This window comes from Hoplias malabaricus, chromosome 15 (genome assembly GCF_029633855.1).
Source record: "Hoplias malabaricus isolate fHopMal1 chromosome 15, fHopMal1.hap1, whole genome shotgun sequence".
In the NCBI taxonomy this organism is placed as follows: domain Eukaryota; kingdom Metazoa; phylum Chordata; class Actinopteri; order Characiformes; family Erythrinidae; genus Hoplias; species Hoplias malabaricus.
Window position 1 is genome coordinate 30,164,246 of NC_089814.1, and position 144,179 is coordinate 30,308,424.

The window sequence follows — 144,179 nt, forward strand, 5'->3', positions numbered from 1 at the left end:
AAAAGCAACAGACAGGGATTATTTGATAGCGTTTGCAACCTGAGGCTTCGCTGCGGAGAACAGGCGTCTCTTGTTCACGGCTATCTCCTCCAGCTGGTTGAATACGTGATGTGATTCCGAGCACTGAATAATGACGCTGGAAGTTTCCACAAGACTCTGTGTGTCTTGGCCAAGAATATCTGGTGTTTGGTGTGAAAGCAAAGGCTGTCTCTTGGGGAGTGCACACATACACAACACACTCACACACATACACCCTGGCTGGTGAAATGTGTAATTAAGCAGTTGCTCGGAGAGAAAATGAGAAATGGGAGATGCGATCATTCATGGCAGCGGAGATGGGTCACATGACACTAGGCTAGTGGAGCAAAGACACTGTAAAGGAAAACAAAAAAACAAATATGTCTGATGGGAAGCAAATATTCGCACCAGTATTTACTCCATGCTTGAGGCTCAATTACTGAGCCGCTTGGTAGAGAGACAATTTAAAGATATTTATTTTTCAAACCAGACAGGTCTTTTGTGTGCTTGTTGTAACTGGGTTTATGTGCTAAAGGCAAATAATTTGTTGCACAGCTGTCTCATGGAGGCCCTGAGGGCTAGGTGGAGGCTTTACTGTATTATCAGTACTGAGGATGTGCACAGTTGTCCATACATTTGTGCTTTTTGGGAGGCTTAAATGTTTAAATGTTCACACCCTCTAACTCAACGTTTTGACTTTGTCCCTAAGGAAAGAAATCCTTTTTAACCCGAGGCATGCCACACGTGATTGGCCAGTTTCTCTCCTTGAAAGCTTGCCTAATGTTCTCCTAATGTTTTTAATTTGCCTATGGTGGGTGTGCTTTATGACTACATTTGAGGCCAAGCGCTGTGCACTTGGGCCAGCCAGGTCTTTCACTTTCTAAACCCCAGACATCCTCTTAGCTCTCTGTAAGCTGCACCAAAGCCTTCCGTGATTGCATGGGCATGTACCCAGCTCAGGGTTGGGTCTCAGTTTGGGCACATAACCCAAGGGCCACAGGATACCCTTTGGTGGACTCAGTGCTCCATGGTAAGGGAAATGATGCTTCAGATCAGATGTTTAGCATGTTTATGCATGGTCTCGCAGTTTGCAACAGATTAACTTTTACGTGAAGCCTCATAACTTTTGATTTTATAAGCCTGTCTTATTTGAGCAAGACACTGAACCCCCAGAAGTTCCCCCGGGGGTTGGGGATGCCTGCCCGTGTGTGTTCACAGCCCCTAGTCCACTAGTGTGTGTGTCAAAGATGGGTTGAATGCGGAAGACACATTTCATTGTACGTTGTACAGTGACAAATAACAGCACATTATTATTTCATTCATTCATTGTCTGTAACCGCTTATCCAGTTCAGGGTTGCGGTGGGTCTGGAGCCTACCCGAAATCATTGGGCACAAGGCAGGAACACACCCTGGAGAGGGTGCTAGTCCTTTACAGGGCGACACGTACACTCACACCTACGGACACTTTTTGAGTCGCCAATCCACCTACCAACGTGTGTTTTTGGACTGTGGGAGGAAACCGGAGCACCCGGAGGAAACCCACACGGACACAGAGAGAACACACCACACTCTTCACAGGAGCGGGACTCAAACACACAACCTGCAGGTCCTTGGAGCTGTGTGACTGCGACACTACCTGCTGCACCACTGTTATAATTACATTATTATATTATAATTAACCAGCAACTTAACGCCTTTCCAGTCACTAAGTAAAAATGCTCAGCTAGCTCTCTGACTCTTTTTATAACATTTCAATCAAATCAAAAATAAATCAAAAAATCAATCAAAAATATAGAATGAAAATATTTTTGCTGGCACTCTGGTTAATTTTGAACAGACAACCAGTAACCATCAAACAACACATCTCACAGAATCTTCCTCAAGACAGCTTTATCTTCACATAGATCCACGTGGCTGTGAAAGCTATGGCTATTTAATGCCGTTTCTCTGACTGAGAGGTGGTGCTCCATTTTAATTAGTTTATCATTAAAGTCAATCGCGAGCCCCTGTGGAAACATTTCTCACCCCCTGCCTTTGCAGCCATGCGCAAACGCTGGATTAATAGGCTTTAATGTCACTTGACGTGGAAAGCATTGCAATACCTTTACCCAAAAAAAGAAAAAAAAGTCACATCTCAGCCTTTTTTCCTCAATCCCCCTTTTATTACTTTGGCTCGGAGATTGTGGATTAATGTCATTTTTGAAACATGTAACATACCATATTTAATCATTCTCACCCCATCATTACATCAAGCTTAGACTTCTGTGAATGACTTTGGCTATGATCACTTAACAAGCTTTTAGTGGCTGTGGGTGGGTGCGCTGTAAACCACATTTGTCTGGTGATGGAGGGACCATGCACAACCTAATTATAGAAACCCTTTGTTGACACAACAGATGAACCAACCCTCCCAGTTTCCCAGTGAGGAAATGCCTGTTACTACCTTTTTAAAATAAATATGCGTCATGTGACAGAATTTGTTCTGTGTCGTCATCATTGGCGTCATTTGAAGGCTTCATTCTAACCCTCTCAGGAAGTGTAGTGGGCAATGATTCTGAAGATGGCCTTTGACCTACTCTGGTATTTTGAATCATTGTGCTAGCACACTCCACAAGAATAAGTGCAGTATATGAGGAGTCTCTCTCTCTCTCTAATCTCATGAGTGGTGCTTAGAGGGTCAGAGCATATGCTGAATCGTGACTGCAATGGTGCATAGCCTACGGTGAGTCACGTGTTAATATCTCTGACAACAGAAACCGTGCTGCTGACAGGAAGCTGTAGGATGTCCCTCCCCTCTCGTTCTTTACCTGGGAGACCAGACTGTCTTTGTCTTTCTGTTATAGAACAATGGCTGAATGGCTTGTTGGATGAGTCGAATGACAGAATTCAGAATCTCTCTTCTCATTTTGGGAAGACACAGAGCATCATTTTCCATCTGCAGTTAATGTTTATATCAAATTGTTTGGATTGATTGATAAAAATGTGATGAGTTGACTTGGGTTAATAGCTGTTAATGGCACACCTGTTATTTTCAAACTGGAGTGGACCTCCACAATATAACCTAGCGTTATTAAAAAAAGGAAAAAATAAATATTAAAGTCAATACCTGCCTGGAATTATTAATACTGGAGTAGATTAAAAAAAAAAGAAAGAACAGGCAGTCTGCAGAAAAGGAAAAGAAATAACAAAGAATAACAAAATCCACAAACTTAAACACTCTTCTGCAGTGATCCTTGCACTCCATAGACTAACTGAAATAAATCATGAGTCAATGGTTTTCTGAGCTTTACTGAAATAATGAATTATTGGAATGAATGTAATATACTGGACAATAACGAAAAGTAATCATTTCAGTAGTCCAAACCTCAAAAAAATGGTGGTTGCTTCTCATCTTGCTGTGAAATACAATGAGACAGTCATAAGCTCATTGTTTATTCATCATTCAGTCATTTATTCATTCATTTTCTGTGACCCCTTCATTGTCATCAGAGTTGTGGTATGTTCGGACCCTACTTGGAGTTTCTGGGTGTAAGGCAGGATCACACCCTGGACAAGGCAGCAATCAGTTTCTCTCAGTAGTTTGTTTGAAAACATCAAAAACTGTGTGTATGCGAATGCGCGTTAAGCCAAATGCTGCACAAAGTGACACGGATGTTGTGAAAACAGTCCCCTTTTACTTTATTTATCATGATTTTATTGGCATATTTTTGGTCATGTCAAGCAGAACATGCTGAGAAGCTTTTTTTTAGTACACAATTGTCCTGAGATTCATATTTAGTTCCATAGAAACAAGGCTATGTGAGAGCACCTGTTTCAGTGCTTTGTGCTCCATAGTGACAGCATTTGCTTTTGGAACACCAGATGCTCTCAAATATCATTGCCTCTGTGATTCGGCAAGGGTGCTTTATCAAGTGGACTGACCATTTCACCCTAAGAAGGGCTCCAATATCAAATCCAAAATAATAAGGTAGAAATTAAAAGATGGAAATGAAAAGAAAATCCCTCTTGTTTTCCTCCTTTTTTTTTGGTGTATTTGGTTTATTGTTCCTGCCTTGCACTCAGTATTTCTGGGTAGGCTCCAGACCCACCGTGACCCTGAATTGGATAAACGGTTACAGATGAATGAATGAATGAAAAATTCTTATTATATTGCGGATACTGTTTTTCTTCTCTCAGAAATGATAGTTAGGGTTCAATGCATGGCCAGCCCTCAAGCTTAGGATTAGCTCAATACCGCCATTGAATTTGAGTTAAGATAATGGCATGTTTATGAATGTCATTTGTGTGGCGTTTTTGTATGTCTGCTGATGCAGTGTGGTAGAGTAAAATTGCTAATCTGTGAGCACATATTTTTATAATTTCTATTAAGACATTACTGAATTTGGTCACTAGTCTTGACAGGGGACATAACATACTAAAGCTGTATTATGAGGGAGCAGTCAGATATAGTAGGTACCATTGATTACATTAGTTTACATGAGTCTTTCTCCATACAACACTACCATTTGGGGAAAATGTCTTATACGAATAGCCTAATAAATATAAAATTTATTCGTGTGGGCAGTGAACGAACCAAGAAATTGGTAGCTGTCAGGAACTGAAATACTTGCTTTACCTATTTGCTTGCTTTCAGGTTGTTTATTAGGTTTATGGCTCACTTCGACAGGTTTAAACATAGACAAAGCTTGTAGAATAATTTATTGCTGCTAAGTTCTGTTTTTGTCAGATGCCACCGTGGGCAGGTTTTTATGACCTTTTTGAATACTTTCCTTTCCCAGCCATATTTGTGACCACATACGTAGTTTATAGTTAATCATTGGACACGCCACGCAGTGCAGAATTAAGGAGAATAATTAAGACTTGAGCTTGCTTCGTAAGAGTAAATAACAAGTGTGAATAAGTTAAGAGACAGACTTTTGATTGAACAAAAGCCCAGGAACTTGAAATCAATTGCAGATGGAAGCGATATTCCCACTGAGATGTGGGATATGAGAAATGTCATCATAGTTTTATTCTCGTCCACTAATGGTCATCTTCCCCTCCTCTCCCTGCTGCACAGGAGCGCACTCGATCATTCGATGGCTTCAACATGCACTCCCTGGAGAACTCGCTCATCGACATCATGCGAGCCGAGCAGGACACCTTGAAAGGTAAGATAAGAGTCAAAAGAATGAAGTTCTTTAGGTATGGCCAAAAAAACATCGTCCTTCCCTTCAGCTGTCAGCTCGTTGCAACCTCTTGCACGTGATTGAGTGTGTTGCTTTTGCTTGTGTTTGAGATGATGTTTAGTTAGTCTTCATAGCTGTCAGTCTAATATGCAATAGTAGGAGCTTCTCTTTTGTGCAAGGTTATGCTGTGTACAATCTTCGTTTCGGTGAAAGTGGGTTCGTTATTACTCAATCAGTCTTGTGTTCCCCTTTCTCTTCTGATTGCAAGTCACAAGGCACTTTGCTGGCAGACTCACTTTTGAAATGTAAGTGGACGTGCCGGTTAATAACCCCATTTGAGTATATAAACAAAAAAAAAACCTATATTAAATCTATTATACCTACTGCTGCCCATGTAACTCTCTATAGTAGATGTGAATGTGTGAATGAAATCCAAACCTTCTGCCATTTTTCCCCGTCTCATATTCTCCAGTGTCCAGGAACAGCAGGCCCTTGTCCTTGACAAATTTTCTTAGTGGCTTTCGGAAACCTGGAGATTGCCTTGTCATCAGACAACGTCTGATTCTTTCTTTTTGTGAGTGAACAAGCAGCTGCCAAAACCTGTTCATAAGATCTGAGACACTGCTCAAACAGAGCAAGAGAGAAAATAGAAGCACTGTGCTGACCTACAAATGGCAGTACAGTGGAACCGTTCCGTGACCCGGTTCGTAAGTAGAAAAGTTCGTTTCTCGAGTCAGTTTTCCCTATTTAAAATAATGGAAAAGCAATTAATGCGTTCCAGCCCCCACCCCGAAAGTCACCCTTTTTGCACTGATATATGTTTACAACACTCTCAAATTAGTAAAAAAATACATGTAGCGTTACTAAAAATAAAAAAGAAATACAGTGGTAACAGTGATAATAAAGAAATAAAGTTTGAAGTGGTTACACATCGCTACCTTGAAGACGTGACGACTGGCTGGAGGAGTAACACAGGCACTGGCTGTATGACAGGAGGTGGGGGTGGGTGGAATAACGGAGAGTAGGTGGGTGAATGTGGGGAGACAAAGCGTAGATATGGCTTAACTTAGCACGAATTACGATGTCTGCTATTTACACTGATGCTAAAGCTACAATTTGCTAATCTTAAAAGCTCACTCAAGTCTGGGCGCTGGGAGACTCGTCTATTGGGGTCAGTGGCCATTTCCAGCCGTCGGCTCGGCGGAGGCTCTGGTTCGTTTCTAGAGTCATGGTTCGTTGGTGGAGGCAAAAAATATTCAAATGCCCGGTTCGTATCTTGGAAAGTTCGTTAGCATAGGCGTTCGTTAGTAGAGGTTCCACTGTATTGCTGTGTAGCAGAGCTTAGCCTTAGGACTTTATCCACAATGCTGATTCTGACACTGAAGAGATCTTTACAAACTCATCATCACGCAGTTAGGAGAAGCGAACAAATTACTTTAAAGGATCTTGACGTTTATTTCTGTAATCTGACATTACATTGAAATTATTATTATTTTTTTTTTTTTAGAAGTTCAGTAACAAAGATCCAGTAAAATGTATCATTCAGCAACATCTTTCTACCACTTTAGCCTGGCTGATTTAGTTTCAGCGTTATTCTTTCTGCAGGTTTTCTTTGAGGATGTAAGCTATATCAATTTCTTCCCTTTTCTTGATGGAGGAGTAAATATATCAATACATCAATATAGATAGACGTTCAAACGGTGGAAGATCAAAGGAGAGTTTTTCAGCTCATCACTGTTCAATTGAAGCACTACCTGGTATAATGAACTTTGGTGTTTTGGTGATGCTAAGCTTTTCTCTGAGCTTTGATCTAGCTCATCATGAAGCACATTTACTTTCTACCAGTACAGGTATTGCAAGAAAATTAAAATACAGCCACATAGCCTGTCTTGTGTTCAGCTGTTCTGTCGTCCACCTTCCTGTGGGTTGCACTTTCATTTGCCCTACTTACACTTAGATTTTGATTTGTTTCCAGGAGAGTGTGTTCATACTGAAATGATCTTTATGATGGAAGTTCCACTAATTACAACATAATTATCTCTACAGCCCCTCCAAATGTTAAATGGTGTCTCTGAAACAGACCGACATTGGTGTAATATCACGCCTAATTCATACCCTCCCACACTGAGAACTGTGTAGTTGACCCCTTAGGTGTGCACCCATTAAGCTTGGAAAGTTGAGGCTAAACAAGTAATGGAATGAGAAAGATAGAAACTGTGGTGTAAAAAGCTTTGAAAGGCTTCCAGCTATTGTCCCATGCCAGTTGACTCTGGCATGGGACAATAGTTGTCTCTCTCTCTCTCTCTCTTTCTCTTTCTCTCTCTCTCTCTCTCTCTCTCTCTCTCTCTCTCTCTCTCTCTCTTATTTATATATATATATATATATATATATATATATATATATAGAGCTGGGAACATATTAAATATATTTTGTAAAGCAAAAGCAGCGTGAATTAAAAAAAAATTTTTAGGACTCAAACTATTGGTGAACATTTTTCATTTAAGAATTTAGATCATGTACATGACTGTTATTGTTTTTTTAAGGACATATATATTATATTGTGGTTTGAACTGACATTAGTTACTGAATCTTACAAACTCTGCATTGCTTAATTTGTTGACTGCAAATTACAATGAATTTTTGTTTTGAAGTTAAATAAGAATGTTGAAACAGCAGGAAAGAAAATGTTTCCTGAAAGGAAACTACCTACATAAGTATCGGTTTATCATTGGAATCTGTTTAGTCAGTTGAAGGCCTGTGGTCACATTACACCTAGCTCGCTGCTTAGCTCAGTTAATCAATTTTTGTTTTTTTTAAAAAAGGTCTGTCATACTCTGTAAGCATACTTACATACAAAATGTTTTTTTTAAATCAAATAATTTGTGCTTCAGATTTTCAAAATAGACACCTGTTTATGAAAAATGTTGACAAATAATTAAATATAACAAATGTTATATAGTATATTTACATATGGTACAACAAACCATGCATCGCCAGTTGACACACACGTCTATACACCTTTAAACCATGCAGTAAATGATTTATACCCTTCTCTCAAAGGTCGCCTCGGATTCACCCATCCAGGAGGAGACAGCCCTTTACCCATAAATGGTGCGTAGATGGATTTTATTGCTTTATTGCCCTAGTGGCTTAAACCTCTACAAGCAGATGGACAGGCCCAGTGAGCTGTGTGTTGACACAGTCAGCAAGATTAGCAATGTGTTTGCGCCTAGGAAGCACTACTCATGCTTTGACGCTATGCTTTGTTTTTGTTTTTTTTAGTGGAGGTGGTAAACTCTGTCCCGCTAATTTATTATCCAATGGTTTCTTTACTGTTAGCCCTTGCACCCTCAGTTGAAACATTCTAGATTATTTGCATAGATTTCAAACTTGTGCTAATGCAAATATTTATAATTTCTCAGCCTTGCTCCAAATCAGGCGAATGAAACCCTATGTTTTCAGAGGCTCTGCTGTACTATTCTGGTTTCCTTCTCAACCTCATTATTAAAAAATGTGTTTGGCTTTCTTTAACTGCTTTGCGCGTTTTGGTCAACAAAAGGAGGTTTAGCTGAAGTCAGAGAATAAAGTTTTTTGTTTCTTTCTGAGCTTCACACCTAGCAGTGCTCTTGCAATATAAGACTGCAAGTAAACTGTGGATAAAAATACTGCTGTTTGAAAAGTTTTAACTTTTGCAAGGCTGACACAAGTGTGTGGGCCATGAGGATGTTTGGTTTGGCCTGCCTCAAAGTTACATGAAACCCATCCTCTCAGAGATGAAAGAACTATTTTACATTATATACAACTTATTATTTTGGTTTTTATTTTGGTGTGGGGGATTTTTTTTAACTGTGTCTCTAAGTGATGTTTAAAACTATATAGTGTAATGTTTGGAAATACATTTGGAACCCACCTTTCAAAGACATTTGGGCTGTATTGATTGCAATGTCTAGAAACCTTTCACTTTTGCAGTTTTGGAAATGCTGGCTAAGTGTGCACTCTTATTTGCAAAGGCATTGCATGGAACCTCCCTTTTGAAAAATGTATACATTTTAGTAGCTGGAGTTTGGACTTTGAGACACGTATAAACTGAATCTCGCTCATGATGAAGTTGCAGTGGATCGACATTCTTTAAAGGCATTTGGACAACTTTAGGCATCAGGCCAGCAGAATCTAGATAGTTTCCCCGCAGTGTTTGAGCTCTTCTTGGTCCTGCCAAACAGGAGGTAATAATGGAAGGAATGAAGAAGTGTTGATATAGTCCAACCTCTGTTTGGTGTGTAAACTGCACCATAAGAGAGAAACCTTTTGTTTTGTGTTACAACTTAGCTTTTGCTAATGTCCATTTAAATTAAAAAAATAAATTCCCAAATTTCAAATGTCACCACTGTGGATGGGTTTGTTAGGGACATTAGTTGTTTTTTAAATGGAATGAAAGTAATGTAGAGCAAACAAACATTGCCCCATGTGTTCCCTCACATTTGATCTTATTTTACATGCAGCAAGGAATTATGGGAGGCGACGAGGTAAAGAACAAACTTTTGACAAATTCAGAATGAGCAGAAATAATAATAATAATAATAATAATAATATGAACATTAAAGATTTAGAAAATGGTGCCAATGTCTGCATGAGAAGTTTGTGGGGAAAATGCTAAATTGTTTGCATGTACATTTGTGGTCTCTATCTTCATTTGTGTGCTTTTCTGCATCTCTCTTGCCATATTTCCCTAATTTTTAGTGGAAAGCAAATCTAGTCAGTGCTTTTCTATGCTTTTACAGATATATTCACAAGCACACCCACATGAACACACATTTTTATTCTAGTAGTGTGTAGTATATTTGATAATGAATATCACATTATAAAAATTTCAGAAATTTATTGTAAAATGTATTTAAACACATTTATTAAGCAATTTAAAAATTCAGTGGCATATTATTCTGTAAACGTATTTACATGTAATGTGAACTATAACAAGGGCACAGTTTCGTTTATGCAAAGCGCTGAATAGCAAAACCATGTAGTTACAAGCCAGTTCCATTTAGTGCTATGCATCTAAAAACAGAACTGAACAATACACAGATAAACCTGCGGTATGCACATGTAGCAGTAACTATTCTGGGCCCTGCAAAACAGTGCTAAATATTGTTTCAAACTCTGGTTTGTCAGACCACTTTTCTCACATGTGTAACTTGCAATTATGTTTATATCCACAACCATTAACTGCAGCTCAAATTTAGTAAATAATGTGTTGCCATGTGATTGGTCAAACACAATGCTTCCACCACATTCATTTACATAAAGGTTAGCACTGCAGAACTTTCCTGGCGATGCCACAATGTGATGAAACTCCCTGTAGATATGAATTGGTCGATATGGTAGTGGACATGTAACGTGAGAGGAAACCGAAGTGCAGCAAGTAAGCTAAAGGCTGACACTAAGACGTTATTTACAGCTGCTGTTGACGATATTCTTGACGATAAATTGATGCAGGATTTTTTTTAAGGCATCTGGAACTACTATTATTTTCCAAATTTATATAGCTAAATGTAATAGCATTAGCATGTTTGTGCTGTACACACGCTGCGTTATCTGTGTGTGATTTTTGGTTACCTTTATAAAAGCAATGGCAAAAAAAAAAAAAAGTGCTAAAACTATGGAATGGCCACATTTGGGGGAGGTCCATTCATCATTTTTTTCTTTGTAGGTAGTTAACGCATCACAGATATGACACAAAACATTTTCTAATACACAGTAGTGACATAATTGTTCACAAAGACAGCATGTAAGTGTGGTGTTTCCATATAAGCCAGGGGTAGTAAAAGAATTTCACCTGGTATACCACACTAACTAGAAACTAAACTTCTTACATAAACTCTCTCAAAAAGTAGCTCAGACCGGCTTTATGTCGTGTCAGTAGAAAATATCTGCTTTAGTTTAAACCTGGGAACACACGGCATGGAATAACATAACAACACCACTAAAGCTCAGGAACAGGCCGTCCCAGATGTAACGTAGCATGGGTCCCAGCACCCCAAAATAGTACAGAGAGAAAGGGACCAATAATAGAGAGGCAGGATCTTCAGATGGTCAAGTCAATAGTTAAAAACTGCTGCTCTGTTTTCACTCAGAACAAAAACAGAAGAACATGGCTTATTGTTTTAAATTAATTTATGAGGAGGAGAGTAGCTTGTGTTAAAGCTGTGTTTTCATTTTAAGACTCTTGCAAATGCATATGAATTCATTCCACTCAAAATCAAAAATTAATTTTTTGCTTCTATAAGTCTCTCCATTTGCCTGATGTAATTTGCATTTCTGCTGTCTTAGTTTGATTAGTGTTTCAGTTAAAATCACCAAGCACAGGTACTGACCTCTATGTGGACCTTTTCCAGGTCACTCATCCCTTTTCCCAATGGAGGATGGCTTCCCAGACGAGGAGAGGGCTGAGCAGAGCCTGCCTGGCCTGAGCTCCCCCCACTGCTTTCCCCACCAAAACGGAGAGAGGGTTGAGCGCTACTCCCGCAAGGTCTTTGTGGGTGGCCTTCCCCCTGACATAGATGAAGGTATTAGCCTATCGACTGAGACTGTTATGGTGCTGTTTATGTTAAGCACATTGTTGAAAATTACTGTTGTTTTCCTGAGTTCCCCAAGCCTTTGAGTAAGTCGCTTGTGCAATATTATTGTTTTTCCAGATGAGATTACTGCTAGCTTCCGTCGCTTCGGGCACCTGTTTGTGGACTGGCCCCACAAGGCTGAGAGCAAATCTTACTTTCCACCTAAAGGTGAGTGAAGATCTTTAACACAGCGGGAGCACAGACTGTGCCAAAACCGTTCTGAGAATTTTTAAAGCTTCAGGCATGTAGACTGCAGGTTTATCTCACTGTACTTTTGCTTGTGATTAAATGATTTATTTTTAATAAACTAAGGGCATCTAGTCACTAATGGATATTGACAGATTCAGATAAGTGCTTGTCTAATATGCCAACGGTGGTTTGTTTTCCCCAAAAGGTTATGCCTTTCTCCTGTTCCAAGATGAGAGCTCTGTTCAAGCTCTGATTGACGCTTGCATTGAAGAAGATGGAAAACTTTATTTGTGTGTTTCCAGCCCCACCATTAAAGACAAACCTGTAAGAGTGCTTTTCTACATGGTCCTAGATTTTGCCATTTTTCAGGGTCAAAGTAACAAAAGTAGAATTAGCAATATATAGCGCTGGAATTTTGCTGAAGGCTTTCATTTTAACTTTTCATTGAAAAAAGAGACTCTGAAAACCTCGCTTTCTGCTCTAAATATTTGTTTTTTTTATTAGATTAGACGTTGGATGTGTTTTTAGAGCTTGAATGTGGGTGTAAAACAAAAGTACATGATACGTGTAGCAGTTAAAAATGCATTTACGTTTCTCATTTTTATTACAGACTACTGATTTCACTTTCCTTTTTCATTTCAAGTGCGCTTCAAGAGCTGACTGCACGTTTCTGTTTCACCCAGCTGTAAGCCATTTCACAGAGCTGCCGTTCTCTATTAAACAGGTCCAGATTCGCCCTTGGAATCTGAATGATAGTGACTTTGTGATGGATGGATCTCAGCCCCTGGATCCCAGGAAGACCATTTTTGTGGGTGGAGTACCACGTCCTCTTCGTGCAGGTATGCTGAGGAGCACAAGGTGTTTTCCCAGTTGCCATTTAAAAAAATGACACGAAGGTTGATCTTAAAATCATTGTCCCATTAGTGTTTAATGTATAAGGAGCTATTGATAAGATTAAATGTGGATTTCTAACTCATTTGTATAGTCTTGCTGATTCTAACAAGTGTGAATGCGCGTTCATGTGCATGATTGTATTTGTATCTTTTGACCACAGTGGAGCTGGCTATGATCATGGACAGGCTGTACGGTGGAGTGTGCTACGCAGGCATTGACACAGACCCAGAGCTGAAGTACCCTAAGGGAGCAGGGCGGGTCGCCTTCTCTAATCAGCAGAGCTACATTGCTGCTATCAGCGCTCGTTTTGTACAGCTGCAGCATGGAGAAATCGATAAACGGGTCAGTGCAGGCTCCCACCACAGCCACACTCGGGCACTCCCCTTCCACCACCCATAACGCCACACAGAATAAAACACAATATTTATTAGAACTACTATCTACTGAACCTGTACTTGTTTTGGTATTGAAATATTTGTGTTGGTTAGACTACAAATTAAACAAATGCCATTAAACACATGAGATATGTCATATGCTAAGTTTGTGATTGTACCAGTTGAATTCCTCCCATCACAACCACACGTAAATAACTGTGTGTGAATAAGGCGTAATTTGACTAGGAACTGTAACCCTGTGATGTCCTTGAATATAAATGTGAAAAGGTCTAATGGCAGCTACAATCAATCTTTCACAAATTAATAAATCCATATGTTATTACTAGGCCTGGGTGTGCTTTGGCGCTCTGTTATCCTGTGTTTTAGGGAGACTGTCTGTTGTGTGGTTTTTATAAGTAAGGTTAACACAGGTAAATCCAGCATTGGAGTGATCCAGCATTGCACATTGGGTGTGAAGGATCCAGGGAGTGCACCGACAGTCGTGATTTACGGACAAGAGAGTGAGCAGGAGTTGGGGGGAGTGAGTGAGAAAGCGAAAGGGAGACAATATTTGTCCATATAAATATACCGGATCAATGTAAATAGACTCCAGAATGCATATGCTTCAAATTTCAGAGGTGGATGTGGCTCAATTAAGCACTTTTCCATCAACAAGGAACCGGAACAGCTCCAGTTTGAGAAAACCCCAGCCCTAATTATTACTTAGAAAGGCTGCGTTTTGTGGTATTTGTCAGCATTTTTAATTTCCCGATCTCTCTGCAGGTGGAAGTGAAGCCATACGTCTTGGACGACCAGCTGTGTGACGAGTGTCAGGGGACGCGGTGTGGAGGCAAGTTCGCTCCTTTCTTCTGCGCTAACGTCACCTGTCTCCAGTATTACTGTGAATACTGCTGGGCGGCTATCCACTCACGAGCTGGCCGAGAGTTCCACAAACCCCTGGTGAAAGAGGGTGGGGACCGACCCCGCCACATCTCCTTCCGCTGGAACTGAGGTTACAGGCTGGGAGATAGACAGGGGAGAGAAGGCAAGGAGTCGCAAAATCATCGTCTAAATAAATGCACTTTTCTGTTGCTGGTTCCTTTTTAATTTAATTTAAAGAAACACATTTTAATTTGTCATTTAATATAAAGTTGGGAGAAAAAAAAAACGGATGTGTATCCAAAAATGTTCAGGAAAACAAAAAAACAATATGTAATGCATCTCTGTTGTTTTGGTAATCCCATTAGATTTACTTTTCTTACGGCACAAACAACATGAAAATATTGAGTATTAATATAATTTGTTATTGAGTATCTGTTTAACTTTAATTGGCTGTTTGTTCATATTGGATCACAAGTATTACATTTTCTTTTAATTTGTTTCAAAAGGCTATAGTGCAGACATGACAAAAAGGTGTTGCTGATGAAGAGTGCACTTATTTCTTTGTTGAATATAGTGCAGATGCAGTGTAAGACCCCAGTGTTTTAACCAAAGCTTAATCACAATTGGGTTTGTAAGAACGGCAAAACAAAATCAAACAAAGAGAAACAAGAAGCTTCCGAAATGTGGATCGTCTCAGTAGATCAAATATTGGAATATTTTATCGTTTTAAGACCAATGCTAATACCTAATGCTTTTTGACAACTATTGATGCCGCATCAGATTTCTGGGTTTAATTTCCATTTTGAAATGCAAGAAAACTTATACCTCAAGCTTAGCTGCTAGTTTGTTGAGTAAGACGTAGAAACCAAGCTGGTCACCCCCTTTCCACGTTGACCACAGAAAAGGGAAATGACATCGGCAAAAGGCACAATTAGAGATCTGCGCTGTCACTTCCTGATTTAAGAAAAAAATTATTCCAACAATAGTTGGAAAACTGAACCTAGCATCCAAATGGGGAATTAATGGCGTTAAAAGAGCTGTAGTCCGCCTACAGGCTGGTTCAGCAGCAAGGAATCTTAATCTGTTTGTGGCCCAGCTGCACTAAAACCAGCTTTAGATTTCTTAAGGGCTGTCGGCAGCAAGCAATTTTGACTTTGTCTCACAACGTGTGCATATTTCCAAGCCTTTACCCAACCCACAACACTTCAGACCTGAAGAGACAAACATAATAGCAAAAAAAATACAGTGCTGAAGACCTTTAAGAGAAAAGAACGACAGAACCATATACCTCCTGTTCTGCAGCATCTGTGCTGACTCAGCCTGAGTTAGAAGCATAACTGAAGGTAGTCCTCACATCGCTCCACTCTCTCCACAGACCCCACCCAGACCCCCCCACCTCCACCTAAAACACAAGCAGGTCTCCCTCTTTGACCTGCTACATACAGGTTTTACTTTCAGATATTAGGGAACCAAAGATGGCTGTATAGCATAGGAGTGAGTATGCAGCTCACTCTTCTTTCCTACTCCAAACAAAAGTTTCCTTTCAGTTTATTTATGCTTATGCCCTCCTTCTCTTGCCCCTGCCCCACTCCACCTCATTCCATTCAATATTTAAGAGCAGATGAACTCCAGTAAACCAAAGATTGGCCTTGAATTGATAAGCATGCAGTCAAAATCCACAGTAACACTAGTGAAAAAAACCCCACTGAGCCCAGTGCACACTGGTCTTTCCACAAGTCCACCTGCTTCTTTTCCAAAGGTCAAAAAAACGGACACACGTTGTTCAGCAATCGGGTATTGTCTTGAAGAAATCGATGCTAGCCGTCAGGTTTTGGGAGATTAAACGTATCGCTTTGAACATAGCATCCAATTTGGTTGACGATTACAAGCTTTCAGTATCCGATTCTGCTAGCGTAAAAGTCAGGGAGATGGTAATGAATTATAACTTGATACACTAGTGAGAAACTTATCCTCGTGTTGGCTTGATGGTGTTCTAGAGCACCCTTTCAGCACCATCACATAGGCTCGTGGGTGTGGTGGTTGAACATTTTAGACGTTAAACAGTTTTTGAAGAATTTGCTGTTAATGAGATGATAAAGATTATTTTATACATGGCCTGCTGATTTTTGGTACAGTGTTTTCTAGCTAAATTATTTTGTCATGCACATATAAGCATTTATTATGCACTACTTTTCTAAATACTTTTTTTTTTTTCTTTTTCAACAGTCATTTTAGGCACATTTTTCACAAATGGGAAAACTCCTTTTTGCAATACCTCAATTTTTCACATTGTGAAAGGTAGCTTTTGTACTTTTGTTACTGAGAGATCTGCATATATGGAAATTTTCATTTAAGAGAAAAAAAAAGTTGAGTGATTTTAATATATATTATTTTCAATTATGCTTTTTATACATTTCAGTGCTGAGGAATCTTTACAACTAAGCGCACACTTGCGTTGATGCGACTTCAAATCTGCAGAGGAAAGATCAAAGTATACCGCTTAAGGTCTTGGATCTTGTACACTAGATTTTAATGAGAAAAAAAAGTGTGTTTTTATATATATATATATATATATATATATATATATATATATATATATATATATATATATACTTACACACATACACATATATATAATTTAAACAACAGCATGGCAAGAACCAGTTGTCATTAAATTAATGTTAATATTAAAAATGGTTATCCTAGTTGGAAAAAAGTTAAACTTTGTCATTTTGGTTTCCTCTTCCATAGCTGGAATATAAACTATAATAATATAAGGAGAATGCTAAATTTGGTTAATGTTTAGGCTGACTCTCATATCACAAGAATGGATGTTTGATGTTTAGATATTTTAACATTTGAAAATATATATTCTTGAACTGCCAACTAGCTCCTATTGTAATCCTTAGCATGCATGATGAGAAGAGAAAAAAAAAAAACGTACATGAATTAGCTATTAAAATTAATTGTTGTGGTTGTGCACCAGATGTTTCTAAACATTTAATTTGTTAAGGACACCCCACACCCTGCGCCCGTCCTATATGTTATTCTCTATGCCTTCCCCATAATCCAGTATCTTCAGGATGCACAGATAAAGCAAACATTTAAAGCGAAGAGAGAACTCTACGAAAATTAATTAGCAGTGCAGGACGAGAGCATCTTATCGGACGCTGATGAAAAGAACTTGAGAACTTCATCCCTACTGTCTGTTTGAAGTAAAATCACAACCTATTTGGAGGAAGGGGAACATTAAGACTTGAATGTGGTAAATGTTGCAAGTTAACTTCGAGTTGTTATGTGCAATACTTTTTTTGAACTTTTTTCCAGATAAAGACTCTTTGCAATGTAATTCTTTAATGCCATTTTTAATTGCTGACATTTAAAGAAGATGTTAATATGTTTTTCACAGTCATTTTCTACTGTTATTGTAATCCTTTTCATGCTGGTGTTTGTAAAAAAGAAAAGAAATCAAACTATTTGTACTAATATAAATAATTGAAGTTATTTTTAAAACATTAAAGGTTTTGTGCTCATTTGCTTATTTTGTTTATTTCAAGCTACTGTGATTGATTGCATTGTAATTATTAGGTCAATAATGTATTTAGCTGTTTATTGGTATATTTTTAATTGGAATGTATAATTAATTTTTATAATTTTGATCAGATTTTTGTTATATTTTTGAGGTGAAGCTTTTAATATGTTAAAGTGTCTAGTTTTTACTAATTGCTATATTGTGCTCCACAATATATGGTTCACATTTTCTGAAGGAAAATAAATATTTAAATATCTGTCTGTTAATGATGTTACTTAATGGCAAAATTTCAATAGTTTTTAACTGTGTATGGGAAGGTTGTTGTATTTATTAATAGCATTTTTTTACTTAAGATATCACCTTAATTTTTATTGTCATTTCACTTTATAAGTTCCTATTTTTGTATTTTTCTTTCTAATTAAGTTATGTTATACAAATGTCCATATTCTAGGAGTTGGTCTGTAAGTGCTAGTGAAACAAAAAGAAAAATCTAATGTTATTTAATTGTTTGCAGCCAACTATTTATAACAATATGCATAATTTTTAAATATTTGTAATGTGAAATGTTGAATGAATAAATCTTAACTGTGACATGTTCATGTTGGTTATTTCTGTAGACCTTTTCTTGCTGGTTCCTGGTATGCTGCCTGATTCTACTTGTTCTCTGATGATTGTCTCTACTGGAGCCCCTGGATATTTCAAGTATGTTGCAATATTGAATGTCCCTGGGCTTCAGAGCACAAATACACACTGGAATTCACACTGAATGTGTACGCTAGGACATGTAATGAATGCATCGTAATCACACATTGTTCATATTTTGGAGAATCCTTCTAATGAGAATTTGGGATCTTTTCAAATGCCGTGGTTCACAGAAAGCTTGTGTGATTCTATTGAAAAACAGTAACCAGTAGAATAGGGAGCTGTAAGGCAGTTTGGTTCCAAGTGTCAGTCGGTGGAGTCGCCCCAGTGGAGCTGTCGCTACCTTCTGGGATGAGTTTGAATAGTGTTTTTGATTCAGTATTAGTAAAATAGTATTTTAAGTGAGCTGTTCCATTTTGAGAAGGTACTAACATACCTTGCTTATTCTCTTCTCGCTGAATGCACTCATCAGTGTCCAATATTACGTGTAAAACCTTTCCAGAAGAAAAAAAGTCGAGACAATCTACCCATCAATGCAGAAGAAATATTGAATGAATTACTGTGCATGAATTTTGTCTTGGGAGCAATTTCTAGTCGCTCTAACATCTTCAGAATGTGCAAAGATTAAATGCACATTATTATGAAAGCTCATACTCAGTATTGCCATCTGGTGTTTAGAATGTTATCTGGACAAGCTGCTCTGTCATTCTGAGTACTGCGCATACGCCACTTGTTCATTGGTTGCACCTTTATGTCCAGAGTCGAAGCAAAATACCAGCATACCATTTTTATAACCAAACTGCAAATGGAAATCATTTTAAACGGAAAAGGGTCAACACGAAAATTGTGGGTCACCTCAAATATTCAGGCCTTGGAACTGGAAAGTCACTGGTTTGGTCCTCCTTGACCTGCAGTGAGGAGTGTGAAGGAACAGCACTGTCTCCTCCCTCAATATTTACAGCTGGTTTGCCCTTGAGCAGGACACCTAACCTCCAGCTGCTTTTTAGGCCAAGTTCTATTGGCTTTTTAAAATTCATTTCAGTCAAAGTAAAAAGAAGAAGAAACTGCCTTCCTGTCAGTTAGGGAAGCTCTCAACAAGACCAGGGAGAATCTCCCCTGTCATCATTCTCCTTGACCTTTTGCTTGCCTTAGACACTGTGGACCATCAAGGGCTTATTCCAACACTTTTGAAATAAGTGCTGACAACTCTTGGTTCTCATCCTCTCTAGGACTGATCCTGTCTCAGGTTCCTACATCCTAATACCAAAATCCTCCAGGGGTCAGTCCTGGGTCCACTTCACTTCAATCACTGGGATCAGAAATAAGCTCACAAGGCCCCTCTCTCTGTCTCTCACTGCTCACTGCCTTTTTTCACAGTGGATACCTGGCAGCCAGCATGATTGTCTCTTTTTGGATGTAGACCCAGCATCTAAAACTGTTTTTCACGTATATACCAACCTACCTGCATTAATAAATGTTATTTATTCTTATAACTGTAATTATAACTTAATTAAAGTAATTTAAAGGGTGTCCTGCAGTATGCGTTACATTGTATTTGGATGGATTTTGAAACTTACAATGTGGCAGACATGATATTTTTCAACAGCTGCCACTGATTTTCCTGCAGATTATTTCTAGCCTCCATCTAACATTCCACCATGTTTCTACCTAACACTAATGAATCTGATTTAGACAATCTAGGATTTCTGAAGGAAGTTAATTAACTGGAGCGGGTGTGAAAGGTGGTAGGAGCTAGATTTTGATGAACGGTACATATTCAAGGCCACGGTTGGTGTCCAATAACAAGGCTGAATTCTTGACCTTAACCCCGATTTTCTCCAATAACTAAGCATCACTTCCCTCATCAGATTTTGCAGATACCTTTGCACCTCTTGCACCATCACAATACAACTTTTCCTGACAACAGAAATTGCTAAACTATCTTTTCCAGTCTTGAGGTAGCCATACGGAAGGAGTCGAAAAAGAAAAAGGAAAGGAAACTACTTCTAAAACACAGTACATGCAATAAAGCAAATACATTTGATACTTTAATATATTATTTTAGGAAAATAATCACACTAAACAGTCACATTACCGTCTCAAACCAAAGTTACAAACTTGAATGAACCCTGTGTCCGCAATGGCTCCCTATTCACTATTCTGGAGTGCACTATTATAGGGAACTGTATTCACGAGTGTAGTGAACGATTTTAGACACTAACTTGTGTGTTTTTACCAAACAGTGCGGTGCATTTTGATATCTGCTATTGACAAAGTTCAGCTCGTGCACATGGGTTGAACATTTTGTGACCTTTTGTGGTGCATTGTGGTATATGAACTAATCACTACTCAAAATTATTCTATAAATAGCACTGCCTTCAAGGCTGAAGGAACGTAATTGGTTACTTGCAAAAAGGCAGGGATGAATGTGATTAATTAAAATGGATTGGGTGGGGAAATTTTAAATACCGCACCACAATCTGCTAAAGCTCCGCCTAGACCCTTGTAGTTTGCCTGCTCTGACTGCCAAAAATGACATTGGAAGAAAAAATATGCAATATACTGTACACTAAAGTTCTGTTTCATAATTTATCAGACGTGTTGCAAATATTTCAATATTTTGTTTTGAATAAATGGAAGCTAATGTAACTCGCTGCCTCTGAAGAAGCCACACAAAGTTGTGCTGCCTCGGCGGTTTCTGAAGAAGTCATTTCCTGCACTTTTGTGTTATGACTGCTGCCTCACAGGAAGCTGCCCCTAAGGCAGTGCATTTTGCACATTTGATTTTTGATTGCTGCCTCTAAAGAAGAAGCTGACCGACATACAATCATGCTCTGCAACTTCAGAGGCAGCAGTCAAAACCCAAATGTACTTCTTCAGAAGCTGCCTCAGAGGCAGCAGAGCAGTTTAACATTCTGCAGCATCCTCGGAGGCAGTTACGTTATTCTTCATTCAAGTAACCATTTGCACCTACTGGTTGCTGGCACCTGCTGGGAAGGTATAAGAATGGGCCATACCCCTCTCTATCAGAGCACTCACTTTTCTTCCTGCAGCAGCATGACCCTCGGTTAACACAACTCTACTTTTATCTTAAAATGTATTACTATAAAAAATAAATATATGATTTAAAATAAATACATTCCTAAAAACATATGAATGCACTGGTGATCTCAGCTACACCAAAAGGCCTGGAAAACCACAGAAGACAAAGTGGATGATCGCAGAATTCCTTTCTATGGTAAAGAAAGAAACCCCTTACAAGTCAAGTAGGCTCTCAAGGAAGAATGCCTATTATTACCAATGTCTACAATTAAGAGGCGCCTTCATGTATAAATACAGAGGGTTTACCTCAAGATGCCAACCACTGGTAACACTCAAGGACAGGAAGGCCAAATTACACATTGCTAGAAATCATAGAAAAGCCTGCTCAGTTCTGGAACAAGATTCTTTGGACAGTTGAAAACAAGATTAATCTTGAACAGAATGATGAACAGTATGAAGAAGGATAACATGGCAAGGCATGGGCTGCACATGAGACTGGGAACATTTCTTTATGGTGGCACACCAGGATCCTGCCACAGGTGACTGACTGTGAGGAGTGTGGTGTGTTCTCCCTGTGTCTAAATGGGTTTCCACCCACAGTCCAAAAACATGTTGTTTTCCTGTAACTATGAGTACAGAATATGTACTTTTGATGGTACCACCACAGTGACACAGTATAGGAACCCGCCGTAAATTCAGGAGACTTCTAACTGCATGAAAGTAAACAGACCGAAAGTGCTGCAGACAAGTACAAACAACAGTCCTTAAACATGCCCTTCCACCTTAAAAGATGCTGAGCTTCTGGACGTATACAAACCAGAGAGAACTGCAGTTCCCCATAATCAGAGATGTTCCTTTTAAGAAACTTAGGGTTGTTTATTTGGGGAAAGTTTTGGGTCATTATCAGTCAATACAGAGAGGCACAGTACTATCAGTTATGCTTGACTGAAGCTGAGCAAAATCTATAGATCTATTATCTATAGACTATTCATTGTCTGAAACCACTCATCCAGTGGTGGGTCTGGAGCCTTCTCTGAATTACTGAGCACAAGACAGGAACACACCCTGGACAAGGCGCCAGTCCATTGCAGTGCACCCCACACACACACTCTACGCTCTTTGTCACTGTAGTGGTACCCTAAAGGGTACATTTTCAGTACCTTCAGTTAGGGAACATAATTGCGCCTTGTTCTATTATAATTGAAGAATTTATAATTGTGTTGATTCTAAACACCCAGTAGCACGTTGTAGTTCTACGATTACAGACTGTATTCCACCTGTTGCTCTGCATACATGATTTGCTTCCATTCACCCTGTTTTTTAATGGCCAGGACTCCCACTGTAGCGAATGTTTTGAGTGGTGCATCATTCTCAGCGCTGCAGTGACACTGACGTGGTGGTGGTGTGTTAGTGTGTGTTGTGCTGGTACAAGTGGATCAGACACAGCAGGGCTTCTGGAGTTTTTAACTGCTGGAGTGAGAATAGTCCACTAGCCAACAATATCCATCCATCATTGTCCTGTGTCCACTGATGAAGGATGAATACAAACTGTGCAGCAAAAGATGGGCTACTGTCTCTGAGTTCACATCTACAAGGTGGACAAACAACTTAGGTGTGGACATTCAGCCACTCCACATCATCCAACACATTAATACATCCTTATCACATCATTGTCACTGTAGCGCTGAGAATAATCTACTAACCAAATCAATCACCTCTCTGTGGTGGTCCTCTGGGGGTCCAGACCATGGGCAAACAACGTATGCAGAGCAATAGATGGACTGCAGTTTGTAATTGCAATCTGCATGGTGCGCTCCCTATACCACAGCATGTCCTGGAGCTGGTCATGGAAATGAGCCTAGGTAATGCTTCCACAGTAATGGGGTTGGCTGTACTCGGTTGTAAATTTATATTCTTATATATGGTAAATATGTCATATAAAGAGCAGCAGGTAGTGTCGCAGTCACACAGCTCCAGGGGCCTGGAGGTTGTGGGTTCGATTCCCGCTCCGGGTGACTGTCTGTGAGGAGTTGGTGTGTTCTCCCAGTGTCCGCGAAAGGAGATAAATGAGGTATTTTTGACCACCTCAGGCATGGGAGACAGTGTCATTTCAATACACATTATGGGAAAAAGGTACTCTGTAACACAAGGCTGAAACATCTACATACATTTCAATGAACACATGGTGTTGTAAAACAGGTTGTAGAAGAAATGGATAATGACTTGTGATAAGGAAATAAAAATGAATCTTAAACCACTTAGGAACCACCACAACACTGCAGTCCTCTGATGTCTGGCACAAATCAACACCATCAGTACCAGTTACTGGGCATGGGGGTTGAAGATATTGTCCTTCAAGTCACCCCCTTGGTGAACATTCTGCTCTGGAACACTGTCTACGCATCCCTCTTACTGCCTTGGTCCATACTCAGCATCAGTTTTCTCTGACTATAGCTTCAGTCTTCAGGACCCTCATTACCCAATTTGCTTAGAAAACACGTGTTTTCTCTGATTAAGCATTCCACGTTTGATACCAAAATTGAATTTCTGTAATCAAAGGTAATGAAGTAACCACAACATAAACCTAAAAGATTGTCAAAGTCCATCAAATGAATACACAATATGTGCCACCAAGCAAACAATTGCTGAACAGCCCAAAAGACCACAAACACTAAGTCGCAAACACTGCTAATAACACAAAGGAGTGGTAGAGACAACCACAACCACCGTTCCTGTGCACATGGGTGTCACTTTGCTGTGAAAGGTCCTGAGGATGAGAATATCCCTGTGTTGCAGTGTGCTCCTTAAGAAATTTAGTTCTCAGGACATGCGTTGACTGAAAAGACACAGAAAAGGAAGCTAGACCCTTGTGCAATATTAGCATTACTCTATTTAAAGATTAAAGGTTCTAACGTGACATAATTTTTTTTTTATTCATTCATGGTCTGTAACCGCTTATCCAGTTCAGGGATGCAGTGGGTCCGGAGGCTGCCCGAAATCACTAGGCGCAAGACAGGATCACACCCTGGAGGGGGCGCCAGTCCTTCGCAGGGTAACACACACTCATACATTCCCTCACACATACACACCTAGGGACATTTTTGAGTCGCCAATACACTTACCAACATGTGTTTTCGGACTATGGGTGGAAACCCGAGCACACAGAGTAAACCCACGCAGACACAGGGAGAACACACCACACTCCTCACAGACAGTCACCTGGAGGAAACCCACACAGACACAGGGAGAACACACCACACTCCTCACAGACAATCATCCAGAGGTCCTGGAGCTGTGAGACTGCGACTCTAACACAAGCAATAACCCAACAACATAATCTGAGGCTATATTAGGCCTTGAGGCTTGTTAGCTCATAAATTATTTGTCTTTTAATATTTTTAAGTAAACTTAGGATAGTTTAAGTAACTAAACCATATGATAGTTTCACAAAATATTCTACAGACCACCTTATATAAGTTTTGCTATAATACATTTTTTAAATATAAGAAAACAGCATTTTGTTCTTCTTTCTTTCTGGAATGAACTGGTCTGTCACCATGACAACAGTCTGCAAAAATGGGTTAAGCTCTGAAATAAATTTTCCCAACCCCGTAGCAGATTTTTACTGGAATTATTATTAAATAAATGAAGCGAACACTGTTTATAAGGGAAACACATTTTCCCAGATGAAACAAAAATGCAAATGTATTTCTCTCCAAAAAGCAGCTCCATAATCGCCATTCATAGATTAAATTATTAGTTCTGTTAAGCAATTTTTGAGCCTGACCAAATACACTTTGCATGATCCTTGTGCTGTTTACACAGAGTTTGGACAGGAATCTGCAGCAAACATATACAATATTTTCAGAGTACACCTTTAAAATGTGGTGGGGATGAATATGGCCATTACAGAAAGTGGCATAGCATAATTTACCTCTTCATTGTGGGCTTGAACAGGTTCTTTCATGTTGTCCAGGGAAATCAAAACGCAGGGAGAAAATGCGAAATTTTAAATCATGCCGAAATTAAGTCTTTCAAAATTTTAGTTTTAATAGCTGGTCAAAAAGCCAGCTAATATACAGACACTAATAATACAGACACTGGGTGAGTCAAAAGTTGCAGGACACCCTTTTATCTTAAATACCTCAGCAAGTAATGTGTGAGGGGACCTATATATATGTTCGGAATATGGCCGCCATCTTGAAAGCGGCCATATTGGATCAAGGGCATTTTTCAATGGGAAGGTTGTCATGTAGCATATAAGAAATAAAAGTGTGTCCTGTGACTTTTGACTCACCCTGTGTTAACGACTATACTTTTTTCTTACATCCAATCTATACACTATATTGTTTTGGAATTCTGAAGTGTTTGTTGCACCATGGAAAAAAAGAGCACAATGTTTTTAATGCAAACATCCTCCACACAAAACCGAAAATCAGTGATAATGAGCTACTTTTTGTTTGATTTGATGCTAAAACCATGAGTGATTTGTTCTAGCTTCTGCTTGGTCGTTGCTATGGCAACCCCACAGACACATTCTTCACAGCCACTGATCACATCACCAGGGCCCTAGCATAGAGAAGGTTGTTTTTATAAAGGGCCACCTCCCTGTATAGCAAAGCTTTTGGGTTCACACAATGACTGTAGAAAACATCTAACACTACACGTGAAAAAAGATTAACAAATGTTCACCAAAATAAAAAATGTGTGGATAACGAAAAAATTAAAGCCATTTACACAAAAATTTATAAAATATTTATAAAAGTTATAAATACGTAAATAAGAAAAATGGAAGTAGTAAATTTGTGGATAGTTGCTATGTATCTTGCAAGTCTTTCTCTTATTTTAGGATATTCTTCTTTTAGATTATGATTGGATTTCAGATCTGTGCCAAATGAAGTACTAAATATTGACCATAAGTCAACTGACTTATATAAATGCTACAGCATTTTCTACATTGAGAACAGTTTTGTAACACATAAACAATATTTTATTTAAAAAAAATAAGCAGTAATTTCTGTTGTAATAAAAAACACCTTCCAGACGTACATTTCCTACAGTCTTGCTTCTGAAACAGAGAGTGGAAGATAAAAGGGGTGACACTGTTGCATGCTCTGGCAGAATACCATTCAGAAGTTATTCTACTCAAGATACATCAAGTCGTCCTGAAATCAGCCAGGAGCAGAGACACAGAATAGAAACATTGTGATTTCTGTCAGATCTGAGAAGATTTTGTTTTCCACCACAAAACGTTGACCAATTCTGGCACTATGGGGACTCATGTTGCCATAACCACTCTGGCCCTCCTGTATGCCCATTTGCAGAAGAAAATGGACCCAGGGCATGGTCTGCATCCTGCTGGACAAAGCTGGAGATTCCATTAATTTAATCTGGCCACATCCTACATGCTCTGGTGGCTGTTGGACTCTATAGTAAATGCTATACTAATGAATCTAACTACCTCAGACCACTGTATTTATAACAGTGAGAAGTGTTATTTTTAAACTGTAACATGATTTCAGAGTGTATCTCCAATTTGGATGTTGTTGCTCTAAAAATAAGTTTTTCTCATCCACTGAAATACAAGTGTTAAAAAGGTAAGTGGAAACCAATCTGGTTAAAGTAAAAGTTGTCTTTGACACTATTTTCTCTGTTCTGTTTGCAAGGGTGAAGTAAGCTTTCTTCTGGTTTTCCCGGTCCAGGATACACGGTGCAGCAGTTACTTTCGGAGGCCTATAGTTCTGACTGTTTTGGTTACACCCTAAATATTGTAGCAGTTTACATGCTAAATACCAAAAATTATAAACAACAACAACAACTCACTAATAAATTAAACAATAATAAAAGACAGGTTGATTGCTATACAACTTGTCAGTAGATTTTGATGGTGCTGAACCTACAGAGTCCAGTAGAATACGCATGATCATAATTTCAGGTAAAACGGCAAGTAGTTAGCTGATAATCTATTGTAAATAACTGGCAACCTTTAATTAGCAACCTATAATTAGGCCACTTAAAATGGCATAGTGCAAAAAGACACAAGTGAACAAACAGTATTTGGGGACTGATATATGGCAATGGCTGCTTATAGCCCTTACCCTCCCGCAACACAAGCCCCTCTGATGGTGGATACTGCTCTACCCACACAAATAGGCACACACAACAAAACAACACAAAAAATTATCAACCAAATAACCCCAAACTATTCAAGGGGGAGCCCGCAAGAATGCTGAAAGCTCCCCTGTAAGTCCCATCACCCCCCAGTCTGTGGAAACTGCTACACAATTTGTTGAACATGAAATCACTTGCGTGGTCTAGTTTGATATTTGTTCTCAACAAACACTATAAATAGTTTATTTTGTAAAGTTTCTAGTTTTAAGAACCATATGTTTGTTGAAACAAACACTGTGAGTTACATTTTTGTCAGTGGTGTATTCATTCATTCATTCATTCATTCATTATCTGTAACCACTTATCCAGTTCAGGGTCGCGGTGGGTCCAGAGCCTACCTGGAATCATTGGGCGCAAGGCGGGAATACACCCTGGAGGGGGCGCCAGTCCTTCACAGGACAATGTCAGTTGTGTAATGTTTGTTAAAAACAAGAATTTGCAATTTATAATTCACTTTAACTGACAAAAAGACAAAGAAACTATGAAGATAAAGATTTCTCAGTGAGGACTGCAAAGATTTTTGATCTTTTACCAGCTACCGAGCATAATGTGAAAAGAATCATTCATTCATTATCTGTAACCCTTATCCAGTTCAGGGTCGCAGTGGGTCCAGAGCCTACCTGGAATCTTTGGGCGCAAGGTGGGAATACACCCTGGAGGGGGCGCCAGTCCTTCACAGGGCAACACAGACACACACACATTCACACTTGAGTTGCCAATCCACCTACCAACGTGTGTTTTTGGACTGTGGGAGGAAACTGGAGCACCCAGGGGAAACCCACGCGGACACGGGGAGAACACACCAACTCCTCACAGACAGTCACATCGAACCCACAACCTCCAGGCCCCTGGAGCTGTGTGACTGCGACACTACCTGCTGCACCACCGTGCCGCCCGTGAAAAGAATCTAATCTAAGAAATCTAAGCCTGGATAGGGCCACTGCTGAATGTGCTTAACCTTTGAGCCCTCAGACAGCACTGCATGAGAAACAGTTATGCTACAATGGCAAACATCATCATCATCATCATCATTTTCTTCTCCGCTTCTCCATTTCAGGGTCGCGGTCAATGGCAAACAGGCGATGTAAAATACATTTTACTCTGAGTGATGTTTTATGCAGTGTCAGATGCAGAATGTAACAGATTATCTTCAATGTATTATTTATGTGTTAAATATTAATTATTTAGCAGAAAGTGTTTAATAATTCCAAAACTATTATTGGATGCAATGTTTCAGCTTTCAAGTTATCTTAAGGATGATGTACGTATGTGCTCCATTCATCTAATAAAAGTATTACAAAATGTTTATGTAATGTTGGACTTGAATGTTTTATAATAGCATCGTGAGAATGGTGCATTTATGTTATGAAATGAACCTTTTATTTGAGCATCATGAGAAATTTTACACAAATTCCAGTCCTATTCATCTGCTACTCAACTGTACATGCCCTTCAAGAAATCAAGTTCTAGGGCTTGAGCATTCATGGAAACAAATCAGTGCAGTCCTACTATATTTTATTTATAGATTATAGGGTTGTACAAAATTGAATGGTAAGAAAATACAGCTTTGGGCCCTGGAAAGCCTAAGCCAGCCCAAAGCACTGTTTACAAACAGTGGCCAAAGTTAATCAGTGATAAAAACAAAAAGTACTCTTGTTTCTTTGTTGTACGATTTCTAACATGCTAAGTGTTGCAATAAATAATTTATAATAAAAACATTTTAGCGTGCATGGCTTTAGATCTGTCACGAGATGGCGCACAAGAATCAGCTGGTGTTAAGCTGTTCGTGGTCCTGAGGGTCGAGTAGTACAACAAATGCTTGCTTTCCTATCCCCCCACCACCCCTCTCTCTCTCTCTCTCTCTCTCTCTCTCTCTCTCTCTCTCTCTCTCTCTCTCTCTCTCTCTCTCTCTCTCTCTCACACAGAGGCACAGAGTCAGAAGCGGAGTTGTGACAGTACACACGGCCGCAGCGGACGCTTGTTTTGGTGAGTGTGTGTTTGTGTGTAGTTTGAGTACATTTATTATTGTTCTGCGGGGTCTGGTTGTTTGGGAGATGAATGGTTTTGACTGGTAATGAGGGTCGCGCGGGGGCTTGGTTTGTTTTGTCTGTCGCGCGCTCTGTGTTTTGTCTGAGGGGGTCTGGCAGCGGCGCGCGCTTCGTTTTGTTTTTTTTGCCGTGTTTTCACAACGAACCGCTTACAAGGTTTTTGATCGTTTTATTTGCTGTTTCTTTGATATTTTAGAACGGCTAACGTTTGGTTAAGTTACGTCCCGCCTCTCTGAAATGTGGATGGTTGTGAGGTAGACAATAAGGGTGCCTTTATAGATCACAGAGGACGGAGGATGTTCGCCCAAGGTTTGGGGAAGGGTGGTCAGGGTTTGGGGCTGGGTTTCAGAATGTGTGTGTGTGTGTATATATATATATATACATATATATACACACAATTTAAATTAATTTATTTATGTATGTATGTTTTGTAGCTTGCTGAGAGGTGAGAGAATTGGATAAAGATGGTGAAACTTGGGAGTAATCTACAGGACAAAGGGGCAAAAGCTGTGAGTGTTGAGGATGGATTTCAAAACGTGCCCCTCATCACGCCTTTGGATGTTAGTCATCTTCAGTATCAAGCACCAGACAAGGTGAGGTACACCTACTTCCATAGCACCTTACATAACCAGTCATGAGCCCAATATCACCCCAGTCTCCTAGAGCAGCCATATAGACATCTGTCCAATCCACCATCACTCTCAATGCTATAACAACCCTTTAAGGTTCCTTAGGAGTACATCTGACATCATGCTAAAGGTACAAAAGACATACCAAATCATTCCACAAGTGTAGTATTTTCAGTGAAAGAAACCTATGGATGATATGTCATCTGAAAGTATAATGGTTTGTGTAATTCATTATCATGACTTTCTTTGAAGAGACAAGGTTTGTGTGAATGTAATGTGGTTGATGTTAGAGATATTGTTGACCCCAACATTCATTCATTCATTATCTGTAACCACTTATCCAGTTCAGGGTCGCGGTGGGTCCAGAGCCTACCTGGAATCATTGGGCACAAGGCGGGAATACACCCTGGAGGGGGCTGACCCCAACATGTAATCTGCAATACTGAGTTACATTCATTCACTCATTCATTGTATGTAGTCATTTATCCTGTTCAGGGTCACCGTGGGTACAGAGCCTACCTGGATTCACTGGGTGCAAGGCCTGAGGAGCATCATTTATATATTGCTTTTTGTAGCTTATTACTTCTGTATGTGTGACCATATAGTACGGTATAGTGGACCGGTATATTAACCCATGCTTTGACAGTGTATTTTTATTCCAAATTATTAAAGGAGAAATAAGGGACATAAGAATGTATTGTAATAAGGGATATATATATATATAAAACAAAATATGGATACCGTCATGGACCTCACTCATATGTGACCCCATTTATTGAATGACGGCCGTGTTAATTGGCTAGAGCAGAAATGTTTTATAGGGAGCACATTTTGGCAGAGTGATCTACATTTGATTTTTGTGAGTTATTGTGTAAGTTGAGATGTCGGTATCTCTGGCTTTTTACAGGAACCGCCAGGTCAGCCAGCAGTGTCGAGTTTTAAAGCAGCGAGATTGCATTAACCATACGAAAGGCAACTGTGACACTTTTGCCAAGTGGCGCCTCTGTTCTCATTAGGGATTCTGCTGAGGGAAGCACAATCATGGTGTGCACCTGCTAACTGAACTGGCATGTCACTCTCTAAAAAGCTTGTGCAGTCATAATTGAGGTGTGCAGTAGGCGTAGTGATATTTTATTGTCATTGTGATAAAGTTTGATATATAGTACACACTTCGCTGAGCACATTGAGGACAACAGGGGATTATAAAAAAACAATGACCAGCTGTATGCTTCATTAAGAAAAGGGTCTGTTTGGTCATGTTAAGTTGAATTAAGTGCAGTACAGTTTAGGAAACGTTGAAATTTGAAGGTGGGTAGTGTGTTTTTAATTGTGATATATTGTGATTTTTATTGTAATCTTTTTAGCCATATCTTGCACACCATCCTGACCACAGCCCCCCTCACCAGACACCCACCCCACCCCCACTCCCATCCACCATCCCTCATGAGATGATCATTATCCTTTGGGATTCTGATGGTTTATTGCCCCACATGGCAAAAAGAAAGAAAGCTATTTAATCTCATTCGTCATATGGCGGCTGCAGCCTCTGTGGGGTGCCAGCTCAGCGCAAAGAGGATATGTTGGATTATTAACGCATCCCTATGAGCTGGTGAGGCTCTTTCCTCTCTGTTTTGAAAGCTGTTGAGTAGCACCTCTCACAGAACTGGAATAAAGAAAGATGAAATACCATCTGAGCTATTTATCTATTAGCTTGTTTCTGTTTGATTCAGCATGGATTTTACAGCCCCATTTTGACAAAATGCATTATGCATGGTGTATGTGACATATTTACATAACACTGAAATACGAATAAACCTGAATTAAAGCAACACCAACAATAACAAAAACAGTTACTGACTGTTACCAGCTTGCAAGAACAAGGGAGTGAATATCTGTTGGGATTTCTACACCACATGCTGTGTTTTAAGGTCCCCGAGGAACACAGTCTCCAGGTTATGTCTGCTTACCGGCCTTGGTAGCAATCTCAGAGCTGTTCTGGCAGGCAACACCTTCTTATGACGTGTGGTAGGACTGTCAAATCTGTGGTGTGAGGAGTGTATAAGCACTGTCAGTTGCAGTTAGTGTTTTCAAGTGTCTGCAAAGGTGTATCCATGGGTTGCAGCTGCTGTCACAGTGTAGCGTAGCCGGAATATTGGGAAACTATGCATTACCCATATACACACCTCAAATAACAAGTATCAACAATTTTTGTCCTCATTGAGACATTAAACTTGAAGAAATACAAGTATGGGTCCTTCAGCCATTTATCTGCATCACATTTGTATACAGAGCTCTTTTCGTCTGTGTCAGAAAGAAGAAGAGCTCGGGCTGCATCCAGAAGTAGCACCATACTCCCTATGTAGTGCACATCAAATTTAATAAACCTAATAGTACTCAGAATATTTATCTTGTAAATGGGGTAAAGAATTAGACAAAGCAATATGTGGCTTGTGTCTGTAGTATCTTAGACACTAAAACAAACACAAGACATAAGATCTTGACATAAGATGATTACACAGGTTTGTATATGATCTGTATGAGTAACTCACTCAGATTCGATCACAAGAGAAGAGAAAGGGCTTTTGAGTCTGACGTGCTAACAGTTCTCTGTTTGGTTCTATGACAAAAATATTAACGTAAATAACAGATTTTAATCGTTCATTAAGCTACACTGTGGGATCCTTTATGCCCCTGATGCAAAGACGCAACGACCGTCTTTGCTTCTGAGTGTTGTAAGAAGTCTCCAGTGCAGGGAGAGGAGTTGTGTATGAGATCATTTTTAATAGGGATGGGTGGTATCCACATTTTCATACTGTCACAAAATATTATCAATGTATACGGTATCACCGTGGGGAGGGGCTGCTCTGGCAGGCTGCGCTCAGCCTTATACCTGTGAGCACAAAGTTGAGTGAATTTAGCTAAACACAGCCCGACAGTGCACAACGACACGTGTTGACAATAAAAACCTGTTTCTGAGAGAGAGCAAATTTCAGCAACTGGTGCTGAAGGAACAGAAAATTTTGAAAATAAGCTAAATAAGATGGTGTACACTGTTTAGAAGCACAGCTGGCGCTAACATAGGGGTGGGCGATATGGCAAAAATACATTATCACAATTTATTTTAGCAGGACCATGATCTCAATTTTATCACGATTCTTTTCCATGCTGTTTTTTAAACCTCTTAACACTCCAGGTAGATTTTTCCATTTTCAGCCTGAAATTACAATTCAAATTTTGAGGCAGTGAATAAATTAGAGAGAATAAATATGATCGATAATTATGATCAAAACAACAAAACTTTCTAGGCACTTTTCTAAATTTAATTTGGAATCTTCTTTGAAATCTTCTTCTGGAATCTTCAAAGACCCCAACCTCTCCATAAGGAAAATGATTCATTTTACTGCAGAAAAGCTAAGCTTAATGGCAACATTTTACATTTTAACTTCCTTGACAAACTAATTTCATGCACCTCTCTAAATGGATTTTTACCCTCACCAAACAGGCAAAAATTTCTGACTCACCTCGATTTATTCTGATATTTAGTTTTGTTTCTAACCCAGTACTCTTTCCCTTTAAGGCCAGACGCGTCGGAAGGAGGAAGCTTTCCCGATTGGCCGTAGAGTGACGCCACCTCCCTCACTCCCCTCCTGTGTTTAAATGGTCTCAGTAGGGAAGGGGTGGACAGTGACAGGGATCTAAGCTTTGAAAACGTATTTATTGTTTTGATTGTTGTTTATTTTGATTGCTGTTTCCATATAAAACTGTCTTCTGTCGTCTCTCGTGGTGTGCGTCTGTTAGGTGCTGTAGTTTGGTTGCTTCCCTTCCTCCTTGGTTGAGAATCGCCCCGATTGGTCTACAGACTTGATTGACATGTCGTTAAAACTGAGAGCCCAAGCTACATGGCCATAGCAGAGGTCCACAGGGAACATATTTAAACCCATTTTTTTGTTTGTTGTACCTTATTTTGTATTGTTTTTCTTTCATTTTGCATGTCATCTTTACACAAACATGAGGATTATTAATTAGTGGATTGACTCAAATTTGGTTTTGTTTTGAATGAGACAACCTACGTAAGCGCTGGTATGCTTGGTGTGTGTTTGTGGTCTCTTCAGGCTTCGTGACGCCAGTGTTTTTTCCCCCCATGTATGGAATAATAAATTCTTTTGCTTTTAATTCAGTAGACTTACATTTTAGAGTACCAACTTACATTAACAGTGTCCCGAGAGTTCACCCATTTGACTGATGTGTAATATGTACACAGTCCGTAAACAACTTATAAGAATGCAGCAGAGTGTATGTGCATTAGCACGATCCAAAAATCTCCCCTTGATGGTGTATCGTGGACAAATTCTTATCGCTCATGATATAATATCGTCATATCGCACACCCCTACATTAACAGGCACTTGTGGTTTAGCACACTACAGCAGATTTTTCAGTGAACTGAGGCTCAAAACACACACCTTTAGAGGATAAAGCCATATACCTGTGAGCACAAAGTCAAGTGAAGGATTTTCAGAAAATTTTGTCTGTTTACAGCTTTCTTCCTCTCTCTTTTAACCCAAAATCAGTGATAAATTTGCACCTGCGGTGGGCTACGAGGCTTGTGCTTTTCTCCACCCGTTTTCAGGCCGTGACATCAGAAGTCATTGAGCTCTCACAGTGCCCCCTCCCTGTGGCTCTCTTAAATGCACATTGTAGCCGACTTTGAAAGACACCGAACAGAAATTTGACACATCACACACAAGGCAGAAATACCGCCCTCATTTTGAGATGCCGTTCACATTTTTAAATATTGTAGTATATGTATTATCGTTATACCACTCAACCCTAATTTTTAATCTGTCTTTCCCGTTCATTTTCATTAGTGCTGATTTCTAAAATCAGCCTATCATTCCCAACATGGCGCCCATGCCCATCCATCCATCCATTATCTGTAACCGCTTATCCAATTCAGGGTCACGGTGGGTCCAGAGCCTACCTGGAATCATAGGGCGCAAGGCGGGAATACACCCTGGAGGGGGCACCAGTCCTTCACAGGGCAACACACAAACACACACACATTCACTCACACCTACGGTCACTTCTGAGTCGCCAATCAACCTACCAACGTGTGTTTTTGGAATGTGGGAGGAGACCGGAGCACCCGGAGGAAACCCACTGGTGCCTATGCAAAATAAATAAATACAATAAATAAAAATCTAATAAATAATCATGTGACTGCAACCCATGGATCAGCAGAGTAAAGAAATATTTACACTTCTGGTGTGTAGGCATGACTAAGTGTGAAGTGTGAAGTTTCGTCTATCAGACCGAACACTTGGACTACAATTAATATAGTGCAAGTATTTAGCGTGCGTTGGATATTTTTTTATTTTTAGATGTGTGACTAAAGGAAGTTTACGGAAAATATGTTGAGGTATTATTTGCCAAGGAAACTAGATTATATTCCATTACACCCTCTGAATAGGGCCTTGTTTCCTGAAACCATTGTAGCACAACCATTATCATTAGGTGGTACAGAAAGTGTTCATAGTCATGCTTATTGGAAACATCACGGCAGATGATCTAAGGAGTATTTGTAGCTTAATGGTCATCTTGGGAAATCACTATTATGTGAGGGACCTGGCATGGACTAGAGAGTTGTATCATCAAGAATGAACCGGAGATAAAATTACACATACATCCAGCTCCAATAGAAGGGCTATGTAATTTAATATCATATAAACCAGATGTATGATAAAAGATGTGGTAAAACCTCTTGGCCTTCTTGGCCTTCCGGAGAAAGAGAAGACCGTCTGATCTTTATTGAGAGGACGTGTTACAGTCTTGTTTTCTCCTGGCGACGAAATGAAACATCTGTGATGTGCTTTGGTCAAAATACCACAAGGCTGCAACACCAGCACCTGTTTTTTTAAATGATAATGAGCTGCTGTTCACCCAGACTGAGCGCACAACAGTGAGGAGCGAGGAGCTAAAGCTCTGGTTTTTACCATTTTTTTTTCTCAGTTCTCGTTCTTCTTCATGCTTTCTTTCACCTTATTTAATCAGTACTGTTATTTCTTAGTTCCTGTTCCTTCTGTTTTGCTCAATCTATTTTTTACCTTTGCTCTCACGTGAACACAGGTCTAGCACTGTTTTTGGAGCGATGTTGATGAGGTGGTGGGGCCATCCTCTATTTAAGATGCAGCACAAAATCAGAACAGATCATTTGAGCAGCCCACAACCTGATGGGGTTGTTTTATTTCACAGTTTGTAGTTTGCACTCCAGATAATGAACATATGCAATGAAAAATTGTATTGTCTGTTAAAATTTTCAGATAATATTATTTGAGGCCTGGCTTCAATACACAGTTCAATACAGAAATTCATGATACAGTTCTGTTGTCCTTGTCACTATTCTGTTCCAATGTAGAAAATCTCCCCATCTCCAACAGTGATAATGATCAGCCCTGTAGGAAATCATTAGCCTAGGAGACTGTAGAGGCCTGCAGATAGTAATCAGACAGTCATGAGTCATGTCTTAAGATACTAAACAATCTCAGTGTTGTCATAGCAGTGTCTACACAAAACGTCTTGAAAGACCACGCTTAAAGTCTTCAAAATAATACTAACCTTAAAATTACAGCTTCAAAATATTTATGGTGCTTCACTGACATTTAGTAGGGAGAACAGAGCCTCTGTCATGGCTAATCTGAGCTCAGCACTGCAGAAACTGCACTATGTAACTTTTGGAGCAGGGTAAGAACACATCAAAGGACATGCGTGCACTAAGCTTTCCACCACACAAGACCTTATTCAGGTTTTAGCTTAATACCTAAAATAACAATCAACTGAGAATGACATTTATCAAAGGCAAACTGCATGCAAAAGGTTGAACATACTTCATTATCTCATTTTATTCTGATCCCTCTCCTTATCATCCAGGAAAATTTGAAAATCACTTTGATCGATATATCGTGTTTATTTTGTATTCCTTTCTGAAAAGCTCAATCCACTCCGGCCAGCAGCAGTCCCTGACGCTTGTATTTTCAACAGCAAGAATCAGCAGCAAAAATGACACAGCCTAACCTTGCCTAAAGGCGTAGGTTCGGTACATGTATAAAAAAAATGGCAGAGCAATACTAATGATAACAGGAGACCTCAAATAGCACAGGAGCACAGGCAGAGAAATAGAGGCAGACAAGATGGGAATTCAGGAAGAAAATGAAATGTCAGGGTGATTGGAAAGGGGTCGGATAAGCAATAATTGCTGAGCTGATGACAAGTGTTCAAGGCTCATCCTGCAGTCAGTGTCACATTAAATGCCATTAATTTCAGGACTAGCGTGGAAGTTAAATGTTGAGCCGAAGGTCTATGGCAAGGCGTAATCATCTGGAGGTATTATTTGTCCATCGATTTTCAGAGGGTGAGATTCTGCAGTGTGATTTTACAGACCATTACCATTAGTCTTTAAAAGGAGAAGATCTGTTATTGTGGTGGTGCCATGTGGTGATAACCTATTAAAGGTAGTCTTTAAGTTGGTGATGGAAATTGGTAAAGGTCATTTTAGGCTCTAGGTCCAGGTAGACTAACACTGTGTCCAAAATGACTCCCTACTCACTATTCCCTATAATACTCACTATACGGTGCACTATTATTAGGAACTGAATTCAGGAGGCTACTGTACGATTTCAGGCACTAACTCATGCAGGTTTTTACCAAACAGTGCAGTAGGTTTTCTCTATCCACAAGTGTCAGCTAGTGTTCATGGGTTTACACTACCTTTGGCCATGCATTGTGGTATTGTTATATGTGGTATTGTAGTATAAAGTGAGTACCAATGGATTGACTTGTTTCGCTGAATTAAGCACACAACACCTCCAGAAGGCTCAACAGTGAAGTCTGGTGTCCCAGATACACCCCACTCCAAGCCAGATTCACAGTCCTACCTTACCCTTAAGTATCAACAACCGTAAATCCACAACTAGCCCCACTGGCACCGTTAATGCATGCTCAGTGCCACCAGGTCCATGTGATCTTTACATGCCACATCACCAACCATCACAACACCTTATGTTGTGTGTGATTATAATCTCCACTTGGGTCTCCACTGCTCCTATAAACACTCCAAGTGTGAAAAAACCCAATCCATTTCTTTTCTGTGAGTCAGTTGAATGATCTTGGTGTCAGAAACTGGCAAGAATAGAGCTGGCGAGATCTCTTTATGTGAGAGTAATTTTGTGCAAAGAAAGTCATGAACATGTTTTGTATAGCCCATTGACGTATTCTAAGAATACTTTGAAGCACATGTATATTTACTGGTCATTGTGGACTGTAAATAAATGGCTATGTTTGCGTTAACACAAACCATGAAATGGTATCCTTCACTGAAAAGAAGCAGTAAGCAGGTTTTATTCTCAACAGTGCACCATTTCACATCAGAGCACTCTGAATGACTATTGATTATATCTCAATCTAAGATAAGCAAAGCAGTTACAAAGCATTACCCCGAAGATGATAAAGTGTTATCAGAAGCATTCAAGACTAGATATGGGCATGGGTATCTTACTGCAGTATTTATGATTACATAAATATGACTGACCTCAATTTATGGCATGAGATCATCAATACATTTGACAGATGCATTGGCTTGCATGTTGGTGTAGATTTCAAGATGATTAAATTATATGTTTGCCAGGGCTGTGCCGAATTTAACTGTTACCGATAATATCATTATATATGTTTTAAATGATTAAGAAACTTCATATTGTGATAATAAGGATATTCTGACTTGTTTATGTAATGACATCATACAGTTATGCGTAAGGGGAGCGACTTCAGTAGTGTGGAAGGGTTTTGGTTACGAAATATCAGATGTACAACAAACCATGATAATCTGTAAAATACGTAAGAAGCCTGTAACAACAAAATGGGGAAACACGGTTAATCTGTTTCACCGTCTCAAGCGGAAGCACCCAGTTGATTACGAGGAAAATCAGAAATGCTGTGAGGAACTCAATAGCCAATGTGATCTGTACCCCAATCAGACAGACTATACTGACTCAGCATAGCAAACGTTTTTTATTTGTTTAGTTAATTTCTGTGATGTTTTAATGGTAATTTCTGTATAAATTTTTATGTTTGCAGTTCAGGCATGCACTAAATTTTCTGAACTGTAGAGTTGTGATAAATTTAGTGGTTACATTTTGTATTGGATGCAAAATCCCAATGTATGTAACTGTTGTTTTAAAAAAACCAATATATTAACAGATAATAAAACAAATCTATTTTTCAAATTTTAATAGAAAGCACAAAAAAGGGTAAAACAGGAGAGAACAAAGATAAATGAGTAAATAATAATGAAATTGAAGAGAGAAAATTAAAAACATAAATAAATAAACAAATGAAAAATAGGTAAAAAATACATAGTAAAGGTAGACAGTCCACCTCCACAAGCCACTCCACATTTTGGAGCAAATTCCTCCACCTCAGAGCCACTTTCCACCGTACTTCATTGTGGCTTAAATATAAAGAACGTATGTCGTATTATGGACAACTGCATGATGTAAACAAGTCTGAATATCACTGATACCACAATTTTTTTTAATCATTTTTAAAATGATGACAGTATTGTTGCGAACAATATGATATGGTACAGCCCTAATGTCCTGAAATATTGTGATAATGTTTAGGGCCATATCGCCCACCCCTATTGTGCACTATACTGACCTACTCTTTATGCAGGTTGTGGTGAAAACACGAACCGAATACCAAACTGAGCAGAAGAACAAAGCCAAGCTGAAGGTGCCCAAGGTGGAGGAGTTCACCATCAGCTTCACGGACGGCGTGTCAGAAAGACTGAAGGTATGGCTGGGTCATCTCATAATCAAATCCGATGCACAAAACAAGTGACGTGGTTTACCCATTAATGAAGAACAGCGCTGCCTGTCAAATGTGATTACTTTTCTGTGTGTAATTGAATCTAGCATCGCATGAACCCTGGCTGTTTCTACAGGAAGCCAGTCATGGTTGCGTATCTCTTCAGAGTTCAGGTTCTGAAGTCAAGAACATAGACACAAAATTATGAAGCGATGCAGTTACTAACCTAAAGTTTTTGGACATTTCTATTGATTGACACTCCTTTGCATGCACTCCTGTGGGAAGACAAGTGAAATGTAAATGTTTTGAATGCCTGATGGCCTTCCCACAAATTTAAGTATAAACCCAAACTGTACCACTTTAATCTAATTCTCCACGTTCGGTTAAAGCCTCCGGTTATTAATGTGTTTGAGCGGCAGCAGTTTTGCAGAATCCCTTTTGATCTGTTTTTGATCTTTAAACATTGTGGACTGAGATATTTGAGACTGTTTTGGGAAGGCTGTACACACCGGAGAGAAGATGGTAGCATCAATCTTCTAAGTTTAATGAATTCAGAGTTGTGACGAAAAAGAGTTTAGTGGGAAGTTTAGTCTCTGCAGTGAAGGTCACTGGAGGAGCTGATGGAAGCAAAGACAAATTATACATTCAACGGCAAACGCAAAGCTCCCACTCTGTCTAGAAGGGGCTGTGACTGAGAGGCGGAACGAACCTCTTCGCCGGCAAGCTAGTGAGGCTTCAATGACTCTCTCTCTCTGACACTCTCTCTCTCTCTCACTGCAGATTGCGAAAACAAGAAACGCATGACCTCAAAATCCCCAGCATATTCTCTCTACAGTTCATACACACAGGGAAGCACACAGGTCTCCAGAAGATTCAAACGGATGCCTCCCTTCCCCCTACATAAGCTCATTATTATCAGTAGCATCAAACACGTCAAACAGCAACTTTGCTGCAAGTACTAGACTCGCTCTGAGGAGCTCTTTTCAGGACTCGTGTGCTGTGTAGGTTGTGGAGATAAAAGAAGAGTTTAGAATAGAAAAAAAGCTTGGTGCTAATCAGTCTAGCTTTGTTGCCTGATGCCACCCCGTGGGACTCAACTGTAGTCCCTAGTGTTGCTCCACCGGCAGTGGAAGGAAGAATGTTCCCCTTCATTAAATGTTCAAAACAAAGAAAAGCAGGGGTCTCTTGGTATACGACGTAGCTGAGCGGAACATATTAACACATCATGTTAAAATAAGTTAGGAATTAAGACAACTTAATTAAGAAGGGTGGGCCTTTGTGTCTTTCTCTCTGCTTGAGTACATTGGTTGGATGCAGGGGCATTCTGCTAAATGGTTCTACTGTATATGGATGACCTGGTGCTGGGTGCCATTTTCCTGTCTCATCCCACACTTTATCTTTATTAGAATAATCTCTGAAATGACTTTTACAGCTACATTTGAGACATAGTCTAATACCTTTTGTCTGAACTGAATCTTCTCTCAAATAGATGACGTTCCCCTAAAAGGTACACTAGGTAGTATTTTTACCTTAGGATTACAGCTTAAAAAGCATTGTGATGCTCCACTGACCTGTACTAAGGAGAATAGGGCCTCCCTTGTTGCTAATGTGGGTTCAGTACTGCAAAAGCTGCACTATGTAATTCCATAATCTTCCCTCATTCTCCCCCTTGATTTCAGGATAGTGCTGGAAATATGAATTACGCAGTACAACTGTAGGGGCTGTCTTGGGGTTGTGGGTTCTAGCCCCGCTCCAGGTGACTGTCTGTGAGATGTTTGGTGTGTTCTCTCCGTGTTGGTGTGGGTTTCCTCCAGGTCCAAAAACACATGTTTGTAGGTGGATTGTGTCCATAGGTGTGAGGTTGTGAGTGACTGTGTGTGCTCCCTCTCTGTGCCCAGTGAATTCAGGTAGGCTCTGGACCCACTGTAACTCTGAACTGGAAAAGCGTTTACAGAGAATGAATGGATAAATGAATGAATGAATTGTAGTGGGAAGCCCGGGAGAAAACTACCAAATCTTACCTAGTGTTCCTTTAACCATTTAAAGAGATTCAAAGGCCTTGATGCTATAAAACTACCTGAACACTAACCTGCAATTTATGTAATCTTTGAAAAAATTCTGGACCTTGAAAATATAATTTACTACCATTTATGGTTGAGTTATTTCTGTTATATGTTCACAATATTTTGCTAGCACTTTCACAGCCTTGTTGGTAAGGGTAGGGTTCAAATGTTGACTTGTACTGCTTCTATATAATAATAGCTTTTGCCTTTTTCATTGCTGTTACTGAATAAAACCGAGTACATGTATACAGGTTTGCTAAAAGGATGAAAACGGGAATGGCCCTTGTAGTTGAAGGTGTGTTACCATACTAGCAGAACACATTGTATAGAATCTGCATTGGTATTAATTTGAAGATCAAACTGGCTTTGAAACCCAGTCAGAACAGGCTTGAGTGGCACTGATAAATTTGAATCCCAAGCTCAATTAGAGCACATACTAAACATGCTTTTGCTGTCGTTAATCTGTACGTGACCTGTGTGCTTACCCTTCAATTTCACGTAATGATTGGGTCAAAGTTTTTCTTCAGTGGCGGTGTGCATGACTCACTTAGAATGTTAAATAGTCACCCTTTAGCAAGTTTTTTTTATATTGTTTATGATGAACAACTAATAAGACCAGTTTTGCTGTACACACACACACACTGGTCTTCTAGAGATCTCTAGACACCACTGGAGAGTAGAAGAATGCTTAAGAGAGTAAAGATTTACATAGGCATTTGTCAGCCCTAAGGGCGTTTTCACACTTGTGATATTTAGTCAGATTAATTAGTTTTCACCCTTAGTGCAGATTGTTTGGGCAGATGTGAAGAAAGTAATCGCACCGTAACGTAGAGAAGTTGGTCCAAAAATAGATTCTCCAAAAGAACGTTCTTGTGAAGACGATAGAGCAAATCTGTGATGCCGAACTGACTAATGGGATTTTCAGGTCATTCTCGTTGTCAAGTCTCCTTACTTTGGGCAGATTGACAACAACATCGGAGGAATTTTACCGTTCTTGAACATTAGAACAAGACTTGGAAAGTAGAAAATGACTTCAAGCAAGAATGTAAGAACGCACAAGGATGCATATTGAGGAATGGCCTGATGCAGTTCATTTCTACAGGTTCTGACCTCGATCTGACTCTACTATGAAGTGACCACAGCAAGTCTGAGCTGAAGCTATTGAATGCCGAAGAGCAGGTAAACGGAGAACTGGCTACACTTTAGCTGCTTGAATTGTTCCCTTTGTGAAAACGTCTTAACTGATTCGGACCAGAGCAAACAAACTTCAGGTGTGAAAACAATCTTAGGAATCAAACCTGAGGCAGATTTGGTTAGTATGTAATTTTTGAAACAATGATTATTGGTCTGCTACCCAAACTAAGCCTAATAAGGTCCCAAAAAATATATCTCTCATCCCAGGATTTTGAGGAGTTTGAGAGGTTATCTTATACGCAACACTGGGTTCAGATTGACCTCAGACTGGACAGTAAACCCAAGCTAATGCTTTTAAGCCCCTTTTACACTAGCGGGCGACAAGGTGCTCACGTCGCTCAAGTTTGCCTCTTGTGGATGTGTTCAGACTGCTCGCTTTGTTACATGTGGGCATGAAGTCCAAGCTAGAGACAGGAACATGTTGCTTCACGTGCAAGTCATTTGCATAAAGTTGAGAAAATCACAACTCGATTTGTCACTTGTCGCTCTGTGGCCTGCCAGCGTGAACACGTAGTTACTATTAATGTAATTATATGTATAAAAAAGGGTTTCTGAAATGGAACTGTTTAAAACTCGGGGCCATCACTGTAGTAGCATTATGACCTGGTCAACACTTGAGATAAAACTTAGATCAGGTTCAATTTTAAATAAAAGCAGGTAGGTGTCGCAGTCACACAGCTCCAGGGGCCTGGAGGTTGTGGGTTCGATTCCCGCTCCGGGTGACTGTCTGTGAGGAGTTGGTGTGTTCTCCCTGTGTCCGAGTAGGTTTCCACCGGGTGCTCCTTTTTCCTCCCAGAGTCCAAAAACACACGTTGGTAGGTGGATTGGCGACTCAAAAGTGTCCGTAGGTGTGAGTGTGTGTTTTGCCCTGTTAAGGACTGGCGCCCCCTCCAGGGTGTATTCCCGCCTTGCGCCCAATGATTCCAGGTAGGCTCTGGACCCACCGCGACCCTGAACTGGATAAGCGCTTACAGATAATGAATGAATTAATTTTTAAATGCCAATGCAAAGCTCGAAAACGTGCACTGAAATGTGCTTTCATGTTTCTTAATGTGAATAATTTGTCTGCTGTAAAACACACCTACAATTGCAACACACCTCACAGCCTTCAGGAAGTGCAGCAATTTGATTAATAACCAACATGAAAATAATAAAAGTGTGTAATGAATAGCTTCAAGGTATGAGATCTCTCTCTCTCTCTCTTTCTTTCTCTCTCTCTCTTTCTCCGTCTCTCTCTCCCCCAATCTTCTCCCTGACACACACACACTTACACATATGTGCAATGCAAAATGGATAACTGGTTAATCCTAATACATAGCCCTTCAATCCCTGGCTCAGACATGCATCTCCTGACTGAATGGGTGAAAGTCATGCAGACAGCATACATGAAAGAGAGAGAGAGAGAGAGAGAGAGAGAGAGAGAGAGAGGAAGACACACACACACTCACACATAGATAGAGAGTGAGAGAGAGATAGTGAGGGAGCAAGAGAGACAGAAGAGTGAGTGAGAGTGCAAGAGATAGGGAAAAGAGAGAGAGAGAGAGAGAGAGAGAGAGAGAGGGCACTGAGGCGGGACGGCTCTCTGTCAGTTGCAGTCTCTATGAGAGCACACCAGAATGAGAATGAAGGGAAAAAGCCGGGTGGGAGGCGGACTAGCTTCGGGGAGGGGTGTGGGGGGGGCTACTGACACACCGCCTGTACCTCAAGGCTCTTATTTAGTCTCTCATTTTATTGGCCCTGGAGAGAAAAAAGCGGTTTCAGAGAGAGATAGGCACTTGGGCCTATCAAAAGGTAAAAAGCCAGCAACAAGGTTTGTGAGGCAAAATTTCTGCTGTCTGTGCTGTATGCTGCATTAGAAGCATAGCCATAACAGTCATGTGTTTCAGTTTTTTTTTTAAGTGATTCTACCATGTGTGTTGTGTTTGTTTGATTTCTGAATAATTCAGTTTTGTAGAGAATCCTACAGGATCAGATTTCTGTGTAGCGTTTAATTTATTATGCAAAGCCTGTAAGAAGTAATGCAAGATAAATATATACATTTTGGCACTTCATAGAAAGGTATTTTAAACAATGTTTTGATATGTTAAAGACTCAAAGCAGAGCCCAAGTGCCCTATGCCATTGTGATGCAATTACACCACCAAAACACTAGGGCTGAATCACAAATATCTTCCTCAACCTTACGTAGTACAAATTGTAGTGGTGACGTAGTATTAGTTTATATAATAATAATAGGTGAAGTACGTTATTTAGGCATTCATTGTCATGTGTCCCGCCCAGGGGAATCAACCTCCGTCACTTTAGAACTCCAGTTCCCAGAAACCTCAGTGATGTCACATGACCACTTCCGCCTATCAGAGATCTTTTCACCGTTTTGAATCACCTGATTATTAATCACAGCCATTTCTCCTTTTTGCTCATTAGACAGAGTATGTCTAGAGAAAGTCAGTGTTAGTTTAGATTGCTGCATAGTCTTGCCCTTTGTTGTGCATACAATGTGTTTCTGTTTGTCTCTGTTTGGATTTTCTCTTTGGATCTGTTTGCTTTGTTTCTCTATGATTTTTGGCTTGACTTTGAACTGCTCTCTTGTTTATGCTCCTGGTTTGCCCTCTAATGGACATCAAACTGTTTTTATGTTTTATCAGCAAACGTTGCTTGAGTTGCTTTTTGACACCATGACATCTGTATTTTCCCCCTTTTTCACCTTTTTAATACATTCCGTAATGTCCAAACAGTGTCTGAGAAAATGTCACGCCATGAATGTGCTGCTGCCTCCAGTCTCTGGAGCGTGTTGAAGAGGAGTTCATATTTGAACTTCCTCAGTTCAGCTTGGTCGGACTGTGGAGGAATCGTACCCTGTGTCCGACATGGCTCCCTATTCACTATTCCCTATATTATTAACTGAATAGTGCATTATTATAAGAAACTAAATTCAGGAGGGTAGTGAATAATTTCGGACACTACCTCATGTGGGTTTTTACCAAACTGGTAAGTGCTGTGGATTATGGGTAATCTGATATCTGCTATTGTACATGGGTTGTACACTACTTTTTGCAGTGCATTGTGGGATTGTTTGAGTGCACTGAAAATTGTCCACTGTTTTTGAACACTACTACAAAATGGCGCAAATCCAAAATAGTGCACTATATAGTGAATATAGCACTAGCAATAGTTTCGGACACAGCGACAGTCTTTTGGTCTGCTTTAGCTGAGATGTGTAATTACGTTTCTGGGGGTGTGTGCATCAGGCTACGACGAACAGTACAGTGTAGGGTTTGTCTGTGCTCTACTTCATGCAGAAGCATAAATTGGCCTTTGGATGTAACTCTACACATTTGCCTGCATTCAGTGTACACTGATCTATGAATATACAAATACTCCCTGCCTCCATCTTCACTTATTCCTCTGCTGACAGGATTGGTTCTTTAGGTTTATGATGTAAAATATCGTAGCTGTCTGCAGACAGTGTTTGGAACGCTGCAGTTTCAAAACAGAAATGCTCAGCCATGTTGCTGACTGCTACTCTCTACTAGCGTCTAAGCAATATTACGTTCACAAGGTAAAAAAAACTTTCACCAATATTTATAGCCCTTCCATAGGCTCATATTTTGTGATAGCATTTATGGGCATTAAAAATGTTCAATGTCCTAGCACTGCTGCTATGAACAGCATTTTTTCATATTTCTGTTAAAGGAACACTAAGATTTGGTATTATTTTTGCTCCTGGGCTCCCCCTACCATTGCAGAGTATAATTAACTTTTACAGCACTGTCCTGAAATCAAAAGGGGGAGGTAGTGTGGTGTGGTTTTCTACCCACCTGCAGAAGACATAGTGCTGAGGCCAGCAATGACAGAGGCACTCTTCTACTTGTTACAGGTCAGTAAAATATCACAATGATTTTGAAGCTGCAAATTTAAAGTAGGGCGGCATGTTGGAGCAGCAGGTAGTGTCGCTGTCTCAGCTTCAGTGTCCTGGGGTTGTGGGTTTGAGCCCAGCTCTGGGTGACTGTCTGTGAGGAGTGTGGTGTGTTCTCCCTGTGTCTGCGTGGGTTTCTTCCAGGTGACTGTCTGTGAGGAGTGTGGTGTGTTCTCCCTGTGTCTGCGTGGGTTTCCTCCGGGTGACTGTCTGTGAGGAGTGTGGTGTGTTCTCCCTGTGTCTGCGTGGGTTTCCTCCGGGTGACTGTCTGTGAGGAGTGTGGTGTGTTCTCCCTGTGTCTGTGTAGGATTCTACTGGGTGCTTCGGTTTCCTCTGACAATCCAAAAACACATGTTGGTAGGCTACTCAAGTGTCAATGAGTGTGAATGAGTGAGTGCTTGGCGCCCTGTGAAGGACTGGCGCCCCCTCCAGGGTGTGTTCCTGCCTTGCGCCCAGTGATTCCAGGTAGGCTCCGGACCCACTTTGACCCTGAACTGAATAAGAGTTACAGACAATGAATGAATGAATTAATTTAAGGTAAAACTACTATGTAGTGACAGTCAAAGATAAATGTAAAGATTTCAGGTTCAGTATGTCAGCTACTAGGGTTCATGCAGCAGAACATCCATTTTTGAAGATGAATGTAATTAATAAGAAATTTCGGTTTGATCTTAGTCAAATGAGGAAAGTGCACTCTTAAAATAAGGTTCCAATTTTTTAAATTAATTAATTTTTTTAAAAAGAGAGGAACTTTATATATATATATATATATATATATATATATATATATATATATATATATATATATATATATTAAAGAGCACCTGCCTATTGTTAAGGTATTGTAGCAGTTAAAGGATTTCATCCAATTGTTCATTCAACCAAGAACCATTTTTTGCAGGTGTTGATTAAGGCATGAAATTAATTGGTGGGGTCTAAGCTCCCATTACTTTTTTACTTTCATATTTAACCATGTCGCTCCAGTACAAAACAGTACAAAGAAGCACAGTTCGGAGGCAAAACTTTACCAACATTTAGGGGCAGGACAAATGTTGTTTCTGAATCCGATATTTCATCTAGTATCATGAATCTAGCTGCAATGAAATTAATGACATTATCACACAGTATTATAATGGGTATCATTAAGTGATTAGAATGTAATTAGGAAGTTAATTGAAGCCATTATGGTGATTGAAAGCTTTGAATTTCTGTGTTATTTCATAAGTAGCGAGAATAAAAGAACTTCCAATCCTCCATAAGGTGTTAGTCTGAAATCTGCAGGCGTCTTAAGCCTCCTGTGTGTATTGTAACTCGGCCTGTCACTGGCATAAAGGAGACAGACGTTGAAGACGATGCTTTGAAATGAACATACAATAAATACTCACTGTATTGAGGACACAATACACCTTCGCTTTGCTCTGTCAATCCTTTCTATCCAGTCACGGCAACAATTTGTGACCGGGCACTCGCCCAACCCCATGAGAGTAAACAATGATTTTTTTATTTTTTTATTCATTTTTTTACATTTATTGGTGTGTGTGTGTGTGTGTGGGCAAAATACAGACACTCCTTGCTTTCTCCCCTGGAGCCAGTCAACCGTGCCACAACTGCAGGCCTGCTCAAATGTGCCGCCCTTTTCAAACGCTGCTCATTGATTGGTTTTGACAAATTGTTGGTTCAGAGGGAAAACTGTATGTTGTCAAGCACTGACCTCAGGAGTTGAGGAGAGTGGTGACTGTCTCTGTGGGATAGATTGATTTTTGGGATTGTAGCCTGCGTAGGCTAGCTTTATGCACCTCAATAACTGCAGATTGCATGGTTTTCAAACCATGCATTGACTGCTCCAGGTGAAAGCATGATTTGTACCGTTAAGAGCTGAAAATCTGAACCTGAAAACATACAAAAAGCTAGGGTTCGCTGCAGGCAGATTGCGGGATTCATACGTGGGTTGCTGGCTTTTGGATTAATTGCAGTCATGATACAATAAGAAGAGATCCATGTGCACTTCCTGACCTCCAGGTCCTAACACCTCCCCCACTGCTTTTGCAAGGTGTAGAGAATGATTACACGGTTATCTGCTTCTCTGAAGCTCATCCTGCCATTGAGGTTACTGCGTTATCTGTTTGTATTATATTAGTAATAAAGTAATTTCACTGGGGATGTATGATTATGTAGCTTAATGAAACGTTTTATACATTTGTTGAAGTAATGCCAGGGGCGGCATTGTGGAGCAAAAGGTAGTGTGGCTGTCACACAGCTCCAGGGATCTGGGTAGAGATGCATGAATACTGATGTTCATTTACTTGTACTCATAATCGCAAAACAAGGCTTCGATACCAATATCTGATGCCATAGATCAGGCTGCTGCTTTTAAATCCCACAAACGGAACTTCCCAGCAGTTTCTGTTATCCGTTATAGTCTTCCCAAAGATGCACAACACTGCAAATGCATATCAAGACCTTGTTACATTTATTTTATAGATAGATATTTTATTGATTGACGATGGAAATTTTGTTATTGGTGGTGTATTGTGGGAAAAGGATAAATAAAAGAGGGACAGTTCTAGAAATGAACAATAAAGTCTTAAATAATAACTACACTATTACACAATGCTCCTGATTGCTTAATTCTAGGTAAGTATCGGTATCCATAAGTACCAAAATACACATACTTGTACTCGTTTGGAAAAAAAAGTTTTTATATGTATCTCTAAATCTGGAGGTTGTGGGTTCAAGTCCCACTCCGGGTGACTGTCTGTGAGGAGTGTGGTGTGTTCTCCCTGTGTCTGCGTGGGTTTCCTCCGGGTGACTGTCTGTGAGGAGTGTGGTGTGTTCTCCCTGTGTCTGCGTGGGTTTCCTCCGGGTGACTGTCTGTGAGGAGTGTGGTGTGTTCTCCCTGTGTCTGCGTGGGTTTCCTCCGGGTGACTGTCAGTGAGGAGTTTGGTGTGTTCTCCCTGTGTCTGCGTGGGTTTCCTCCGGGTGACTGTCTGTGAGGAGTGTGGTGTGTTCTCCGTGTGTCTGCGTGGGTTTCCTCCGGGTGACTGTCTGTGAGGAGTGTGGTGTGTTCTCCGTGTGTCTGCGTGGGATTCCTCCGGGTGACTGTCTGTGAGGAGTGTGGTGTGTTCTCCCTGTGTCCGCGTGGGTTTCCTCCGGGTGCTCCGGTTTCCTCTCACGGTCCAAAAGCATGCGTTGGTAGGTGGCTTGGCGACTTAAAGTGTCCATAGGTGTAAGTGTGTGAGTGAATGTGTTAGTGTGTGTCACCCTGTGAAGGACTGGCGTCCCCTCCAGGATGTGTTCCCACCTTGCGTCCAGTGATTCTGGGTTGGCTGCGGACACACCGGTTACAGACAATAAATGAATGAATGAAATAATGCCATAAAAAAAAAGATTGTGATTAACTGAGTAATTGCGTTTTAAAAGGCTCAAGAATAAAAATTTAACAATAACTTATATTTTAAAGAATTACTAGAAAATGCTGCCTAAAATAATTTATTTTACATACAAAAATATATGAAAACACTGTGGTGCAACACATGCATATGATTTATAATATGAGTTATTGTGATACATATTCACAATATATTACCAGTGCATTTTAATGAGTTATTCCAGTTTTTCCAGTTTAACCAGTTTTTTAACCTCATGTAATTTAACTGAATAATGGTGATAGTCCTATACTGGCTCTTTTCCACTGCCTGGAAAAGTAGGTACCATGCTGTTATCAGAGTTTACAGTGCAGATTAAACACAATCGTATTCCAGCATTTTTCTTAGGCTACTAGGTCTCCAAGAAATCATTACATTGGTGTCAAGTGTTTGTACAATTTATTGGACACTTCATTTGTCATGTTGAAAAAGAACAACATATTTAAACTGCCACGGGCAGTGGAGGCCGCTTTCAGCATCGCATGTTGGAGACATGACTCCAGATGGCTTTTCCTCTGTTCTAACACTGATTAATCTCACTTTCTCACTGCCAGTGGTGAACATGCTTTGTTGCCTCCTGCCTTCCAGAAAGAAATATCACCCACTTACTGGCACCGAAAGAGAGGGTTGTAAACAAGCGTTGTGGCTGTTTTTGGGGTGAGAGGGGTCGGGTGGGGTTGTTTAAACTTGAAGCTAAGTGATAATAGCGTTGCTCTGTTTTTGAATTGTTCGTGGCTGTTGTCGCAGTCCTGTACTTTATAAATACGCAAGCTTTGGCTAGCGTGCCGTGATTAGGATATACTTGTTTTGAGAATTAAAACTACCATTTCATATGCAATTAAGGAATCCTTTGATTGCACTAATATGCTAAAAATGATGTTTAATCCCTCAGAAACAACATGACAGAGGAAAATAACTCTGAATCCAAGCTGTGTAACTAAATGTGGAAATGTAATTGGCTTGCAGTTCAGGTCTCTGTTCCTTGACATGACCACTGATCTGATATGGCCGGATTGGGTCAGCCTTTCTGACAACATGAGGCTTATTTGGATTCACAAAATGCCAAGGCTTGCTTTTTTTTGCCATGCTACAGAGGGATAAGAGGAAAAGGCAGCTCACAGTTATCACATACAGACTACCACTACTGTCTCTGCAGCGTTAGGTTTTCGTACCTATGTCCCTATTAGGGAGCCTAGGGAGCAATTAGTGATACAGAGCAGCTTCCCTGCAGCACTCTCTCAGTCTCTCTCTCACTCACTAACTCACTCACTGTTGGCAGGACTAATGGTGAGAATGCCCAATGGCTTGCCGGTGTGGGAGAGCCTGCCCTGGAGAGCTGGTCTTGTTGTTCTGCCATATTTTGGATTTACCCCCCACAGAAGGCTTGTAGCCAACCAGCACTTAAAGAATAACTTGGAGGAGATACAGCCGTTCACACTTGGCATTAATACGTGTCTCAAATGATCTGATCATGAATGACCGCCAGAAAGCATAAGCGTTCTCACCTGGCACCTGTGGTCAGTTTTCTCATATTGTTTCTGCTGGAGGAGGAGCATTGCAGGTTGTTCTACTGCAGGTTTTTGCAAATGCACTTAAATAAGAACCCAGAAGCTCGGAAAGGTCTATTTTTTTTTTTAAATTGAAGTTGAAATTAAGTATATTTTTATTTTGAGAGAAACGTAATTAACAAGAGGTTTCAGTTTGTGATTCAGAGCGCAATCCATGTTGGCCCACCCTTAAACACACACACAGAAACTACTTACAGCTCGAAAATTCATCGTTTATTCCAAAACAAACATGGTGGACCCCAGCAGTGTTCACACCTGTTTTTGCGCTGGCGTGTGAATGGGGCCTTTGGTTCATCTTTGCTCAGGGAATGTTGCAGTTCGCCGTATAGAGCTACATAGCTATGAGAAAGGCTGAGCACAGATGAAAATAGTGCGAGCTTTTGAGCCTGTGAACACAATCCTGTTTACACAATCCTCTTCTTGTCTCAAATTAGTCACCAAGACATGTTTAACATCTGTAAAAAGGAAAATCAATATTGATATTTCTGAAATTAAAAGCAATTTCAAGTTCACTATGGACCTTTCTTGGACCTTTCTACACACACCACATGGTTAGGAAACATTGGCAGAACCCCTGTCTGTTGAAGAGGTTGTAGAAGTTTGGCATGAACCCCACCATACTCGATTAATTTCTACAGGTGTACTACTGAGAGTTTGCTGTATTGTGATGGTGTTCGGGCTGGTTTTCATATTATCACTGTTCTGTATTAACCCTGTCATATCACCATAGCTACAGCATTTTTAGTTAGCTCTCTAGTAACCGCCAACACGCTGTCTGTCGCTGGGTTCTCTTGCCTGACCCGTGGAGGTTTTTTTGCAGGACAATTTTGCCCGTTCTTTACCATGACCCTATTAACCTCTGTATTTTTATTTGTTCCCTTTGTCTGGTTTTCTTTCTCCTGTCTCTCTCATGCTTTGAGATGTCCTGCTGCTCTCCAGGTGTTGCCCTGATCCAGCCCCTGTGTGTCCTGTACAAGATCCTGGCCTTGTCTCATCTACACTATCATGCTTGGCCATGCTGTTTTATCTCAGATTAACTCTGCACCTACTTTTAACTCACACAGATTCCCTGATCAGCTTCTCCTTCATCAGAATCACACTTCACTAATATTCTACATTCACATTACTATAACCCCTTCATCTGTCATCACTTCACTTTTACTTCTGTTCTGTTCTCTGTTGTGTCTCCGGTGTCGACCCGAGGGGAATGGGTTCCCCGTATGAGTCTTGGTTCCTTCCAAGGTTTTTTCTTCGTGTGCTGAGGGAGTTTTTGCTTGCCACTGTTGCCCCTGGCTCGCTCATAGGAGTCTTGGACCCGGATCTCTGTAAAGCTGCTTTGTGACGACTTTTTGTTGTGAAAAGCGCTATATAAATAAAGTTGATTTGATTTGATTTGATGGTTTAAAATGGGATCTTTACGACCCTCTGTCACAAAACAGTACAGAGACCAGTGGAAGCAGTACAGCATATCACTGGAAACAGACTCCCTGCCACTCGGGACGACATCTACCAACGATTTCTGCATAAGAGACTTATCAGGGACCATGGTCACCCAGCGCACAGGCTGTACTCCCTGTTACCATCCGGCAGATGTTACAGGTGCATTGCTGCAAGTACCACATGTTTATATCTTAATCTATAAACTGGTCTGTCAGAGACTGGTTAAGAACTCACAGCAGTTGAAGGCAAGCATGTGAATGATTTCATGTGTACTGTTTACACAGTGATACACGTTGTAGTACACTCTTAGAAAGAAAAAAATAAAGGTTACGGTAGGGGTACACTATTGGTCACTAAAAACCATCACTCAAAATAATTGTGATGCTTCACAGACCTTTAATAAACAGAATAGAGTCTGTGTTGTTGCTACTTCAGGCTTAGCGCAGCAGAAATGACACTATGCAATTTTTGGAGGAGCCAACGGAACTATAGGCCTTTAGGAGCTGTATAGAAGACTCTAGACATTAGAATACCACCAACATAAGTAGGTACTTATGGTAAAATCAAGCAAAGCAACCCAAATGTCGGCTGGTACAATATAACTATTTGATATCCAGTGAGGTTGAGAGAAATGATGTGATGTAAGGTGAGAACAAGTGACTGGAGTGCACACTATTCTACAGCATGACTGTGGCCGAGAGCTACAAAATTAAAGCAGTGCGACTTGTGTGAACATAGTGCCTCTTTGATTGGTGCGAATGTTACAATACAATAGAATATAAACTGTTCGCACAGTTACAGGGGCATACACACCAACAGCGTTTTCTACATGAAAATTATGCAGGCCATTTGTTTACAACCCAGCCATGTTTGATAATTAACAGGTGAAACTAGTGATCAAGAAAATTTACACACACACACACGTTGGTAGGTGGATTGGCGACTCAAAAGTGTCCGTAGGTGTGAGTGTGTGTGTCAGGGTGTATTCCTGCCTTGCGCCCAATGATTCCAGGTAGGGTCTGGACCCACCGTGACCCTGAACTGGATAAGGGTTACAGATAATGAATGAATGAATGAATGAATCACGATTTACTTCTTAAGACTGAAGCTTTTAATAATGAATATTTAAACGTAAAATAAATGAATCAATGTAAGATCAACACAATGGGATTATATTGATATTAGTAGCGTCTACTGATTAAAACATCGCAACAATCCATTTAAAATGGTAGTACTTCCTAGTAATTTTGGGAGGGAGATAAATGTGTTATGTCATATGCATTAAAAACTGGATAGAGGAAAACATTCTTTTTTAAAATTATAAAAATATATATTTATTATTTATATGTATTAAATTTAAATATAAAATATTTATTAAAAATATTTATTATATTTTAATATTATATCTCAGTGTAATTTAGATGGTTTTTGAATTGAAATCTCTTAACAGGCTGAGTAAAACATTCTGGGAGAGCATTCTCTTGCCTCAGATATTATGCACGGTAGGAGATGAGTGAGTGAGTGAGTGAGTTAGTTCATATTTAAGCATAAATAAAATGTAACCTACCTTCTTAACAATAGAGATGCTGTGTTTACATAGTTAAATAAAACCACTAATATGTCACTGGTCTCTGTAAAAAGAGAGAATTATGGGAGCAGGTTGTGACCAAATTTAGTATAATGATAAATGGAGGGGGCGGCACGGTGGCGCAGCAGGTTAGTGTCACACAGCTCCAGGGACCTGGAGGTTGTGGGTTCGATTCCCGCTCCGGGTGACTGTCTGTGAGGAGTGTGGTGTGTTCTCCCTGTGTCTGCGTGGGTTTCCTCCGGGTGACTGTCTGAATAAACCTTAACATGTTAAACTCTCTCGTGTGTTGAAGCATTAATTGTTACAGCAGTAGATGGAACACAACACAATAAATGTTCTTTGTGATTACTACATTTTGAAAATTTAAAACTCTCAGTCTGATATGTTTCCATGATGTTTAAGTAGAAGGATACTATGTTTAGGTTTCTCTCATACAACACTTCACCATGTTTAATATAGAATCTCTTCATGTTGTCTCTGTACAACCCTATTTCTTCTTACAGATAACGTGAATGTATGACACACTCACTGGGCACTTTTTTTTTTTGGTCTAAAACATTGTGATGGATCATCAGAAGATTCCCTGTGCCTTGTGCTAGATATCAGTTAATGGACTTTTATTCTTTTTCTCCTGTGCGCCTCCTATATATCCATAGAGGCCTAGCCTAATTGGCGCATATTAGCATACTGTAATTGGAACTGATTTCACAGAGAACACAGAGCCAGTTCCATTGCCCTAAAAAACCTTGTAGTCATGCTGTTGCTTTCTGTATGCTCAGCGCAAGTAAAATTTGATTAGTGCTGTGGGGGCTTGTGTTTTGAATGGTTGCCCAGTTTAGCTTGTTAAGTTTTAAGCATCGTGCAAGATAAACATTACTGTTAAGAATATATCTCATGCATATTCCAAAGAAGTGAACCAAACTAAAACGTGACCAAGCCATTTTCTTATGAGACTTACTCTGGGATCCAAGGTCCTAGTCTGGGGATAAATGCAACCCAGAGTGTTTGCAGATCTATATGTCTTTATGTCTATAGATTCTAGAGCACATTGTGGTTTGCTGAACTTCTGTTGAGAGACAATTAGGTCTGTTCCCATGGCTATCCCCTTATCACCAAGACGGAGCCAAGCCACACACCCCTGAATATCTGCTCACGCTGTTGCTGAGCTGCCTTTGGGAAACACTTAAAGGAACACTACATGCCCTCACATTTCTACACACTGCACTTGTATAAAGAAACCTGCCACCTGTTGCTGATGTATAATGCAAATTCCAAACTACAGCTATAATATTCAGTACACAGGTGGATACAATACAGACTCTAAGGAGAGTTATACATAAGATATCCACAAACGATTTTCTTGTATCCATTGACACTACTAATAAGTTACTACAAACTCCCCCAGAAAACTAGATTGATCACATAGTTGTAATTATGCTTATGTAATTAAAGACAATAGGAATTGTTGTATTGTGAATAATGCCATGACTCTGATTTGATCGCAGGAACATGGCAAATCCTGTGTAGGTCACGACAGCCATATGACACAGACATGCTTTCATATTCAAAGTCTGGCCAATGGAAAAGGAGCTCCTGGATTTCAAGAAAGAATTAAAAAAACAATAATCAGCCTTCTCAGGTTTAAAAAATGTTAATACAGTGAAAAGTGAGTGGATCTTTTTCATCCAAATGTCGCCCCTATCTTAATGTCACCCCTAAATTAAATCAGAATCAGAAATACTTTATTGATCCCAGGGGGAAATTGCAATTATTACAGTAGCAGCCAGTTGTAAAAGAATAAACACTCTAATAAAAATTTAACACAAAAGGAATTTTTACAATATGTACACATCTATAATAATAAATATGGATATACTGTATACAGCAGTAAGAGTATTGCACATTTGAGTTGTTACACTCATAATTAAAAAATTTGTTCTATTGTTATTACTGTACATGTGAAAGGTGTCGTGCATTAAGTGTGGAGTTATAAAGTCTGGTAGCTACTGGTAGGAATGACCTCCTGTGGCGCTCTGTAGTGCATTTTGTCTGAATGAGTCTTGCACTGAACGTGCTCCTGTGTCTCATTACCATGTGATAAAGAGGGTGGGAGCCATTATCCATAATAGCCTGCAGTTTAGACAGCACCCTCCTCTCAGACACTGCCGTCAGTGAGTCCAGCTCTACACCCACAACCTCACTGGCTCTACGGATCAATTTATTAAGTCTGTTGGCATCTGCCACCCTCAACCCGTTGCCCCAACATGCAACAGCATATAGGATGGCACTGGCCACAACTGACTCATAAAAAATCCTCAGCATAGTTCTGCAGATGTTGAAGGACCTCAGACGCCTCAGAAAATAGAGACGACTTTGGCCCTTCTTGTAAAGGGCGTCAGTGTTTTTAGCCCAGTCCAGTTTATTGTCAATGTGTGCGCCCAGATATTTATAGTCCTCCACAATGTCCACATTGACCCCCCTGATGGACACAGGGGTCACTGGCGTTTTGTCCCTCCTCAGGTCCACCACCAGCTCCTTTGTCTTTGTCACGTTGAGCTGCAGATGGTTCAGCTCACACCAAGCAACAAAGTCGTTCACCGTCTCCCTGTACTCATCCTCATCACCCCTGCTGATACATCCAACAAGTGCAGAGTCATCAGAAAACTTCTGGAGGTGGCAAGTCTCTGTGCAGTAGTTGAAATCCGTGGTGTAGAGGGTGAAGAGGAAGGGAGAGAGGACAGTTCCCTGCGGGGCTCCAGTATTGCTGACCACTCTGTCTGACACACAGTGCTGCAGACGTACATACTGTGGTCTGCCAGTCAGGTAGTCAACAATCCAGGACACGAGGGGGGCGTCTACCTGCATCGCGTTCATCTTGTCACCCAGAAGAGCAGGCTGAATGGTGTTAAACGCACTTGAGAAGTCAAAAAACATGACCCTCACAGTGCCGCCTGGCTTATCCAGGTGAGCATACGCTCGGTTCAGCAGGTAGATGATGGCATCCTCAACCCCCAGACGCACTATATGCCCCTATCAGTCAGTTTGTAAAATATTTCAAAGACCACCCTGTTTGTGGTACTATACTATGGTTTAATTAGTGAGAACGTCAGATACAGAATTTCATGTAGTCCTGCTGTTGCAGAAGCTGTGGGGCTCCAATGTTTTATCAGTTTTGGGTTCAAATCCCAGCACTGGTCACTGTCTGTAAGGTGTTCCCTCCCTGTGTCTACATGGGTTTCTCCAGGTGCTCCTGTTTCCAACCACAATCCCAAAAGTTGGTTGGTGGATTGGCTGTGTGAAATTGCCCAGTGGTCTGAGTATGTGAGTGACTGGGTTAGTGTGTGTTGCCCTGTGATGGGCTCAGGCCCAAGGCAAGTTCCTGCCTTGTGGTCAATGACTGACGTAGACCTGAAATTAATCTAACATATTCATTCTGTTTATACATGTGTAGAATTAGAAAGTTTGTAATGGTTAGCTGCAGAATATTATAAACAAGTGCACTGTCAGAAGAAGTGCCACTGTAGTGGTAACCTCAAAAGTGCATGTTCAGTACCTTCAAGTTGAAGTTGACGATTGTAATCAAAATACACTTTTTATAAAATTCAGAATGTTTTGCTAGTTTTCCAGTGTGTTTGCGTGCTTGAAACAAGTCGTAATGTGTTTACGAACCCCAGTGTCTATAAATTAGTAAAAAAACAAACAGTCTCAGTCCAGTATGCTAGGCTTTCTCTCTCTTCCTCTCTGCTCATGGCAGAGGCATCTGGAATGTTTTTGACATCGAAGAGAAACCGAAACGTTGAAAAGCACGAACCAAGATGAGATATTGCTCTATTCCTGGCCCATAGGTGGGTAATATTGACTTATTTCTGCTGTTTTGGATCACTTATGGTGGAACGTCTCCAAAATCCAGAGACAGCTCACTTCATTGCCGAAAGTGCTCCAGAACTATCCAACTCGAGTTACAAATGAGTTACTGTGGTAGTTCAAACAGTGAATACAAACTAACCCTGTTGGATAGTTGAATATGAGAAAAGGGGTGGAGACGGGGTGGAGGTTAGGGCAAGTTTGTCCAACGTGGAAATGACGTGAGTTTGCAGAGTATATATAGAGCTGAAGGCAGGAGTTCAGGCGTGGTCCTACTCCCCTAATTATGTTATTACATAACTTCAATAACAATAATAACAATAATAATAATAATAATAATAATACAATCTGCCTTTCCACATCTGCTTCTCCTCTTCTGCTATAAGAGGGTTAAACAGAGAGTTCACTTCTTTTCTAAGTAGAGAGCAATGCATCCCCATTATTGATGGTAAAAGTCTTTTATTAGCTACAGTTGTGGCATATGGAGATATGGTTAAAAAAACATTTTTGTCTTCCTTTAAGATACAGGGAGGATTTACACTGCCCTACGTTTTCAATTTATATTCACTTATATATGCAAGACAGGAATAAGAAAGAATGAAAGCAGGTATCTATTGCCTGAACAATGGCCAAAGCTGGATGTGTTGAGCTGTGTCACCAGGCTTGGCTCATAGTAAAATAATTCATGGGAAATGCATCTTTCTTGTCTCCAGCTCGGGGATCCACTGATTTATTTATTGAGGCATTGACCATTGTTGTAGAGGGAGCAGCTGGATGGTGGGGGGTGAGGGTGGGAGGGTAGGGTTAGATTTGTTTCTCAGTTCCATTCCGACCCCTTGAGGAGCGTGTGATGGATGGATAACACATACATATGGAATGTATTCTGCCGGGGTGTGTGTGCATGAGTGTGCAGAGGGGGTGAAAGATGAAATTGAATGGAAATTAAATCATTTTCAAGAAAATGAAAGGATTTGAGTAAATAATTGATTTGAATTAAGAAAGGAGCAAGCTTAAATAATGTAAATATTTGAGTCCACACAGCTATTTAATTTAAATAAAGATCCTTAAGGAAACACACAAGTGATTCTTTTATTAAGAGATTACAGAAAATGTACCTGGAAGCAAGTCTGTTCTAAAGAGTTACGGCAGTGGATTCTGGGAAACAGCCAGTGAACTTTTAGACAGGGCATCACAAAATAGAGAACGTCGGTCCAGACCTCAATAGAGTTTCTGTTTCAGTCCAGATTTGTTAAAAATAATGTTCATGAAGCATACTTTTTTAGGAAGACAATGTGTGCAGCTAATCCAGATAATACAGCAAAACTATACTGAATAAAGCCAGTCAAATTAACACAATTTCTATCCGCTCCTCACGTGTTAACCTCTGCGACATGTCAATGGCTGTAAACAAAGAGAAACTTGTAAATAACTCATGAAAGAATAAAGTTAAAACCAAGCACACCATTGTTTTTCTTGTGAAATAAGTTTGATGTGTCACATGACCCTCTTCCCATTGAAAAAACAAAAGTTGGATCCAAAATGGCCGACTTCAAAATGGCCACCATGGTCACCACCCATCTTGAAAAGTCCCCCCCCCCCCATATACTAATGTGCCACAAACAGGAAGTTAATATCACCAACATTCCCATTTTATTAAGGCGTATCCATATAAATGGCCCACCCTGTAGTTTAATAGATTGCAATGCCCATTGTTTTTTAGGTCATGGACTTATTAAACGTAACCTGATGATAGCTGGGTTTCCATCCAAAAATGTTTAAAATGTTATGCGCAATAAAGAAATATAAAAAAAAATATCAGTTCCAATCTACTACACTTTTACAGTTAAACTTCAGATGATGTAAACTTCTGCATTGAACACAGGGAGATGTACAGATTTGAATGGGTTTTTGCTTTGATCAGAATAGTTTTTACTGTCGGTTATATCAAAAATTTTGATTTAATATTTATTTCTTGGGTCTTGTGTCTGTCGTGCTGAATGATTTTTTAATGTTGTATGTATATATATACATAGGTAAAATAAAGACTAAATTAATGACTATAAACTTGTTGCATTTGTAGTGTCAAGATACTTGACAAAACACTGTATAAATGACCAACTGATGGGAATGGCTCAAGATGCTGCAAAGGCTACAGTCACAGATTATATCATAGCAACACATCCTGCAAGCAGATGGGCTTCAGGCTGAATATTAAGACATCAGTCATCTGCTGTATATTTATTGAAATGCAGTCAAGAACAAGCTTAAAAAGTATTCTTAGCCTGTAAAGTGCAGTTTTAGCCACACCTGCATAAGAGTAATCATAGGTAGTATTGAGCATAAAGTCACATAGTCAGGATTGTAAGAGAAAAATCTGTTTCTCTCCCATGTGTAATGATTGAGGATGTCATACTGTAATCTCAGTTGCTGATCATTTGTGGGTCACAAGATAGGATTAAATGGGACAGTAATCATGTAGATCCCATCAGAATCAGAGCAGGGGACTATAGTCCTGTACAGCTACACATGCACTCATCAGTTGGCAGTTGTTAGTAGAGCAGAGAAATATTGGATTTAAAAGAAACTTTCTTTAAAAGACCTTTTTTTCTTACTCTTGAAAAGCAGAATACTGATGCTAGGCTAATGTACTTAAACATGCAATTTATTTAGCTTAAGATAGGACATATTATGAAAAAAAAACACACATTTTCAGTGCATTTGAAATCCAATTCCTGCCAACCCACAAACTGTGAACTAAAACAAACCTAGTCAGTTTGTGTGGGCTGCCCATGTCAGAACACATGGAATAAAATGAGACGTTCTGATGTTTGCTTTGCTTTTGACATTAATGCTGACATTTTGTGAGACCCTCCACTCATCTGTGTTTAATGTGAGAGTCCAAAGATGATTAAAATATAGACTGAGTGCGGACAAGAGATTACAGAACAAAACAGTGGAAACAAGAACTGCTGTGCTCTTGCATTGTGGTAAACAGAGGCTCATCTAAAGTAATTTAAAGGAACAGTTGCTGAACCTGACCATTCTGAACAGGGCTTGTGGCTTTTGTGGTTTGAATTGGCCATTTTTTTCTCATTACTATACACTAAAAATAAATATAAACCCTTATATAACAATGTGGAATATTTACATTACAGTTACAGCTTCAAAATCATTGCGATCCTCTACTGATCTGTAATAGTGTGAACACCACCTCTATCTTTGCTACACCTGGTTTGGAACTGTTGAATCTGCACTTTGAAATTTTGGAGAAGGGTAGGCAACTTTGTGCTAAAACTGTGTAATATTCTAAGACACATGTCTCGCACACACAGCAGCAACTATGGAGGAAACAAAATGGAGGAAAGAGAAATGGAGCTAATGGAGAAAGTGACCCAGTGAGAGGCTAGTCGTTTTTCCTAGTATCATATCATAGCTCATCGTATCATAGCTCTCCTGTGAAAGTAGTCGTGGCTTTTTGTTTTTTGTTCGGACTGAACACTGCTCCATGTTCCAGTTTTCACAGGTCAACAGAATTGTTGTTTTTCTGCATCCAGCTCTTGTTGTTGTTGTTGTACTAAACTAATGTTCTGTAGCTTGGAGATTTTACAAATGGATAGTTTGTGCTGGATGTCTGCATTTTGTGATGATTGACAATTCTCTCAGGCCAATCCACCCTTTGCAAGATTTACACGTTATGTTTATTCACTAAACAGTTCGCTTCAAACCAGGGGCGAGCAGGGACTAAAAAAGTACCAGGTTCCAAGGAAAAGTACTAGATTTGACTAATGGAAAAGCAAAAGAGCAGAGTTGAGTTGAGCAGGGTCAATGAAGTGGAAAAGCAGCAGTATAGTGCACTTTAAGCTACTGTGCTTAGATAATCACACAATGCTTGAAAAAACAAGAGCTTTAAGGAATTTTAATACTTTATCAAGAAATAACCATAACAGAATGATACTGAATATTTTGAACATAAACAGCAGATGCTGTAAGTTACATTCTGAACACACAGTTGAGCTCATTTTAGGGCAAAACATTTCTTTCCAGTATAAACCCAGGATTGTTCAAATTGTTTTGGTGTGTGGGCTTTGTTGTTTTTTTTTTTGTCTGATATCTTAAGTGTTGTGTCTGAGACTCTGCTAGACTTATAATACAAGGAGACCATGTGGAATCATGTCTTGCTTGGTACAGCAGGGGAAAGCTACACTTCTGAAATAAAGTAGAAATGCTAACTAATAAAACCAGACCACCATGTTAAAATTTTAAAAGCCTTTCAATATCTAGACTAGTCTTTAAATACAGTAGATACTAGTCTTGCCCCAGTATCTATCAGAGTGTGACATGACATATCACAGTTTAAATATGCCATAATATAAAGTGCAATACTAGTCTATTTATCATCGCTGTCCAAAGAAACAAACATGTATCTCCATTTTTGTTGATTTAGAGTTTACTACATCATTTGAGCACAGCAGCTGTAATTCTCACATTGTTTACTGATTTCTTTTGTCACTTCTTTATATTTGAATGTCTGAAACTGTTACATTTGTAGTAAAATAAAAGTTTTAATGAATATATTACATTTTTTTTATTTAATTTGATTAATATTAATATATTATTTGTTGCATTAGTGTGTTGTTGAAATTAATAAAAGTATTTTTCAGTATTTCAGTGTTTATATCGCCAAAAATATAATTATCGCCAAAACACCCTGAAATATCGTGATATTATTTTAGGGTCATATCGCCCACCCATACTCTAAATCTTTTAACATTGACTTCAACTGAATGTTATGAAGGTTTTTTCTTCTCCTGTAAAGTTACTGTATTAGAGTACTAATTAGAGTTTTTCTTTGGGCAGCGATGATATGCAGCCCTAATCTACAGTTATCATATAAATTCTTGTAGCCATGAGCAACTGAACTTGATTTGTTATTGAGTTTCTTCTTGGGGACTACACTCTGGGCTGTGTTTTAATCTATATTGCTCTGGTCCACAGCGAACGAGTGCAATGCATTAATACCCCAGAGTACTTCAGGGAAGTTGAGCCGCGGAATAAATCCGGCCCAGTGATTATGTTTCTCCGCCTATGGATTAAACTGATGTCAAAAAAGGAAAAAACAACAACAACAGCAACAGCAAATACAACATTGGAGCTGATCAACAGGGCACTCTAATGATGACCAGAGGGGGGAAAGGGGTGAAAAAAAAATCAAATACAGATGGTGGCCAAAGCAGATGGCGATGTGTCTGGTCTGTCACAAACACAATGATGTTTGGGTTTAAATGACCTCAACCTGGCATCAAAGTGAATGTCAGCCTTCTGGATTTAGCTGTTCAAAATTGCATTTTGTATTTTTCTGCTGGTGTGAAAAGGCCTTTGATGTCTATAAAGTAAGCTGAGCGTGAATAATTTGCAAAGAGCTAATGCCTGGATTGGTTGAAGTCTTTGTTGAGAGAAGCCAGGTAGAGGAGATATTTTGTGCTTGGGGGTTATTCTCAAAGGACATAGTGGGTTGAAAATGACCAGTCTACATCTAGAAGCTGTCACAGTGTGTGCTTTTCCTTTCAGAGGCTTGTACCGAATTCACAAACAGCACTTTGTTGTTCTGAATTGTCATGGTAAAAATAATGGAATGAAGGTGTTGTTTGGCGTGAGGCTATATGAGGACCGACTCTGATACCAACCTTAAACCACCTTCAAATTAATTGTTTTTTAAGTAAGTGTTTTTTAGTGTAAGTCCATATCCATTCAAGGTTCTGTACCAGTTGGAGTTCTTCTTAAACCATACATCAAAGCTAAAAATAACAATCTCTGAGGAGCCGTTTTTTTATTTTTATTTATTTATTTTTTTTTTTATAAAGTGTCCAAGATATCTGATGTATTTTGTCTAAATTCCAGAAACAGCCTTAATACAGAAAAACTGTGACAGGCACTTTATGTTATCAGCCAGAGAGCGGGATGGCACAAATGGTGCCAATTTGGGCCAAGGTCATAGCCATGGTTAATCTGCTGTTAGAGGATGGTTATGCGAGTGGATGGAGGGAGAGGAAGGGGAAAAGGGATTCTCTACTAACCCAGTTTAGGTATTATGCATAAATCTTAAGATTAAGATATAGAATATAGAGCGAATTCTGATTGATCCCGTTGACTAATGCAACACCATTAAACACTATATACACTATATGAGTCTGTTCTCAAACGGAACTGGTTCATAATCCAGCTCCCTTCCTTAAAGCAACACTAGGTAAGTTTGGGTGTTTTTGCTCCTGGGTGCCCCCTACAGTTAAAAAGTGTAATTCACTTTTTACAGCACTGTCGGAGTAGCTATGACAGAGGCTCTATTCTTTATTACAAGTCAGTTAAACTTAATGATTTCTAAGCTGTAATTGTAAGTTACCAATACTTTCAAAAATGTTGTTTTAAGATGGTTAAATAGCTAAAATTAAGTATATTTCATCTGAAATAAACAAAAAACCTAAGACATAACGTGGCGAATAAAGCACATTCACAAATTTTCAAAAACTTCAGGTGATTTCGGAACATTCAAGTACATGAAAATAGTGTCATGCTTGTTGATGAGCTTTAAAGGAACAGTAATATTCATTTTTTTACTGCAATTATAGAGGTTCTATTCCGTCTACAGGTACCTGGAGCATCACAATGATTTTGAAGCTGTAGTTTTAAGGTACACATTTTGACGTAGTGTTGCTTTAAATAGCTGTAAATAGTTAAACTTAAATATCTTAATTGAAACGTATTACAAGCTTAAGGCACAACATAGAATTTTGTGTTATTAAGAACAGTCATCACCATTCAAAATTTAAAATCTCTGGTGTCTTGTTGGTGCCATCAACATTGTCTTTTGTGTCCTGAGCTTCCTCAACGCACCTCTCAAAGTCAAAATAATTGATAGTTCTCTCTTTCCCTGGCGTTCTGGCAACACAGAAGTTTCAGAGGTTTCATTCATTTTCCATTTTAACTATTAATTTTTGAATGTGATATTGGGAACAATAGCAGCAAACTAACGCCGCCGTCCCACTAGCTGTTTGTAGTATTAAAGTGTTTAAATATTTAGCCGTCTCATTCAAGTTTGACACCATTTGCATAATTCTAATTAGCTGGTGTTCAAAAACACCCTATTGCTGATACTGGAGCTAAAATGCAGAAAATGGCCTCCCATTTCTGCGCTAATCCCCCTTGACAGAGTAGTCAGTTCTGGCCGAGAATTGCCTCCTTCAAGCGGCAGATTTTTGAAGAGTATGAAGATTCCCTGGTTTCGTCACTTTGTTGTAACAAATGTACTTTGACAGATTGGGAAGCGTTTTGCGAGGAGACTGCGCTTGATGCTGACAGTGATGGAAATAAATTAGCCTTGTGGGTAAAAGAAAACTGTCAGACCTCCCATCAAGCTAATTTCTGGGCTATCCAATTTTCTCTGGTCTGTTTCCTGAACTATCAGTGGTTTGTAAATTGCTTAAAATGGAGCTGCTTCAGGTTTAACTAATTCTGACATGGAAAGTGTGTGTTGAAGAAGTTTGTTCCTCGTTTTTCATTATTTACTGGTTAATGTCGAATTAATGACGAATAAACGGCTGGCTACAATAATCATACACCCTCCGAAAAAGTGTCTCTACAAAGCCATAGAAAAATGGAAAATGTATGAAATATTGCCCATATTCTATAAAATATTATTGTTACTTTGTGATATTGTTTTAAAGAAAATAGCGGTGTCCATTTTTCCAAGATATATATTTATGTATTTTTGTCAGTATTTTTATAGTCAATAACAAAAGACAAACATAACACAACTGATAAGATGTTTGTTTTATTTTATTTAATTTTGTACATTACAGGCAGCACTGTGGCACTGCAGGTGGTGTAACTGCTACATGGCTTATATAAATTCATTTATGTTTTTACTCATTTTATCCAGGTCCTGTAAATTAAATATATTGTCTCTTACGTACTGTGTTACAGAGTTTTAGGGCCACAGCATACAGCATTGAAAAAAAAATCTGAGAATAAAGTTGGAATAATTTTGAGATTAAAGTCAGAGGAAAAAAAAAAGTAAATTGCAGTGTATTGCGAATTCATACTATGATATAGATTTCAGGAATAAATACTTAGTCCTTTGCCACATCAGGACCAGATTGTTATTAGTATTTTAACGCTAATTTGGTTTTGCAAGAACCCATTTATTCATAAGAGGGCATTTAGTTTCACATGATACAATTAATGATCATGAAAATGAGAGGAAGTGGAACTCTGGCGTGCCCACAAGGCTCTATCGCGTTATGGCTTATGGGCTCATACAATAAAATAAAGCTGTATGCATCAAAGTCAGAGGCTGAACTGATTGGTTTATTTTTCACGTTGTGTGGATGGAAGTGTATAATAAATAATTCTGTTCACTTCAATGACTGCTTCTATTACAACTCACTCTATGGCACACAAACTGTTAGTCTGTCTGTCTAAACATTATAATAGATAATAAATAAATGTATCTAAATATTCTGACTTTATTCTCTGAAGTTTTCCCATTTTATTCTCGGAATGATTCTGACTTTATTCTTAGAATTCTGACTTTATTTTTCGGAATCTTCTTCTTATTTTTTTAATGCCTTGGCCCTAAAACTCTGTTGTACTTTTCAAAATCTAAACTAGTAATGATTTCAGCTACCTTGTGTTTGTAGAAGTAGCGGTATTTAGGAAGTTCCTTACCTTTAATACATAAATCTCATCTGCCCAGTCTAGGGTGAATTACTTGTGCTCAGTGATTGGGGCAGACTCCAGACACATGTCTACTCTAATAAGACGCGGTTGCAGAAATGACAAATGGATAAATATCATCAGATACTGTGATATATTTGGAAAATATCATGGTATGACAGAGCTAATGTGATCTGATATGCTTTGTCAAATCCAGAACATTCATCACAGTCGCAATAAAATTCTGTCATCTTTCATCCACAGGTCACCATCCTTATTGTCCTGGCTCTGGCCTTTCTCGCCTGCATAGTGTTCCTGGTGGTGTACAAAGCCTTCACTTACGACCACACCTGCCCAGATGGTTTCGTGTACAAGGTGAGTTTGTGTTTACTATTCCATCTAGAGCTATGCTTTATAGCCTGTGTTTTAAAACAAACTAAATGAGTATAAAAATAGCATTTCACGTTTGCCTAGGAAAGTGCATGTTGTACTTTGCCAAACATTTTATACGTTAATTAAATCAACATTTTCACATTTTCTGTTGCTGTGTGTTAATTGACACTTGGCTTAGTAGCTCATGTGTTTAAAAAAGTAGAGGTCTATTTCCAGGAAAGTTGGGATGTTGACCAATATACAGTGGAACCTCTACTAATGAACGCCTATACTAACGAACTTTCCAAGATATGAACCGGGCATTTGAATATTTTTTGCCTCCACCAACGAACCATGACTCTAGAAACGAACCCGAGCCTCCGCCGAGCCGGCGGCTGGAAATGGCCCTGACCCCAATAGGCGAGTCTCCCAGCGCCCAGACTTGTGTGAGCTTTTAAGATTAGCAAATTGTAGCTTTAGCAATTTAGCATTAGTGTAAATAGCAGACATCGAAATTCGTGCTAAGTTAAGCCGCATCTACGCTTCGTCTCCCCACATTCACCCGCCTACTCTCCGTTATTCCCCCCACCCCCCACCTCCTGTCATACAGCCAGTGCCTGTGTTACTCTTCCAGCCAGTCGTCACGTCTTCAAGGTAGCGATGTGTAACCACTTAAAACTTTATTTCTTTTTTTATTACTGTTACCACTGTATTTTCTCTTTTATTTTTAGTAACGCTACATGTATTTATTTACTAATTTGAGAGTGTTGTAAACATATATCAGTGCAAAAATGGTGACTCTCGGGGTGGGGGCTGGAACGCATTAATTGCTTTTCCATTATTTTAAATGGGGAAAATTGACTCGAGAAACGAACTTTTCCACTTACGAACCGGGTCACGGAACGGATCAAGTTCGTAGGTAGAGGTTCCACTGTATATCATTTAAAATAGAACAAAGACCTTTAAGATGAAAATCAGTAATTTCTTGGGTTGTGTGTAAGCTCTGTGTGTTGACACTTTTCCACTGCATGGTACCTACTCTACTCTTTATGCTTTTTTTTGTCAGCACTTGCTTGCTGGTGGTGGGTTTAAGCGAGCTGTATAGGGACTAAACCGTGACAGTGTAAACCGTGTAATCTTTGTAGAATGCTGATTGGCCAGAGATACTTCTCAAACACCTCAACAAGCACGTATCCAGGACAAATTAATAGAGATCACATCCAGCAAGAGCCGGGCATAGCAACAAGAAATGGAAATACTACACACACAGATCTGTGTAAACTGACTGTGAAGCTTAGCTGTGTTCAGTCCCTAAAGCAAAAACAACGCGTGAATACACAATAAGTAAAAAACGCTTAAAGTTACAAATGCAATTGCCGTAGTTCCAAAGCCTGTGGTTCCCTTTAGAGATGTTTAGCCATTGTAGTGTAAAACCAACCATTTAATAGAAACTAAAAAGTACGTAGATGCGAGTAGAGTGGGTTCAATGCAGTGGAAAAGCACCATATATTTGTTTTTCCTCACTGCCTCAAGTGCAATATTGTGTGTGTCTGTCTGTCCATGAGTGCAGTTTCTTTGTACTGCATATCAATGAGAATAAAAGCATGTTCATCTGCTCTTGTAGTGTTCACATTGTTATACAAGTCATGTGGAAAGCCCACAAGGCATCATCCGGCTTGGACTGCGCTTTAAACTCTATTAAAAAAAGAAGTTTAAATAAGCCCATGCAAAGTTACTGCTGCAATGCACTGAAATAGTGGCCCCTGTGATCACTTTGTTAAACTGAGTGACTGAGAGTGACAGTGATTTTCAGGCTTGTTCCTTGAGGTTCCCTTCCGTTTAAAAACATCAAAGGAATCGAAGTTTGAACTGTTAACCTCTAATGCAAAGTGACATGTTGGCACCTTCACTCCAACAGCACAAGCGATGTATCCCAGCCTCGCTGGAGGCCTACTACACCGCCCAGGACGGCAACTCCCGTGGCCGCTTCTACACGGTCATCAGCCACTACAGCATGGCCAAGCAGACCACCTCACGCTCCGTCTCCCCCTGGCTTCCGGCTGGTGGTGCCCAGCACGACGCCAAACCCCCCAACACAGACAGCCAATGAGGCTGCTCATGCTGCTTATTAAACAGGCGTTGCCTTGCCTGTTTACTTTTCGCCTGAGTTCCCCTCTACACTCTATTTCCCCTCTTCTGTTTTATTTTTTTTTTCTTTGTACTCATATATCTCTTCATGTGTATGAGTATATATTTATCTCTGTTTTTCCCCTCTTTGGTTATTTATTTATTTATTTATTTATTTATTTATTTATTTATTTATTGACTATTTTCTCTCTTACTATTGTTTGTACAAAGGCATGACTTGGCGAAACTGTCTGAAATGTTTTCTCCTCGCACTGTCTGTGAGTTCAATGTGAGGTTAATTGCCCATCTCCAAAACAAAAGTTCTGTAACCAACCCCAGTTGTTAGATGACCATCCAATTCATTGTGAAGGCATGATACAAGTAAGGGGAGCTTTTTCTTTTGTCGTTTATTTCCAAACATACAGTTTCTGTGGTTTTTACGTCAAGATACCTGTAAGACTCATTTTTATGTGGGATAATATTAATGACAACAATAATATAAATATGATACTACCATAGACTGGTGACAGAAAATATGGTGAGTGTATGTTATGGTTCCTCCTTTGAGCCTAAATGTAAATAACCCATGAGAAAGACTAGAACCCCATAGTGTACTGCCATACGACACCTAAATTCCTCACTGTTTTCTCAGCGAATGATCGGCGTCCTTTGGAGCTTTGCGTTTTGTTTTAGCCAGCAGTGTACACTCAGTCACTGGAGGATGATCCAAGGTACAAACAAAAACCTTGGACTCTGGGTTGATTTCAGCAGAATACTTGCCAAAGCTCGGTCTTCTGCTAAAGTCACAGATCTGTGCATTATCATTTTTATATCTGTTGTCAAAAACCTTTTGGATCTTGTGATGTTGTTAGTTGATATGTAGCAAAGCCTTGAGTATTTTTGATTGTGTATCCTTTAGGTTTCAAACAATAAAGATCTACAAAATGTTCAGTATATTTGTGTCTGGTGGGTCCTTCCTTGTGGGTGTTATTTTAGTCCAGACAGGTCCAAATTGAACAAGCACAGTGCAAATTGTACAACTGCAAGAATGCGCACACAGTGCCTCAAAAATTAATGTTCATTTACTATTATTGCAACTTTTCAAACACGTTTTAATTCTGTTGTGTAGCCGTTGTTTGGGAAGGTTCATTGTAAAACTGGGTTTTTTGGGGTTTTTTTTGTGTTTGTGTGTGTGCAAAGCACCACAGACTAACTTTACCCTCTGTGAATTACATGAAAAATGGCAGCAAAAGAAGAGGAGCTTACCTGCAAACATTTGCAAAATATGTGGCCACGAGTACTCGTGAAGGACGATATGATTTAATAATAAAAAATATAGGAAGAGGTACATTTAACTCAACTCTAAAAACATTGCGATGCAGAATAACTTTCATTTTTCAGAAGTAAAATGTTTAAAGAACACTACTTCATTTAAACCCTCACACAAAATGGTTCTGTGGCCCTGAGTATAATTAGCTGCTAAGAACAGTTAGCTTCTTAGCATGGTTCGTAAGTGGTCTGTGCTGAACTGTGTCAAAGTGGAAAAGGTTACCATCCATGCTCAGAGACGTTTGGCCCTGCAGTGAAGAAGAGGCAATGCTGTGTAGCCCCACCCACCAACAGCACGCATGAGGTGCAGGGCTACAGTTGTATGGAGATGTCAACAATCTTGAGACAAAACAAATTTACTAGACACAATATTGTATAAAATAACTGTAAACACAAATTCTGACTGCATCATGGTGTATAGTAGGCTGTATCTTTGTACTACATTGTCTGATTTTGAGAGTTAAATTAATTGGGAGTAAGGCAGGAACACATCCCTGACAAGGCATCAGTTCCTTACAGTGCACTATTGAAGGAAACCAGAGCACCCAAAGGAAACATATGCAGACACAGGAAGAACACCTCACGTACAGTGACCCAAGGCGACCTTTGTCTCCAGGACCCCAGGAACATAGAGCTGTGTGGCAGCAACTCCACCTGTCCCACCTCCGTGAAACTGGCCCCTCATATGATCAGAAACGGAATAAACAGCACTAACGAATGAGACCAATTTGGAGCGATTTGGACGTTGATGAGGGGCTGAGTGATGTCACTCGTTGAAACTTTATAGCTAAATAACTCAAGAATGAAAATGGCACGAACATTACTTTTAACGGCACAAACGAGGCACTAATGAATGAGACCACTTTGGCGCGATTTGGCCACTAATGAGGGGCTGCCTTACGTAACAGGTAATAAGATATAATGTCATATTCTTCAAAAACGGTACCAGCACAAACGATGAATTTTGCGGCACAAACGCAGCACTAACGAAAGGACACGTTTTTATTCCGCATATCATTATATGAGGGACCAGCTTCACGGAGGTCCGAGTTGCCCACTTCTTTATAAAATTAATTTACTAAAAGAGACTTTGTTCTTGTTTGTCTAGAAGTTTCTAAGCTTCTGCTGTTCTGGGATGGCTTTATACTCAATGTTGGAACATTGCTGTGAGGATTTGAAAGCATTTATTGAGTAGAGTATTAGTGGTCATTCTAGTTTACAAGTTATAAATTAATACATACATAATGCACGTCACTTTTAATACCTCCACTTTGAAGGTAAGGTGTCACTTGATTTTTGTTCAATAAGAAGCTGCAGTTTTGTTTGAAGTGAATGAGAATATTTAAAATAAATTCCTTTTGGAACAGTTTGGAAGCAAAAGATATTTTTGAGTAGGCTCAAAAGTATTCTTATCTACAAAAGGCAGGCACTAGAGAAAAGGTTTGGGAAGCGCAGCTCTGGAGATTGCTTTTGCACTGCTTCACAGACCAGGGCTGGGGGACTTGTTAAACTTTCTAACCCATGCTTGGGCATGGCGGCCTTAAGCTCATGTGCAGCAGTTGTAATGAATCCCATTCATCTGGTAATATGATTCTCAATATCCACAGAGGGTGCATGTGTGTACGCGATTCCACTAATTGTAATTACAAATCTTGGCATATAACATGTAACATGGACAGAATGTGTCCCATTTGGGGCTGAGACTATCCCCTATGTTCTCTATGTGCTGTTATTGAATTGGTCAGGCATGTACAAAAGCAGTGATTATCACAAATGATACTACAACATGCTGCAGACTTTGTGTCATCTTTCCCACATCAACTGATATATTCATGAAACACACGTCTGTTCTCCTTGTTAAATGCAGATCTGTATGAAGCTTCCTTCCCTGGATGGTGGAGGCCCACTCAAAGAGTGATGCACAGCAGTAGAAGCACTGATTGACAGGCGGTTTATTTCTGCTTGGCTAATTAGTTTGTCTCTTCTCTTCCAAGCTTTCCTCCTAGCACGCACTCACTCCGGGAAGCTGATGCCACATTTTGAATGTCAAGATTCAGATCGAAGCAACAGCTGCAGAGCTAGGGATGCTGAGAGACAACAGAATTGGAAACGTGGACGCGCTAACGAATGCACTGCATGTTTTTATACCTGATATGTGTCTTTTAATATTGAATCTACTGAGGCAGAGTCTGATCTAATGTTTGTGCTTGTATATATTTTTAGAAAACGTTGTATTCAATGGTTTTCTTCTAATGGTTGTTTAACGATTTGTGAATTAGCTTAAAATGAACCCAAGCTGGTAACACATATAGGCCTTAATATGATGGAATAACTAAACACAACAATTAGACTCATTTTTTTAAATCTTCACAGCATCAACACTATTAGAGTTAACTTAACATTATTACACTAACGGTTAATTTAACACTAATAGTGTTGATTTAACGCTGGTGAATTTGCTGTGTTGCTACACACTTTTATAAGTTGCCAATTTTGTTGTTGTTGAAGTGCACAGTGGGTACTGTCATCAAATGGTGGCAGAAGTAGAGGACCTTCACTCTTAAGCATATATAGCTAATGTTAAACCTTTTTAGTTTGAGCCAGAACGCAGCATTTCTGAAATCACTGACAACACACAGGAGGCAATATAATGGTGAACAGATGCCTGTGAAGATGAGAGTGAGGCCAATTGTCTTTTGTTGTTGTGGCAAGTGGTGCCTACGTTAAGGGAGAAACCCTGTGCACCTACAGAGTGCTGGACTGTCCATTTGTCAGATTCTTCCATGACTGTTAAAGTTGTACTTTGGCAGGAGGGAATCCAATGTTTGTTCTTGTTGCTTTGTGCGGTTCTCACTTGATGTTCTGGATTTATAACTTCTTATATGGGACATTTGTGGTCATTATATTACATTTTAAATGTAAATTTAAATTAATCCTACACTTAAAACCAACAGCATCAGCCCTGTCTCTCAGCAGCTGTGGTCTACTGAATGAATTCAATGCACCCAGAGTTAAGTGACAAAGGGCAAACCCGCAAGGCTTTTGGAAGCTTTGTTCGCCCACAAGCGATTTCCCAAAATGTTTTCCATTTTCTCTCGGGGAAACTGTGAAGACGTCTATGCTGTGCCCTTTAACTTCAAATGATATACAACAGCAACACAATGTAGCACAATTTTCTTTAAGGTGACATTCACTGCTTCCAGGTTTAGTGCTGTTCACCATCTACCCAACAACCATTGCATGGCATTGGCTGCATCTATATGTAAATAAATAAATAAATAAATAAATTATATATATATACTGTGTTTTTATTAAATCTTACAAGCCAGGGTTCCTTTTAATAAAACTGGCAGCTGTTGTAAAAGTCAACATTCATTCATTCATTCATTGTCTGTAAGCGCTTATCCAGTTCAGGGTCGCGGTGGGTTCAGAGCCTACCTGGAATCATTGGGCGCAAGGTGGGAATACACCCTGGAGGGGGCGCCAGTCCTTCACAGGGCAACACACTCTCACTCACACCTACGGACACTTTTAAGTCGCCTATCCACCTACCAATGTGTGTTAATGGTGTTAATGCTATATATTAAAATGAGGAAACCAACACTGACACAGGGAGAACACACCAAACTCCTCACAGACAGTCACCTGGAGCAGGACTTGAACTCACAACCTCCAGGTCCCTAGTGCTGTGTGTCTGCGACACTACTTGCTGCACAACCTTCCCAATTATACAACTTGTCTTGCCACACTGGACACATTGTTTGTGGGGTCTTTGGAAGGACTTGAAGAATTCAATGTGTTTTCATGATGTCCAGTCCAGTCCAGTCTCAGTCTGAACAAGCACATCCAATCCATGGAAGCTCCAACTTGCAGTGTACAGGATCTGCTGGTAATAACCTGCTGTCACTACAGTCAGCTTCAGGGGGCTTGCAGAGTCCAAGATGACTGGGTCAGAGCTGCTGGTGGTACTCTGAGGTCCAACAATATATTAGGCAAGAGGCCATATTGTGTTGACACATTGTAGTTCTGATGGCACTAAATGTGCTTATTGAAATGTCAAGAAAACAGCCACATGGTTCCTGGCCCTTCAGATATGCTGTTAATTGGGTAAAATATGGTGTACAACAAGATAAGATGGGATCTTGTTTAGGCTTAATGGTGTTAATGCTATATATTAAAATGTGCCAGGATCATCAGTACCAGCACATTCTGGTGCTCATAGATTGCAAGAGTTGTGGAGACGGTGCTGTGATGAACGCTAAGGCCTCTGTTTTAGTACTGAAAGCTTTCTTTGATCCAGGATTAACGCTAATCTGCTTGATTGGGTGGTGGTATCAGAGGACATTTGCAAAACTAAATGAATTGGACTTAGCTTTGAGCATATCCTCTGGAATGAAAAAGTACTGCATGAAGATAACGTAATGGGAGGAAAGGTGATTTGAGAACATAACCATGTAGTGTTAATCTGCCCTTAAAGTCAGTCTGGCATTTAATAATGACTTATGTGGATTTATAAAATAATTTACTCTGTACATTTTCTAAAAAAATATACTAAATGTTTTAGACACGCCTTATAATTAGGAATTCCGTTTCTTTATGGTGCACGCATTGTGCATGTACAGCTATAATCTCCATAGAAACCAATGGAATTGGCTGGTCTAGAGTGGATGCACATGAGCCTAAAATTACCCTGCTTAATGTCAAGCATTGGCAGGGACTTTATAAAGTCCACCAGCTTTGAGCTTTGGAGCAGTGGAACTGTGTTCTCTGGAGGAATGAACCTCCATCCAATATGGATGAGTTGGAGTGTTTTTGATCTAACCCTTTCACGCATGGTTGTCACTAGAGTGGACAGCTGTTTAAAAGTCATTATTTTCTATGTGCATAGGTTTCACTCTTATTGATACATGACAGCCTTTTAAGGAGATGTTACTAAACAACCCTGTAACGCGCCACCTAGTGTCCATTAATTGAAATTTCAACAAACCACATGGTAATCCAAAATGGCTGACGGAAGGTCAGAAACTTCAAGTGCTTCTGGGATTTCTGTAAAATCCTTCTACAAAAAAGCAAGCTTGCAGGTAAATAAAGTTTATATATAAAAAGTAACATCAAAGGAGCAATATTATTGTTTTGTTATTAAAATATTGATTTTCTGTAAGCAGTAAATTATGATTAACCACATGCATTCTAGGGATATTTCAACTTCCAGAAGTATTTTAGTTTAACTTCATATTTTGGTGAAAATACATCTTTTTTGTGAACCACTTTATTTATAATTTTTTTTGCCAATTTCCAGCACTGCAAAACATTTTATGCTGATGGTTTTATTGTTTGTATAAGTGGTGTTATCATTTTCATCATCCCTATTTCTAGAACTCAAAGGGATAGGACGTACTACACAATAGTGCAGGAGATACCATGTGAGTCAAGTGAGACAGATTCAGACAGTGAGAGTGCTGATGAATGGCAGCCAGGAGAAGGATCAACATGCGCCAGCAGTGGTGATAGTGGAAGTAATAATGAGGTACATGAGTGCTGCAGGCCAGAATTACATCAGAAACGACAACTGATCTGGAGTGTTTCTGGAGAATCAATGAGAGCCTCTTTCACAGATTTTTGATTCTTAAAAAATGTACAAGACAGCGGACTATATTTTCAGAGTATATTGGTGTTTAGTTTAAATATTTTTTAAATCCAGACATGTTAAAACATAGCATAATATTTGTTCGACAACATTAATGTTTCCGTTTTACTTCATTTATTTGTTACCAAATTGGTTGTTCCATTCATTTGGCAATCAGTGACATCATTTGTAGCTGAACAGCCAAAAGTATACTGACTGCCTCCTAAATGGTTGCGTTTAGACAAAATAAAACTTAAAAGTCAATAGTTTTATCAGCCTGAATGGAGAATAAAACAGTTTTGGAAAGAACTGATTAATTTTGTCATAATTCATGAATGAAAGGGCTGTATTCATGGCTGCGTCCAATCTAATCCTCACAAGCAATGTCCCAACATGAGGAGTAAAGCAATTTCCAGATTAAAAGCTATAACTTGCAAAGGAGGTCAACCAACTATTTAAATTAATATTATTAATTTAATTTATATATAATATTAATACAATTTCGATACCCTTCATTTCAGAGGAAATGTTGGAAGTGTTTATGTCTAAATTTGGGCGAAATGGCGTCGACAGCCTTGCATGTAATGCTAAACTATGAAGACAAATGACTATCTAATGACTCTCTTTGGATATTTCCTACATGTTGAAAAATTCAGAAAACTTTTACCCTACACTGTGTGTCTGGGAAATAAAAATAAAGGGTTTTATAGTAATTAGTATGAGGTCTGTTGATGATATACATGAGTATAACAATCGTCTCTAACAGTTTTTGCTTTGTGACAAACGTGGATGAATATCTGATATTTCCACTAATGTTAAATTAGTCATTCATTTACTAGACCATGTGCCTACACCCCTGGTTTGTTAACACGCTAAGTACACTCATCAGCAAATGTCTGTGATTAGCTGGAGTGCTCATTAGTTGAGCAGCACTATTACATCTAATTTGAAAGCATCAGTGTGAAAGAGTAATGCAGGATTTGTAGCATAATTGCAGACATTGTAATGATCACATTGCAGGTGCAGTATGTACCATAACGATTACATATAACTAATTGTATATACGGCGATCATAAGTATTTAAGCGACAAAACAGTGGATGCCTCAGAGAGTTACTTAATGGCACATTCTCAGTTAGGCAAAGGAAAGTGACATGAAACCAGTGTCAGTTGTGTGACCTTGGGAGAAGGAAAAAATTGCAAAACTTGATTCTTACTGGGGCGGCATGGTGGCGCAGCAGGTAGTGTTGCAGTCACATAGCTCCAGGGGCCTGGAGGTTGTGGGTTCCGGGTGACTGTCTGTGAGGAGTTGGTGTGTTGGTGTGTTCTCCCTGTGTCTGCGTGGGTTTCCTCCGGGTGCTCCAGTTTCCTCCCAGGGTCCAAAAAAAAAAAAAACCACACGTTGGTAGGTGGATTGGTGACTCCAAAAGTGTCCGTAGGTGTGTGTGTGTGTCTGTGTTGCCCTGTGAAGGACTGGCGCCCCCTCCAGGGTGTATTCCCACCTTGCGCCCAATGATTCCAGGTAGGCTCTGGACCCACTGAGACCCTGAACTGGATAAGCGGTTACAGACAATGTATGAATTAATGGATTCTGTGGATCAGTCAAATTTCTTTTCCTGCAGTAGTAAGTGGTTCTTGGCAACATTAAGTGCCGAAAGATACCAGATTCTCCCCGAAGGGCGTTTGGCAATGCACAATTAGGGTCACCTTAATTTAAGCTACATTCTAGCCCCTCAGTTATGCAAAGCAAGACAATATTAAGGGGGATTGATTTCAATAACCTTTGTCTTTATGTAATGTGGGGATTTATTAGTCTGGGTTTTATGATGACAATCAGGCATCAAGAAAATTACCAATCAGTTAAGTGAATATAATCATGCAAGACTTTTGTACAGCACATTAGTCTAATACAGTTTAGAAAAAAGCTATATTGGAAAAAACACTCATGTTTGTGTGAAGGTTTTAGGCTACAGTTTAGTCTACACACCTCTGCTATAATGTTTCATTTGGTATAAAACCTTTCTGAAACTGCATCCTCTGGTGCAGAAAGTGTCTGAACTACTTTCTCACAGCAGGTTTGTTCTGAGGAGTTTTGTCAAAGTCAAGTTGTTCTTTTGCCTGAAGGAGAAAGAGTGCTTTGAGACAGTTGCTTAGTGACGGTAGAGTTAGTAATGGCCAAAAGGTCAGCTGGCAGCTGGAACCAGTAATTGCAGTGCAGTCCCTTTTTAAAACAGTGACTCATTTACATTTTCAATAGAAAGTGAAGAGGAACAAAAAACATTGTATTCTGAAGCAAACATAAAAGAATATCATTATAATGGGAGATCATTTAGTAGAATAAGTAGAGAGGTAATGGCAGAAACAAGGAGGATGGCACATTAAAATACTGTAACCTAGTTAATAGGAAAATACACTGGGTCTAAGCAGGAATGAATGAATGGTGCTGTATTAACACCTACGTACCTGTTATTAACTACTGGATTATTCTGTATAGTTCTTCATTTGTCACACTATGTGCCCTGTTCCTTATGTTTCCCTGGTCTGCCATGTGCTAAAGGAGCACATGGCTCTGTTTTATATTGTTTCCAGTCTCTTCCCTTATCTCCGCCTTAGCCCCCACCTTGTCATCAGTGTTCCCACCTGTGTCTCCTTTGTAATCCTGCTCCTTGTTATGTTCCCAGGTGTACTTTGTCATTGGTCATATGCGTATAAATATATCCCCATGCTCTGGTCTTGTTTGTAGATGTTTGTTTTGTGTTTGCACTCATCAAAGTCAGTCCATGGATGTTTCATCGTTTAGTCCAGCTTGTGATTACGTTCATTATCCACATCCTCGTCCTCCTTCAGCTGTGACACTAGTGAGTAAGAGTCAGCTAATGTTTTCAAATAAAACATCCTCTCATGCCTTAAAATTGGCAGCAGCTCTATACATATTCATTAAGAGATTTATAAATCTATGAGTGTATCATTATGTTGCTTTTCCACTGTGTGGGATCAGCTCGATTTGGTTGCTTTTAGCTGGTCACTTTTCCACTAGCACAGCTCCCCTGCCAAATGGAGCCGGTGGTGTCCGAAAACCCTGTCTCTAACAGGAACCGCAGACATTGGAAACCACAACAACCCCAGTGGTGTTTGGCTTTCTCTGCCCTCGGCTCAAGGAGTGCTTGAACCATTTCAAAACATCTCAGGGTAATGTTACAAGCTGCCATTGTTAGTCAGATAAAAATAAATGTGAATGTTTTACAAGCTACGAATTTTCTGCTGGAGCTGTGCATTTTGTGGTGATTGACAGGTCTCTCCCACAAATCAGCGACCTGTAGGGTTTACACATCACAATATGGCTCGTTTGGAACCCTAACCGAGCAGGGACTGAAAACATACCTGGTTCCAGGATCCAGGCAACAGATTTGGCCAGTGGAAAAGCAAATGAGCCGAGCCGAGTTGAGTTGTGTGTGTTCCATGCAGTGGAAAAGCATCATTAGTCCTGGGAATCTCTACAATCCCCTCTGAACAATCACCTGCAGCTCACAAGAGATTGGGTGCTTGGGTTTACTATGCAAGAACCACTGGCTTTCTGAATATGTCTGTAGAAACACAGCAGAAATATGAGATACATTCACTGTAAAAATGTTCAAGCCTCTTCAACTTAAAAGTTTTGTTAGTTGGCCCAGTTTAAGTTCTGTGAAATGCTGAAAGTTTTTCTAACAACACTGACCATTGGAAAACCAGAAAACAATACGTTCTGTCAAACAAATGTTTTATTTTCTCTAAATTCATCTAGTTTATTTTTTTAAATTGGTTAACATCCTATCTAACTGACAGAAAACAGTTCATTACCCTTTCTGCTCACACTTCTTACACTTCTCCTGTTACTCAAGGGGTACCTCAAGGATCAGTCCTTGGGCCCCTTTTCATTGTATACAGGCTTGGACATATCTTGTGTCATTTTAATCTCAACTTTCACTGCTATGCAGATGACATCCAGATTTATTTTAGTACCAACTCCATTAATAACCCACCTCCTGACCAGTTAGAAACCTGTCTATCAGAAATCAGGAAATGGATGAATTACAACTTTCTCATGTTAAATAGTAACAAGACTGAACTCTTGCTAATCATTTTTTTCTATTGTGGATTTGGACAGTCAAAGAGAGAGCTGAAGAGAATATGAACAGTAAAAATCTACTGGCACAACCTGAGAATGTTTGACTTGTAACCTGAATGTCTGTGTACAAATCCAACTACTCATTTGTTTGGTTAGGTGTAAAGCATATGCACTGATATGTTTGTTTGACACAAACTGCATTAACAGTTAATTAATAGTACTTTCTACAGATTGCTTTGTAAATGAAAACGGCTGATAGTAAATTTAAATGAGCAGAAATGTTGTCATAAAGGCCATGGGACCCACTTTTGTGGAGAGTATGGCTGAACTAACTATAATTTGTATAATTGATTAATCTTTTTTTTTTTAATCATTTAGTTGGTTTATTTGAATGTACAAATTAAATGGAAATATGGCATTAATTAAGGATCAAATGTTCAAAATTATTAGGTCAGGTGAAAGAAAGGGAAAAACGCCCACAAAACAGCAAGAAGAAACTTTGGGAGAAACCAAGACATGGTGCAGCCTCCTGTGGTAATCCTAATATATTATACAGTATTAATAAGAGGCTTTTCAAGGAGTGGCAGCTTCAGTTAGAGCTCAGATGTGGAAAGCAATGTATTTTAAATAAGCCTGGGGATATATCTGTAAAATTGTTTGCCCCTTGATGTTTTAGCCCAAACTTTGCCCGGACTGCGCCCCAATGATTCTGAATGTATGAATTATGCTTTTTATCTATGATCACCAGCCACCTGTATTTGACAGTTGACACAAACATTAAATGGCTTTTAAGCTATACACACACACACACACTGCTAAAATGAGTACAAATCTTAGCCATATAAATACATAGCTTGCTGCTGTCTGGAGTGGTGTATTTTATATTGAAATTGGAGTGTGGTGCAGCCGAAACACTTGTGTGATCAAAACTTTTCTCAAATTGAGAGATGAACCAGGCTAGGAAAGCTCATTAGCCCAAAGCTAAAATACAGTTATGCAATCTCCATTGACAAAATTGTAACAGTAGAAATGTGTCACAACGAAGAGCCCTGAGCATTTCGACAAAACACAAATGTATAGCTTTTCTGTAGAAGCAGTGAAACACTGTCTGAAAAATATCTTCAGTAGTCTGGAGTGTTGTAACGTACATTTGCCATTGAACTCTAGAGCAGCAGAAACACTTTCTCTGGGTGTGATGAATCACACTTCATCAGGTGCCTTTACCTTCCTTTACCTTCACAGCAGGGATATCACGGATGGAGTTTAAGTGGAAACCACTGTAGTCAAACACATAATAAATGGATGGTACCCTTACCCTTTCAGATGTCTTAAAGTAACACTAGGTAGTATTTTTACCTTAAAATGACAGATTTAAAATCATTGTGATTCTTCACTGACCTGTAATATGGAGAATAGAGCCTTTGGCAGCACTGCAGAAACTGTGCTATATAAATTTTAGAGGAGGGTAGAAAACAACCCTATGCCTTCCCTCCATCCCCCTTAATTTCAGGACAGTGCTCTAAAAGTGAATAGAACTCTGCAACTCTAGGGGGAGCCCAGGAGCAAAAATACCCAGTGTTGCCATGTCATGTAAAATAAAACTTATTCAGCTTTTTCTTATATAGCCCTTTTCAGACAGATCTAATTGACATTCAAAGTGCTTTATAAGTGATTTATAAAGCATCAAAATAGGTTTAAAACAAACAAACAAACAAAAAATAATAATATAAAATTTGTATAATTTACTATATTATAATGCACTTTCATGAAAAAGAGCATTACAAAACATGGGAAAGAATTCCATAGATCCTAATGAGAATGCAGATTTCCACTATTTTTATAACCTTTCCATTTATATAAAAAAATAAATAGACTTGCTCTTACTGGCTTTGCCAAATTAAAACGTCCAACACGGAAATTACTTGAATTTGCGGGGTATATATAGGGCTGAGAGGAGGATTCGGGCGTGATCCTACTCCCAAAATTATGTTATTACATAACTTTAATTATGCCACTGATGTAATGATAATACACTTATTATTCAATTAACATAATTTAAAGTGCAACAAAAATGTAAGAATATTCAGTTATTGCAATCGGAATGTAATAAACATTTAAATATACTAAATAAATAAAACATAAATACAATGAAACCACAGTTATCAAACATATTGACATAATAGCTTCAGAATAGAGACCTGAGAAGAACAGAGAACAGAACAGAGAGAGTGATTGAAATATTGGTAACGTTCATTCCTGTGGAAGCAAACAAACCAGTAAACACAATGGGTGATATAAAGATGGAAAATGTCCATATATTATACAGTAAGTTGATAATGTAATTATTGTGACAGGCCTAAATACTGCTTTACATGAATCTATTCTATCCAGGCTGCGGGAGCTGGGCATTGATGGTTCTGCCCTGGATTGGTTAACATCCTATCTAACTGACAGAAAACAGTTCATTACCCTTTCTGGTGACACTTCTTACACTTCTCCTGTTACTCAAGGGGTACCTCAAGGATCAGTCCTTGGGCCCCTTCTTTTCATTGTATACATGCTTCCACTCTGACATATCTTGCGTCATTTTAATCTCAACTTTCATTGCTATGCGGATGACATCCAGATTTATTTTAGTAACAACTCCACTGACCAGTTAGAAACCTGTCTATCAGAAAACAGGAAATGGATGAATTACAACTTTCTCATGTTAAATAGTAACAAGACTGAACTCTTGCTAATCGGTTCCACATCAATTCCCAATCAAAAGTTGGTTCCCTGTCTCTCTCTCTTGATAATTCAAGGGTATCTCCTTCTTCCCCGGTTCATAATCTGGGTGTCATCATCTACTCAACTCTTTCACTTGGTGCCCACATCAGTTCTATAATCAAAACGTCTTATTTTCATCTGGGTAATATCGCCAAAATCAGGCCACCTCTTGCTCAATCTGCTGCTGAAATCCTTATTCATGCCGTCACCTCCACCCATTTAGACCACTGCAGCTCTCTTCTCTTTCACATCAGCTCTTTCTCTGTCCACAGATTTCAGATTGTTCAGAATTCTGCTACTTGCCTTCTCATTCACACTCGCTTTCACAAACACATCACCCCTGTTCTCCAACATCTTCACTGGCTTCCCATAAAGTACTGTATTCAATTCAAATTACTTCTTCTCACTTATAATGCTCTCAATAACCTTGCTCCTTCACACCTGTCTGCTCTTCTCCATCCCTACAAACCCCTGTGCACACTCAGGTCTTCCTCAGCTCAGCTCAGCTGCTCACCATCCCTCCTTCCAACCTTCACAACTACAGTGATCACGCTTTCTCTAGATCTACTCCACAACTCTCTTGCTTATAATACACCTCAAACTTCACCTTTTCATGCTTGTTCTGTTTGTTAATGTTTTGTATGTTTTTGAATTTGTTCTATGTATTGTAGGCATCTTTGAGTTCTTGAAAAGCGCTATATAAATATAATGTATTGTTATTATCATTGTTATGAATAAAAATTAAAAAATCAAAAATATAAATATAAAAAAAATTATAAGAAATAAAATAAATCATGTTTAGGGTCCACATTACATTAGAAGCAGCGTGGATTAACACACACACACACACACACACACACACACACATATATATATATAATGGTTTGAATATTTCAAATGAGACTACCTTTATATTGTTGGCCACTGTTGTTTTTGGAATACAAATGATTCTGACTACAGTTTGTGACTGTACATACAGTGATAGTCATGCACCACTAAATCAAACCAGTGTAAACAATCTTGAAGAGCAATAAAGTGAATGTATCTCCAAGACTTTTTACACTGGTTTGGTTCAGTGAAGTGTGACTATTACTGCACTGTACAGACAGAGGAAAGCTTTCTGAAATGTCCACTTACAAGACAGGCACTTTGGTTTTCTACAAATACATACTGTAATCCATCAGTTATTTTGTATATTTTGTTAACTGCGCTTTCTGCAGTTTCCTTTGGGATCAATAAAATCTTATTTCTAGCTGTTCATCAACAGTTAGACTCAGGACACCCATAAGACCACCAGAGCTCGTATCATTTAAGTCGTAAACCATTGTCACACAATTAGGGTTGTCGTTGGGGGTTACAATGTAGAATTGGAGCCATACTTTGAAGGTTGTTGTCAAAAACTGACCTGTTATGAAAGATTTTGGGGACCCCCTGAATCCAGATGCCCCCAATTTTTAAGCAATAAAAGCAGCCAAGATGCATTTCCAATGTGAAGCAAGAAAGTGAGATCAGAGAGGACATCCTAACCTCTGCAGAGATCAGAGACTTCTCATTACCCGAGGCTAACATCTTCAGAAAAGCATTTTGCCTAATCCGCACAACCCAGTCCACTGACCAACCACCCAAAACCAGCCAGCGGTGTCCTCATAAAACAATGCTCTTTGATAAAAAAGGACCCTTTTGAGAGGATTAAGAGCATCCCAGCAACAGAGAATAAAGGCCCTGCCATTAACAGGTTCCACTCTGATCAGTTTTTACAACATGCCTTTAAAACATTTTTGTACATTGTACAAGTTGATTGCACAGATTGACTTAATGACAGTGGTCACAAAACATCTAGACATACATGCTTTTTTAAACTCTATTGTACTGAAAGTTTTATAGGTTATTGATTACATCATAAGCATTGTCATAGGTTGATGTTGATATTATGCCATAGAAATGTGATTAAGAATATAATTTATAAATGTCATTGTGGTGTGACACACCATTTGCATGTTTAGGAACAGTATCTGACCTTAACAGACAGAAAAGCACACTTAAAAGACACACTTAACAAAGTATATCTCTAAGACAATAAACCCCAAGAATCATATTTAACTTGTGAGATACTGGAGTGTTTTACTCTGTGGTCAACAACTTCATAGAGTTGAATACTGGAGAGATTTGACTCTCTGATCAACAAATTCAGTAGGTAGATCACACATCTAACTCAGCCTCTGCTCACCAGATGGTTCTGCAGAATTCTGGAGGTGGTACACAGCATCATCTGCTATTCCTAGAAGGATTGATTCCTTTCTTCGGTTCCAGTGTTGCTGTGTCTGGATCCAAAGCTAGAGATAAATGGATAGAGTCATGGTTAATCCACTGTTGACAGCCAGTTCAGATCAGAGTGAGATATGATACACATGTATAAATGTTGCAGTGTTTTAAGCTGTCCTGCTGAGTGTTTGAACAATGGAGGAAAGTAGCCAATGTGCTTTGTGCCACACTTAACACAGCTCACAATAAAAAAAAACTGATTACATTCCTGTTTTGTATTCTTTAAATTATATAGCACTCTAAATGATCCCGCCAAGCTCCTCTGCATGATAGCTTTATTTGAGGCTCTGTGCTCTTTCTAGAGTTCCTTTAGCTTGACATGCCCACAGTTAGCCCCCTACTATTCTTTGGTTCCAGCTGGGAACAAATTTTTCTGATTTGCAAACCAATTTATGTTGTTGGAAACATGCCAAAAGGTTTTAAAATAGGTTTGCTACTGGGAACCCAACTGGTTCCACGTTGATGGAAACTGAGGGCTAAAAGTGGACCTGATAAAATGGAGAATGAGTGTAGTATACACATACAGTATTTAAGTAGTGAAGTGGTTAGTGAGTGTATTGGAAAATGCATCGTCATGTCTGGAATTAATCTGTATATAAACCTCAAAACATATACTATCTGAAAACTAACTGTAAGTGTTATTTATTCGACTGAACAGTTGAACATATGAACTCTTTAGTGAAACACCTTTAAGTAGCTACAAGGCTTGTTTACATTTACTTATGCCATTTGCTCACTTAAGTCTTGAATAATTTAAACTTAGTACAAAACACGGACTCTCTCATGCAGCTTGCATCTTTTTGCACTTCTTGTAGATAAAATGCATGTAGATGTGGCTTTTACATGTTATTCAAAGCTGTAGCATGATTCGTTTCGGTTTTCATCCATTCATTCAAAGCATGAGAGCATAAAATCTGTCATTTTGAGTAGTTTTTATGCTGAATTATGTGAGGGGATAATGTAACAAGGAGGTGTCTGGTGGAAGGAGACAGCAGCTTGTTTGCAGACATTGCCATTATCCATTTTTTCGCATGTATGTAAACATCATTTCACAGTGGCACTTTTCTATGCTTAGTAGCTTTATAGAGGACAGGAAGAATGCTCTCATCTTTTTTTGTCAGGCTGTTATATACAGATATTCTGCCTAGTCTGTAAAATAACACTTCTTTCCTGTGGCAAGCCTCAGTGAGTACTTTGCTTGAGCACTGTGACAGATTCAATTTGATTCACTCAATCTTCCAGTCAGACCAGGCCTTAAAAGCATGTAAGTACTGATAAATGTCCATTTCGTGTGGGTGAACAGCATAATTTGACAGACAGTGACTGAGGAACATGTGGCTTGAGAAGCTGACAGTCTTCTTCATGAGGCTGCGACAGCGTTGTGATGCATATATCTGCCATCTGTGTGTGCGACAGAAAGTGAGAGAGAGACTAGCCCGCTGTTCTGCTGTCATGCCAAAGCTGTTGCTTAGCTGGAGGGAGAGATTTAAGGGGTCAGCCATCTTAGTTAAATGAAGCAAGTAAGGTCAAGGCAAAACCATGCATGATTTGGTGGTTTGAAACTGAGAGGGTATTAGGGTCTAGGCATTTTGAAAAAGAAAGAAAAATACCAGAAGCTGTAGAAGTGGATCTAAGCTAATGTAAGGGCAACCCCTAGACATTTCAGACTATATGTAGGCATAGACCTTATGGGTTGGGAACAAAAATTTGGTATTTTTTAAAACCAAAGATTTGTAAAGTTGCAAAGTAGTGTAGGGGTGATGGCGTGCTCATCAACATCATTTATGATTAGCCCATGGATGTATGGTAAATTTATAATTGGATATAAAAAGGCCCCCAAATATGATATTGTATTTAATCATTTTTAAGAATGTGTGACTGTGTGTGTTGCCCTGTGAAGGACTGGCGCCCCCTCCAGGGTGTATTCCAGCCTTGCGCCCAATGATTCCAGGTAGGCTCTGGACCAACCGCGACCCTGAACTGGATAAGCGCTTACAGATAATGAATGGACGGATGGATCATTTTCAATCAAACATATGTATTGCATGAACAAACACACAACACATTAAATGGACAAACTCCAGGTGACTGTCGGTGAGGAGTTTGGTGTGTTCTCCTTGTGTCCACGTGGGTTTCCTCCCACAGTCCAAAGACATACATTGGTAGGTGGGTTGGCGACACAAACTCCATAGGAGTGAGTGTGTGAATGAATGTGAGAGTGTGTGTCGCCCTGTGAAGGACAGGCGCCCCCTCCAGGGTGTGTTCCTGCCTTTTGTTTACCTTGATTCAGGGAAGGCTCCGGATCCATGAACTGTAAGCGGTCACAGACAATTATTACCAACTAAACATAGGGTTCTTGTAACATGCATAGTTTGCATTTGCTATAAATTGTCCTCTAGATTTTAAGAGATGTAAGGGACATGTCTTACTTTTCTGCACATTTATAGAATTCCATTAGACATTTGTGAAAAAAATGATTTAACAATACAATTACTGTAAATTAAATAATTTTCTTTAATTTTAGCAGAGAATAATTTGATCATATGAAATGTAAACTTGCATATTTATCTGGGGAAAAATGTCTAAGAGCGGAGCAGTAATGTTAAACCAAACTACATGCATTCATTAACAGGAAAAGAAATAATAATAATAAAAAAGCCACATATTATTTGGTTGATTTTATAAATGTATTTATTTGTTGTAGGAAATGTTTCGGTACCTGAGAAATTCCAATGTGCCATTGGTTTATATAACAGCAGTTATATGGTTTAGTTACAGCGCACTGAGTTACATGATGAGTTCATAGGTAGACACACTCTTAGTTCACTGGCACTGCACCAGCAGTCATCCACTATTTAATTACAGTCAAATTTGTAACCAGCATTATTCTGACCTCTATTGGCCTGGATGTATATAACATACTGAATAAATTTATTTTAAACATGGCTGCTCTCATGTACAGGACCTGCTCCATGTTGAATAAACTGGTTCATTATTGTTGTACTTTATAGAAAAACAAAATACATATATTAAAAAATATTTTTCATAAATACTGATTTGTAGCTATTGGTGCTAAAAATGACAGATTGCTCCTTTAATGAAAGGTCGTAAATAAGCACCCTTGAAAGTACAGCATGAGAAGAAGGTTAATACTGCAGTGAAAATGTACTAGTTCTGTGTGCAACACTGGAGTATACACCTTTCAGAATAATAAGCATAGACAAAGTGCATTAATTTAAAGCACACACTGTAAGACCCTAACTGTGGTTTAGATGTACTAGACCTCTTGTGAATATAAGTCTTTATCTATTTCCTCAGATTTTCAGGTTTTAGCAAAGCATTGCACTGGGAAAAAAATCTGGAGGAGATGTTGCCTTTTTGACCAAAATGTCAACTTGGGGTCAAGATTAGCTCAGTGATGTGTAAGAATGCGTCACTGCCAGTGAACACACCCCAGGGAATGCTGTAAGCAAAGATGCACTTATTTGCAACACTTAACAGGTGACACTGGCATAGATAAGAAGGGACATGTAAAGATTTACTTCTGTTCTCACTCTCTTATGCTGGTATTAGCTTCACAGCCCTCCCATGTCACTTTCCCATTTCTCTTTTAATGGTGTTCTCTCTCTTTCTGTCTCTCTCCTTCTCCTCACAGCTGCTACAGTGTAAATTGCTACTTTCAAAGCCTTCATACACACAAGCTGATTTTTCACCTGAGTTCCCTGGCAGTTATCCTTTGAAATAGGTACAGTCTGAGAAAATTACTGAAGCATTTAACCTCCAGAAGATTTGTGACAATATACAATGTTGATAAGACACAGCTAGTCCTTAATACATAATTTCATTATTTATTAATTGTAATCGCAACCATAACTGTGCACTGTAGTTTGTTGTTTAACAGTAGGCTATGACTGCTAGCCAACATAAGTTGTTTAACTTGAACTTGATCTTTTTTAAATAGTGCAACTAATTTCTGAAAATCTTCTGAAAATAAATTTTTAAAGGTGCATAAACAATAATAATAAAAAATAAATGAAGACATAGTGGCTAGTCAACTATGGTCAAAATAGCATTTTCATAACTATTTTCTTGGAAAATGCCACCTCACCAGCCCCTCGACGGGAGCCTTCCTGTCCCAGGCTATGCCTCGCCACACCGTCCATGAATATCAGGAACAGAAGTGGAGACAAGGCACAGCCCTGATAGAGTCCAATGCCCACATTGAACAAACTGCAGAGGATGCGAACACAACTCAACTCTGAGAGTAAAAGGACTGTACGGCTCACCGGAGTGACCTTGGCCCCCCATACTCACAAAGCACCTCCAACAGAACCTCTTGGGGAATACGGTCATACGCCTTCTCCAAATCCACAAAGCATGTGTAGAATGGAGTAGCAAATGCCCATGCCCGCTCAATCATCTGTGAAAAAGTTAAGAGTTGGTCCATAGTTCCACGGCTAGGATGAAATCCACATTGTTCCTCCAAAACCCTAGGTTCGGCTATCGGATGGATTCTCCTTACCAGCACCTTGGTATAGACTTTCCCAAGTAGGCTGAGAAGTGTGATGCCATGATAATTGACACACTTTCTCTGGTCCCCTTTTTAAAAAATTGGAACCACCACACCTGTTTGCCAATCCAAAGGCACTGTTCCAGAGGTCCATGCAATATTGTAGTCATCTAAGACAGCCCCACAGTACTGAGTGCCTTCAGTAACTCGGGCAAATCTCATCCACTCCTTGGGCTTTGCCACTGAAAGATTTTTCACCACCTCATTGACTTCAGCCAAGGAAATGGAATCTGACACCCCAGACACTTTTGGGTCTACCTCCTGCACAGGAGACATGTCTGTGGTTTAGGAGTTCCTCAGAATGCTCCTTCCAAGTTTCACCATCCTTACTGAGCACAGCTTGGACAGTGCCCCCGCTCCCCCTCCTGAGCTGTCGGAGTATTTTTCCAGAACCTCTTGGAGGCCGCCCGGAAGACATTCTCCATGGCCTCTCCAAACTCCTCTCATGATCTGAATTTTGCTTCTGCAAATGCCACAGCTGCAACCTTTTTCGCCTGCCGGTTTCCATCTGCGGAATTGGGAGTTCCCTGAACCAGACAAGCTCAAAAAGCCACTTGACAGCTTCCCTCACCCTTGGTGTCCACCAGTGGGTTCTTGGGTTGCCACCATAACAGGCACAGACAAGCTTTTGACCACTGCTATATGCAGCCGCTTCCACAATGGAAGTCTCCATGCCAGGCTCCCCTACCTCCTCTGGAACATGTGAGAAGTTCTCTCTGAGGTGAGAGTTGAAATCCATCCATACAGAGTCCTCTGCCAGCTTTTTCCAGCACACCCTCACTATATGTTTGGGCCTACCATGTCTGTCCAGCAGCTTTCCCCGCCATCGGATTCAACTCGCCACCAGATGGTGATCAGTTGACAGCTCAGCCCCTTTCTTTACCCGAGTGTCCAAAACATATGGCCTCAGATCAAAAGACACAACCACAAGGTCGATCATTATCCTTTGGCCCAAGGTGCTCAGGTACCAAGTACACTTATGAGCCACCTTGTGTTCGAACATGGTGTTCGTTATGGATGAACCATGGCTAGCACAGAAGTCCAATAACATCAAACTCCTCTCCAGGTTTCCCAGTCATTGCCAACATGAGCATTGAAGTCCTACAGCAAAACAATAGTATCATTGCATGGAATCCTCTCTAGAACTCCACTCACTACCTCTAACAAGGCTGAATATTCAGAGCTGCTGTTTGGTGCACATGCACATACAACCGTCAAAATTTTCCTCTCTGCAAGCCGGGGCCACATTGAGGCGACCCTCTCGTTTACCGGGACAAACTCCAACCCTACAGCCTTCAGCCGGGGACTTGTGAGTATCCCCACACCCATCCTGCGCCTGTACACGCTGGCTGCCCAGCCACCAGGCGCTTGCCATTGGATACTGCCCCCCAGCCTGGCTCGAGGGGTCGGTCCCGGTAACCCTATCCCGGGCTGGGTACATTTTAGTCATGAATGTTGTAGTCATAGGGATGCCTCTTGGATCAAGTTTGTCTGGATCTCCAAACGTGTTCGCCATGGGAGACCCTACTGGGAGCTAACAGCTCCTGACGACATAGCTCTGGAAGTCTTTAGACACACCAAGCCCTTCCACTACAACAAGGCCCCTAACCAGGAAGGGATCTAAAACATGTATATCCAAAATAGCAATTTTTCAAAAAGAAAAAGAAGAAGTCAATAAAAAAAGATTGCTGTAATCAAATGATGTAGTAAACTAAAAATCCACAAAACTGAATATACACGTGTTTCTTCGGAGAGTGACAATATGTTTTACTGTTCATTCATGAAAGAAAGGTACATGCAGGGCCTTGTGTTGTAAATTATACTTCTATTTGCAGATTTATTGCTATTAAACCATTACTGATATTACATATAAAAACTCATAAGACACTTGCAGGTTTGTGGTTTGTTTTGGAAAGTAAAAAAATTGGCTATATTTGTACTGTTGACATTGTGACCTCTAGTTTCTATCACCACTGCAATAAAGAATTCTGAATTAATAATTTCTCAACAGTGAATCTACATCACTATACATGCTTTTACATTTTACATTTTATTCATTTTTTTCAGTGAATTTTCAGCCTCCTAGTCATAATTAAAGGAAATGTCTATGGTTGTGGGGAACTGCTGGTCTATGGTTTGTTTACGTTCAGAAGCTTTTAAGGTGGAACCATATTTTTGAAGAAAAAAAAGAAACACGACTATACATGGCTCAGTTTTATTTTTTTCTTCTCCTCTAAGTTTTTTCACTGTTTGTATTATCACAGAGACTCATTTGTAACTTGAGTTGCACTTTTGGACTGTGTTTACTTTCATTCAATTAGCGCTGTTCCGAATTTGGCACCAGTTCCACCTTAACTAATAACTGCAGCAAAATAAGTCAATATTACTCATTTATGGAGCAGGAATAAAGCAATATACTTATCTTTTTCATGCACCTCTACATTTGGAAGTACGTATTAAAACCTCCAGAGAAAGCCTAGCATATAGGAACAAGACCCTTTGTTTTTTTCTTTTACCCTTTACTGACACTTGGTCTTCGTAAACAAATTAATTTGCAAAAGTGATTTTTATAAAAAAAAACTTGAATATTGCTTTAATATACTGCTTTTAACTGGAGTGTTCTTTATTAATTACTAAGAATCATAAAGTCATTTTTGTTGCGTCTAGACTTCAGCACCAGAAGGAGAGAGATATAAAAAGCCTTAGGTGTGAGTGTGTGTCACTGAAGTGAGATGCAGCTGTAGAACATTTTCAGGGTGAAAGGAAGAGGTGAGAATCCATACTTTCTCATGGGAATGAAATTTATCTTCCGACTAGAACTAGATTTATCTTCAGAACGATGTTTCTATATGCAGTTAATTAATGCTACATTAATTTATGCACTGTCTGGCATGTTTATAGCTATAAATTCCATTGTTTCCATCTGTTTAAACAGAAATGCTTGACTGATGATACAAAGCCTGATGACCTTGATGTCCTAAAATAACATTTTATCCAGTAGCCTATACTGTACAAGAGAATGCAGTGTAGTTGTCTGTAGGTCTTTTGCTTAAACAGTATAGGATCTTAATCAGTTTCAGTTTGTTTTTTTAGACCATCTTTTCATTTGATTTGTTTTAGATCTCCTTGAACACAAACCCTCACACTTACTCACATCTTACAAAGTACACCACAAGAGTACTATTTCAGTGTTAGTCAGTGATACCATGTGTCCATTTTTAGTGTCACAGATGGATCTTTTCTCTGTTTTCCTATATTAATTTCTGGATTTGTAAACTCGTATCTTCATCATGGGACGTTTTACAGTTTCCTTAAATGCTGTCCTTTCAGTGAATTTCAAGTGAAATTCTTCAGATTACCGCTGTAGTCCATTAGGTGTCTGTAACGTGCTCTTTGTGAAAATGTTATTTTCTTTGACAAATTATATACAATTATATACGTTGCTGGTGAATCAAACAGCTGTCATTTTGGACATAAGGATGAGGGTCAAAAGTTTACATTCACTTAGGATAAAGACTTAAAAATCTTAGTTTCTCCAATTCAGCTTCAGACATTTCATGTCACCATGTTAATTTTGGCGAGCCAGTCTGGGCAGTAAAGACATGCCAGATGACATAGTAAAGTCTGTGTAATGTCTTGATTAAAGACAGCTCTAGTATACTATATCAGATTTTCAATAGGTCAAAACTTGCCATCCAGCAAGTTTAAACGGTCTGAGGGATTTCAAACATTGATGTAATGATTTTAGAAGCTTCTGGTTGGCCAACTTCTGATTTATTGAAATTATCACAGTATTTAAGAGCCTAACTTTTTAAAGCAAGTTTTTGTTCTTGTTACAATAGGGGTACATCACCTCAGTCAAGGCCTTCAACAAATGAACATCCACAAGTCTGGTTCCTCCAAAGCAGCAATTTCCAAACAACCTAAGGTACCACAGGCAACTGTTCAAAAAGCTGTAGGCAAAAATATGGGACATCACAGACACTGTGAAGCATGGGGGTGTTGTGGGGATGTTTTGCTGTAAAACAGACTTGTACACTTCAGAAAGGAGATGTCAGAGGAAGAGTATTAAGAAATGAAGAAGCAAAATATCAAGGCATCAGCCAGAAAGCAAGAACTTAGTCTCAGATGGATCTTCTTTCTGAGCAATGATCCTAAGAATTCCTTCAAAGTTGTGACAAAATTGCTTAAATAGAACAAAATGAATGCATTGGAATGGCTATAACAAAGTCTTGACCTAAATCTCTTGAAAAAGCACATTCAAACAAATGGAGGTGAACAAATGTATGAATGCATACAATTCTGTCAGTATTTATGGGCTACAATTCCACAAAATTATTATGAGAACCATAATAGGCTAAGGATTCCATTCAAGGTAAGCAATTAACCCTTTAAACCCTGACACGTTAAACAATAATACAATAAAATTGATATTTTGAAGATCACACATGATGTGGCTCTTTAACTAAAAATCGAAATGTTCTTAATTTATACATTTTGGATTTCTGTATGCATCATATTTAGGCATATTTCTTTTTCTTTTATTGGTCTTTCGTTTAGTTCACTGCATCAGTTAAAACAGTTCTTCAGACTTTTTTTTTATCTTAATTTTGATTAATTTCAATTACACTGCTCCAGAAGTCATTGACCTATGAGTACTATAAGTACATTGACCTATGAGTACATTATGACCTTTTTGCATTTCATAAACTGGTGGTAATAAAAACACCAAAACCACAAAGCCACTTTTTGTTGATGTGCACAATCGTGTTTCCACATTTAGAGGAATTACAGTTGTTCATTCGACAGACCTCCCACACTCCTCTGTATCATCATCTTCTTCCTATGAGTCTGTCTCACAATATCTATGTCCACAACTGAGCCAGCACATTTATTTATTATAATTAATTAGCATTTAACAGCTAGAATACACTACATCTGAAATGGAACAAAAATGATTAGTTTTACTACAAGTAACATCATACAAATCATACCTGGAATTGCTTCAGTTTGGCAAAAAATTAACCTTGAGATTTTCTCCTGTGTTTTCATGATGATAGCAACACTTTAATAATGGTTTGGAAAATGCATGGACATGCTTCCACTTCATTCACAGTTCAGTAAAGAAATCAGAACAATTGCCCCAAAAGGATGGACGTTTGTTTCTTTATTTCTTTTCATTAGATGATGAAAGAGTCACCTCTAAAACTATGAATCATATTTAATACCTTTGGCTTTATAGGGTTAAAAGGCCAAGCCACAGAATGCTAAATATGTGTGTAAATTTTAGCTATCTGATATAGTAAATAAAACCTGAAATCTAATTTATAATTTTCAAATGAGTTCTTGTGGCCAGAAATATAAAATCATACTTTTACTAACACATGAAACTTATGATGGCATGAAATGTATGGAGCTCTTAATAATGAGTTTGAAAATGTTTAGCCTGTGTGTTTGTAAAAAATTGGATCTCAGCTGTAGAAGGATCTAATACAGCGGCACGGTGGTGCAGCAGGTAGTGTCACAGTCACACAGCTCCAGGGACCTGGAGGTTATGGGTTTGAGTCCTGCTCCAGGTGACTGTCTGTGAGGGGTTTGGTGTGTTCTCCATGTGTCCGTGTGTGTTTCCTCTGGGTGCTCTGGTTTCCTCCCATGGTCCAAAAACAGGTAGGTGGATTGGCGACTTAAAAGTGTCCATAGGGTGGTGTGTGTGTGTGTGTGTGTTGCCCTGTGAAGGACTGGCTCCCCCTCCAAGGTGTGTTCCTGCCTTGCGCCCAATGATTACGGGTAGGCACCAGACCCACTGCGACCGTGAATTGGATAAGCGCTTACAGATAATGAATGATTGACATGTACTCTTCCGTTTTATGCCTCTTTTTCTCTATATATTAATTTCTCTTTTGTATGGAGCTAAAACACTGACAAATAGTTTAATCTGAATGTTTAATATTTGAATTATATTCACCTGAATTTTGTTTATTTGAATCTTATGCCTCACTTCCATTTTTTTTTAGTGGCATTTCATGCTATTGGTTTCATACAGGTATTAAGTCAGCTCACTTGGTTTAACAGGCTGTTTTTTCTTTGAGAGGCTAAACCAGAACTGTTGGTGCTAGGAAAGGTTGATTTTTAATTTTTTTTATTTTTTTTTCCTGACCAAGAGAACCAATAAGGGCCTTCATGTATTAATCTTCTTATGTCAATATATGAATATCTCTTTTAACTAATGGACTTTTTGGTTACCACTAAAAGATTATAACGAAATTAATATAAATAACAGCTTATTTCATATAACAGTGTGGCATGGTGACGCAGCAGGCATCTGGGGTTGTGGGGTTGGGCCCTGCTCTGGGGCTCTGGACCCACCATGACCCTGACCTGGATAAGTAGTTGCAGTCAATGAATGAATTAAATTGTCCTCTAAATTAATTACTTTAATGGCCAAGTTCGTAAATAATCTGGCGCAATACATTTTGTAGATATGAGACAGCAATATATGGAGAAAGTAAAGGCCTAGGATTCTTCCATAGGAAAAAGCTTTGGAGTGGATGGGAGGCTTGAACAGGATGAAAAGGTGGAAAAAAGTTTACTGAGCAAAAGAAATGTCATATCATTTTTACTGCTGTAAGTATCCTGGCAAAACTAATGTACTTTAGTTTCAGGGGCTCTCTAGACTCTGATATGTACTTTTACAATTGTCTGATTTATAGGTTGTGACAAACTGATAGGCTTGTACAGGCTTCAGTATATGGTGGAAGTGTGTAGTTTATTTGTGTATTTTTCCTGTGGGTGGACACAGACCCAAAAGCACACTAGAACTACAACACATCAGGGAAAATCTGTTGCCTCAGGCCCTGTATGGCTTGTGAGTATTAATGGAAAGATGCATTACATATAAAGAAAATGTACAGAACACTGCTGGTCAATACATCCGCAGATCTAGCATGTCTGCGTTATGCTATGTTATGAAAAGCAACAGCAACAGATGCAACTATGTTGAGTGAAAATATAAAACAAAAATGTAATAATGATAATCCTATGATTTAAACCATGTTGTGGTACATTTATTCTTAAACAAATTTTTAAATGTATTTTATTATTATTTTCTTTTAACAGAGCAATTTTAAAGGTACCATTTTAGGTTTTAGACATTTTAGCATTGACATGATTCTATAGAATAAATGTGTTCCCAGGAGCTTTAAAGTTGCACAGGTTCTATAATATACCATTTAAAGTGGAATGGCAAAATTCCATTAACAAAAATGTAGCAAGACTAAGCTTTAAACTTTTCCAAAACACTTTTCAATACTGGGGCCATCAGATTCATGTTGAATTCTGAAATAGAAGCAAAGATCTGAAATAGAAGCAAAGACCTCCTAAAATGACATTTATGGTTGAAGGGGAAATTGACAAGAAACATTTGCCTTGTCTAGTCAAAATAATTAAGATGGATTTAGACAGTAAAAGTAAATGCAGGGAAAATGATGGCCACTCATAAATTTTTTTAACCTTTCTATAGAGTGGGTAGATAGTGTTTTAGTGTTGCAATGTTGCTATTTGGATACTAATAATACAGCTGTTAGATATAAGAGCCCTCAAGTTCATGTAAACATAGTGACAATGTCCTCATATTTGGCAACACTGAATGCTTTTCACTCAAGAAAAATCACATTAATTGAATCAGACAATAGCATAAAAAACTACAGGGTGGGCCGTTTATATGGATACACCTTAATAAAATGGGAATGGTTGGTGATATTAACTTCCTGTGTGTGGCAAGATGGGTGGAGACCATGGTGGCCATTTTGAAGTCGGCCATTTTGGATCCAACTTTTGTTTTTTTCAATGGGAAGAGGGTCATGTGACACATCAAACTTATTGGGAATTTCACAAGAAAAACAGTGGTGTGCTTGGTTTTAACATAACTTTATTCTTTCATGAGTTATTTACAACCATTTCTGACCACTTATAAAATGTGTTCAAAGTGCTGCCCATTGTGTTGGATTGTCAATGCAACCCTCTTCCCCCACTCTTCACACACTGATAGCAACACAGCAGGAGAAATGCTAGCACAGGCTTCCAGTATCCGTAGTTTCATTAAGTAGTTTTTATTAAGGTGTATCCATATAAATGGCCCACCCTGTAGTATAAAAGACATGCAAGGCATTACAAATCATCATAAAATCATATCTTGCTGTGTTTGGGCACATCAAAAATCAACACATTAAGTCTGTCTATGAGTGGGAGGGGACACATTTTTATTAACAATTTGATAAAATCATTGCTTCCTAGAAGACAATTGTGGGTAAACCATGAATACAAAGATTGCCTCCCATTTTAAGATTCCCTTTTGCCCCAGTGCATTTCATACAGCATAAAAGCCAGAAACCAGCAAAAAAAAGAAAAAAAAAGGCAGTTTTATTGTGACTCCATTGAAATGGAGAGATAGAGATGCGATGCCACAGAGCTGCCATGATGTTATTCTGTTTTTAACAGCAAGCTGAAACATTTTTCAGGTTACTACTTATACTTGCTGTCAGTTGTGTTTAGTGTCATATTTAGGACAGTTCAGTTGGGATAGAGTGATTTTCTCACAAATGCAGTCCCAATGTAAAGTCATTCTGCTGTCACTTCCTGAAACCTGTGTTTGTTAATTTGATATATGTGGCCTTGATTTCACCTCATAACTACTGGGAGATCTCACAAGGCTGGATCTGCTTAGTTTCCAAAGTTGAAAGAATGATTGGATCACTCTACTTGATGATTCCATTAAATAGCAATGAACGAAATTGACCTACATGTATGTAGTGTTGTTAGTTCGCCTAAATATTTAGACTGAGATTTCCCCATCTTTATGCTGTAGTCTTTAATCTGTGATATAACACTTGCCACTTGTTTTCTCCCTGAGTGCCTACATGCCTTTGAATAATATCTCATTTACTGACAATTTTTTTCCGTCCATTTTAAATCAAAATGTGATTGGCTGTCACTTCCAGTATGCCTTTGTTACAGCTCCTGATGTCTTAACCAATGGAAGGCCTGGTTTTATCTACCTTGAAACTGCATTGAAACAACATTGTGCTGCAGTCCCAGTCTGTGGCTCAGTATATGCTGACCATTTTCTCTGCAAATGCCTGCACACTCTGCTTTACTGTTACTCATGTCACATTTCACAGCTGGAAACTAAAATGTACCAGAGGTGCTAGCATGGCAGAAGGCTCCCTTTATGTCTGATGTAAGAAAGGAAGGTGTGTGTGTGTGCGTCCACGATTCGCTGCCTACATAAGACATCCTGTGTGTTCGCATTTACGTGTCTTTGAATTAATGTTATGCACGTGGGGTGAAGAAGAGAAGGACAGAGAGGGCATGCAGGCAAAGTGTACTGTCATACTGTCCCTTAATGGAGCAGTGTAGTCATGCAGAAGGGAGTTCCTAACAGATGGGGAAGTTAAAGTGACAGGGTACATGCTTAATGACCCTTCCAGACCACTCTCACATGTTAACACAGCAGATGGACAATCTCAGTAAAAGGAATCCTTTTCAGTGTTGGGTGGACAATGTGATAAAAGGGTAAACAGGTCAACCTTCATTTTCTCGAAGGTGTAAGAATATAGATCTATATAGTTGGCATTCCAGAAAGATATGTTCTCTTATATTATGAATTAGCGTGTGGACAATAATGTTACTCTGCATTTACAATGTCATATTTGCTTTTTTGACTAGTTAAATACGGTATATTGCAGTCATTTTTGCTTACATTAACTTACATCTTGCTGCAAGCTATATGTGCATAAGTTTGAAGACAACACAGATAAGTGAAGTCAGAGATTTGAATATGCACCTGTTGTGGACACAGATGTTCAGTTGTTCATATTCTTTATAGAAAACCATAGAATAGGACATTTTGGAGCAGCTGCACATGCGCTTGGTGTCTCATTTCGCAAAGATTTCTCAATCTTCTAAACAGTCCCTCAGTGAATTTTCACACATGGAAGTCTAGGCCAGTGGTTCTCAATGTTTTTAGACCAAGTACCACCCATTATCAACCCAAAACCTCCAGGTACCACCTATGAGTCTTACTTGTTCCTCTGTTCCAGGGGCATAAGGCAAAAATCTTGCTTGAGTTTTTGCTGCTTATTTTAAAACTTGAAGTTATTCTAAAATAATTACTCTAGGTCTAAACTTATTTTAAACACACTTGTACATTCTCAAGAACATATATATTTTATGAGAACTAAGCAATTTGAAAGAAATAAAAACAAGAAGAATTTTATGTCAGTTATATGCTTTAATAAGCTGTAGGTTGGATCAGGAGCGTGCTTGGAGCTGGTCACAGCGGCTCTCTGCGCTTGTATCAGTAGACACTTTGTTAAACACTGTTTTAGGACTTAAATGTTGCTAAGAATGGACACATTGTTTTCTTTCTGCTGAGTGTTTTCTTCTATATTGTCTTCACATGTACAAAATTTTCATTGTTTTTCTCAATTTTTCCTGTGGAAATAGACTTTCTGGGCTCCAGTAATACATTTTTGTAAAATATTTTTTAATAAAGTCCAAATTGCTCATGTCTGTCTCTAGCCTTTGCTTACATCCAGTAAGTAACAGGCACTGGGATTTCTTTAAACAGATTTCTCGAAAACAGGGGCAAACACAAACAAATTTAATTGGGGCAAAATAATAAAAAATGTGAAAAATGTTTACACATAAAAACTTTAGATTTCTCTTATGAATAAAGTCTTTAATGAAGTAGTAAATTTTTAGAAGTCATTTGGCGTACCACCTCTTGCTACTTCACGTTGTTACATTGTATACATTTCTTCTGATAAGTTTTGGTTTCACACTGCAATTTAGTGAGAGGACTAACACCTACTAGGTCCGAAAGTCTGAACCATCCAAGCCGAGTGCTTTCGGACTGCACATGAATCGATTATTGGTTCAGTTTGATCCAGACTAAGACCATCTCTTTTGGTTAGAGAATATTCAGTAGTAATACTAATACGATAACCCTTTCCTACATTTGTTTAGAGTCTTGAGCTGTGGGTAACAGCCTTTTCAGGTTAAAAATAAATAAATAAAATGTGGGCAGCACGGTGGCGCAGCAGGGAGTGTTGCAGTCACACCGCTCCAGGGACCTGGAGGTTGTGGGTTCAAGTCCCGGGTGACTGCCTGTGAGGAGTTTGGTGTGTTCTCCCTGTGTCTGCGTGGGTTTCCTCCAGGTGACTGTCTGTGAGGAGTTTGGTGTGTTCTCCCTGTGTCTGTGTGGGTTTCCTCCGGGTGACTGTGAGGAGTTTGGCGTGTTCTCCCTGTGTCTGCGTGGGTTTCCTCCAGGTGACTGTCTGTGAGGAGTTTGGTGTGTTCTCCCTGTGTCTGTGTGGGTTTCCTCCGGGTGACTGTGAGGAGTTTGGCGTGTTCTCCCTGTGTCTGCGTGGGTTTCCTCCTTGTGCTCACAGGCCAAAAACACATATTGGTAGGTGGATTGTCGACTCAAGTGTCCATAGGTGTGAGAAAATGTGTGTCACTTTGTGAAGGACTGGCGCCCCCCTCCAGGGTCTGTTCCAGCCTTGTGCCCAGTGATTCCGGGTAGGCTCTGGACCCGCCGCAACCCTGCCATTTCTGCAGAGGCTATACCACAGCAGACTCAGACAACTTCAAGCCACAATCTGGGAAATATTATTAAACACTTAAACAACACACAAAACATGTTCTTTTGTCTTATATGTTTCTTGAAAACCATAGCCTACTGCAGTTAAGACTAAGGTTTGATTCAAGTTATTGGATATGGAATTATCATACTGTAGTTTGCTTTTTGGAACAGTAAGTCTCTTGATTTGTATTATGCTTTACAACACTCTAAATTAACTGTGCTTCAACCACTATAACACAGTCTCTTATGAAACTGGCTTGTAACTCACTCACATACATTTTCATTCATATTTATGAAAAGCTGCTTCAGTGTTTCACATCATCGATGCTGTGTTTTAATTTGCACTCAGCTTTTCACACTTCACGTCAGATTTGTGCTGATGACAACTGACAAGAACTGCAAGCTCCAGTTTATATGTGTAGACAAGGTGGCAAAATAAAACGATCATGACTCAAGCTCTCCGATTTTCTAATGTTCTCCCCCACTGCAGAAAATTAGCGGGCTTTCTTGGCCATCCCTGAATGAAGCTCTGTTTTACAGCATGATCCCCACCTCCTCCCTATTGGATCTGGCAGCCGTGTCTAATTGTGTTCCCGCTTCAGTTGGGATTTGCATTCACAGGTGGGAGAGGAGGACAGGCTTTCATTAACAGCCGTTTTAATTGCTAATCGACCATGCTAATTAATCACGATGGAAGAAGGCTACGAGCAGCTAAAACAAAGGCAGCAGCTATAGCGCATGGCAAGTGAGATAGCAAGGATGCTGCCACCACTGTATGGGCTATATTAATTTTAAATGTATGCAGTGTAAGACTGAATAATTGCTATATATTTATGTTAATAGATATTGGAATGAGGATTTATGGAAGTGGTCTCATTGGATTTATTGCTGCTTCTGATAAGAGATTACAGTGTCAAAAACTAATTTTCGCCATACAGTACATTAACAGTATAAGTTCATAGCATTATTTATACTTATTATTCATAGTAAAATTTTTCATTAATCATTGGTTACTAGCTAACTGTTTCACCTGTTACTCATTAACCCTCAACTAACTGCTGATTAGTATGGTAATGGACTCTTGATTTACACTGATAATTTTGATAAACAATTAATATGTGAACTAACTAGTCCTTATACATTTGTCTCATTAATTGTCATTCAATTAATGTTTAATATTTTGTTTTCATATCTACAATGAAGTGTTATAGGAAACAGAATTCTCATGTTAAGGCTCTGATTTTTAGAGCTGCAGAGCCTTCAGTTCATTTTAAAGAGGTTCCAGGAAGAATCATCTCAATATGTGTCCTGAGACGTGTTTATTCTAAGAATATTTAATCAATCATTAAAAAAGCAATTCTTAAATGAAACAGCCAATATACTGACACCTAGTGGACTGGATGTACCTGAGGTTCTGTATTTGTATACTGTGCTAGCTATGTGTGGGACAGCTACAGCCAGCTCATTAACCTACTGCACTGTTATAGAATACTCTTGTTCTATAAATGTACAGTAGGCTAATGATCTTTTGGCTTAGCTGTGTGGCTCCTCATGCAGGAATAGTGCTGTAGTGTGCAAAGTAGATTCAGATGTTTCTTTATGCTCATACTCCATGCTGTGGTTGCAAGAATAGAGCAAGCCCCTCTGAGCTGACATAGAGAATTTTCAAGCAACACTTCCTGGTAACAGCTAAAGTCCTTACTGTGTGGTCAGCAAGTGAGCTATTCATCAGACAGATGCCTCACGCGCTGACAGGATTCAATGAATAGACTTACTTATTGAAACCTTTTTCTCTCGCAGGGAACAATTTGCAGCCTTTTTCTTTTTCTGATGTGCTAACAAGTCTAGCAAATAACACTTTGGCTGTCATCTCTCTACAGATTTTCTCACTGCGTACCTTTTTTTGAGACCTAGGCTCTTGTCTCCAGACAACATAGTCTAAATAATTTAAGCACACTCCTGGCTTGAATATTGGATGCTAGTAACTTCATGGCAGTCCTAAAAGTCACTGTTGAGCGTAGTGCCAGAAGGGAGAAAGGCAGGCGGCTGAGCAATTAAACGGTCCAAAGAAAACTAGGCCACACCAAAATTACACACAAGTTGAGTGTGTTTTCTCCTGGGATACCCCAGGACAAAATGAAAAGGCAGGAACTAAAAAGCACCATAGAATCCACTGTATTTGAACTGGGCCTCAAGGACATGTGGTTTCATGTTAGTGTTAAACACAAGGACAGGGAGGTCACCTGCACCTGCAACAACAAAATATATTACAGGCACTCAAACTGTTGTACATGTACATTTATAAATGCCACAGTGCCAACCACAAAATTGCTGAAATATAAATATTGAATAATGACTGCCTTCCATTAATATTGTCTTCCTCCTTCACAATATGAAAATATTGTTGCTGTCTGAACAAAACCCTGTTCCTTCAAAATGGTAAATATTTGGCCCATTTCTATTTGTCTATTCACTATGAAACTTTAGGTTGTAAGTGACATTTTCAAACAATGGAGAATTTGTTTTTCTCCTGAAAATACATTAGTAGTTGGTTCTGGGATTACAAATCATGATAAATAAACAGTCCAATAAAATGTTTGGCAGCTTAAAATATTTTCAATGTAAATTTTTTCTAAAATTACAATTAAAACATTAAAATTATTCATGTATTATAATACATGTTCACTTAAAGGTTCAGTGTAAGATTAGACATCTTTTATTATTTTATTATTTTATTGCCATATCATTTTATCATTATTAGCATCTAGCTAATAGCCATCCAACTGGACACCCATCCCTCACCTCCCTTTCAAAGCTGCTGCTTCAAATTAAACACACAAAAGGCACTTTCTAGAGCCAATGTATGTTTTTTCTGTTCTTGGCTACTGTAGCCACGTGGAAGCACAACATGGCCGCCTTTGATGGAAGATATGAAGGGCTCATTCTAAGCTCATGAAAACACATTTTATACACTGTACACTTGTGACACTAATGTTTGTTTCTAATGTTACTAATGTTCTTGAATGTCTGTCGCCCTGCGAAGGACTGGTGCCCCCTCCAGCATGTGTTCGCACATTGCGCCCAGTGATTCCGGGTAGGCTCCAAACCCATTGCGACCCTAAACCGGATAAGCAGTTACAGACAATGAACGAGTTCAATAAAATTTATATTAAGCTATAGCTATATTATAGATTATATTATTGCAAGAGAGGCTATGTAGACTAGGTGAGGTGAATGAAACCTAATAGCAAGCAATTAGTGAGCTACTGTAGATCCACTGCTGGCGAAGAAAATTTTCAGATTAAAGATATATTTTGCTTGTATTCCAACAATTTACAGGTGCTGGTCATAAAATTAGAAAATGATGAAAAATTTGATTTATTTCAGTAATTACATTCAAAAAGTGAAACTTGTGTATTATACTCATTCATTACACACAGACCTATATATTTCAAATGTTTATTTCTTTTAATTTGATGATTTATAACTGACAACTAATAAACTCCAAATTCAGTGTCTCAGAAAATTAGCATATTGCAAAAAGGTTTAATATTGAAGACACCTGGTGCCACACTTTAATCAGCTAATTAACTCAAAACACCTGCAAAGGCCTTTAAATGGTATCTCACTCTAGTTCTCTAGGCTACAAAATCATGGGGAAGGCTGCTGACTTGACAGTTGTCCAAAAGCCGACAATTGACACCTTACACAAGCAGGACGAGACACAAAAGGTCATTGTAAAGAGGCTGGCTGTTCACAGAGCTCTGTGTCCAGGCACATTAATAGAGAGGCAAAGGGAAGGCAAAAGTGTACAAGCAATAGGGACAACCGCATCCTGGAGAGAATTGTAAAACTAAACCCATTAAAAAATGTAGGGGAGATTCACAAAGACTGGACTGCAGCTGGAGTCAGGGCTTCAAGAACCACCACGCACAGATGTATGCAAGACATGGGTTTCAGCTGTCGCATTCCTTGTGTGAAGTCACTCTTGAACAAGAGACAGCATCAGAAGAGTCTTGCTTCCACAAAGGATTGGACTGCTGCTGAGTGGTTCAAATTTATGTTTTCTGATGAAAGTAAATTTTGCATTTCCTTTGGAAATGCAAAGTCTGGAGGAAGAGAGGAGCGGCACAGAATCCATGTTGCTTGAGGTCCAGTGTAAAGTTTCCACAGTCAGTGATGGTTTGGGGTGCCATGTCATCTGCTTTTCATGATATTCTAATTTTATGACCAGCACCTGTATATTTTAATTACTTTTATTTATATTATTTTAATATTTATACAACCACATTTTTTATTTAGCATTTTGTCATTAGTGTGGATAGTTTAAACAGTCAGTATGGCATGTAATTATCAAAAATTATGTAAAAATGTGTATTTAATAACTGAGACAAATTGAAAATTGCCAACAAAATGCAGAACGTACAAAATACATTTTAAGTCCCACAAACCCATGCTCTCACATACACACACACAAACACTGTTCTTCGTTTTCTTTGCTGTTCTTGCTATAGAGAAGACCTCTGCTTTGTGGATTTTTCCAAACCATTACTGTTAAATGATTATAAACATTATGAAGAGTTCAGTGTTGTCTTCCTCTGAAAGACACAAATTGGTGGTTCTGACCTTCCTCTTACTTCATTCCTGTATCTGACAAAGATTAGGGATAAAAGTCACTAAATATATATATAAATATGTCAGTTATGTGGCTCAGTTACTAAGCTAATATGAACAAACATAACAAGTGTTTACGATACAGTATAAGCTCATATTTCAGGACAAATTATTACCATTTATAGTAAGAGATACTAGACTATGTGCTGGAAAGCAATAAGCTAGATACGTACCATGTCTGAGGAGTACTGAATGAGGACTGCTGAATTCCTCTGAAACCTTCAAGCAGTAGCAAAGTGCCATGCAAAAGTCTTATCAGCGACATGTCAGCATGTTTAAAGTGGCATGCCGCTGCCAGGGAGAAGTATGTGAATTATGAATTCAAAGCAGCTGGAAAATTAGACCATGGCTTCTCTCAGCAGCCCAGTGGATTTATTAGAGAGGTGTGCCATGGCCTTACAATGGACTTCTAAGCCAAATAGCTGTGTAAACATTTTTATATATACTCATTCATTCATTTGCCTTCGGTAAGTCATCTAACATGGTTTCCAGAGCCTACCTGGAATCACTGGGTGCAAGGCAGGAACACCCCCCTGGAGGGGGCACCATACCATCGCAGGGTGACACACACACACACACACACACACACAGATGCACATACATTCATGACATGCACATGGAAATTTTCTTGTTGCCATGGGTCCAAGTGCAGAACAAAGACTTTGATTGTTTGCTGATAAGTGCTACAGCTACTTCTTGAAGAGGTCAGAGAAAGACAGAACAAAACTGTACCTATACAGTCACATACAGATGGCCCTTATCTGTGGAGGCACAAGACTGACAAGTATGTCACTAACTATAGTTACATACAGATATGTAATTAGTTATGAACATAGTGAATGACTGCCTGCAATGCTGCAAAAATGGATATTCTCCTGCTGTGCTATGCCACAGTGAAACGATGCTAATGCTCACTTATGCATTGGGTCACATGGGGGGCTGTTGGTGGCACTAGCTTTTGGCGTTCCATGACATGGCAAAGAAACATCCACTTTTGAGACACTGCATTTTTACAAACATTTACAGGTCCTATTCATAAATTGTGGAAAGTTCTGGTGCATGTGCTAAAGGCTATTAAGTTACACACAATATTTGTCGTGTGTATGTGTTTTCAAAATGTATCATTTTATTTTCTACTTTATTATTATTATTATATTTTTTTGGTAAAAACCTTTTCTTTTTTTTTTTTTTTTTTTTTTTTTTTGGTAAAAACTGCATTTTTTTACACTATCTGTAATCAGTTTTAACTCGAAGTGCTCTAAAATATTCCTTGGCAGAAACAGCCATAGATGGCAATGAAAGGAAGCTGGTTCTGTATTATGCAGTGACTTTTAGCCTTTTCCTTTCTAAAGGGTAGACAATGACGAGAGCTTATGCTCCATGAAAAGGTCAACAGTTACGTTTTGGCAATCTGGATGTAGACAACATGGGATGGAAGGCTCTTGGCCTAATCGTGTAATGCCTTCACAGTTGATCTGGTCTAATCTGTGCCAGCATGATATGATGATATTCGTTCTGCAGGGTAAATGCATGCAAATGGTTGAGTACATAGACACAGCTATGGATCAAAGCACAGTTTGCGGTCAAACTGTATTATGTCTCAACAAAACTGATTTGGGACCAAATGTATTAATTAAAGTCCTGTATATTTAAGGTCATTTCCATCAAGAACGGCACTAATGGGTATAAATGGGAAAATAATTAAAAGCTCTTTCTTTTTTTGCTTTGAAAACAAGGAAATTATATCAGCCCTGCATTTAATATTTATGGTCTAAGGTAATCAATCTGGCTGTTACCATTTCTACAGATGCTCAAATGCCTTATCATTCACCAATTTTTAAGAACATTTATTCTCACTCTGGTTGGGTTATGTGTGATATTGCATAGATTGCCTCCAGGGGTTGTGACAGTGGAAAAACATTTAAAAATGAGCCTGTACAAAATGTTAATAAAAAACAAAACTCAGTGATCTGCAAATTATTAAACCCTATATATAATTGAAAAATGATACAAAGGTAACATTTTAAATGGTAAAACTGAGAAAGCTGTCTTTTGAAAAAGAATACATTTGCCCAATTTTATTTTGATGCCAGTAACATGTTCCTGGATGGGTGGATGTTTATTATTGTGTTGCATCACCTCTTCTTTTAAAAACACTTAGTAAATGTTTGGGAACTGAAGAGACCAAGTGCTATAGCTTTGATAATGCACAAGTTGTTTTTAGTTGGTGACAGGTCTGGACTTGTTTAGCACACACACTCGTTTACTAATAAGGAGCCGTGCTGGTGTAATACATGAAGAATATTGATGGGCTTTGTCTTAGTGCACATGTTGTTTTAGCTTATTTCATTAAGGTGCCCCATAAAATCAGAGATGCTGGCTATTTAACTGTGTGCTAATAACAAGCTATATTGTCCCTCTCCTTTTATCCTGGAAGGGGCATCCATTATTTCCAAAAGGACATTGCAAATTGTCACTTATTCACAGTCCTCCTTAAACAAATTTGTCTGCTTTTATATATATTTAACTTGTTTAACTTTTCAGGAAATGGGGGCTGTACCAGCAAACTTGTATTAGCTTTTTTTTATGAAGAACTGCTCTGAAGTGTGACTGATCTTTGGACAGAAGATATTTTAACATAGCAACATGTTTGTTGGTATACATACTGTTAGCATATTGTCATTTCCTATCTCCAGATCTGGCCATGAAATTGTACACTGTGTATTCTCGCAACATTATTTCAGCTTGACACAACCTCAAATAAACACTGTACTACCTTACTGCAACTTGAAAAGCCTCTCTAGTGGCAGACTACAGCTGAAAGATGCCATCTATCCTTGGCTACACACGTCGAATCCTGTGAGTCGGGGAGAAGCCAAACTGAAGATCCACTGATGCTAGTGCTGTCTGCGAAGATAACATGACTGGGGCAGGTTTGTCCCTACACTGACCTCTCCTGCTGTTGTCCATCTGACCGCTGGTCACAGATCAGTAGACAAGCAAGGAGAGACAGAGATCGGATGGCCCCTGCTGTGAAGCTTATGTCTGACTAGATGGAGCCCAGTGGGTGGCTCAATCGTGCTCTGGAGTAGGGAGCTGGGACCTGTCCTACAAGGGCAAATGGGTAATTTTCAGGGAGTAATGACACACAGTCTTCACTGTATGAACAATTATCTAATGGGTCTAATTCCCTTTCTCACATCAGAGACATAAGATGTGTAACAGTGGTGGATTTAGGCAGCAGTGATATGGGCAGCATCGTGCAGTCTGTCATGTTCTCATGTAGGTTCCCTGTTGTCTGTTTTCCTGTCAGTTCTGCCCTGTGCCTTTTGTGTGTGTGTGAGATACATATGTAATGAGATTGAACGCCTCATCCTGGGACCCTGGAGCTGTGTGCCAGCTACACTACTTGCAGTGCCACTCTGCGACCCATGAGAAGACGTACACAATAGGGATGGGGAGATTCACCGATTCACATCGGTGGTTCGGCTCACATGTCTGCGATGCGACTGCACCGGTAGATTCAAGTTGCATCGGGTTTAATTTGCGGGTGAATTTACGGTGCATCTCCTCTAGCCTTTTTTCATTGGCAAATACCATGGTTAAATCGGGTGTTTTGTTTTGAAGTATCTATTCTTTATTCTAACGTATTTTCTGAGTCAACGTATTTTTTTATTGATTTCTTTTTTTTTTCTGAGGCAACATAAATGCACTCAAGCACGCAGAGGTACACAACAAAAATGGAAGGAAACGAGAGCATTAGCAACGACAAAGAGATATTTAATGCACCAAAAAAGACACACAAATCAAACGTGTGACCATATTTTGGGTTTTTTAAGCGAGGTGGTCAACTTAACAAGATGCACTCTGCAATCTGCAAGCAATGCCGTGGGGCTATAAAATACGTTAGTAGCACGACAAACCTGGTGACGGCACGACGAACCTCCACGACGGCACGGTGTGGAGTAGCAGATAAGTCTAGCAGACAATAGTATGTGTTGCAAATCATAATTTTCTCTATGCACATTTTTAATACTGCACTTTTGAAAACTGTTCATCTTATATGTTTTATACATTTTGTATAAATAAAGACAAAGAATATAACTGAGTAATTCAACTGAATAAAATGTAATTCTCTGTCTGAATGTATTGAATTATGCATTTTTTATATTATGTATTGGTTTTACTCCATTGAAAACAACCAGATGCATACATCCCTCAGATCGTTACAGAGAGTAAAGCAGAATTGTGCTATTGAGTTAAGAAAACTGATGGGTTAGGCTAATACATCCTCAAACTAACTGTATCGAATGATTACTTATCAAACCAAATCCTCTTATAATTAAGTCATATCGTTATCAAATCATTTTTGAATTGCATCGTATCCTGAACAGGAGTGATTTGTATCGCATTGTATCGACAAGGTTTTTCAGTGTATCGCAATTATATCGTATCGGTGGCAGTGTATCGAGATGCGTATCGAATCGACCTTAGTGGTGAAGATATACATCCTTAGTACACAAGTATTTATACATTGAAACAGCTTCAATCTGGGCATGCCTTTAAGGCCAGAGTGTATTTTAACTCTGCCACTCAGCAACAGTTACTTAACTCAGAGCCTTTAGGCACAAGGAACAGATTTAAAAGAACAAGAACCAGTTGTCTGCATCCCATTTTGTATACAGAAGCTTCAAATAGCTCCACACTAAATCACAGAGCTACATTCATTAAGTCCATGCAGCCTTGCGATTGCATAAGCGGCCCTTAATTGTTCAGTTGGTTCATTCATCAAGTGAAAAGGTACCACCAGAGAGTTGAGTAATGAACAATGTCATCTCATCTCTTTCTTTACCCTGAGGACAGCAGTTTTTATTTCTTTGTCTATTACATTGTCTAATGATGGCGGCCTTAACTGAAGGCTGTTTTGCTCGTACTGAAATGTTCAGTCTGAAATAGAATTCTGTAAACAATTGTGCTTTTTTAACATGGCCTTAAACTATGGAGCGGGGTGAAAAACACTGCAAACCATTCCCTCTCTACTGCATTAGTTATGCAAGACTGTGACAATCACAGACTGTGATTCCTTTGTGTACTAGTTGCAAATAGATTCAAGATGGAAGGGCGTGTAAGAGGATATATGTTTTCAACTTCTGTGATCACGATATATAGGCGGCACCATGGCGCAGTAGGTAGTGTCGCAGTCACACAGCTCCAGGGGCCTGGAGGTTGTGGGTTTGATTCCCGTTCCAGGTGACTGTCTGTGAGGAGTGTGGTGTGTTCTCCCTGTGTCCGCGTGGGTTTCCTCCGGGTGCTCCGGTTTCCTCCCACAGTCCAAACACACATGTTGGTAGGTGGATTGGCGACTCAAAAGTGTCCGTAGGTGTGAATGTGTGTGTGTGTGTGTGTGGTGTGTGAACTGTCTGTATGAAATTGTCCCCCCCATGACCGGGTGAATGTATAATACCCTGTGAAGTACTGGTGCCCCCTCCAGGGTGTATTCCAGGTAGGCTCTGGACCCACGGCGACCCTGAACTGGATAAGCGGTTACAGATAATGAATGAATTAATGAATGATCACATTATGCCAGTCCATCACAGGGTATCATACATTCACCCAGTCATGTGGGGGACAATTTCATACAGACAGTTCACACACCACTCGGGGGAATCCCACACAGACCCAGGGAGAACACACTAAACTCTTCACACACAGTGATCTGAGGTGGGGATTGAAACCACAACACCAAGACACTGGAAGTGTGTGACAGCTCAAGACTTGAAAATTATAACCCTCTAATAATCAACACATGGCATAAAACATGCAGATCGTATGCCCTTTTCCACAACTTTCATACATTTGATATTGTTATAGAGAAGATACAGTCTTTGCTTGCAATATGTAACTTCTTTGTCCAAAATTGGGGCACCTTACACCAGCCAAAGCGATAGTTAAACATCCTTAAACATGTAATCTTGTTAAATAGCCAGCATCCACGATGGTATGGGGCACATTAGTGCACATGGCTTTTTTTTCTGTGGAAGCCTTGCTTATTTCATTAAGACGAGGCCAATCCATATTCTTCATGGATTACACCAGCATGGCTCCTTAGTAAAAGAGTCTGAGTGCTAAACTAGTCCAGACCTGTCATCCACTGAAAACAACTTGTGTATTATCAAAACTACACTCTTAAAAATAAAAGTGCTGCAAAAGTTTTTTAGAGCGTTGGCACAGAATAACCACTTTTGGTTCCATAAAGAACCATTTTTGCTAAAAATGTTTAAGTGGGTGAAGTGCCTTAAGAACGAGTGATGGATTTACTTTAAATTTCTTAAACTAAAATAGTTTTTTATGGAAAAAAAGTGGTTCTTCTACAGTACTTGATCAAAGTACTTTTATTTTTAAGACTGCATAGCAGTTCCCAAACATTTACAGTGTGTTTTTAAAAGAAGAGCTGATGCAACACAGTGGAACAGTGACTGGACTAGGAACACCTACCTTGTATCTACACTCATTGTCCATTTTATCAGCTCCACTGACCACGCAGGAGCACTTTGGAGTTTTACAATTTCAGACTGTAGCCCATCGGTTTCTGTGCATACTTTATCTGAATTTCACCCTGCTCTTCAATGGTCAGGACCATAGAGCAGGTATGACTTGGGTGATCATTCTCAGTGCTGCAATGACATGGTGGTGTGTTAGTGTGTGTTGCGCTGGTATGAGTGGGTCAGACACAGCTGTACTGAGTATTTAAAGTCCTTAGTGTCACTGCTAGACCTGCACTCAAAAAACAGTCCACCACTCATATATATATATATATACAGCCATCAGTGTCCTAATGGAGGACTTAGAGGAAGACCAACACAAACTGTGCAGCGACAGATGAGCTACTGTCTCTGACTTTAAAGCTTCAAGTTGAACTAACAAGGTATGAGTGTCAAACGTGACCACTGAAGAGCAGGGTGAACTTGGGATAGGATGTAGATAAACAGGTGATCTACAGCCTGTAATTATAGAACAACAATGTGCTCCTGTATGGTCAGTGGAGTGGATAAAATGGACAGAGACAGATGAGATTAGTGTAATTTTGCTGGGACACATCATAATATTTTGTATGATATTCACTATAAAGGGGAATTTCAGCTGAAAAAAACTATTTTAACCATTATATACAGCAAATGAAGTCAAGTACAGGTAGTGCTGTTTAACATAATTTGATAATGAAATAATGCCACAGGTCAGTCGGAGATTTCTCTGCATTACAGAGAAGTGTGGCGGTAGCAGGAAGCCTCTTACAACACTGTAATGAAATGCACAGCAGCAGACTTGATGAAGAGAGTGAAAGAGAGGGGAGCATGAGTAAGAGGCCGAGAGGTTCATTATTGCCTCCGTGCCAGTGCTGCTCTCTTGGTGGTGGACTTGTGAGACTGAAACCTCTCTTGGATGAGAATATGCCAGCAGCAAGCTGCTCTACAAAGACGATGAGCTGGTGCAGGCCCTTGATGGTACCCTGGAACAACACAATCAATAGCGTGACTCATCAAGGTGCTGCTGAAACTAATGAGCTGCGCTTTTCTTGCCTGCGATACATGCTGGCTTTGCATCATGCTCCGGAAGCAGCAGGTACACTATATCCTAAACTCTCATAATTAGAAATCAGTTTAAATTATGTCCATAGAAACAGCATGATAAGAAGTAGGGCGCTCTAAAGCACTCGCACATGACCTCAAAGTCATCATTGTCAATGCCAAACATTAGCTAGGGCAGGGGTTTTCACACTTTTTTCAAGTGACCCACATTTTGTCCATTCTGTCCAGGCAGCGCTAACTGAACGTTTGCTACATTATTAATGTATTAGGACCATTTTCTTCATAACAAGTCTAAAACACAGTTGAGTTAGGAGTGGGTGATAATATAGGATAGTGGAAACCCTCTGAAGGACAGACCAGCAGTGTGTGCCCCTCTGATATCATTGCAGACCAGTGCACAGTCATCTTTAGGGCACGGCTAGTAGCCTGGTAATGTAGCACTCTTCTTTTTTGTATTTTGGTGATGTAGCAGGCTCTTGAAAGGTCCCATTTTGTAAGGGAAGGTTTTAACTGCTACTTTGAGTGAGGATGACACTCAAAAACAGGAGTAAGGTGTTAATATGCAAAATGGGATTCATGCAAAGTCAGCTTTAGCTGAACTAGACATTCTGGGTTGCAGCATAACGTAAAACCTATACAAGAGGGCTTTCATGTACATGTTCATTTTGTGTTTTGTGTGTCTGTTAAAATTCAGTTATTTAATTAATAATATTTTTCTCTGTGACACTTTTTTTTTTTTTTGCTCACAACCCTTTATGAAGTTTTCTGGAGTGGTGATAAATTTCTCATCCAAATCTTGTCAGAGTTTCTAGTTCCAAAATTATATTGAGATGTCCCATGATCACAGGAGTCTAGTTCTCAAATAATAATAATATGTGAATATCAAAGTAATGGTATATATCTGCAGCTGCTATTGTAATTGCTCCATTTATCAATCTGCATGATCTCCCTTTTATCGCTGATTTTATTTAATTATTTATGTCCCAGGTGATGTCTGGAGGACTTTTAAGACCTTGAGACTGGTTCAGAAAATCTTCCATTTTCATGTTTCCACTGCTCTGAAAATATTTTCCAGGAATATCTATGGAAATACAAGCTCAGAGGGTATATACAGTGCACAGCAGTGACCAAAAACCAAATTTATCCAATGCAAAGCAAGAACCGTCTGTTAAAACACAGAGATTTACATCGGGTCCAGATTCATTAAAAAAAGAAAAGTAACCCATGACCCCATGGAACTTTAATTCCATTTAGATATGGCTTTAGTCTTTTTGTATTAGATTTAGTTTCATTTTAGTCATTTAATTATTGTTTATTTTAGTCTAGTTTTAGTTTTTACTATTTTAGAAATATTATTTACTATTAATTTTGTTAAACAACAGCTTTATAAAAGTTACATTTAAAAACATGTAAAACTAATGGAACATATATGGCCACTTTTTCCAAATATGTTTTACATTTATTTTACAGACTGAGTCAACTCCAACAGTTTTCCATGAATCATTGGCCAGCAGTTGATACTAAAGACACCTAGATGCTCAAAGAAAAAAAAAAATCTTTTTCAGTCAACTCCTCTTCACTATAAATGTTTTATTTGATTTATACGGTTCAGTTTCACTGTGATCAGACACTGCTCAAGAAGATTGGAACAATACCCTGAAAATAACAGGAAATTTCAGTATGTTATGTGCCAGGCTGGAGGACTGTGAGGAAGAAAAAGGGTTTTTAAAAGATCAGCACTCAGACAGAGCATTTTCCTTTTTTAATTTCCCAGCAATTTTTTTTTGCAAATCATATACAGGATAACAGACCATTTATCAGTATTTCACATTAATGTTTAATTTTATTGGACGATGAAAAATGCAAAAATATTTGATCATAGTTCTCATCGTAATTGTTTCGTCTAGTTTTATTGTAAAAAATAGGTTGTTAACAAGTGTTTTTCATAATAGTTTTCATTGTTGAAATTAATACTGATGGGTCTAAGAACACGCATCATATTTCATGCTCATGTTGTTATCACCTGAATTTTATAAGCACCACCAGGTACTGGAGGTGTTACATTTAGTGCCAGGTCTGCTCTAGATGATTACATCTGGTTAAGGGCGTTTTCTAAGGTTATTTTTACTCTGTACTCAGGATATCGATGTGGGTTGAAAAGCAGTTCCCTGGCTTATTCGGGGTACAGACTAGCAATGCCGAAACCCTGCTCTGTCCTTCTTTTCTGCATGCCTGCCCGTTTACACTCATCTTTGTGCTCTCATATAAATGTTTTTGGAGATATTCTGATAAGGGGGTTATTTTAAAATCTCACCACTTGGCCTCAGATGCTGAGCTATATCCAAAGACCCTGTTTTAGCCCATGTTTTCGGACTTAAACCACAACTGGGTGAACTTGTTTCACAGTGTGTGGGTTGAGAGGCAAAGCAGATACCAGGCAGCAGTTTAGCTACCCAGCTGTCAATATTTCCCAACTGAAAGTAGAAACAGCTGCAGCTCAAATAAACATACATCTCTCACTGCACCATAGACGTGTTTTATGCAAATGAGGTGAAAATATGCATGAAGTTCTAGCATGACAAAACATGACAACTTTTGTGGGTTTTTTTAAACTTGTGATTTTCAGTATGATACAGTAAATGTGTTAGTTTACCTTTACTTACATGTTTTTGCCATTGGCCAATGAACGAAAAGCCTACCAAATTTTATAAGTGTTTTTGCAACATTAACATACAGTTGCGAAAATGGAAAATAATTGCAATTTACATCAACGTTACTTTAACAGGTCTTCATAGATTGGAAATGTCAGTCTCACAAGGCTGATCCAGAATGGCTTAAAATATATCTTCTGGGGTAGATTTTATTTTTGAAAAATTATTCATTGTTCCTGTAGCACTACCTACCACTGTATAAATCTATTTAAACAACACTATGTAGAATTTCTATGATAGAATTATAATTGTGGGACACTTACTGGCCTCTACAGTAGTAGAAACACCTATCCTGTTGGTTGTGCTAATGTAGTGTTTGTCTAATAATTTAGTGAGGTCCAGCTGCTCAAATCTTCTCTCAGCAAAGGTCTTGCGTAAAAAATATTTTCTGCATCAACTTATACAATAATTAAACAATAATTAACTAAATAACACTTCACAAACATGATCATTCTCATTAATTAATACAGATTAGCCACAGGTCTGGCTAGAGCTGTCATTCGCTCCAGGTCCTGACCTAGGACTGCCATTTTGCCTTTGAAATTAAGAACCATGTCAGAGATTTACATTTTTTATTATTTAAATGTTAAATTCTTCATTTGTTTAATGCTTAGTTAGAATGTTTAGTGAATTCTTTATTTTAGATCTTTCTTTATTTTCAGATCTAATTTAAGAGGTATATACAAAAATAAATCACATATATGTTTCTTCGCTAAAGGTTTTAATGACTATAGCACACTGTAATTTGACCTCTGATGTGTTAAGTATAGTTTTATGGACTGAGGAGTAGAGTCTAAATCTGAACTGCAACATGTCTGCAATGAGATTAGAGCCATTATAAAATTACGGTGAGAAATGTGAGTGCCGTTCTGAGGCAGATGTTTCTAATAATGCAGCGACGTGGTGTATAGCAGAAGAGTAATTGATCACTAACTTAAGAGCTATAGAGAGATTAGGATGTCCCTTTAAATAACACAGATCAACTGTAACGTTATGACCGCCTGCTTGATTCTACACTCGCTGTCCTTTCTCTAAGCACCACTGACCATACAGGAGATCTGGGGGTAGATGGTGGATCACTCTCACCATTGAAAAACAGGGTGAAAGGGTGCTAGCAAAGTATGCAGATCAAAATACAACCTACAGCCTGTCATTGTAGAACTACAGAGTGAATGATGTGAACAGTGAGTGTAGAAACAAGGAGGTAGTCAGAATGTTATGATGGATCGATATGTGTCTCTGTTTATTCTCCATGGATTCTCATATAGAAAGGTTTTAAGACTCATTTGCCAGTAAATTATCATAGCTGGATTTGTGGAATGTATGTCTAAGCTCCCCAAGCATCATTCTCTGGCATCATTTTGGTCCCTTTTCCAATTAAACACAAACAGGGGTTTTCTATTGGGGATTGTGGAAATTGATTTTATTTGCACTGATCTTCCTGCCCAAGAGTAGTGCGTGTTAACTGCTTGTGGAACAATGCCCTTACTTTAATGTGCGGGAAAGAGATTGGGGTCTAACAAGTCAAAACTGAACAGGGATTTGCTTATTCTTGCTCCATCCGGCTGAGGTGTTGCCGCGGGTTCAGCTGGGGTGAATTAATTACATGTGATATTTAGGACTGAAGCTGTAAATCCTAAGTCAATGAACAGTGCCATGGTAGTGACGTCTCGACAGCTTAGCTCCTCTCATCTAACCACAATTTTAATAATTCTGTCAGATTTGTTTAAAACAATATGCGTAATAAGTAAGGATCTTCATGAAAAATAATAAGTTCCTCCATTGCTTTTTGTTATTGGAACCATGGTGTACTTTGAGGGCTGGAACTATTCTATCAGCAATTGCTGGGATTGTGCTCCTTAAATAGGCACAAAGAGGATGGCTTTGAAAGCCAGTAATTTGAAGCTTTTGGGAAAACAGCAGGACTTCCACATTGGGTACAAAGTTAAGCATGCCTTTAAAGACAATGTAATGGCTTTAGGCTTTTTGGAACTAGGTACTGAAAACACTCGAAGATTTGGATTTCCTCCCACCGTCCAAAAACACGTTGGTAGATGTTTCTGCAAATCTGAACAAGATAAAGCAGTTAGAGAAGATGAATGATTGAATGGTTTTCTAAAGCAATGGCCCACTGAAGGATGTTTTTACTGAATATTTCATACTAATAAATAGGTGTTAAGCATAATGTGAAATTTCAATTATCCATTCATTGTCTGTAACCGCTTATCCAGTTCAGGGTTGTGATGGGTCTGGAGCAGTGGCAGATGCTGGTCTTTCAAGGAGGGGAAGCTCAATTTCGGCCTACATCATAAAATGTGTCGGTTTATTTATACGTAAATTCTACCCTCTATTCCTTTTCAAGAAAATGATCTGTGACCGTGTCGTACCAACAAGGCGTCTTTTCCAGGGACTTGACTAGTGTCCTCTCAAAGGCCAGCAGAGCTAGGTTGCTTAAACGGCCTTTGCCCATGTGAAGTGTGTCCGCCTGTGCTCCCACGGATCTTTGCACCAAAGGATCGCTGATTCGCTCATTTCACTATCAATCAAAAAGGGATTCAGCCTCAGACAGATCATCCAATCATCATGCAGAAGCTGAGCGTCCGGGCCAACCGAGGCCAGCCCACTGCCCCATAGACCCCCAGAGACGCTGAGCGTCCGATGGGCGGGACAAAGCCCAGCATTTATCCAATGACTCGTCTCGTTTCGCTGCACTTCGCTGCTTCACAATTGAACTCTGTGGACGCTCAGCGTCCTCACTGTTTAAAGCACTGTGAAGCTGCGGGAATGATTTAGAGGAAAGCCGCGTCTTTACCAGTGATAAGAAGCTGATTCTGAACAAAAGTTGAGCGCGTTGTAGTGCATATTTATTCAATGACATGTACACACAACAGTATATATTTGATCACTTATTTTTTTACATTTTAGTGGAAGGTGAGGTTCCCTTGCAGTCTTAGAGCAATCGCCACTGGTCTGGAGCCTACCTGGAATCACTGGACGCAAGGTGGGAACACACCCTGGAGTGGGCACCAGTCCATCACAGGACAATGTAAAAATTAATTAGCGGTGTCATTCGGTTAAAAACCCATATCTCATTAATTACAGTTACATTCTGTTATTAGTCATGATTAATCGCAATTTAAAATACTAGTATTTCCTTGTTTTCTGGACAGGAGATAAAACATATATGTAGAATTTATGCACAACAAAATGGTTTGAGGAATCATTCTTTTTACTTTATTATAATATTTCAGGCTACTTTTTAGGATATTTGAATGTAGTCTACCTTTTGAACTCAACAGCTGTGTTTACATCGTCTAATAATAATACTAATACATCACTAGGCTCTGTAAAATGAGGGAATTATGGGTGGAAGTTGTGGCCAACTTTGTTGTACACATTAAAATTTCCAGATTAATCACATGCGTCAATGCATTAACATTGACAGCACAGGGCAGCATTGTTGTGCTACAGGTCGTGTTGCGGCCACACAGCTCCAGGGTTCTGGTGCTGGGATTTTGAGCCCTACCTCAGGTCATGTTCTGTGATGAGTCTGCATGGGTTTCCTCCGGGTGCTTTGCTTTCCGTCCCACAGTTCCAGAGGGAACAGGTATGAAGGTGTGAGAAACTGGGTGAGTGTGCGATACCCTTTGATAAACTGGCAGTTTGATATATACATCCAGTGTGTGTTGGTTTAGGAGGAAAGAGAAAGCAGGAGGACCATTGTAGTGACCCAGAGAAATGCGACTGAAATGCCAACTGTGCTCTTTTGAATTCTCTTGGTCAATAAATGTTCAACTACTTATTAATTGTTCTATGGAAAATCAGTGTGTTTCCAACACTTTTTGTGTTGATGCACCACATTGCACTGATGCATTTACCACAACTGCTGCACACACAGGATTTTCTATTTGAATTCAGAGCAACACTGTTGCTGATGTCACATACTCGCTGCAGTCATTTAATATTTCTCCCATGCCTTTGCTCCTTTTCATTTTTTTAATATGTTTGAAAGCCATGGATAGCCTGCACTAGCCGCTCTGCAACACATCTGTAAAAGGCCCAGAGCTTATCTCTACAGCCCTGCTGTCATGACTGTCAGCTCACGGCACAAATAAACACAGCCTTGCTGCTTTGTTCTTCCCTCCGAATTGCTTTCTTTTTTTTTCTTTCTTTCTTTTCAAAAGTCACCCCCTTCCTTTTTTTTTAATTAATGGAGAGAGCACTGGCAGAGTCATCCTGTGTGATTACAACCAGCTGGAGATTGTGCCAAGATTTGTTGATGCTTTTGAAAGCATGAGCATTTGTCAATTTTAGATGATAACCTTTAGAGAATGTAAGTGTGTCATTATCTACCTGTGCATACTGAGCTTAGAAGCTTAGACACACAGATACAACCAGCTGCAAACCCTAAATGGCCACTACTTTCAGCTTAGTTTTCTTGATTAAACATCAAGGCACGTTGGTGGGGCAGATATACACCAGATGGCAAAACATTTGTGGACACCTGCTCATCCAACATATCTTCATATTAACAGTCGTTCCCCTTTGATGCTCTAACAGCTTCTACTGTTTAGAGGAGGTTTACAACTAGATGTTGGGGTACTATAATAATAATGGTTTAATAATGATTTACAATCTGGTTATTAATTAAGTTGTAAACTCATTAAAAGACATTTGTAATCAGTTACGGTGCATAGATAGAACAACCTGACTTGTTGTTTGCCAAGAAAAGGACCCTCATCTATACACTGTTAAACTTCAGATCTTGCAGAATACTGACCTTACTTTGTCTTCTCCGTCAGTCGACGTTAAGCCTTTCGGCTTCAGCACATGTTTGTTAATGAGTTTAAACATTTAACAAAAAGGTTTCATCAATTAACCAGAGATAAGGTGTTTTTAGACATTGATAATAATGGGGTGTGTACTTGAACATATGAAATGATTAAATTCACATTCTCAGGTATGAGCTTATTCTTTACTTTGACATTTTCAGTAGGTTCTCTGTATGTTTTTTAACCATTTATAATCCTTTTATTAGTGTAGTATTATAGTGTAGTTTTATTAGTACAGGGCATAGTGACCTTACATTCATAGGCAGCTGCTCCAGAATATCAAATTGTGTGAGTGAATGTGTGAGTGTGTGTTGCCCTGTGAAGGGTGTATTCCTGCCTTACACTCAATGATTCCACACCGCGACCCTGAACTGGATAGCGGTTACAGACAATGAATGAATATATAACTGCTTTATGTTTCAAGTACCCAACAGTGTCATGACTGCATGAGGTTTTGCCCCCAAAAAAAGCATTTGATTAAACATGGAAGCATACAATGCCAGTGGACTGGACAATTTGGAATTGGTTCAAAGCTGGAATCAGTTCTCAATACCCATCCTCTAGTACTGCCACGCTCTAAAAAGTCAGTGAGATCCCAGTTAGACTGATGTACTTGATTTTATAGGATTGAGACTTCAAGATGTCTGGAATCTTAACATCCTAACTCTACTTCTGCATAGCATTGTGGATTTAGTCATAGAAACTCTCTCAGAAACACCCATCTGGAAAAGGGTATAACTGTTATCTCTGGCAGTTTAAGTGGCTTGCAGAAAAAAAAGGTGCTTCCCAGCCCTTCTCAGCCGATAGACAAATTGACCTCCATTTTCCAGATGTCAACCTTTCCGTCAGATTCCTTTTACCTCTCCTGACCCTTCACACCTGCCCGTCACACTCTCATTACAAATACTCCTCATCCCTGCCTTACAATTACAGGTTCTCAGGAGAACTGACAGTTGCTGTATTCATGGCCATAGAAAGGGTCAGTACCCACACAAGTGTCAACGATGGATCATGAGTGCAAATGTTTATGAAATATAACGTTGACATGACTTCAAATATTTAAAATGTGAAAGTGATTTTCTATAAACAAGCAATAACATCATTACTTACTTCATCACTTTTTGAAATTTTAGCAGAAACTTTAGCTGCTGTTAACTTGTCCTACAGGGGTTGGACAATGAAAGTGAAACACCTGGTTTTAGACCACAATAATTTATTAGTATGGTGTAGGGCCTCATTTTGCGGCCAATACAGCGTCAATTCGTCTTGAGAATGACATATACAAGTCCTGCACAGTGGTCAGAGGGATTTTAAGCCATTCTTCTTGCAGGATAGTGGCCAGGTCACTACGTGATGCTGGTGAAGGAAAACGTTTCCTGACTCACTCCTCCAAAACACCCCAAAGTGGCTCAGTAATATTTAGATCTGGTGACTGTGCAGGCCATGGGAGATGTTCAACTTCACTTTCATGTTCATCAAACCAATCTTTCACCAGTCTTGCTGTCATCCTGATACATGGCACCGCCTTCAGGACACAATGTTTGAACCATTGGATGCACATGGTCTTACTGGTGCAATGTGCAGTTAATGAAGATTGTCCACCAGGCTGCTCCAATTTAGCCATGACACCTCCCACACTAAAATGACAGGTGTTTCAGTTTCATTGTCCAACCCCTGTATATTCACATGCTGTTTTGTTTTTTTGGACTGAACACAGCTCCGTGCCCCAGTTCTCACAGATCAGCAGAGTTTTCTGTGGGTAATAAGTACAAGAAGCATTTGAATCTCTTCAAAACAACATGGTGTAATTTTACAATCTGACATTGTGAGTTGGATAAAAACAAATGTGGCCATGGCTGTAACTTGGAGATTTTACAAGCAGCTAATTTGTGCTGGAGATCTGTATTTCATGCTGATTAACAAGTCTCTCTGGCCAATCAGTGCTCTACAAGTTCACGTCAAATTTTGGTACGTATTCTGCCCCTTCATACCAGGCATGAGAAGGGACTAAAAAGTACCTGGTTCCAGGGTCCAGGTATCAGGTTTGCCTTATGGAAAAGTAAAAGTGCTGTGCTGAGTCGAGCTGATTAGTGCCCATGCAGTGGAAATGTGCCATAAGACTGTACCTAGACTCACTGACATCGTTAATGCATGTTCATCACCACCAGTTCGATGTGGACTCTATGCATTGCCTCAACAACCATACACGCAACATACCACTGAAAACTATATTGGCCTCCCTGGTGACTAAGGCCTTACCTAGCCCCACTGGCACCGTTAATGCATGTTTAGTACCACAAGTTTCATGTGAACTTCTTTGATACATCACCGACTACATCTTCATCATATACTAAAGGTCCCCTGTGCAATCAATCACTTACTGCACGTCCCCAACTAAACTGTTCTTTTATCAACAACCATTGACTTGCTCTTTCTCTGACAATACCTGTAAGGCTGCCATTAGCACACATCCACTAAATCCAACAAGGATGTGACCTACTTTGCTACAAACCCCCTAACTCTTATCTCTACTGGTCTAATATATGCCTCTCGCACTCACTCTCTCACTTCAGACACGAAATCTGCATACCTCAACTTCAGTTAACATGGCATAACCCATGGAAGTGCTATCAAAAGTTACCATATACTGCTGGGATATTCCTTTAAAAGAATCTTGGAGTGGGGGTCTGCATTTCCAAGTTCAGTTTGAAATACTTGTTTTAAACAACTTTTTCTCTAAAATACACCTCACAGTTGCATCTTACATCAATCAAACAAATCATAGTCAATTTTCTCAGCTTCATTTACCCTACAGAAGGACTTTGTTGTTCTACATTTACAAACTGGATTCTACAGAGATATAAAGTCAGAGACAGTAGCTCATCTGTTGCTGCACATTTTGTGTTGGTCGTCCTCTAGTCCATCGTCAGTGCCCACAGGATGCTGTTGACTAATTATTCTCAGTCCAGCAGTAACTGAGGGGTTAAAACACTCCAGCGGCACTGCTGTGTCTGATCCATTTGTACAAGCACAGCACACGCTAACACAAAACCACCACATCAATCAATTTAGCACTGGGAATGATCCACCGTAACAGTCATACGTGCTCTGTGGTGGTCCTCTGGGGGTCCTGACAATTGAAGAACAGGATGAAAAGAGGCAAAAAAAGCAGCAGAGAATGAGCAGTGAGTGTAGGAAAGTTTTCATAGTGTTATGGTTCATCGGTGTATATGTAATGTAATTGGATTTTAATAATCACTCTAGAGTGGCATTGTGGTTCTGCAGGTGTTGTTGGTGCCATACAGCTCTAGGGTCTAAGGGTACTTTGTTCAAACCTCACCTCAGCAGGTGTGTTCTCCCTGTGCCTGTGGGTCCTCCAGTTTCCTTCCACAATTTAAAAGCACATGCTGTTAGGTGGATAGGCTGTGTGAAATTGCCCTCAGGTGTGTGTGTGTGTGTGTTTGTGTGTGTGGGTGAGTGACTTGCTTGTGCTTTATGATTTCAGGTAGCCTCTGAACCTACCCCAATTTGAGCAATATATACATTATATACAATATATACATCAGTACATTATATATAAAAAACATAGCTATAAAATGTATAAGAAAAAAACACAGCCATGATTCTAATGCTATGTGAATGCATTATAACTGATTGTGGACACTTATAAACATGATTTTTTTTACAGAAATTATACAATAAAATGTGGAAAAATGAATAGGGCCCAAAAAGGAGGTGTTTAAAACTTTTTTACATTTTGTGTGGTAGACTAGGGGATTCCTAATCTAGTCCATTTTAATCCATCAGCTAAAAACCTACCTCTTTTCTCAGAACTTCTCCAGTCCTATCCTAAATTTATGTTCTCTCTATGTAAAGTGACCTTGAGTATTATAAATGAGCTATATAAATGTAACTTAGTATTACTGTTATTATAAACACTGTGAGTGGAATTGCATAATGTGTACTTGCGTGAGGTCAATGTCATTATACTGTTCAGGACTGTGGAATATGTCTAGAGGTCATTATGTGTAAAGAGCGTAGGCTAATATCATCATTAAAGTAGCTTAATCCTCCACAAAAAGCTGCTTTTGTGCCATCGGGGAGTTGCATTTGCTCAGACAGCTTGTCTGGCACCCTGCTGAGAGCACTGGAACTGTGTGAGTGAGAGAACACATCGCAACAGATTAGGTGGGATTGTGTGAGAACATCTCACTGTACTAGACACTGTGCATGAGAACTCTAATCTGATGACTTTAGGAAGACCCCTAAAGTGTTCAATAGTGTCCAAACAGTAAAGGACAGTAAGAAACAAAACCTGATGGACATTCTTTCACACACTACAGTATGAAACGGGACTTTCTGGAGCAACTGCTCATGAGCCTAAGGCCGCCATTTTCAATGCCAAGTGTTCGCTTTAGGAGTAATGCCCCCAAGACTGGACTAAGGGGTATGCATTCTCTGAAGTGATTGAGTTCTATTTAGCACCTTTTATTGTGAGTTGGACTGGAGTTAGCCATCCATTATATTAATCATTAATATATTTATGACTGAATGCTACCAAATCCTCAAAAAAATGTTCATTAGCCATCCAGTCCAAAACCTTCTCTGAAGAGCAGAAGCTGTTATTGCAGAGAAGAGGAACAAACTACTTGTTAATATCCTGTTATCCAGAAGAAAACGTGAGAGAGCAGGTCTCCACAAATGAGTGGCTATATTATATATTAAGACAATAAACCACAAGAGTCTGTGCCTTACTGTGATTTTATTACAAGGAAAGTTGTTTTTGGCATGACATGAGGCAAAGTGCCAAAATCCTCTTTCACCTGATAAAATTGTTGTAACGCATGGTCCTGAGTGGCTTATCGCTTTTATAAAATGGTGGCCAAAAAAAAAAATCATAAAATATTTCAATTTTCATTCACAATAAACTATTCTTCTCCCACACAATGTAGTCTGTTAACAGTGAGCACTGTTGAGGTTTTGCGTGAATTTTTAATTGTATTAATGTGGTATAATCACACCATTAAACCATTTCAGTTCATGTGTATTTTAATGGTTAAATAGAGTATAAAAGCATGAATTTTTGTCCTCTTTTTGAAGGGACTCTTGCTCTAAAAAAGTGCTTGCAGGAAGTAGTATTGGCTTAAACGAGTGATGTATATCACTGTATTTCTGTCCTGATATATATTTGGGGAGAACTGACTTAAACATGACAGTGGTGAATTAATGTGAAATTCAGATGTTGGATAACTGGACATAAGTGTGTGTATATTTTACATCGGCTTTGAACATGGCTCAGCCTATCAGGATTTTTATAACTTTATTTAAAAAAAAAACATTTTAAATGATGAATTTATCAAAATAGTTTGTATTACATTATAATCAGAAGACTAATATAATCTATTATGATTGAATATCCCTGTTTTTGCAGAAATCTTGGTCAGAATAAGTGACTGGTAAAACTGAATGAAGCACCAGTAACTTTACAGAATTCCAGTTCCTAGCCCCAAATTTAAGTAATGGTGCCAAAATAAAATTTAAAAATAACCTGAGAGCAACAAAGACCCAAAAGGAGTACAATACCCTACTCTGACAGGCATCACAGCAAAACAGTAATCAAGAAGCATATGAAATTATATAGGTTTAGCTGAAAAATATCCCAAATAATAGGGGTTACACATATCAACACATGTCACATATGTCAACTTTCAGTACACACATAATGCATAATCAGTGCCACCAGCTCTATATGGACTTTACGTAGTATAAGAGTACACACCCACACTGCATGAATAACTGTAAATCCATTAGCCTTTCTGGTGACTACAGATGTACCTAACCCCACTGGCACTGTTAATGTATGCTCTGTAGCACCAGTTCTATTTGGACTTTGTTTTAGATCAACAATTGTACCATTTGAGTCAGCTGAGTCTACAATAGATGCATATGCTTTTCTCAGGGTATCCCGTGATTTCTCAAAAATCTCCAACAATTCTGTTATCAGTAACTATTATTATATCTGCAAGCAAATCCCTGCATTATCTAAGAATAGGGCTGTAAACATTATTTAGTGGGAATAATTCTTATTTCAAGGTGAAGTAAGCGAATGTGTACGCTGATTTATGGACAATCCCATGAGTATTCATATTAATAGGAGCTATGTCTCCTCCTGTCATTCAAATGTCTATATAAATAACTGTAGCCTGTTAGTGTAGACTGATTTAGAGCTGTGTATTCATCTGGTTTAATCCATGTTTCTATGTTTCTGTGAATTTATCACAGCTTTAAACACAAATGTTATTATGCTCAGCAGGCCTTGTTTTAGGTCAAATGTGCTATTAAAGTTGATAAATTTCCAAGGCTTTATAGAATTTAAAGAACATGCTCTGTCTCTGTCAGTAAAGTGAGCCTTGAACGTCTAGGCAATTAGCAGATGGTCGGTTCTATCAGGTTTTGTCAGCCAATGATTCCAGGTAGATTTCAGTCCCACCACAACCCTAAACTGGATTAGCAGTTGCAAACAATGAGTGAAAAATGAATAGAGGATGTCACCCAGTAGTGGGTTAATGAGGATTTTTTTTCCATTGTCAGACTGGTAAGTAAACAAAATCATAACATACACATGTTAACAGAGTCTGTGATAGGTACCAGAAGGCTATAGGGATTAATACCTGTGCAAGTTACATTGAAGAAAGTTGAATTGTTACATTGCAATGTTAACATATTGATTAGAAAGGTATTTGCCCAAAAATTTCCTATTTAATCTTTTTGCTTTTCTTCTTTAATTTGTAGCTGAAATGACTCGTAGGTGACCCTAACCCTAGATTATTTTCTCAGATTTTCCATTATTTTACCATGATCAGCATTAGATTTTAAATCTCAAAGAAGCCATATGTACCATTAATATTTTGTAATAAATTCTAATAAATAAAATGTGCACATTTATTTTGTAGATGCAAAATTTTCTCTACCATTACCTATTACATATTTTATAACCCTGAATGATTTTGCTATATATTCATTATGCATACATAAAGAAAAATTGAAATTCCTCATTAATAAATTAGTCCGAAAATTAGAATCTAGATGTAAAGTATTTTTTAATGGAAAAGCAGTATGTTCCACATGTGCAAATTTCCTTACAGTAAAGCTGAACGTGAACCAGGGTTTAGGACCGGTTGGGCCGTAATGAGGATAATCTTCAGGTCTGCTTGGGTTGGCAACTCACTTCTAAATCAGACCACATGCTCAATGTGAAATGGCAATGAGTGGCTCCCCCTCCCTAAGATGGGTGCTGGAGAAGTGTGATTTGCAAAAGCCTGGCCATAATGTGATCTCCATGGCGACAGTAATAACCCTCCCACTCTTTCTCTGACACATGCGTCCTCACATCAGGACCAAACAAATTGAGAAGCCAAATCTAGTTGTGACGGGGAGTGTGTGTGTATGACTGAGAATGTGCATGTGCATCAGTGCCAGATACTAGGATTTCACTCAGCGTGGTATATACGATTACACTTGCTATATAATTTTCATTTGTGTCAGAAGACAGAGTAATTTGCTCCATTCTATTCGTAGTCATTGAAAGCTTTGAAGCAGGGGGATTTTTCATAAGCCCTTCAACAATAGGAAACAAAGTGAATTTGCATCAGAGGTTGCTGCTAGGCAACAGACAGTGAGGGTTGACCAACTATACCTTTCCTAATTTCCAGTTGTCATGTTAAAGGAATCAAGTTTGCGTTATTCTTCAAAGTAATTTGCTGAGAAGGGGTGTTGGGCACATGAAATCCGACATGTTAATAGCTTCGTCTAATCTTTCCTGCTGCTGGGCTTTATTTGTAAAATACACTCTTCGCTTTGGGAAGAAATCCATGCTAAGTAGCAAATGCTGTTGGAAATTGATTCAGTTTCTGTAAGAACTTGCACAATTAAGGCAGTATGTTACCTTAAAATGAAACCTTCAAAATCATTGTGATGTTCCACTGACCTGTAACAGTGAGAACAGAGCCTTTGTCTTTACTACTTCAGGCTCAGAACTGCAGAAACGGCACTATGTAAATTCTGGAACAGGTTTCAGACCAAGGACCAAAATTTGTTTAGACCAAAAAAAAGTAGTCTCGGTCCACATCAAACTGAGCCAAGGTCCGGTTCGTGTTTATGACCAGGCAATTCATTGTTTTGTTTTTTTCCCTTTTTTAATGCAACTTTAATGCAACTGTAAGGTACTTACCATCACCATACCACATTCCTTTGGTGAAAATGGCGTCTTTAATTAAGCGTGAACATCATTTGATATTAAACTTTTTCAGTGTTCATGCGTGAGTTGTTTCACAGGAGTGAGAATAAAATATAACAGCCCTCTCCATTTTAACACATTGTTGTCTCAGTTTTTATATCCTGTGTTACTGTAATAAACATAAATAAGTGATTCTTTCTGCGTTACTTTTGCGTTGCTTTTTCCCAAACCACACACTATATAGGGTAATGTAGCCATAGCAGGTAGTGTCACAGTCACACAGCTTCAGGGACCCGGTGGTTATGGGTTCGAGTCCCGCTCTGGGAGACTGACTGTGAGGAGTGTGGTGTGTTCTCCCTGTGTCTGTGTGGGGTTTCCTCCGGGCGACTGTCTGTGAGGAGTGTGGTGTGTTCTCCCTGTGTCTGTGTGGGTTTCCTCCGGGTGCTCCGGTTTCCTCCCACAGTCCACAAACACACGTTGGTAGGTGAATTGGTGACTCAAAAGTGTCCGTAGGTGTGAGAAGCTGCAGAGACGGAAATATATTCTGTGACATTAGCTGAAGTCCTTTTATGTTTTAGTAGCTAAGTATTTAATAAAAACCAGCAGCACTGCTGTGTCTAATCCACTTGTACCATGCAATACACACCACCTCAGTGTCACTGGGCAACTGCCCAAATCATACCTGCAGGTTTCTGACATGGAAGAACATATTATATGTCAATATTTAAGTGTCATTTTTACAATGGATAGAAAGGTTTCTTAGTATATTTGTTCCGCTGTGCACTTTTCACTACCCACTCCGAGAGGCTATACATTAGAGCCACTGTATATGTGCATTATGAGAGGCTGAAAGGTCCATTATGAGATGGTGCCACTGTATTATGACATTATTTCAGCCCATTTTTGAACATCTGTGAGCCAAGGTTTATGGTTGAGTCCAATTTCCAGTTCTGTAGCTAAGCAATGTTTCTGCACACACTGCAATGACACCTGGCACAGCAGTGTAGATGTTTGTCTGCTTTAGCTCTTCTGCTCATCAAATAGATGTCTAGTAAGACATGTCTGGGCACACACGCACACACGCACACACACACACACACACAAAATGTAGTATGTTTGCTCCACTTCTTTAGAAAGTGCTCCAAGCTCTCTCCAAGTACTTGTAGCAGAAGAGTCGGGCACATGATTCCATTAAGTCTGCCTTGTTAATTCCCATATGAAACGTGGATTCCCTTGATATTTGTGGTATATATTTGCTCACATTTTTCAGCGGTAGCAGCACCATGTGCATAGCCTAGAACCTTCTACAGGCCCTGACATATTGGCAGCAACAAAAATCCAAGAGATTCAAGCCCCAGTCTGAGTTGTAGCTTCCATATGACAGTGAGAATACAGAAAAATGACATGAGCAAGAGTGCTCAGAGCTATTTCACTCTTACATGTATCAAAGTGATGCTCACTTCTCTGACTATTAGTTTAAAAAATGAATCTCTTATAGGAAAATGATGCAAAAAAAAAACGAAATAAAAATGAAATACTGCAGAAGAAAAAAGTGGTCAATTTCTCCTCTGAGATTTCCACTGAAAATAAGTGCATTAATTGGTACCTTATACCTCTTGGAAGCCCTCAGTAAGTGCTATTCTAGAAAGGCTTTTGATTAGTCGTTGGAGCATTTACAATACATTAGTGAAGTCAGGGATATGATCTTGCCCTATGTCTCTATAGAATGCAGTTCTATAATTCAACAGCCCACTTTCCAGCCCACCTTTGAGTAGTTTATACCAATCTGGCCAACTGTTGGCATTGAGCATGTTTGCCCAGAGAGCCCTTTTCTCTTCTCCCTGTGCTGGGAAATAAGGTTGCAAACATTTGTAAAGAGTAGGAAAGGGTGCAGACAAATGAATAAGCTGCAACAAAGAACATCCTGAAATCAGAGGCTTCGGTAGGAGTAAAGGGTGATGACAATAATTATGCTGAGAGAGGAGAGGCTGAAAAAGGCTTAGGAGAAACAAAAAAGTAGGGAAATTATGACTAGAAATTGCTTGGAGAACACTTTTTAATATACAGAATGTCAATAGACCTTTACGTAAAAAAACAAAAAGGGACTGGCTCCCAGCCCTGGAGGACATCTACAGCTCATGCTGTCTCAGGAAAGCTGCCAGCATCTGTAAGTACCCCACAAATCCATGACATCATCTGTTTGACTTCCTTCCATTCAGCAGATGATACAAGGTCATCTATGCTTACACCTTTGGGCTAAGGAATAGCTTCTTCCACAGAGATGTAACAGAATTAGCTCACTTGTGCTTGTCTGACTCCCAGTTTTCACCTATTTCACTTCCAAACCAACTTAGCTATACAGTAAGGAGTTCTGTCCTTCATTCTTTTTTTCTGTCTGGAGAATGGGCCTCATTCTTGAAATATTTGTTAAAAAAAGAGCAAAGTGTGAGTAAAATAAATACGTATTCACGTACGCTGTGGAAACATCAGATTTAATAACAGTATTTATGTTATGCTTCTATTTATTTATGCTTCTAGTGATTCTGGGTAGGCTCTGAACCCAACGAGACAATGAACGCATGAATGATTTGTTGCTATGGGAGCTTGTAGTGAGGCATTATATAGATTATGCTGTTTAAAGGCTGTGTTGTTCTTTAACTGCAGATTATCCTGTTCTGCTCTACAAATGGCACGGGAACCTGAATGAAATCTAAAGGCGTTTATACTTGACACAACCTTCTCCTCTGAATTTTGGGCCAATTGACTACCTCTATGGTCTCTTATGTACAGATAAATGCCTGTGGAGTTGCTACTGCTTTGCAAGAGCTCCTTCAGATGCATTCAATTTGTCTGAAGCAAGTTACAAAAATTTTGGAGGTGGATGACTGCACAAAGCAAGAGAGCGTGTGGCGAATTCACACTGTATCATATCCAAAGACGCTACAATTCTCTTCACAGAGCTCTTTTAAATCCTTTTCACATGTTGGTCATATTTGTATTTTTAGTTTCTTATTCATATTATTTCTGGTAGCATCCAGTAATGAAGCTGCAGACATAATGTCTGTTTATTTGTACAATGTCATCATTTAAAAAAAAAATCTATTCTGTTAATCACTTGCTATAATCAGGCATTAGTTTTGTTGGGTCTAAGGCAGTGGTTTTTTTTCTATCATGCCCCACCTGTACCATATGCACCCCCCCCCCCCACACACACACACACATAAATGGTAATAAATTACACATGCAGTTTACAATTTTCAAATTTATTTAAGCAACATCAACTTCTGTCTCTAAATCGGTAGCTCACAACCTGAACACAGCTAATATTAACGTTAACTAACTCTCTGCTTCCCTAACAGTTAAATACAAGCCGCTTTCATAACTGTAATTATCTGTCATTGTTATCTGATGCCTTAACGAAGGCTGACCCACGGTGTCTGACACTGCCAAAACACGTTCATCTCGGTGGCACATTTTCAAAATAAAAGTTTGCAAATAAAGGCATATTTTGGTTCCAGGAAAGCTACATTTTTCTGGTCTCCTATCTTTTAGGATGTTTAAGGACTATTAATGAATCCATTGTGAGTGGGTGCTTTTTACTGAGTAAGCTTTATAGGCAAAATAGAAAGGCATTAATAAAGAAATGCTCATTTCTTCAGATTCCTTGCACCCCACCTGCAATACCTATGCACACCCCACTAGTGGGGCGCACCTCACACTTTGAGAAGTGCTGGTATAAGGAATGAAGGAGAGGCTGAAATCAACTGCACACACACAAAGATAGCAAGAGCTTATAATAATGATGAGGATGATGAAAATAATGCCCATGTTCACTGTATTTTCCCTTCAAATTTTGATTTGTGTAACAATTAAAATATAACTCAATAATAATTAATGCTTGGTTTTTTTATTTTTCTCTTCTTTCCATTAAAACTTAACCCACCATGATAAAAATTAAGAGTCTGTAAAGGTAAGTATTTTTTAGAGTTGTTTCTTCTCTCTAGAGGTTGGTTGAAGCAGAAAAGACCTGTTTGAAAATTGTTTGGGGATTTCTTTGATGACAAGTGTCAGGTAATGGTGTTTTGTAGGAACGATAGAACAAGCAGCTACTGAAAGCATGGGAACATAGTGGCAAACCCTTAAAAGTAAAAGGAAAAAAAAAGCAAAGCAAAGAAGAAAGCCAAGAGCAAAACAAGAAAACACAGGTAAAGGAACAAGCTGTCCAAGGATGTGGAACAAAAACAAGTAATCCAAGCAGAAAAGTAAGGGAAGACTGGGGCTATAAATATACAGAGGGTTAGTCATTACAAGGAACAAATAACACCCAGCTGAACACAAGGTTGTGTAAAGGACTGACTGGTTACTCTTTAAAGACAGAGATAAGATGCTGAACATGCAAACACATTGAGTTTAATCGAGGGGAGTAATTAATATTCATTAGAAAATGTCCAGTTAGAAAAATCATCCTCAAGCCAGGGTCCAGAACTTTTTGAACAGTGCCATATCCTGTATATTGAAGTAGCCTTGTAGTCCTATCAACATTTTATGTAACAGAATGTCATATTAAATTACAATTCACTATATTTCAACAATATTGGTCTGTCTTCACACAGAATTGGACTAATGATAAATAATAAAGTATTCAAACGTTCTTTACTCATTTCAAGTCAAATAATACATCCATCCATCCATCCATTATCTGTAACCGCTTATCCAATTTAGGGTCGCGGGGGGTCCAGAGCCTACCTGGAATCATCGGGCGCAAGGCGGGAACACACCCTGGAGGGGACGCCAGTCCTTCACAGGGCAACACAGACACACACACATTCACTCACACCTACGGACACTTTCGAGTCGCCAATCCACCTGCAACATGTGTTTTTTTGGACTGTGGGAGGAAACCGGAGTACCCGGAGGAAACCCACGCGGACACGGGGAGAACACACCAACTCCTCACAGACAGTCACCCGGAGCAGGAATCGAACCCACAACCTCCAGGCCCCTGGAGCTGTGTGACTGCGACACTACCTGCTGCGCCACCGTGCCGCCCCAAATAATACATTCTTGAAAAATATTTTAATATGCAAATTAAGTGCCTATTACTTCCCAGTAAACAAGGAACGTCCCTGGACGTTCAAAATAGGTCTAAAAGTAGTCTGTCCGTCAGGGACATATTTTAAACGTCAATGGACGTCCAAATTCCATCTTAATAAGTTAGTTAAGTGGTGACCAATCGATAACGTCAGTGGACGTCCAAAATGCGTTTTATACAAGTAATTTATTTCAGGACCAATTAATAACGTCAGTGGACATCCAAAATACGTCTAATAGTCGTCTTTCAACCTTAAGAGAACGTTGATTAGATGGCAGTCATTACGTTATTTCAACGTTGAATCAAAGGCTAAATGTTTACTGGGTTGTCTTTTATTTGCAGTTGACTTTACTGCTTTTCCCCACTAGGCCACGATATCGTAGACCCTCCTGGGCTGGCTGCATAACCAGCAAGCTCATTGGCTCTTTTGGCTAAAGGGGGATAACCCTCATTCATATTTCAACCTATGATCACGCTCCTTATTTATAATGTTTCTGGCTTTACCGCATGCAAGTCGTCCCAAAGGTTTTTCTAAATATGTCTTTATATATATATGGTTTTAGGAGTTGGGGGAATATATATTATATATTATGCGTGGGGACAAAATGAAAACGGATATTACCGAAAGGGACTTAAGGGAATGTTACATTATATTACAGATTTGTCCTTAACTCCTTCCAGGGTCATAGGACCAAAGTGGATGTAAGGTGGACTGTGTCAATGGGCCAATGAAAGTGCAAGCTTTTCCATTGTTAGTTACAGTTAGGGGAATGTATTACCTATGGGTCTAAAATCCACTTTGGTAATGTGACCCATTATTAGTGACCCTTCCTTTAGACTCATAGACCTGTCTTAGTTTGGTACAGCACAAGTGTATCTTCTTTTACCACTGTTGACCACTGAAGATAAACAGTGGTCTCTAGTAGAAAAATATAAGGCAGAGCGTAAAGCTACATAAAAATCTTAATGGCATCAGATAAATATGCTCTTGGAAAAGCCACAGGGTTTCCTCACTCAAGCCAGACTGTGCCTTGGTAAGAATGGATTGTAGACTGTAGACCTCAGCAGTCCCAGACTTGAATAATTTTGTGAAACTTAATTTGTATCTTGGCAAATTCCATTAGCGCACCTGCTGAGTTGTCTTAGCTACTTGGTGATGAAACAGAGCCTAAGTCAAGCTGAGAAACCACACTAATCTCTCAAAACATTGAAGTCTAGGAGAAAAACTGTGTGTGAAGAATAAGGAGTGCAGCTGTAATGACTCTAAAATACTAAATGTATTTCATATGGGGAGGGAATTATTGGAATTAGTAACCAGTAATTTTAGACCCCTCCAAATCTTCCATGTCAGTAATTTATAGACTGTCTTCCAACATCATAGAATTAACCTTAGTTTGTATTGCATATATATTGCTTGTGCATGTTACCATGATTCAATGCTAGCTGTAGGCTAAAAGGGGTAAACATAATTTGCATTTATTTGTCATTGTATAACACACAATGAAATGCCTTTTTACTGCATTTAAACAATTTGTGACAGTGAAAAGACACACACGCCCACTAGTTTACTGTGGCAGTGAGGGTGCACACACCCTTAATAGCGAGCAGACATGCATGCCCAAGTAGCAGTTGGGGATTAGGTACCTTGCTTAATGGCACTTCAGTTGTGGAGTGAGGGAAGGAGAACTGGGCTGTTCCTTTACTCCTCCCCCACCCCCCCATTTTTCCTGCCAGTCACAAGGTTGTAGATCAGTAGAACTGCATTCTCAGGACCGATGAAGCGATATTCATCATATTTTCATGGATTAATGCTATCATTTTCTCAAAAAAAAAAATCCAAAATTTAGTATAAATCCTTTGGTAGAAATATAAAAGGCCACATGGATGAATCTGGAGAGCTACTGTTCTCGCAACAAAACAAACTCCACCCAACGTTTGCAACGTAACAGCAGCAGCCCAAATAAGTCAATATTTACCTACCTATGGAGCAGGAATACAGTAATACTCTCATCCACCGTCCAACTGGCTCCAGAAGCCATTTCACTACCATGGCTGAGAGAAAGCCTGAGCTAGTCCAGACCGAGACTCTTTGTTTGTTTCCCCATTTACTAAGCCAGGGCTGTATATAAACAATGGACCTTTTTCCTGTGTGCAAAAAGACCAGAAAACTAGCAAATGATGAGGAAACAATCTCTGAACACTGCCATTAATGCAGGAAAAGGGGACAAACTCAATATTAATACCCTTCATTTCAGATGAAACCTTGTATGAGCACGTATACAACATCTTAGTTAATGAAGGGTGCCTATACACTATAACAATCTATGAATACAATGTGATCGCATTATTTGTACTTAATGAACTTATACGTATGTATAAAAACTAATGAACACAAGAACTGCTTGGGTCAAGTTTCTCCTCCTAAACCACATATCAAAATGTAGTTTCAATTGTAATCTTGAGTATTCTTTTCGTGTTTATGTTTTTTTTAATTGTGGCTAATGAACAGGTCTAAGTTGAGTTGCTAATAGCTTATGGGGTCTAGTTTCTTAAAGTTTTGTGAATCTACTTGTGAATTAATGGGTAGTCTGTGTGTAAAGATTACCTTTTTAAAAGACATTTTCCCACTGTTTAATACATTGACTGCTTTATTTGTGTCTTAGAAACTTAATTATAATGAACATTGCTGACAGGCAAAGTTTCAGCAGAGGGGTTTTGAACTGACTAGCTGTGAAGATTTGGACTTTTTCCCCCTATCCTTTAGTTATAATGTATTGAGGTTTTGAAGTATATCAGCAGATATAAGAAAGTAAATATCTGCAATCATCTCTAGATATTGTGGCTTCAGCTGCTTTTTAACTGTTAAAGGCAAACTATGACTTGTACAGTGCCTCTTTTCTGAGGTGTCCATCAAACACCATATGGCCCTGCACACCATCTCCATACCAAGTACTGTGAACTTGTTGTCCTTACATTTCCTCACCCTCCTGTCCACATCTGCTAAAAAACGTGTGTGGGGCTTCCAAATTCCCACTTCACTCTTCTACGAGTGGAAAGCGGGAATGCCAAGCCGTGAGGTCAGCGTGAAGCCCATGCCGTTCTTCCCTTATCCTCATAGTGAGTTCAGAGCTTGTAGTGCAGTCCAGCATTAAGTGTATAACCATTAAAACACACAGTAGAAAATAACTTATACTCACATCACGTCTTTATACTTAGGGATCTCATACAAATTCTAGCCATGTCCTAAAGGCAAAGAGGGCACCATCTTGATTGATGCAGTGCTATCATTTTAAGTGAGAAGAATGCTCAAGAGCAAAGAACACTGTGTGACCCTCACGATTAACATGCGTAGTGAAGATGAGTGTCAATGTCATAACAAAACCCTTTTTAAAAAACTTTATGATTAATGAACACATCAGTGCCACAAAATCGGATTACATTTAAATATATGTCCATGACATTTAGCAGATGCTCTTATCCCAGGTGCCTTGTCATCTACTCGGAGAATGCATCCTAGACAGTTCAATTAGGTTAGAGTCCAAATACAGTTGCACCAAGGTGCCAGGATGTACAGAATCAATTCTGATATCTAGAAATAGTTACAGGACAAAACCTGAGATACGATGCTGATATTGTGAATAACCCCTGGACTCTGATTGGCAATTCGCTTCAGGCTGAAGATGATCTCTTGTGTCTTCTCAACATTCACATCTTGTGGCTGACTGTGTCCAAAACTGAAGAAAGATCCAGATGCATCAGGACAGATGACAGTTTGGCTGCTCTCTGAGTATGAAGTTGTCAGTTGCTGTTATGAGGATAGTTTCTGTGAAATGCACTGGTGTTGGAGCTGGTTAGGTGAAAAAGGATTAATTATAAGTGGCAGATTCAGGAATTTGAAGGGAGGTTTGGTAATAGTTTGTAGTATCTGCTGATATCAAAGCTGTGGAGATTCACTTTTTTTCAGGGGTACCACTTTGCTGGCCATCTTGAATGCAGTGGGCACCTGTCCCAAGGATATGGAGCTTTTTTATGAAGTTAGTGATGAATAGAAACAGGGCAGGTCTCTTGAAACTGTCTGGAACAATGTGAAAGGAATGAGATCCAGTGGGCGGATGTTCAGATTGCTGGACGTCAGGAGTTGAAGGATTTTGTCTGTGTAATGAAGAGAAAAACGAGCCAGAGTATTAGATGTAGGAGGGTGTAGACTAGACATGAAACATTTTCCGGTTTCACAGTGAAACGGTTAGTGATACTGTTTTAATGTTAATCACAGCTTTTTAAAAACTTCCGCAAGTGACGGCATCAACCAAACTTAGAAACAGTCTCCTAGATGCAACTCCTTTGTCCCTGATTGAGACGTGTGGTTTTTTCGCTTCAGGGAAACATGGCAAAATGACAGAGCCACAGTGATTTGCCCAATCTCACCTCTCCATCCTGATTTTACTTCCCAAGGACCCTTGAAACCAGGGGAGGGTAAATCATGATTGGGAGGTGAGATTGGGAACCACACCAGACTCAAAGACTCAAAATTAAGCTGATGGGCTAACTGTTTATGCTGTAGAAATGTGCTGGTTTAGAAATTTCATTTAAATTGAATCCAAACAAAATATCTAGGGTATTTCCACCTTAAATGGTGGCCCTCTGTGTTCCACTTTAACTGTGCCTTGCTCCTTTTCATTTTAAATGGCACTACAAATATATACGAGTGCTTTTTTTCCCCCTAGTTTTAAATTGTAAATACATTTGAGACCCATTCTACCTTAAGTGGTGCTTGGTAAAATTCTGCAAACAACATTAAGTTCCACCTTAAATTGTTCAAGCAGATTTTCCTTAGTACACTAGGAGCTGTTTGAAATAAGCATGCTTCTTAAAAAGGATCTCAGTTTTGTTTCTGTGGCAAACGTATTTCCACAAAAACAATAAAACTGTGATTTAATAAAGTTAAGAAAGGTATTGCCTGTTAAACCACACCTAATATAATGATTATTAGATTAATCTCACATGACTATTGCATCTTTACATAAGGCATCACAGGAAAAAAGACTGCAGGGTTGATTTGTTCTTTTACATTTATTTTCGTATAATCTTTATTTAAATGAGTACATAGTTCTGCAAATTTTTCTTATTAAAAATAACATGTGGTTAAATGATTTAAAGGGAACCTCTTAGATTTTGGGGAAGTGCTGTTCTTTGTTTACATTCAGAAGCTCCATGTCTTTTAAGGTGGAACTGTAATGTTGTTAGGTTTTTGTTAACTGTTTGTTCACTCATGTGTTTCTTGAGTCTGTAGTACTTTTATTCTTGGGTTGGCCATTTTAGGGGGGTCCACACACTACGACAATGTATATTCAAGAAACACAATCAATTGCAATCAAAATCTATAAATGTTATAATATTTTCATAAAGTACATCTTAAGATAATATTTGTGTATGAAATTTGCTGTTTATTAACAATGTACAATATGTAAAATGTAAAAATACAGATGCACACAAATACCCACACAATTTGTCTGTTTAAAAAACTATCAATGGTGCCATCTTGACATGAACATAGTGCAGAGCTTAATCAAGCAAGCACTAATATTCATAATTCTTTGGTTGTGGTGAGAAGTAGAAAAATGTTTCACATAGTCATCAATGTTAAGGACATGTGCCCTCCTTGACTCAACACTGAGAGTCATCTGTAGGCACCATGAGATGTAACATAATGTTAACTTGATATTCTTGGGTGAACTGGCATATCACATTGTAACATTAGTTAAAGTACAAAAAACGTAACTTAACATAAAAGTGACTTTAAACAATGACTCTGACACAATGAAAAAAACACAAAACTTGTCTTTGAAAGATTATTTCACCATTAGTGTTGCCAACTTTAAATTGTTCATTAAGTACAGTACAATAAGTCCTCATTATATATGTCTAGTCAAAATGTCACAGAATGAACAGCTTATTTAGGACTCATTTGTCTTACACTTTAATATAACAATATAAACATTATAACAATATAAACAATAATAATGTGTTAATGTTATTGTTAATCTATATTGATTTTCTAGTCCATAGTGCACTGTATGTACAAATAAATACTTTGGAATGCAGTTTCTCCAGGACACAATGCTAACATTAGTTCTGTAGAAAAAGCAAAGCTGTAGTTCCCAGATTTTCATAATCACTGCTTTGGCTCCGCCCATGCCCATATTTGGAATTGGGTTTCATCTACAGCAAAGGTAAGTCAATATTACCCACCTATTGAGCAGGAATAGAGCAATATCCTCATTTCACTTCATGTTTTTCAGTGTTTGAAGATTCTCACAACCTTCTCAAACTCTGACAACATGCTTCAAAGTAAGTACGGGGGGTTGGTTTAGTGGAGAAAAGAATGGTGGTCGTGCCAATGAGTAACAAGTGGAAAAACTAAAAAAAAAAAAAAAAAAGGGAGGGAGGGGCCGAGATATTCCAAAAACATGAGCCACTTTGCTATGAGCACTTCTGTGGAGACTGTAACACATGATATGGAGAATTGTCAAGGTTTAGCAATGATGTAAAGCAGGACCATAGATTAAACCCACTCACATACACGCCTTCAGAATGGCCAACAGGGAAGCAACAGGGAAAATGTTTCAAAACCCTTAGCCTAGAAAATGGGCTTAGAATGTGTATAATTGTGATTTGTATCTGGGGTTCCATGGGAGATGGGCACATGGTATCATTGGGTGGGTAAAGCCCACATTAGCCCACCTAATTTTGATGTTACTTCCAGGGAGGGCTTGGAGAGGAGAGACTGGTGTGAGCAAGTGTCTGAACCTAGTTGGGATATCCTCTACCATCTCGCTGCAGTCATTAGTTCTGTCTGTTCAGCCAGAGGGCAGGCAAGGCTGATCCTGCAGGCCTAGGCGAGGCAGGGAATAAAAGGTTAATTGATGAGGAGAGTGTAGAGGGGAAACATATCAGTATCTGTATCCAGGGAGAGAGAAGAAAATCGGTGTGAAGATGGGTAGACAAGATTGTAGAAGCCAGGGAATAGAGAGGATTGAGAGCAGGCTGTGTTTAAAGGAAAAAGTAGTGGGAGAGATTTGAACAGAGAAAGAAGAAAAGACATAATGATCTGAGAGGTGGGTTTGGGTCTCTTTTAAGCTCTGGGATGTCCAGCAGCTGAAGATGGAGTCCAGAAAGTTGCCTGCATTGTGAGTTGTTGGTGACTGTTGAGGTCAAATGATGACAACAGTGGAAGGAGAAAAGATATCTGAAGCATGTCTGATGACGTCACCAAGGAGAATGAGTGCATTTCCATTGATGGGTTAATTCTCCGATAAGCTTGACCTTCTCCTGAGTCATTTTCCCAAGGGACAGGAAGTATTGTAGATAGCAATGATATGAAAATTTCTGGGTAAAGCCAATGTAACAGCATTGAACTCTAACAAACTAGAAAGGGTAACGTAAAAGAGTGGAGTGCAATGGCACTCTTGAAACAACAGCAAACCTGTGCCACTTCCCCTGCTGAAAAGACATGAACAATGGGTGATTGTAAAGCGAGAGGACAGGGCAGTCTAAGATGAGAAGTTTTAGAGGTGATCTAGGTCTCTGTCAGATCTAGGAAACTAAGTGTGTGGAAGGATACTAAGACTGAAAGTAAGTTAGCCTTCTGAATGCCAGATTTGCCATTACAGAGCCAAGTTGCCACCATGGACTGTAACTGATTGAGTAGATTATGGTATCTATTAGATCGGTGAACTAAGCAGATAGTAATTAAGAAACAAGAAACCATGAAGCTCTGGATCAATATGGATTGTGCCTACCATTTTCCTTAATTAACAGTCATTTTACTTCTGTATTTAGACGATACAAAAAAACCAAAGAAATAAAATCAACATTCCGAAATTTGTTTTACATTATTTTTGTTTTTTATAATAACAATCAAAGGACACCAAGCTACATAAAAAGTCTTTTGGGAAGAAGTAAGTTTATCTGAATTAACGAGCTGGGTGGTTTACTCAGCAGGCTATTGATATTGTAGTGCGGCTGAGTTTGTTACTGTGACAAAGCTGCTTATTGAGGAACTATAACTTGGCGGAAGGATACTAATTTTACAAAAAATTTGATACCAACTTCACACCTGCTTGTTTATTTCATACTTTACTTATTACCCCAACTATTGTATAAAGCAATAGAACACTTGAGGTCGTGTGTTATCGTGAAATAACAGCATGGCTGAATTGGACTACAGCGCTCTCCTTCGGCTTGTTCTTGTGCCGCATCACAGCTGTTATTTCACGATAACACACTCCCTCTCATATTCTATTGCTTTAGTTTTAGTGTGTAGGACAAAATTGGGACGTAGCCCTAGAGTTAGTAATT

The 144,179-nt window shown here is 39.2% G+C and overlaps 2 protein-coding genes across 7 annotated transcripts in view; both read left to right on the top strand.

Moving 5' to 3' along the window:
- cpeb4b (cytoplasmic polyadenylation element binding protein 4b) overlaps positions 1-16,694 on the top strand; it is a 20,759-nt gene extending 4,065 nt beyond the window's left edge. The window contains exons 3-13 of one of the 5 annotated variants that reach the window (XR_010795458.1): positions 5,079-5,169; positions 8,248-8,298; positions 9,687-9,710; positions 11,577-11,747; positions 11,877-11,966; positions 12,193-12,311; positions 12,712-12,826; positions 13,042-13,223; positions 14,039-14,300; positions 16,364-16,435; positions 16,557-16,692. Coding sequence is in view for 4 of the 5 variants with exons in the window: in XM_066645171.1 (XP_066501268.1) it covers positions 5,079-5,169; positions 8,248-8,298; positions 9,687-9,710; positions 11,577-11,747; positions 11,877-11,966; positions 12,193-12,311; positions 12,712-12,826; positions 13,042-13,223; positions 14,039-14,266 (1,071 nt within the window). In the remaining variant the exon portion in view is untranslated. Of the gene's footprint in view, positions 1-5,078; positions 5,170-8,247; positions 8,299-9,686; positions 9,711-11,576; positions 11,748-11,876; positions 11,967-12,192; positions 12,312-12,711; positions 12,827-13,041; positions 13,224-14,038; positions 16,088-16,363 lie in introns of those variants that run through there. The other 4 variants (XM_066645171.1, XM_066645169.1, XM_066645172.1 and 1 more) reach the window with 4 other exon arrangements.
- A 12,755-nt stretch (positions 16,695-29,449) lies between these two features.
- On the top strand, positions 29,450-71,272 carry nsg2 (neuronal vesicle trafficking associated 2). 2 transcript variants are annotated; one of them, XM_066646285.1, is made up of 5 exons: positions 29,450-29,510; positions 30,007-30,165; positions 39,927-40,046; positions 68,092-68,202; positions 70,118-71,272. In XM_066646285.1, exons 2-5 carry the CDS (start codon positions 30,037-30,039, stop codon positions 70,307-70,309), a joined length of 552 nt encoding a protein of 183 aa, XP_066502382.1. In that variant the 5' UTR covers positions 29,450-29,510; positions 30,007-30,036; the 3' UTR covers positions 70,310-71,272. The 2 variants fall into 2 exon arrangements, with proteins under 2 accessions (XP_066502382.1, XP_066502383.1); XM_066646286.1 differs by lacking the exon at positions 29,450-29,510 and adding an exon at positions 29,755-29,881.
- Positions 71,273-144,179: the final 72,907 nt, after the last annotated feature.

Coding starts and splice junctions, on each gene's coding strand:
- nsg2 (XM_066646285.1), top strand. CDS start 30,037: ATGGTGAAACTTGGGAGTAATCTACAGGACAAAGGGGCAAAAGCTGTG. Junction 30,166..39,926: donor AGTATCAAGCACCAGACAAG/GTGAGGTACACC, acceptor CTCTTTATGCAG/GTTGTGGTGAAAACACGAAC. Junction 68,203..70,117: donor CAGATGGTTTCGTGTACAAG/GTGAGTTTGTGT, acceptor TCACTCCAACAG/CACAAGCGATGTATCCCAGC.